Source organism: Prionailurus viverrinus, chromosome C1 (genome assembly GCF_022837055.1).
Source record: "Prionailurus viverrinus isolate Anna chromosome C1, UM_Priviv_1.0, whole genome shotgun sequence".
Taxonomy (NCBI): domain Eukaryota; kingdom Metazoa; phylum Chordata; class Mammalia; order Carnivora; family Felidae; genus Prionailurus; species Prionailurus viverrinus.
The window spans coordinates 53,509,325-53,653,503 of NC_062568.1; the positions used below are offsets into that span (position 1 = coordinate 53,509,325).

The 144,179-nt window shown below is 38.1% G+C and overlaps 2 protein-coding genes and 1 pseudogene across 8 annotated transcripts; 2 read left to right on the forward strand and 1 right to left on the reverse strand.

The window, feature by feature from the left end:
- Nucleotides 1-12,909: 12,909 nt before the first annotated feature.
- Nucleotides 12,910-16,253, forward strand: ATP5MC3 (ATP synthase membrane subunit c locus 3). The gene is made up of 5 exons (XM_047873398.1): nt 12,910-13,025; nt 13,212-13,320; nt 14,501-14,578; nt 15,110-15,303; nt 15,993-16,253. The coding sequence occupies exons 2-5, from the start codon at nt 13,282-13,284 to the stop codon at nt 16,105-16,107; spliced, it is 426 nt and encodes a 141-aa protein (XP_047729354.1). The 5' UTR covers nt 12,910-13,025; nt 13,212-13,281; the 3' UTR covers nt 16,108-16,253.
- Nucleotides 16,254-32,881: 16,628 nt separating this feature from the next.
- On the forward strand, nt 32,882-115,568 carry ATF2 (activating transcription factor 2). 7 transcript variants are annotated; one of them, XM_047869936.1, is made up of 16 exons: nt 32,882-33,031; nt 41,830-41,979; nt 47,960-48,076; nt 49,056-49,156; nt 63,152-63,226; nt 65,086-65,155; nt 70,942-71,038; nt 74,090-74,208; nt 74,353-74,481; nt 78,957-79,135; nt 79,842-79,956; nt 80,683-80,769; nt 94,854-95,003; nt 99,191-99,397; nt 108,008-108,113; nt 112,994-115,568. In XM_047869936.1, the coding sequence occupies exons 5-16, from the start codon at nt 63,195-63,197 to the stop codon at nt 113,218-113,220; spliced, it is 1,518 nt and encodes a 505-aa protein (XP_047725892.1). In that variant the 5' UTR covers nt 32,882-33,031; nt 41,830-41,979; nt 47,960-48,076; nt 49,056-49,156; nt 63,152-63,194; the 3' UTR covers nt 113,221-115,568. The 7 variants fall into 7 exon arrangements, with proteins under 7 accessions (XP_047725892.1, XP_047725893.1, XP_047725890.1 ...); XM_047869937.1 differs by lacking the exon at nt 47,960-48,076; XM_047869934.1 differs by lacking the exon at nt 41,830-41,979.
- LOC125172215 (guanine nucleotide-binding protein G(I)/G(S)/G(O) subunit gamma-10-like) lies at nt 58,984-59,159 on the reverse strand (annotated as a pseudogene).
- Nucleotides 115,569-144,179: the final 28,611 nt, after the last annotated feature.

Consider the following 144,179-nt stretch of genomic DNA (forward strand, 5'->3'; position numbering starts at 1 on the left):
GTTGTTTCCTCCTCTTGGCTATTGTGAATAAAGCTGCTGTGAACACTAGGGTACGAGTATCCGCTTGAGTACCTGCTTTCAGTTCTTTTGAGCATATGCCTAGAAGTGGAACGGCCGATCATATGGTAATTCTATGTTTAACTTTTTGAGGAACCATCGCATTGTTTTCAACAGCAGCTGCACCATTTTACATTCCTACCAGCAATGCACAAGGAGTCCAGTTTTCCAACATCTTCACCTACGGTTGTTACTTTTCCTTTTTTAAAATAATAGCCATTCTAATGGTTGTGAAGTAGAATCTCATTGGATTTGCATTTCCCTCATGGTGAGGTGGTGCAACTTATCATGTACTTATTGGCCATTTGTATATCTTGTTCGGGGAAACGTCAATTCCTTTGTCCATTTCTTCATTGGGTTGTTTGGAGTTTTTCATTGTTTAGCTGCAGGGGTTCTTTACATATCCTACATATTAATCTCTCGTCAAATATGTGATCTGCAAATATTTTCTCCCATTCTGTGGGGTATCTTTTCACTCTCTTGATAATGTCCTCTCATGCACAAAATTTTTAATTTTGATGAAGCCTGATTTATCTATTTTTCCTTTTGTTGCCTGTGCCTTTGGTGTCATAGCCAAGAAATCATTGCCAAATAAAGTGTCATGAAGATTCTCCCCTAATTTTCTCTTGAGAGTTTTATAGTTTTAGATCTTACATTTGGGTCTTTAATCCATTTCAAGTTCATTTCTGCATATGGTATAATATAAGTGTCCAACTGTTTTGCATGTAGTTATCTAATTTTCCCAAAACTATTTGTTAAAAAAAATGTAAGTTTTTATTAAAAAAATTTTATTTTATTTATTTATTTTTTTAATTTTTTTTTTCAACGTTTATTTATTTTTGGGACAGAGAGAGACAGAGCATGAACGGGGGAGGGGCAGAGAGAGAGGGAGACACAGAATCGGAAACAGGCTCCAGGCTCTGAGCCATCAGCCCAGAGCCTGACGCGGGGCTCGAACTCACGGACCGCGAGATCGTGACCTGGCTGAAGTCGGACGCTTAACCGACTGCGCCACCAAGGCGCCCCTATTAAAAAAATTTTAAACTATATTCATACACTTCCACATAAAAAACATAGTGAAAGATCTGGCAAGATATACACTATAGTATCCTTTTTTCAGTAGGCTCCAAACCCAACGTGGTGTTCAAACTCACGACCCAGAGGTCAAGAATCACATGCTCTACCAACTAAGCCAGCCGGGCACCCCTCCACTATACTATTAATAGTGATTACTTCTGGAAAGGAAAACAATCTGGGGAGGAAGATACACAAAAGCTACAGTTTTTGCTGTACGTAATCTTATATTGTTTAGGTTATTTATAAGCCTGTATTTATATATTACATATATAAATTTTAAAAGATAGTTCTAGTGGGGATATTTTTCCTATTTGTCTTTAAGAGAAAGTTGATTGGATGTTGAAGCATGGGACTAGTAGGCCAAGGGTTGATATTCTGGCAAGCTAGAGGTCCAAATTAAATAAAAACTCTGAGGTAGGAGAACTGTAGCGTGGGAAGGAATTAGCAGATCTCAAGGGTAATGCTGTTTGTCCAGATAATCTGGCCGCAGCAATAGCAAATAGAGACAGTTAAGAAGACTCGGTCATGATTCTTCACCTCCCACCTACCCCCCAATCTCCCACCCTAATTTATTCCATTTTTAAGTCTCAGCTGTCTTTGGAGAGCATAGATTTTGCTGAAATATGTAAGAGGTAACTGAAGACTTAGAGGTCTCGGTAAACTTTGCCAGAGCAAAGCAGCCAAAGGTACAAAGAGGTTTTTACGCAATGGTTTTTTGGACAATGGCAAGTGGACTATTTTGACCAGACCAGAGGGTTTTCAGAGCAGACTGGCAAGGGGACAGGGGGAAAAAATCTTAATTTTACATTAGTTAGTATGCATTTTATTTTTAAAAAAATTTAATGTTTGTTTCTTTTTGAGAGAGAGAGACAGAGTGTGAGTAGGTGAGTAGGGTGACAGAGAGAGAGAGGGAGACACAGAACCTCTGTGAGAGGTTCTCTCACAGAGAGAGTTCTCTGTGAGAGAGTTCTCTCTGTGACAGAGAGAGGGGGCTCCAGGCTCCGAGCTGTCAGCACAGAGACCGACACGAGGCTTCAACTCATGGACCGTGAGATCATGACCTGAGCCGAAGTCGGTCGCTTAACTGACTGAGCCACCCAGGCGCCCCAGTGTGTATTTTATTTTAGTTTTCACCCATGAAATATCTTTGGAAAGCAGTCTCACAATTGTATATAATAAATAAAATGCATAAATGACACATAAGTCTGAAGGAGACGAGATGAGGACAAGTAGACTAAGAGTACACTCGTAGTAGAAAGACATTGGCCTAAATAGGTGGTTTCGGTGGGGGAAGAAAAGAAAAGAATACATGGAGACTTGCTGCCCAGTGAGTCCCTGGACAAGACCCCTGGATAGTCAAGAAGGGTGAATATGGAAGCCTATGACTTTTACCCTCTAGTGACCTATCCACAACTGGCCCTCACTCTATTCCCTTTCCACCCAACACCCTGCCATTGATGACCTTCATCCTACAGGGTTTTATATCCTAAGAGCAATTTGAAGGGCAACCTAGAAAGATATTCCTAGCTCTTCTTCTAGAAGTCAGTGTGGTTCTGAAAGTGCTCTGATGCTTTATGCTTAACAGCATTTCAGCAACATTATATATCAGCTTCCTATAACTGCCTCCCCAAAGATATCAGTCTTCCCTTCTGATACACTTCTGCCCAGTTTCTTGGATACCTGGCTCTTCTTCTGGCCTCCCAATTTCGGGTGCCCAGGATGGGCCTGGTCCTATGACCCAGTCAGCTGGCTAGTATATCTACTATGCTCTTGGAGATCATGCCATTATTGGTCAGAGCACACCCCTGCTGCTCATCTCCCTGACCTTGTACTAAACTAAGATCCATAATGAATGACCTATCCCCTACAATGTCAGGCAACTCAGCTGCCTGAATTCCAAAATTAAGTCCCCATCCCATCTTTGATTTGCCTCTCCAGATTGATAACCTGTGCCTGGAATCAGACAAGAAAGAGTTTGACTATTTTTAGCTTCCCGTGGCTGTTGTAAGAAACTACCACAAACAGAGTGGCTTAAAACAACACAAATTAATTATTTTTCTGTTTTGGAGGACAGAACTCTGAAATGGGTCTCACCAGGCTCCACAGAGTCATGAAAATCCAAAAGTAAAAAGGAAAGAAAGCATCACTTAGAATGATGCACTGGTGTCATATAGAAACCCTATAATTCCCAAAATTGACATAAGACCCTGTCTGTATCACATGGCACTAGGACTAGGAATATGACCCTTAAAGACCTCACTAGGGCTAGAATAGCAGAAAAGTTAGATAAGCAAGAGTCCTCTCACACATTGTGTTAGTGTTGTGAAACTTCTTATCTCTTAACCCGAAACTGAATATCTGGGTCCATTGAATATCAATGGACTTAACTTCTTGAAGGAGAGCAGGACACGTAATTGTCTTAAAAAATAGCTGAAACTGGCAAGATGCCTTGCAATCACATATAAGAAACTTCAGCCAAGATGGAGATAAGGTATATACACACACGTGCACACACACGTTGTGCTTTAAAACAGGGATAGCCTACCATAACTTCGTGTAATTTAAAAATCACTGGGGTGCCTGGGTGGCTCAGTCAGTTAAGCGTCTGACTTCAGCTCAGGTCATGATCTCACGGTTTGTGAGTTCGAGCCCTGCGTCGGGCTCTGTGCCGACAGCTCAGAGCCTGGAACCTGCTTTGGATTCTGTGTCTCCCTCTCTCTCTGCCCCTCCCCTGCTCATGTTGTGTCTCTCTCTTTCTCTCAATAATAAACATTAAAAAATTTAAAAAAAAATCATTATGTGGGGCTAGAGCCAAGCCCATCACCAAGAACTGAAAGTCAACATTGAATAATGCTTCCCTGGGGCCCCTGACTGGCTTGGTTGGTAGAGCATGTGACCCTTGATCTCGCGGTTACAAGCTTGAGTCCCATATTGGGTGTTGAGATTACTTAAACATAAATTATTTAAAAAAATAATAATGCTTCCTTTAGGTTTAATTAATGCAAGTACCACATAGGGGATAATGTAATAAATTTTATCAATGATTGCAAACTATTAAAACTTTCCTAACATCCTGGTTTTTAAAACATCAGAGTAACTCACACTGATGGAGCACTTGGGTAGCTCAGTTGGTTAAGAGTCCAACTTCGGCTCAGGTCATGATCTTGTGGTTCATGACTTCGAGCCCCACATCGGGTTACCATCGGGACAAAGCCCACTTTGGATACTCTGTCACCCTCTCTCTCTGCCCCTCCCCTGTTTGTGCTTTCTCTCTCAAAATAAACATTTTTTAAAAACTATTAAAAAAAAGTAATTCACGCTCATGGTAACCTGTCAAGTAATACAGTGATGTGTGAAGAAAAAGTTAACAGTCTCTCCCTTCCTTCTCCACCCTCTTGGCTCAAAAATTTATTGAGTGCCTTTCAATGGGCCAAGCATGTTCTAGACTCTGTGGATACAGCAAAGAACAAAACAAAGTCCCTCCCACCATGGACTTACAGTCTAATGCAGGAGCCAAATAATGGCAAGTAGCAGCAAGTGTTATGAAGAAATATTAAGATATGTAAGGGATCCAGGAAGGCCTCTCTTAAGAGGAGACTTGAGCAAAGCCTTGAACAAAACGGAGTTGTAAACCGAGTGAATATCCAGAGGAAAAGATGGCCCAAGCTAAAGGCACAGACGTGCAGCTCTGTGAGATGCTCTGTGAGATGAGGAATATGGTTGGCATACTGGAGAAATAGCATGAAACAGAGTGATCAAGGAGCTACGTTTTTATCCATCTATAGAAACCTTTGCATTTACCCTGTGTAGTTATGGTACTGACTAGATGCAGTTAAATTCATTTGCTTCATTTACCTTAAATTTTTAGGGATTTTTTTTACATTTACATTTTTTTAATTTTTTAAACATTTTTATTTATTTTTGAGAGACAGAGACAGCACACGAGCAGAGGAGAGGCAGAGAGAGAGAGGGAGACACGGAATCCGAAGCAGGCTCCAGGCTCTGAGCTATCAGCACAGAGCCCGACGTGGGGCTTGAACGCATCAACTGTGAGATCATGACCTGAGCCGAAGTTGGAACTGAGCCACCCAGGTGCCCCTAAGTTTCCTTTCATAAATGGTTTGTGTGGAGGGGTCCCAGGCTAGCTCATTTGGTAGAGCGTGTGATTCTTGATCTTTGGGTCATGAGTTCAAGCCCCACACTGGGAGTAGAGCTTACTTTAAATTTTGTTTTCATTTTTTTAAACAAATCAATTAAGACAAATGGTTCTCATGGTTCATGCTGAAATGAGCACTAAGAGATTAATATTTGACATGGATGGAAGTTTAGAAGCTGGACACTGGAGAGAGGTGGCTTCAGTAGGTGCTCCCATGGAGAACCTCGCGTAGTCAGAAGTCACCATGAAGATACCAGCTGCTGGCAGAAAAGAGCAAGTTGACTAGGAATGGACCAAAGGCATTGAAAAAAGAAGTGAAAGGGTAACCGCAGACAGACATTGCTTATTTCACAACTCAGACTTGTGGCGGCTTCGGTTTATGTCCCATTCCCGCCTAGACTAGGTTGTATCAGAGACTAGATCAATAAAGGGCTCTGGTAATTTGGGTTTTCAGTGACTGCGTTAAGCACATGAGAGTATAAACACAGAGTCCTTCATAGCACACAAAAATGTTTGAACAAATTCACGCCACAGATCAAAAAAATGTTCGTCAGTTTCTCTTAGATTGAACTTTGCAATACTAGAAAGACAAAGGCATTCTACAGATCATCCTTAATTTGAACAAAGAGACTACAATCTTAGTCGAAAGAGAAGAACAAAAAAAAATTATTGCAAACTACTTTGTACGGACTAAATCCCTTATATGTTATTGAGCAAAAATTTATTGAGTGACCACTATGTTTAACCCCCTGTGTCAAGTGCTGTGGAAGACATAAACATGAATTAGACCTAATCCTTGCCCTTGAGAATCTTACCATCTGTGCCAGTTATCAACTTACGACTTCTCAGCTACAAATCCATCCTTCTTTGCCTGGCTTCCCTATTCTAGAGCTGGACCCTGTAGGCATTTCTGTTTTGACAACTGGAAGAATGTTAGGTTTTGCCAAAAGAAGACCGTGGAAAGACCCCTGTGAGGCCAGAGCTGGAGGAAACAATTTTCTTCCCTCTGATGTGGAGCCCGTGGATTGGTTTGCAAGAGAGGCCTGGTTATGCTCACCTCCGCAGTCCTCCTGGTTCACTTGTGGCAGGTGCCTCCAGCAAAGTCCGTCACCACAAGGGGACTATGAGTTCCTATGACAGCTATGCCCTCTTGTCTAACCTCTATGTTCTTCTTTCTGTTCACTCTTCCTCAGCCAAGGGTGGTCGCTCTTCTGACAGCTGCTACTTCTGTACCCCCTTTACAATCCACTCTACCCTTCTTAGTAGTAGATACTTTGTATTGGTTAGCAATCTCTACGTTCAATTTTCCTCATTCAAATTACTAAACTGGTCTCTGTCTCCTGGCTGGTCCCTGTCAGATATACCATGGAATATGGAAAAAAGACAGACGTAAGTTAATGTAAATTCTGTGGGAAAAGAGCCATTTCTGCTGTAATCACAGCCCAACGACCAAAAAAACTTCAGAGATGTCGATTCCTGGAATTATATGTCAGTTTGTGCTGTGTTCAGCTGCATGTAACAGAAAACTGACCTCAGTGGCTTAAACAAATAGAGGTTTTTTCACATATGACATCAAGTCCATAAGTAGACAGTTAAAAGCAGCTCTAGCTGCTAAAAAAAAAAAAAAGAAAAGAAAAAAAAAAGTTAAGAACTCAGTCTCCTTTTAGTTCCCAACTTCTTCATCCTTACTGTTTGGCTTCTATACTCATGGACACAAGATTGTTGCTTCACCTCCAGACATTGGATCCATATTCCAAACAGGAAAAAAAAAAAAAAAAAGGAAAGGAAAAAAAGAAATGAGCCAGTTGAATCTACACTTTTTGTACACATTCTTAGAGGCAATACCAAGTGACTTTAACTCACATTTCACTGACCATTCCTAACTGTAAGGAAACCTGGGAAGTTCAGTATTTTTAAACTGCAGACAGTTCTTAGTTCTGTAACTAAGAAAGGGAGAACATATGTTGGATAGACAATTAGCTGTATCTGCCACAAATTAAATGAAAAGTGAGTAAATTACTTTTTTTTTTTGTCTATTATTGAAGTACAGTTGACACACAATGTCATATTTGTTTCAGGTGTACAACAATTCTATACAGTCTTCAGTGTTCGCCACAATACATGTAATCACCACCACAAGTCACCGTACAACATTATTACGATATTATTGACTATCTTCCCTATGCGGTGTCTGCTTGGCAAGAGGCAAGAGGGACCCGATCTCATATCCACATACTTATTCATTTTCTTCTCACGTAAATAGTCTTTCTACATGAGTCATCAACTGAGACATAAAATTGTTTTTTCCTCAATAACGAGCGACATCTTACCAGAAGAAAAAAGGATGGAATAATATTTACTGTATTAATATACTGTTCCATGTAACTCTTTAATATAAATTTTAGCCTGGACCATCTGGACCTCTGCGAGGCCATAAAGAGGTACATTTACGGTTAATTCCTTACTAAATTCTTTGGCGTCATTTAGTAAATAATCTATTCCACTACACTGGATGGCATGACAGTAGCTAAAAAAAATTGTAGAGGAGTCAAAAATGAAGTTTAGGAACAAAAATTTCTGCACCAGAAAGTGATCAGTAGCCTAGACAGACCTGAGAGTGTTAGGTTTTATATAAGGGGTGCCAAGAAGTGTTTTGTAAATATCATCCCATCTCATCCTAGCTCAAGTCTTTCTCAGTGAGGCACTTTTTTTTTTTTTTTAAATGTTTATGTATTTTTGAGAGAGAGACAGATTGGGAGCAGGGGAGGAGCAGTGAGAGAGGGAGACACAGAATCTGAAACAGGCTCCAGGCTCTGAGCTGTCAGCACAGAGCCCGACATGGGGCTCAACCCACAAATCGTAAGATCAGGACCTGAGCCAAGGTCGGACGCTTAACCAACTGAGCCACCCAGGCGCCCCTAAACGAGGCACTTTCTAACCAGCCCAATCTTTTTTCTTAAGCTATTTCCCTTATCACACACCACACAACTTAGTCCTAGAACAGGTACTAATTTGTGTTTGTCTCCAATTCTTTATATACCTTAGTTTAATTTTTCATATACCCCAATAATAATGAAAACTCTTACATTTTCCTGTATACTCACTATGTTCAAAGAGGGGACCCAGTATTTATCTGACTTGAATGATCCTATAGAATTAGCACAGGTTTGGAGGTTTGTTTTCCTTTAAAAAAGATAAAGTGAGGGGCACATGGGTGGCTCAGTTGGTTAAGTGACCAGCTTCGGCTCAGGTCATGATCTCACAGTTTGTGAGTTCAAACCTCACGTCGGGCTCTGTGCTGACAGCTCAGAGCCTGGAGCCTACTTCAGGTTCTATGTCTCCCCCTCTCTCTACCCCTCCCCTGCTCACCCTCTGTTGTCTCTCTGTCTCTCAATAATAAATAAATGTTAAAAAAATGTATAAAAAAATAAAAATGATAAAGTGATAGCAAATTAAGGCCAATGACATGAAACAAAAATTTTAATAAGAAAAGCAAAATAGTTTTATAATAAAGTCCAGAATATTTTTAACTCACATTTCTGATTTTCACTTCCACAAATAATATGTATATTTTTAAATCACACTAATGTGAGAATTAGTATTAAAATGAAAACTCTCAAAAGCAGGTAACTTAAACATCTTTCCACGTGTCCAGGTTAGAACTACCTTGCAATACCTTTTTTTTTTTCTTTTTTTGAGAGACAGTGAGAGAGAACCCAAGCAGGGGAGGGGCAGAGAGAGAGAGAGGGAGAGAGAAAGAATCCCAAGCAGGCTCCACACTGTCAACCCAGAGCCCAACATGGAGCTCAAGCTCACGAACAGCAAGATTGTGACCTAAGTGGAAATCAAGAGTCAGACACTAGGGGTGCCTGGGTGGCTCAGTCGGTTGAGCATCTGACTTCGGCTCAGGTCATGATCTCACAGCTCATGAGTTCGAGCCCTGCATCAGGCTCTGTGCTGACAGTTCTAGAGCCTGGAGCCTGCTTTGGACTCTGTGTTTCCCTCTCTCTGCCCCTAGCCCACTTGCACTCTGTCTCTGTCTCTCCCAAAGATAAGTAAACATTAAAAAAGTTTTTTTTAAATAAAGTCAGACACTGAACCAACTGAGCCACCCAGGCGCCCCCCGTGCAATAGTTTTAACAATAACAACCCCATTCCACCCCAGAATTTCAAGGAAAGGGGAGTCAGTGCATAAGACATGTGATTCTATCTGGTTTTCTCTGAGTTATGCCTGGAGTTCTGAACTGAAATTGCCCACATTAAGGTGCTGCTGCCTCCTAATTACTTAAAAACAATTTTAAAAATTTTTATAAGGGGTGCCTGGCTGGCTCAGTTGGTGGACCATGCAGCTCTTGATCTGGGGGTCGTGGGGTTGAGCCCTATGTTGGGCATAGAGATTAAAAAAAAAAACAACGATGCTACTGCCTCCACATGGATCTCAAAGGAGGAGTGAATATTTTGAGGACAATATCTTCTGTTTCAGTTACCTATGGCTGTGTAATAAACCACCCTAATACTTAGTAGCTTCAAACAATAACCTTTTCATGGCGTTTGATTCTGTGAGTCAGGAATTTAGGCAAGGCTCATTTCTGTTCTATGTGGTGTTGGCTGGGAAAACTTGATTAAAGCTAGAGAAGCCAACGTGGCCTCACTCACATGTCTAGGGCACCTCAGTTCTCTGTCATGAGGCCCTGTCCAGAAGGTTTCTCATCCGTCAGCCATGTAACCCATGTTTCTTGATGTGATGGCTGGCTTCCAAGGAGAGAATGAAAGTTATGAGACCTCTTACTTAAGACCTAGTCCAGAATTCACAGTGTCACTTCCAATGCATTCTTTGGGTCAGAGCAAGTCATAGGATTAGTCCAGGTTTGGGTGCCTGGGTGGCTCACTCGTTTCAGCATCTGACTCTTGATCTCGGCTCAGGTCATGATCTCACAGTAGCAAGCTTGAGCCCCATGTGGGGCTCTGCACTGAGTATGGAGCCTGCTTGGGATTCTTTCTCTCCCTCCCTCTCTTGTCACCCCCCCCCCCCCGCTTGTGCACACTCGCTCTCTTTTCTCCCTCAAAATAAATAAATGCACTTAAAAAAAAAAGATGATCCCAGATTTAAGGAGAAGGGACACAGACTCCATTGCTTGATGAGTGGCAAAGTCCCATCGCAAAGGGGCATGCAGGGTAGGAATGATTGCTGCACGTATATTTGGGAATGCTTGTCCATACTTCTCTTTATTACACCATTCCTTTCGTCTCCAGGCCATCATCACTCAGGCTTATCAGGTACTGCCAAACTGTGAGGTCATAACATAAGATGATTGTTTCCACGATTTAAGAAAAAATACGAAGAGAATTGAATACTTCCAAAGAAGTCCCCTGTACATCATTGTGGTCTCACTTTACTCCTCTCAGAAGGTGCCGTTTTTCTTCAAACTTCCTCAGTGTAAATATCCACCCCCTATCAACATGGCTGGTGTCACTCAAGATCCACTTCTCTCTGCTACACACACACACACACACACACACACACACACACACCATTCTCACAGGTTAACACACCTGTTCTTTGAACACCTCATATTCTTCATAAATACTTAAACTCTGGTAGAACACACCAAGGACCTATTATTGCCTCCTCTTCTAGGCCAGCTCACCTACTAATCGACATATTGACAGTTGGGAGCCTGGACTATAGATTGCACCTCTCCCTACCATAGGCACCTAACCCAAATACACCCTGGAAGTGATCCTCTTAGGAACCCTGGCTTCTCTCCTGCTTCCTCCTCCTCCTCAACAGTTCCTGCTACTCATTTATGGCTGAAGAAATAGGAAGTTCCCTTACACCATCTCTGTACACAAATCCGCTTAGAATAGTTTTTCCCTAAGAGAGTCTATTATTGAAGTATAGGATACGTGATGGTTAATTTTGAGTCAACTTGACTGGCCATGGGTGTGCTTAGATTGAGTATTATCTCTGAGTATGTCTGTGAAGATGTTTCTGGATGAGATTAGCATTTGAATCAGTGGACTTGGTAGACTGTCCTCCCCAATGTGGGTGGGCATCATCTGATCCATTGAGGGTCTGAATAGAACAAAAGGCAGAGGAAGGAAGAATTTGTCCCCTTTCCCCCCATCTCACTATGGAGCTGGGACATCTCATCTCATCTCTGGCACTCAGACTGGGAATTACACTATTAGCCTCCCTGGTTCTCAGACCTTTAGATTCTAACTGAATTATACCACTGGCTTTCCTGGGTCTCCAGCTTGGAGACAGCAGATCATGGGACTTCTCAGCTTCCATAACTACTTGTACTAATTCTTCCTAAATAAGTCAATAATTAATTAATCAATTAGTCTCCCACTGGTTCTGGTTCTCTGGCGAACTCTGATGAATACAGAGCTTTGTTTATTCTACTGTAGGCATCACAGGACACTACATACTTCAGGCAAGAAGTAAATACTTGAGAAAATAAATGAATAATCTCTCTTTGAACTGTACGTGTGAATTTACATGAATTATCTCTATTTTATGGCTAAAAATCGAGCCTAAAATGACTAGCATCCACGTGATTTTGAGCCATTTGTGTTTGAAGTTGGATCAGTGACACATTCTTATTCATTCTTCATGTGTTACTTCTGAGGGCTTCTCCCCAGGGTTGCTGCTAGATGATACTGAACCTTTGTGCTAACTAGAAAAAGGGTGATCCTCTGGGTGGATGTTGTCCCATGCCAACTCTCTAGGTGGAGTGGGTGTGATTTCAGCCCCCAGCTATCCCTTCGGCTCGTCATACTAGATGTTTAATCTTTTATGTTGGCTTGTATCACTGCTAGTAGTCATTTGTTAGAACTACTAAGTAAAATTTACAGAATTTTAGATCCACCAGAAGTTCAGTAGGAGCCATTTTTTTCTGAGACATTTCTGCATTCATCGAAGAAGATGATGTGTGCAAAGTTACCAAAAACAAGTGTTAAAGTTGGGTGGGTTTTGAAAATACTCAGACTTTCCTTAGTCCCATGAAATACATCGCATCCCTTACTTTTTCCAAGCATAGGGCTGGAAGAAAAATTGACCTCCCTTACTTTACAAAAGGCAACTTTATGCTCAGTCACATAACTTTTTGATCTATTCACATGCTCATTCCTTTGTCCCAGTATTTCTAGGTCATGTCTTCTGTCGCCCAAACGATTAGCCATACTGGAATACTTTTCCAGATTCCTTTAAAGAAATGTGCTTTGCTGGGACCTAATTTCGTCGGTCAAGCAGTGACTGAACTCCTTTCCCACGCACACACAGAGTCCAGTTTCACAAAAAAGGAGAAAGACCGGGAAGGGGGCCCCTCCCGTAATGAAAGAACAATGAAAGAACAACTGATTAAAAGGCCAAACCTCACAAGGTGCCAATTGAAAGAAAAAGTCACGCTATCCTCCGGCCAGCCCAGATCAAAAGGGGAACAACCTGTTCAATTCTCTCAGCCAGGGCCAATTTTCAATTTCTTCTTTCTGCTTCTCCTCCACCACCCCCTGCCCGCCAGCCCACCTGTGTGGGACTGTCGTTGTCCTTCCCAACTAGTTGCCAATAAAGTTGGTACAAAGTGACCTTGAGCGGCTTCCCTACTGCCCCGTTTCCCCGCCTTCTCCATCCGGGTGCCGCGGCGCGGATAAGAGCCGGACCGCGCCTGCGCGCCGCGCGCCGCTCCTTCGACCTCTGCCGCCGCAGTTGCCGCCGCCACCTCCCGGGAAGGTAAGCGGAGGGCGCGACAGCCGGGCCTGGCCCGAACGGAGCGGCGTCCAGCCGGGATCCATTCATTCTGCTGGCGCCTTGCTGGACGAGGGCCCGAGCCGACGGCGTGCTCGGGAGCCCGCGGGACGTGGGTGGGAAGGACGGGCCCTGGAGGGCACTTGACCTTAAGCCCCTTTACTTCCGCAGAGGGGAAGCAGAAGAGCCCACGTCGCCATTCACCCACGTCCTCCAGCCGCGCCGCCCCGAAGACTGTAAGATGTTCGCCTGCGCCAAGCTCGCCTGCACCCCCGCTCTGGTGCGTAGCCCAGGCTGGGCCGGGACGCGGAGGGCCGAGCTCTTGGCCCGGAGCGTCCACGTTGTTGAATGGGGCACGGCATACCAACTTCGGGGGACAGTTCACCCCTTCACCTCTTACCCTCTGTGTCCTCTCCTGCCTTTCCTTCTGATCCTGGGGCACCTCGCTCGGCTCCTCCCCACCAGTAGGGCGGTGGGGCTCAGCCGCGGCCTAGTTGTCACGCTTCGCTCGCTGTAGGTCAAACCCTCCTTGCAGCTAGTGCCGGAGCGGCCCCCTCCCCCACCTCCTCGGTGACTCTGGGGTTGGGGTCGGCGCGAAGGTTGGGGTGCTGTTAAGGATGCTGGGGGCCCGTGAGGCCTACTTGACCGCATTAGCGTTTTCCATTGCCTATCTGTAGGTCAAACTCGCTGCTGCAGAAGGAGGGACTTTGCCTCACCCTGTGTGGGCGGAGGAAGGTGGTGGAGGAGTCGAAAGTCTTTCTTCCTGCCTCTGGCTGTCATTTCCATAACCATTTTGGAGGCTTTAGGTGAAGTGAGGATGTGGGGGACTTGTCTTAGAGAATCAAGTCTTGGTTCTGAAGGGATTTTCTGTGACCTTAGTTTAGTGGACGGTCAAGGGCAGAGACGCTGGACTGCGAGACATTCCTTATGGTCAGAGTATTTCCCCGATGATTCGTACGTTGGTACAGAATTGCTTAAACTGCTTTTTTATAATTAACGGACATATAGGAATATCTTGGAAGTTGTGGGATTCATATTAACTGATGGGCTATTTTAAATGACCAGCTTTTCTAGCAACACTCCGATATACTTGTTGCTGCACATAAGTTCACTGAAGAATGTGGCATGTGTATTGCTGTTTTTCTGATCTGAGTTGTGGCACCACAGTAACTGAAAATCTAAAAATAATGCTTTCTTTCCACCAATTGTTCTTAGAAGTTTTATTCAGATTATTACAAATAGGTTATGTACCACACTTTAAACTTTAATTAGCAACTTTAGAACTATTGAAATACCTTCATGGACTGAAAATAATCAAACAGCAAGATACCAGACAATACAGAAAAGTCATAAGCTCTCTGATTCATTTTTGCTGCTTGCTTTTTTAGAACTCCTGGTACAAGAAGGGTCATTGAAGTCTTATCCACTGTTAATATTTGGGATGTTTTTTTCATTCATAGATCCGAGCTGGATCCAGAGTTGCATACAGACCAATTTCTGCATCAGTGTTATCTCGACCAGAGACTAGGACTGAAGAGGTAATAGCAGTAGTAATAGAAATTGAGTAACCCTACCAAGGAAGTCCTGTGGTTTTAATCAAAGGGGAGGAAAAACCTCATTTGTGAATGGTTTGAGAGCAGTCTTTTTCCACCCTTTTGTCAAAAAAAATAGTGCAGAGGATAAGCCAATGAAAGGAACTTCTGTATCCAAAACTTACCTACTTGAGGTGTCCAAGAAATGGAGTCCAGTCCGTCTGTATAGTTAAATATATAGTTTTGAATGCCTGTGTTTAAGATTACACTTGCTACAGTTATTGAAAAGCCTGCCCTACCAAAAAGCATATTCAAATACACTGTCTCTTAATTTTCAACAGCCTTATAATAGATATTGTTCTCCCTATTCTACAGCTTTGGAATTATTCTAAACTCTTGATTTTTCCATTGTGCCACACCACCTCCTATTCAGACTCAGTTACAAAATAGAGAAGTAGCTACCATTTACAGGATAGTAATTAAAATAGCTACTTGTGATTATTGATTTGACCTTTGCCTTTATTTCCTTTTGTCTAGGGCTCTACGGTATTTAATGGGTCCAGGACTGGTGTGTCCCACCTAATCCAAAGGGAGTTTCAGACCAGTGCAGTCAGCAGAGATATCGATACTGCTGCCAAATTTATTGGTGCAGGTGCTGCCACTGTGGGAGTGGCTGGTTCTGGTGCTGGTATTGGAACAGTCTTTGGCAGCCTTATCATTGGTTATGCCAGGTAATTTCTACCACCAAATAAGCTACTTTAAGAGCATGCTTGACATAGTTGGAAACTTGGAAAACTAGTCAGATAATAAGTACTTTGTATTAAGGGCCAACTCTGTGTCTTGCATTGTATTTTGAGGGCTTTGCATGCATGAGCCCACTTAACTCTCACAACACCCCTTGGAGATATACTCCAGGTTACCTGTGAGGGATGAGCAACGTAGAAATTACACTGATTGCCCAAGTAGCTAGTAAGTGTCAGAAAATAAATTTTAATTCTGACTTCAGAGTCTGTACTCTTGATTGTGAAGCTGTTTTTGGAATATAGTTAACAGCACAGTCTTTAGAAGTATCAACTTCCGTTTTATTTAAGACCTTACTTCTAAACTCTTAGATATTAAGAGGTACAGAACATACTTTCACAGGGATAACAAGTATGTCTGAACCCCTTAAAATGGATGAAGACTAACCATGTATATTGACATACAGAGTTAGCTTCCTACCTTTTCCCCATGTGATTAGGATTGAGGAGAAAGGAATAGCAAAGGCAGAAATAAAAGAGAGCTGGGCAAATACTTTTCCAGGACTCACCCAGTTTACAAAGATCCCACAGTAATAATCTGATTCTTTAGCATTTACCAAACATTCTGAAATTCAAATAATATTTCAGAGTAATAATTATATGTGTTGTGTCTCTTTTAGAAATCCTTCGCTGAAGCAGCAGCTGTTCTCATATGCTATCCTGGGATTTGCCTTGTCTGAAGCTATGGGTCTCTTTTGTTTGATGGTTGCTTTCTTGATTTTGTTTGCCATGTAACAGAAATTACTGCTTGAAATGTTGGCATTCATATTAATTACGGATGTAATTCTGTGTATCTTACTGTGACTCCGAAAACTATAGTGTTGGTGTCATGGAAATGTACGTTATTTCCAAGGTCATTTCATTAAAGGTAAAAACTTTAATTTTTGCTGTGATTTGTACTTACCTAAATTTAGATCATCATAAAGAAGAATATGCATTCAGATAGATGCTGTATAAGTCAGAGGAAACTACGGCTGTTGGCCCATGATGAAAAAGATCCAATTTCATGAAAATTCTCTTATATAGTATTCTGCATATTGTAATTTGTAGGGCTTTTGGTTATCCATATAAAGGAGAAATATGTGTTTTCAGCTTCTATGAAACATGATAAATTAAACCAAAATAGTTAATTGCTTGAGATGGTTTTGTGTTTTTAAGAGCTAACATGAGTTATAGGGTCTAGCAATACCTAGGAGCAGAATTACCTTCCAAGACTAACTTGGCTAGTATTACACAGCTGGATCTAAAAATAAATGTCAGCTTTTTAGGAATTGAAGTCTTGTTAAACTGGGGGGAGGGGTTGCTTTTCAGTTATGTCTCACGTTTAGCAATTAAGTGTCCTATAACAAAGTAGAGTTTCTAAGAAGAAAATCTAATTAGCATCTAGTTTCTTACTTGAACAAGGCTCTCGTTAAAAACCAAATACCAAAAAGTAAGCTGAATTGGCTATATTTTTAAAGCCAAAAGTTGCTAAAGCATTGGTTATCACTAGAATTTGGGGATGCTAGTTGATTCAACAGTACTTTGTTTCTAATACTACATGGAGTATGTTCAAGAAGAATATAGAAATTGTACTAGTAAGATTTGATGTCTAGATCTTGGGAACCAGTTGTGGAAGGACAAGGGTATGTGCATCACACAAGTGCCACTCCCTGTCCTAGGAACTTAATGTATCTTAGGTAATTTAGTCCTCGATGACAATCTTCCATAATTAGGGAGGAAAGATGAAGAGAAAAAAAAGCCCAGAGGGGTTAATTCCCCAAATCACATAGCCATTAAGTGGCAATGTGTCAGGGTCCAGATTCAGACCTTCCTTGATTCCAAAGCCCATGCTTTGATTTTTTTTTTTTTTTTTTTGCTTTTTCTTTCTTCCTTTTTTTTTTCTTTTCTTTTTTTGTAAGGGATGACAAAGGAAAAGCTGACTTGGGAGAAACTGTTTTGTTATAGAATTTAAAGCAAAAAATGGAAGTATAATTTTACAGATAGCCTTGTGGGCTTGAAAAGAGGAAAGGAATGGTGTTTGGTATGGAGTAGATTTGAATAAAAGCAGTGCAGAGCAGCAGTAAGAACCCAGCTCCCGATAGTTACCTGAGTTGGTAATGAACCTTGTTAACCTCACTTTATGACTACCCAGTAATATTGGAAAGTTTGTTAACACAAACTCATAAAGAGCAGTGAGGATTATTCAAGTCTGGTTATTGACAAGAAGAAATGACAGGTCAAAAGGGCTCTAAGCAACAGCAAGCCAGCCCATTGTTCAACAGGCTGACCTATGAGCTTCAAACTGGGTAAGGAATGAGTAAAGCCACAATAGTGACAAGTTGGAATAAAAGGCTGGTCAAGGGGATTCTGGAAAGATGGAGTAGGAAGCACCAAGAATCTTCACCACCTACACAGCAATTGCACTGTCCTATCTAATAGAACTGTTTTGGAACTCTGGTCTATTAATGGCTTGCAACTTCCAAAGGAAGGCTTGGACTGTAAATTGGGGTTAATTTCAATTTCAGGTCTTCATAGAGTAGCAGCTGCCAACCCTCAGCCTCAGCCCCAGCCCCAGGGCAGGCCACTATGTACATCTTCCTGGAGCAGCTTACACACAGCTTACAGGAGCCAGGGTAAGCAAAATGAACCCTGCCTTCCAAATACTGGTCATCAATGCTTTTATCACAGATTGCTACTTCTGATTACAGAGGTACAGATAAAGACGAAGGTGGCCATTGTTGCTGTACCTCCCTTAATTGTTACAAGCCCCTCTCCACTCCCAACTGAAGTGACTTCAGGGGATTTAAAGAGCTGGTATTCATTTCCACCCTTTTTTCCAAGCCCTTCCCCTTTTGGGAGCCAGACACTAAAGACTAGGACATTGAAAAACAACTGTATATACAGGGAAAAGTTGAAAGTGATCACTCGTGTCCAAGAAAAGGCACAGGCTCAGAAAAGACCTGAGAAAACAGTAAGTTTACACATCAGGCTAATCCTTGGCACAGAGATCATTTACAACAATTAAACAAAAAAACAAACCCTAGGAAAGAAGGATAATCTGCCAGAGATACCACATTAGTCAGATATCTAGTTTGCAACAAAAAAATCACAAGGCATTCCAGAAACAGGAAAGTAGCGCCCGTTCAAAGGGAAAATAGACTGTCCCTGAAAAAGACCTGATAGCAGATATCTAGATGAAGACTTTAAAACAACCATCTCAGAGATGATGAAAGAACTAAAGGAAGAGGTAAAGTTTAAAAAGTGATACATGAACTTCCTTATACTGAAACAGCACAAAGCTGCAATAATCGAGTGTTAATGGCATAAGGAAAGAGTAGACCAATTGGATAGACAGCCCAGAAATGAATCTTTGCATATATAGTCCAATAAGTCCCAATTTTGGTAAGAGTGCCAAGACCATTCAATGGGGAAATGATAGACTTTTCAACAAACGGGGACCTCGGAAACTGGATATCCACATGCAAAAGAATGAAGTTGGACCCCCATCTAACAACATACACAAAAATTAACTCAAAATGGATCAAAGACTTAAATACAAGACCTAAAATTACAAAGCTCTCAGAAGAAAACAAGGCAGGGTGCCTGGGTTGCTCAGTCAGTTAAGCATCTGACTCTTGATTTCAGCCCAGGTCATGATCTCATGGTTCCTGAGATTGAGCCCCTCCTTGGGCTCTGCGCTGACAGCAGGAGGCTGCTTGGGATTCTCTGTCTCCCTCTCTCTCTGCCCTTCCCCCACTTGTGTTCACATGCACAAGCACACGAACTCACTCTAAATAAACAAACACTTCCCAAAAATGAAGAATAGGCAAAAGCTTCAGGACACTGGATTTGGCAATAGTTTCTTGGATATGACACCAAAGAAAGGCAATAAAATAACAAAATTCGATAAATTTAAGATGAAAATTTAAAATTTTGTGCAGTAAAAGACACAGTCAACAGAGTAAAAAGACATACAAAATGGGTGAAAACATTTGCAAATCCTGTATTTGATAAGGGCTTAACAATATCCACAATATATAGAGAAGTCCTAAAGCTCAATAAAAACAACACAATTTTAAAATGTTCAAAGGACTTAAATAGCCATATCTCTGAGGAAGATATTCAGATGGGTAACCAGTACACGGTTGTGTGATCTGAAAATATGCATGGTATGATCTCAATCTTTCTGTATTTCTTGAGGGCTGTTTTGTGACCTAGTATGTGATCTATTTTGGAGACTGTTCCATGTGCATTCAAGAAGAATGTATATTCTGCTTTAGGATGAAAAGTTCTGACTATATCTGTTAAGTCCATGTGGTCCAATATCAGTGTCATTTAGAGCCGTTGTTTCCTTACTGATTTTTCTGCCTAGATGATCTGTCCATTGTTGTTAAGTGGAGTATTAAAGTCACTACAATTATGGTATTATCAATAAGTTTGTTTATGTTTGTGACTAACTGATTTATATGTTGGATACTCCCACATTGGGGCATAAACATTTACAATTGTTAGCTCTTCTTGATGGATAGACCCCTTAATTATGATATAATGCCCTTCTTCATCTCTTGTTACAGTCTTTATTTTAAAATCTAGTTTGTCTGGGGTGCCTGGGTGGCTGGCTCAGTTGGTTAAGTAGCAGACTTCGGCGCCGGTCATGATCTCACGGTTCGTGGGTTCGAGCCCTGCATCAGGCTCTATGCTGACTGCTCAGAGCCTGAAGCCTGCTTCGGATTCTGTGTTTCCCTGTCTCTCTGCTCCTGCCCTGCTCATGCTCTCTTTCTCTGTCTCCTTCAGAAATAAATAAACATTTAAAACAAAATAAAATAAAATCTAGTTTGTCTCACATAAGTATGGCTACTCCAGCTTTCTTTTGACATCCGTTAGCATGATAGATGGTTCTCCATCTACTCATTTTCAATCTGCACGTTGTCCTCGGGTCTAAAATGAGTCTCTTGTAGGCAGCACATAGATGGATCATGGGGTTTTTTTTTTTATCCATTCTGATACCCTATGTCTTGATTGAGGAATTTAATCCATTTACATTCAGAATGATTGTTGAAAGATATGGATTTAGTGCCATTGTGTTATCTGTAGATTTCCATGTTTGTGGCCATGTCTCTGGTCCTTTGTAGTCTTTGCTTTGTAGTCATGCAGGGCTGGTTTAGTGATCATGAACTTTAGTTTTTGTTTGTCTAGGAAAGCCTTTATCTCTCCTTCTATTCTGAATGACAGCCTTGCTGGATAAAGGATTCTTGGCTGCATATTTTTTCTATTCAGCACATTGAACATTTCCTACCACTCCCTTCTGGCCTGCCTAGTTTCAGTGGGCAGATCTGTTACTACCCTTATGTGTCTACCCTTATAGGTTAAGGGCCATTTGTCCCTAGCTGCTTTCAGAATTCTCTTTATCTTTGTATTTTGCCAGTTTCACTGATATGTCATGGTGTTAACCTGTTTTTGTTGATTTTGAAGGGAGTTCTCTGTGCCGTCTGGACTTGGATGTCTGCTTCCTTCCCCAGATTAGGGAAGTTCTCAGCTATAATTTGTTCAAATAAACCTTCTGTCCCTTTCTCTCACTCTTCTCCTTCTGGAACTCCTCTAATACGGATATTGTTACGTTTCATGGAATCACTCAGCTCTCTTAATTCTCCCCCTTGTGATCTAGTAATTTCCTTTCCCTCTTTTTTGTCAGATTCATCATTTACCACCTATTTTATCTTCTATTTCACCTATTCCCTCCTCTGCTTCTTCCATCCTTGCTGTCACTGTATGTAGTTTATTTTGCATCTCATTTGTACATTCTTAATTCATCACGACTAGTTCTTAGATCTTTGATCTCTGCAGCAAGAGCTTCTCTGCTATCTTCTATGTTGTTTTCAAGCCCAGCTATTAGTCTTATGACTGTTATTCTAAATTCTTGTTCTTATATATTGCTTATATCTGTTTTGAGCGATTTTCTGGCTGTCATTTCTTCCCAAATTTTCTTTTGAGGAGAATTCTTCCATGTTGTCATTTTGGGTAACTTTCTGTCTTATGTGTATTTTAATAGCTTGTTCTATTCCTGCACCTGAACTACTATATTAAAAAGGGGTCATATACTGTCCAGGGCCTGGCGCTTCAGGAAGCGTTCTTGGTGTATGTTGCAGACACTCTGTTGTTGTGTTTTGGCTGTTCTATCTCACTGGTCAGTCCTCTCTGCAAAGCTCCTTCTTGCTTGCAGTAGTGAGTGTTTGGACCTTCAACCAGGTGTGCTTTGATTTGTTCGTTGAAGTAACCCCGGAAAAAAAGGAAAGAAAGAGGGGAGGAGCCTGATCCCATAAAAGAGAAAAACGAAAGGGGAGAAAAGAAGACCAACCAGAATAAAAAAAAAAAAAAAAAAAAAAAAAAACTATAAGGCTAAATCCAGAGAAAGAGAAAGGAAAATAAAGAAAAGTGTAAAAAGAAGAGAGTAAAAACGCCTGATCAAACAAGCAAACAAAAAATTATATATAGATACATTTCTATATCTATTTTATATCTATAGACCTACATCTATATATAATATAGAGAGATATGTAGATATAGATAGATGTAAATATAAAATAAGAATTGGCCAAAAACAAATCAGAAACTATAAGCCTGGTTCCAAAAGAAAAAAAAATAAGAGGGCAGAAAGAAAAAGAAGACAGAGACAAAGAAAAACAAAAAATCAACAGTTCGTCTGTTGGTGCCTGGGACCAGTGGCTGTGCTGCCCTGGCGGAGAGAGGCAGGCTGTATCGGGGGTCAGTCAGCTCCAGTAGATAAGCAGTTGCTTATCAGGTGTTAGCGGGTCCCACCTCCCCCGGGGGCCTCTGTGTTGCTCTCCCAGTCCCACCATGCTGGTGTTGGGGAGAAGAATGGCGACACCCCGATCTCTCCTCTCCTGACCGGGTGTCTCAAACCACACTGTTCAGGCAGCCCTCAGCCCTCACAGAGTAGCATGGGTGGCCGGCTAGCCCTGTTCCATAGTTCTCCCTCGCCTCCTAGGTGCTCGGCTGGGATTCAAAACCCAAAGTCTTAAAGGACCCTGCACCGAGTGGACCCTTTCGTGGTGCAGCGTCACTCAGCTCTGCTGATAAAAGGGCTTTCTTTGGCTGGCACATGCAGGGGCTCACAGCACTCGGAGGAGACTGCTCTCTCCTAGGGCACCCCTGAGATCGCTACCATGCCCTGAGCAGCTCCTTTCCCTGCCAGCCAGCACACGCGCACAGACTGGCCTTCCCTCCGGAGAAAGTCGCGCACTTCTGAAACCTCCGAGTTTCAGCTCCTAAGGCTGTTTGCAAAATAGAAACTGGCACCCTCCCTATTTCTCGTTCCCCAGTCCGTGGTCTGGAGAGGTTTGCCTCTTGTACTAACTCAATAGGGCAATTTCACACCCTTTCTCTCCCTTTCTCACCCTTTCGTCTTTCCATAGAAGGGGTTCCCTCCCCTCTGTGCCTACACCGTTTTTTTCTCCCCCAATTCACATACACACACCTCGATACCACCATGCTGTCTCCCTCCAACTGTGGAGATCTTTGTGCCACTCCACAGATCGATTTCCTGGGTGTTCCAAGTAAGCTGGCCTCAACACAGCTGTATCCGAGGGAGGAGGAAAATCCCAGTCCCCCTACTTCTCTGCCGTCTTAACTCTGCCCCCCATTGACCAGTACACGAAAAGATGCTCACCATTACGAATAATAAGGGAAATGCAAATCAAAGCTACAGTGAGATACCATCTCACACCCTATAGTATGGCTACTCTAAAAACAAAACAAGAAACAGGCATTGGCAAGGATGTGGGGAAATTGGAACTCTTGTGCACTGTTGGGAGGAAGGTAAAATGGTGCAGCTGCTGTGGAAAACAGTATGGTAGTTCCTCAAAATGTTACCAATAGAATTACCATGAGATCCAACAATTCCACTGATGGGTATGTACCCCAAAGAACTGAAAGCAAGGTTTTGAAGAGATATTTGTACACATGTTCATAGCAGCATTATTCGCAATAGCTAAATATGGCAGCAACCCAAGTGTCCATCAATGGATGACTGGATAAGCAAAATGTGGTATATGCATACAATGGAATATTTTTTAGCCTTAAAAGGAGAGAAATTCTGACACAGGCTACAATGTCGATAAACCGTGAGGGCATCATACTAAGTGAACTAAACCTGTCACAAAAAGACAAAATACTGTATGATTCCACTTAGAGTAGTCAAAATCATTGAGACAGAAAGTAGAATGGTGGTTGCTAGGGGCTGGGGGAAGGAGAAAGGGGAGGGGTTCCGGTTTAACAGGTATGGAGTTTGAGTTTCACAAAATGAAGAGCTATGGACATGGATGGTAATGCTGGTTGCACAACATTAGGAATGTATTTAATATCACTGAAACATAAACTGAAAATGGTTACGATGGTAAATTTTGTTATGTGTATTTTATGAAAATAAAACAGCGCTAGAACAGTCAAGGGCCCGGAGGGTACAAAACAGCGGAAGATCCATTTCAGTAAGAGCCAACAAATAGACAAGAAATTTAAAGAACTTCAGAGTGCAAGCTCTTGAAGGTAAGTAGGTCCAATGAATGAAAAAAAAATTTGCTGAGCAGCTAAAGTTAGGTGGAAATGAATGCCCGGATGCCTGGGTGGCTCAGTCCATTAAGCGTCTGCCTTCAGCTCAGGTCATGATCTCATGGTTTGTGGGTTCAAGCCCCGCACTGGGCTCTGTGCTGACAGTGCAGAGCCTTCCTAGGATTCTGTCTCCCTCTCTCTCTCTTTCTCTGCCACTTCCTGGCTTGCTCTCTATCTCTCTCTCAAAATAAATAAAAATAAACTTAAAAAAAAAAAATCAATGTCACTGAAGTTTAAGGAAGGATTGTAGGATTGTAGATAAGTGGGAAATATGATTTGAAAAAAAAAAATAAATATATATATATATATATATATATTCATAGTTCTTCGGTAAGTTTTAAATTCTCTTTGGCACTTTTAGCCAATGTGGTTAGGTTTGGGTGTTAAGTGTTTGGGAGAGGATGGTATGTGTTGTTTCAGTACTATCCTCTGCAAAGGCCTTTAAAATATGTGATTTCTACACACAAAATTATGAGTTGTTGAATTTTCTACATGCCGAGCATATATTAATTTAGTAATTTCATGGTATTATTCTGTTGATAATATTCTGGACTTAAGACCTCAATACAGGGGCGCCTGGGTGGCGCAGTCGGTTAAGCGTCCGACTTCAGCCAGGTCACGATCTCACGGTCCTAGAGTTCGAGCCCCGCATCAGGCTCTGGGCTGATGGCCTGGAGCCTGTTTCCGATTCTGTGTCTCCCTCTCTCTCTGCCCCTCCCCCGTTCATGCTCTGTCTCTGTCCCAAAAATAAATAAAAACGTTGAAAAAAAAAAAAAAATTTAAAAAAAAAAAAAAAAAAAAAAAAGACCTCAATACATCGTCTGTCAATTACTTGCCCAATACTTTACATTACTACGGCCAAAAATTATTATTTTTTTCAGATCCAGCACCACCCTCCTCTGCCTCAACAGACAAGGCAGTTAGACTGTCTCTGCCAATAGCAACATTATGCCTTAGCTGGCTTTGATGTAGAGATAGCTGATACGTAGCAGTCGAAACTTGTGATAGTATAGGATTTATAAGCAATATCATCGTTTTTACAGATTTTTTGGAAAGTAGATAACATGGCTTTATTTATACTCCTCTTTTCCCTCCACCCACCCTTACCCTACCCTCCTCCTTCACCAACATATACACAAGCTCAGCAGTGCATTTTGTTAAAGGCTTTCTGGTGATGTGTATATCACGATATATACAGCACTGCTGCTCAAAGTGAGGTCCGGGGGTCAGCAGCGTTAGCATCACTTGGGAGCTTGTCGGAGATATAGGTTCTGGAGCTTCACACCAGATCTTCTAAACCAGAATCTGAATTTTAACAAGACCCCAGGTGATTTGTATATACATTAAGCTTTGAGAGTACTGGTCTAGAATACTGCAGTCCCCCATATGCCTTAGCTCAGACTCCTTATCTTTCAAAAAGTTGTCAACTCATTAATTGGGTAGTTCCCCCCCACCCCCACCCCTTTCTTGCTGGAATGTACTGCTAATCCAGTGATTCTCAAAGTGTGGTCTGAAAACTTCTGAGGGCCCCTAGAACCTTTCTTTCAGGGGTTTCACAAGGTCTTCCCTTTGCCGTTTGCACGGCTATGTGAGGCTAGATTGTCATTAAACACTTCAACCAAAACAACATATTGCAACAGATCAAATACAGAAGTAGATTAAGTGTGACTTAATTATTTACAAAAATGAAAACAATGCCATTCTTCTATTTTTGCTTTGGAAACTATAGTTATTTTTCTTTTTTTTTTTAAGCATAGTTCTTTTTCAAAAAAAAGAACATGTTATTTATGTTAACATGTTGTTAGGGAGTGAAGGGTACTGAATCTCCCTGCCTGGTCTGTCAGTGAGAAAACAGGCTCCAATATGACCTTTCACTTACAACTTTATAGAAATATCAGTTTTGTAAGTTGAAGGTAACCCTGTATCCCTAGGTCACTTCCCTTCAGCTATCAATCTATTGATAATCTCTAAAAATTGGCCCATGTTCCTAGTAAGAATCTGCACTGCTTTCTCAAATGATGCAAGTAATCTATCTCCTCCTAGATGTTTAGTAACTTAGAGCTTCTTTTTTCAAGGGAGCTTAAATACTGAAAAGAATTGACCTAAGATCAATGGGGACTCGTAAATCCAAGGGCTTTTGATTGTTCTCCTATTAGCATGAGCTAGCATCCTACTGCTGATCTTGGCAGAGACTCCTAAGAGGACCCATGGTTGTTGGCAGTGGCTACTTTTCAACAAAAGCATTTAGTCAGCATTTCCCAGCCATGGAGATTCCAGGATCTGCTCCTCTGACATGAGAGTCCCAGAGTTTGCTTTGTCCAAGGGTTAATGTAGTTTGGCTCAGTGTCTCAGATGCTGGACAGCTCAGTATGATTCCCTCAAGACTTCCTCTATCTAAAGGACAGTTCAAAGTATTTACCTACCTCTCTAGAGATATCCAAAACATCTTTAGCTCTCAAGACCCCAGGAGTTGTACAAAAAGAATAAGCTTATAATACTGCACGTTATCACGTTCCTGCCTTATTTTCTCCACAGCACTTACTATTCTGTAAATGGTCACACGGTTTATGTATGTGCCGCGACTCCCCTCCCCCACGAAAATCTCCCTAAGGGGCTTTGTCTTGTTGACAGTTGTAGCAGCAGGGCCAGGAACAGTGTCTGGCATGTTCATGCTCAATAAATATTGATGCTTTATGAGTAATAAAATATAGAAACAGAGCATTAGGTTGATCGTTACCCTAAGAGGCTGTGTCCAAGGTGAGAATGCTACTGAAAAGAGCAAAGTATTAATCTAAGGGCCTAGGAGGGTCCATATGACCAAGACTTTCTGGTCTCTGGCATAAGGAATTCATAGCTTTGGTACTAGGTGGGCTTCAGGGTGACAGACTAGTTATGGCGAGTCATCAAGGGTAGACACTGGAATGGCAGACAAAAATCTTTATCCTAGGGGCGCCTGGGTGGCGCAGTCGGTTAAGCGTCCGACTTCAGCCAGGTCACGATCTCGCGGTCCGTGAGTTCGAGCCCCGCGTCCGGCTCTGGGCTGATGGCTCGGAGCCTGGAGCCTGTTTCCAATTCTGTGTCTCCCTCTCTCTCTGCCCCTCCCCCGTTCATGCTCTGTCTCTCTCTGTCCCCAAAATAAATAAATGTTGAAAAAAAAAATTTAAAAAAAAAAAATCTTTATCCTAGGAGTGGTTCTATCTACTTGTATTGGTAACTTAATAGTGTGGAAAGCTGAATATAACGATGACAAGCCCTCTTTCTTTTCTTTTTCTACTCAATTTTATTTATTTATTTTTAAATTTACATCCAAATTAGTTAGCATATAGTGCAACAAGGATTTCAGGAGTAGATTCCTTAGTGCCCCTTACCCATTTAGCCCATCCCCGCTCCCACAATCCCTCCCATAACCCTCAGTTCTCCACACTTGAGTCTCTTATGTTTTGTCCCCCTCCCTGTTTTTATATTATTTTTGTTTCCTTTCCCTTATGTTCATCTGTTTTGTCTCTTAAAGTCCTCATGTGAGTGAAGTCATATGATATTTGTCTTTCTCTAATTTCACTTAGCATAATCCCCTCCAGTTCCATCCACGTAGTTGCAAATGGCAAGATTTCATCCTTTTTGATTGCCGAGTAATACTCCATTGTATATATAGACCACATCTTCTTTATCCATTCATCCATCGATGGACATTTGGGCTCTTTCCGTACTTTGGCTATTGTTGATAGTGCTGCTCTAAACATGGGGGTGCATGTGTCCCTTCGAAGCAGCACACCTGTATCCCTTGGATAAATACCTAGTAGTGCAATTGCTGGGTCGTAGGGTAGTTCTATTTTTAGTTTTTTGAGGAACTTCCATACTGTTTTCCAGAGTGACTGCACCAGCTTGCATTCCCAGACAAGCCTTCTTTCTAGTGAGTGGGATGAGAAGAGAGGTGGGAGGAGGCATTGATATGAAGGATGGAAACAAGGGCCTTAAATTCCATTCTCTGTCTTTGGGCTGATCTCATTGAGGCTGGCATAAGCTAAAGTATGATTTGAAGATAAAGACAGCCCTCTAATTTTTTTTTTTCTTCACAATGCCACACACAATTAATTACAAATTCTTGTGAGACATTGAGGGTGGGAAGTGGACAATGACCCCCCCCCCCAACCTGTACTTGAAATGTTCTGAATGGATATTTCCATTATGAGAACAGATGCTGCAAGGTTAACTATAGCATAGGCAATTTCGAGGATGTGCAGGAAAGCCCTGGGTTGTCAGAGGGAGGGAAAGAAGATCCGTCTGGAGATAGAAGCTACCAAAAGAATCAACCAAAATGTCTAGGGTCACGGTGTCCTCGTCTCATCTTTCTGTACCGGGCTATATCTTGAGGACACCTGTGAAAACACAGAGGCTTTTTCTCTGAGTTCAAGACAGACATAAGGGACGTCCTGGAATATGCTATGTTTTGTTTAGCTACAAACAGAAACTATGTCCTTATGAATTGAATCTTCCTTTTCACCTTATTTTTCATATATACAGATCTGTATATTTCTATGTTAGTATATTTATATACTACTTGAGCAGGGTTTTAGTTGAATTTTTAAGAATAACAACAGATTAATGGATTAACAACCACGTCTTCTGAACAAGGCAGAAATACCACATTCTGGGCATTTGGAAGGTTTTGAGAGCATTGAGAGGCCCCCGTTATTTCTTGCAGTATTTAATAATGGGCATTTCTACAATAGAAGTAGTTTTCTTCAAATAGCCTCTTGTATTTAAGGGATACCAATTTTACTCAGAAGTCATGCTGGGTTCTTAAAGGAGGTTTACCAGGTCCTTACCAACTCTCTTAGGAGTAAGTTGGGTAGATGCATGTTTGGAATGATAAGACAGGTGAAGAAGGGGTCCAGAACAGACTTCCTGCGTTTGCAAAAGAGAAGATTGTAGAGAATTTTCGGGCTGTCAGGGGAGCTTGAGGAATGACAATGAGAAAAAGAACTGAAAAGCAAAGCATTTTATTAAGATATAGTGAGACTTCCAAGTTCACGGGATCAGAATTAAAAGTCATAACTACATTCGTTTTGTCTAAGCTGATTGTTTTTTTTCATTTGTAGAAAAGCTGTATTACATGAAATGTGGTGGAGCTACAAATATGCAGATTAAAGTAAGACACTTTCTTTTTTTTTAATTTTTTTTTTCAACGTTTATTTATTTTTGGGACAGAGAGAGACAGAGCATGAACGGGGGAGGGGCGGAGAGAGAGGGAGACACAGAATCGGAAACAGGCTCCAGGCCATCAGCCCAGAGCCTGACGCGGGGCTCGAACTCACAGAACGCGAGATCGTGACCTGGCCGAAGTCGGACGCTTAACCGACTGCGCCACCAGGTGCCCCTAAAGTAAGACACTTTCTAACTAGAAGGTTGCCAACATGCATATGGAACAGATTTGCATCTTTTCCACCTGTTTTCTTCCTGTGAGCTGCTTTATTTTTTCGCACCTTAAGTTTACTTTTTTAAAAAAGAAAAGTAGCTAAAACTGCATTCTCCAACAGAGCAGAGTACTATTTGTATTACTAAATATTCTTGTCTATGAGGACTCCTGAAAGACTTTCTTTTTTTTTTTTAATTTTTTTTTAACGTTTATTTATTTTTGAGACAGGGAGAGACAGCATGAATGGGGGAGGGTCAGAGAGAGAGGAAGACACAGAATCCGAAACAGGATCCAGGCTCTGAGCTGTCAGCACAGAGCCCGGCGCGGGGCTCGAACTCACGGACTGCGAGATCATGACCTGAGCCAAAGTCGGATGCTTAACCAACTGAGTCACCCAGGCGCCCCAGAAAGACTTTCTTTAAAATAACATGTTCCATAGGGCGCCTGGGTGGCTCAGGGGTTGAGCATCTGACTTCAGCTCTGGTCATGATCTCACAGTTCGTGGGTTTGAGCCCCGCGTCAGGCTCTGTGCTGACAGCTCAGAGTCTGGAGCCTACTTCGGATTCTGTGTCTCCCTCTCTCTCTTCCCCTCCCCCGCTCGTGCTCTGTCTGTCTCTCTCAAAAAATAAACATTAAAAAAAAGTTTTAAATTAACATGTTCCTCTAGTGCATTATGTAGATAATTACTTGACAACAGACTGGATGAGGAGGAGAAATTTAAAACCAAACCTACTGCCAATTGAAAATGAATCAAAACCAGAGAAAAGAATTTCGAATTTTTGATATGTGAATGGAAATAATTGTTTTTAAAACGCTACTCTAATTGACGCAAAGTTCTTTTGAAATGTCATAACATTTATAGTTCTTTTTCTCACATTAGACATTATTAGCCATTTTGAGAGATGGAGAGAAGCACCATTGTAGTGAACATATACTTGACCTAACAATTCGTCATTTGTCAATTGCACATTTTGTCCATCATCATATTCATGTTCAGTAGTCTGAGCTGCTGGGGTTTAACTGATGTGACGAGTGCTACACTACATTAACACTAGGACAATGTGACTGTTACTAGATAGGGATAGTACTTTAATTTTAACTTGAGAAGGTAAACAGTGGCTTCTTTCTGGTCTCTTGAATAATGAAATTAGTTTCAAAAGAAGAGTGAGTTGGCTCACATATATGTCCATAGGCCAGAAAGAAACCCGTTAAAAGGTTCAGTGCCATCAGGATTTCATTTTTATGTCAGATACCATTATTGAACTGCAAGTGTAACTTTCAAATACAATACTGCACAATTTTCCAATAATTTCAGTTTCACTTTGGTTTGGATGTTTGAGAGTACATTTTATATTAACACAAAGCTTTACTCATAATTTGTTATAGACTAGAAAGCACGTAATAGATGAAAAAACAAGGCACTGAAAAACAACTCGTTTTTAAAAAGTTGATGCAGGTGTTTTTGCAGGAGCCCCTCATCATACTTTTCAACTTGTGCCAGTGTATGTTTCTTGAACAATCAATATCCCCACACCTGACATTGAAATATTTAAGTTGTATAGAGAATCACAGAGCAACATTAAAAAAATATTTTCAGGGGCATTCACTTTCGAATGTCCCCTCTCTGTAAAGAGAGCTTTCCTACTATTCTTTCTTTCTAATCTTATACTCTAATAAACTTTTGCCTGCTGTTCAAAAAAAAATTTTTTTTGAAAACAAATATTTTCAGCACTATACTTCTTTCTGTGTTTTTAGGAGTGTATCTGTGTCAGTTGCAGGGCAGTAAATATGGTCTCTTTTGTCCCTCATGTGAATCAAACTGTCTTCCTCCAGCACCCTTTTTTTAAACAGCTTCTTTCAAAGTTTGACAGACATTTCTTTGTCACTGTAGCAACCCAGTGGGCGGTAGGATAGTGCTATGGGTAGAGAGCCATTTCTATTCCATATTCCAATTTGGTGTCCTTTGGTCCTCTCTAAATGTTAATAAGCAGATGCTGATATTTTAAAGGTTTGAAATTATTTATAATAAAGTTGATATATTTATTTTTTAATGTTTATTTATTTTTGAAGGAGGGGGTAGAGAGAAAGAGAGGGAGAGCATTAGCGATGGAGGGGGAGAGAGAGAGGGAGACAGAGGATCCAAAGCGGGCTCTGCACTGACAGCAGAGAGCCCCATGTGGGGCCTCAAACTCACAAACTGTGAGATCAGGACCTGAGCTAAATAAAGTCTGACGCTTAACCGACTGAGCCACCCAGGTGTCCCTAAAGTTGATATATTTAAAATCGGTAACTACTCAGTAAAATTGATAAAATAGAATACACCACAGCATGGAAGATTTTTTCTTTCTTTCTTTCTTTCTTTTTTTTTTTTTTTACATTTTTCAATGTTTATTTTTTCTTTGAGAGAGAGAGAGAGAGCACGCACACAAGCAGGAGAGGGGCAGAGAGAGACACACAGAATCTGAAGAAGACTCCAGGCTCTGAGCTGTGAGCACAGAGCCCAACATGGGCTCAAACTCACCAACCGGGAGATCATGACCCCGAGCTGAAGTCGGACGCTTAATCAACTGACCCACGCAGGCGCCCCCGATTTTTCTCTTATAAACAATTCTGTGCACTGTTTTAACTTACGGTTATATAGTGGAGGGCACTGTATTTCTTTTGCTAAGTTATTTAGATAGAATTATATGCTAACATCCTACACTGTACCAGGCGTTTAGGAGCCAGAAGAATCAGCTTCAGTTATAGTTTAGTAAAATTCGACCAAACGCCATCCAAAGTACAGGCTTTTTTTTTCCTCTTGCTTTCAAAACGGACTTATCTTGCTTTCCCGCTTTGGGCCTTGGGGATACTTTGAGGCAAACTCCGCCTCTTCCAAACCCCAGCTTAACGGAGACACCCTCTCTCAGACTTCAGAGTAGCAGCGAAATGGGTTTAGGTGCGCGCCTCTCTAACGTTCTGCCTGCCTTCCTACCCAGGGCCGGGAAGTGACAGCGACAAAAATAGCGGGCTCCCGTGGCGGAGCTCAGAGGACTCATCGCGCTTTCTCTCCCGCCACTCGCAGCCTTTTCCAGAGTTCACCTTACTTCTCCGCACACCGTCAAACCCTTCACTCGACCCCAACATCCACCTGCTCCAGCGCCCCACGCCCGTGCGAGTCTGCAGCCAGCCGCCAATCACAGGCTTCCGCACAGGTTACGGAGACTCCTCTCTTTTGGCTCTCCGATCCCGCCCCCTCCAGGCCTGCTTCCCGCCCTTCGGGCACTTTGTCCAATCACCCGCTACCGAGTGTTCTTTGGTTCCCACCCCCTCCGTCCCCGCCCTCCTGAAGTCCCGCCCCCTTCTCCTTTAAGCGGACGAAATCACCTGACCCGGAGGCGCTCCCTCAGATAGAAGGCAAGAAGGGGCGTGTGCGGTGGAGGGGAGGGGCGCCGAGAAGAAAGGGGGGATGCCGGGAGTGGGGCGGGGAGAAGGGAAGGGGTGTCAGTCCGATCTCGCGAGAGAGGACGGAAGCCTGTGGGAGCCCGTGGCCTTTAAAGTGCGGTTCAGCCCTTTCCTCCAGGGGTAGTTTGTAAACACCGCTGAGCTCGGGCCTCGGTGGCGACCGAAGGAAGCATGAACTAGTGACCTGGAAAGGTGAGTAGTGATGGGGGAAGGCCGAAGGACTGGAAACTGTAGGGATACGGAGAAAGAAGGCACTAACATGGCGACGTCGCTCACCGTAGTCCCCACCCCCCGCTTCCCATCACCTCCGGCGCTCCTGCCTCGGTGCCTAGCCCTCGGGGCGACTGTGGCTGTTCTGCCACCTCAGCGGCCCGCGCGGCTTCGGCTTCAGGAGCCCGACCGGCCGGGCGGGACCGTTAGGTAACTGGCGTTCGTTGTTCCGGCCCCTCCCCGCTCGCGCGCTTTCCTAACGAAGAGGAAAAAGGAATAACGGCTCCTGTTAGACCCCTCCCCCCGATTTATCTTCCCCTTCTCTGGTTAGTTCAGAGGTCCCTGGGCTGCAGGTCGGGTCCGCCGGGGGCGCAAGGAGACCCCCTTTAGTCTTGGATTAGCGGGGAGAGGGCCGGCTCTGGTCTCCCCACCCAAGACTCAGTCGTTGGGCACCGTGTGTATGTGATGGTGGCGGGGAGGAGGATCGGGAGGCGCCGCTGAAAATAGGGTCAGGGTCTCTGCCTTTGGTGGAACATGATGGAACAAATGGTATGGAGAACCTGTGAGCTGGAAGTCTGGGCATTTTCTGTCCTTTCTGCCCCCTCACACTCTCGCCACCCCCCTTTTTCCTGGTGGGGCGGGGCTGAGATGTGGGTGCAGATTGATTCTGGTATTTTCCCCCATTTTTAACCTCCCTGCTTGGACTGCAGAACCTCCGTAGGGAAGTAACCTGTGCTTTTTAGTGATGCCCTAGGGGCCAGGGCCGAGAGAGGGGGAGAGGGAGTGAGTGAGTGTTTTCTGTGTTAGCTCGTTGAACCGACGCTAGAGGAGGGAGAGGGCGGAGGAGCTGGGTACTATTTTTGTGTCCTTAGGTAGTGTAAAATTGCCTTTGCTTAATCGGGAGCTTAAAACTGGTTGAGGCCAAGAGCAAAACTACTGTGAATATGATGGAGTAAAAGGCAGTACACCTGATGGACTTTAGGCATATTGACTAATCCCTAAATTATAATGTGAAAGTTGTGATTTCTTAGGAATTTTAAATTATGGAAACAGTAACAATGTGTAAGTTTAATAGACATACTTGAAATCAAAACAAAAACTGTTCCTTTGAGTGCACTTTTTGTCCTATTTGAAGAAACCACTGACATTGTCAGTAATAGCCTTTCTAGGCGTAATTTTTAAATAGCGTGTAACCTTACTTAGTCTAGTGTGCCAAAATTACGAAGGTGATAAGCTTGTTTAAAAGTCAACCCTACAGGGTTAAGTGACCTGAAAGACCAATACGGTAGCAATTACACCTTGTAATTAAATGTTTTACACTGACTTGAGGAATACACTGTCAACACTCCTCAAAACTTCAGGAACACCATTGTAAAGTTATGTTAAAAAATAGAGGGGCGCCTGGGTGGCGCAGTCGGTTAAGCGTCCGACTTCAGCCAGGTCACGATCTCGCGGTCCGTGAGTTCGGGCCCCGCGTCAGGCTCTGGGCTGATGGCTGAGCCTGGAGCCTGTTTCTGATTCTGTGTCTCCCTCTCTCTCTGCCCCTCCCCCGTTCATGCTCTGTCTCTCTCTGTCCCAAAAATAAATAAACGTTGAAAAAAAAAAATAGAGATGCCCTTCTGCAGATCACAAAATAGAGTTAAGGATGTTCTTGGATCTTCAAGGTCACCGATAATTAAGTAACAGAAATTCTAGTCCTTGTAATTTGTAAGAATCTTACAAATTTATGGTGGTCTCTATGCTGCTTTCCTAAAACATGTTTAATCTTGCTTTGAGAGGATTACTGCCATTAAGTTTTGAATTATTTAAAATGCATTGTGGTAATTTAGAATGTAGGTGTTTGTCAGTTCAGAAGTAGCTTTCAGGAACTGTGTGTGTGTGTGTTTCTAAGGTGCCCATGCCTTCTGTCGACCTGATTGCGTTTCCTCGAAGTTCTTTTTAAAATAACCATATTAGAATGTTTATTTCATCTTTGGGGACTATACCATAATCTATTATATATGTAAACCAGAAATTCCTGTATTTACTTGAGAGTATTTGTTTCATATTTAAAAATTAAAATAACAGCACAAAGTAAGGTTGTTATGTCAGCTCTTTAACAAATAATTTGGAGGAATGCTTTTTCTTGGTAGTCAGGATTTGAAAGCTTTCTGAATATCATTTTTAAAAATAATAGGCTATACATCAACTAGTATGAAGTCTCAATAAATAATGAACATTTTGCCTACCTAAATTTTTGTGTTTTGAAAAAGTTGGGTTTAATGATTTATATGTTCTCTGCCGATTAATGAAATTGTTAGATCATGTTAGAGCAAATGTGTAGATCTTACCTGTGTCATCTTGAGCAAATAATAGTCTGTCTTTTAAAAACCCACTGAGGGGCACCTGGGTGGCTCAGTCCGTTGAGCGTCTAACTTCGGCTCAGGTCATGATCTTGAGGTTTGGGAGTTAGAGCCCCGTGGGCGCTCTGTGCTGACAGCTCAGAGCCTAGAGCCTGCTTAGGATTCTGTGTCTCCCTCTCTCTGCCCCTCCCCCACTTGTGTGCTTGCTTGCTCTCTCTCTCTCTCTCTCTCTCTCAAAAATAAACAAACTTAGAAAAAAAACAAAACACTGAATATGGGGCACCTGGGTCCCTCAGTTGGTTAAGCATGGAACTCTTGGTTTCAGCTCAGGTCATGATCTCTGAGTTTCATGAGTTCAAGCCCCGAATGGGACTCTGCGCTGGTAGCACATAGCCTGTGTGGGATTCTCACTCTCTCCCTTTCTCTCTGCCCCTCCCCCACTCACACTGTCTCTGTCTCTCTCAAAATAAACTTAAAAAAAAATAATAATAACCCATCGAATAACAATTGGATAGTCAACTGATCCTTGTAAAAGTCAATACATTAAGTGTTTGTTAAGCAATTCACTGTAATTAAAATGTACTATAGAAAAACAACAAATCTGCCTTGTTACAGTCAGTAGTTTAACTTAGTATTTCTGTGTTTATCCTATACTCACACCTATTCCATGAGACTAAGAACGTAACTAAACTGCTGCATGTTCTCCTAATGTAATTCTTAATGAGGGGTATTAGTAGTAGTATTCACCTATTTACGTCCAAGGGAAAACCCACAAAACATTTCTTTTGCTCTGTTTCTTAAGCTCAAGAAAAGAAGTAAATATATAAGCTCAAGAAAAAGAGTAAAATATAATTTCAAAAAAATATAAGGAAGTTTGTGGATCTTTAAGGCCAACAATAATTGGAATTATTTTAAATATATTACTATGAATGTGTTATGTATTATATTAATTACAGATATATGTATATGTACTATTTTCATTTATTCTTTTTTTAACAATTTTGAAACTTGTATATTCATTTAAGTGATGCTTTTTCTTCTTGGCAAAATTTTGACAGTGGTAGTACAGTGATTAAAAACATTTTTTGTGGGCACCTAGGTGGCTCAGTCGGTTAAGCATCCAACTGCTCAGGTCATGATCTCATGGTTAGTGTGTTCGAGCTCTGCATTGGACTCTGTGCTGGCAGCATGGAACCTGGTTGAGATATTCTCTCTCTCTCTCTCTCTCCCTCCTCCTTCCCTGCTTGCCCTCTCTCTGTCAAAATAAGTAAACATTAAAAAACTTTAAAAATAATATAAAAAAATAAAAACATTTTTTTTGTAACAAGAAGGGATGTAAGTAGAATGCTCTCCAGGCTAGACTTAGGCATTCATGTCTGCATTCTGTATCTTAACAAAGATAGTGATTCCCATTTTTTTCCTGTCTTAATACCCAAAGAATAGAAACACTCCCAGTGGTAGTAGTAGCTTATTATCACAGAGATTCTCAACAAGATTACTAGGGAAAGAGAAAGGGTGGGAATGATTAAAATTGGCAAAAAGCCAGTGGGCAAAATACCAAGAGTATTTTGATTATTTGGCTAGTCCTGTATATCATTATCTTTATAATACTCCCTTAATTTACAAATTCCCTAAATGTTCTTTAGTTTGCCTACCTGGATCTAAACCTTTGTCATTCCAATTTTATAGCTTTGATTTTTCTAATTCTTGTTATGTGGGCTAGTGTGTTTTTTTTCTATTTATTGAACAGTTAAAATAGTGTTACTAAAAATCAATTACAAGTGTCCTACTGATAAATAACTTTTCATTACTTTTGTTGCCTTCTAATTTCTGCATACATTGTAGTTTTAACAGAATTTTACAGTTATGTTTTACTTTTCTAACTTTAGCATTTTCCCATACTGTCTAACCTTTGTAATATATAATGGTTACCTGATAGTTTACCAAATGAATATTAACATTTCCTCAGTTTTATTTCTTTAATTTTTTTAAGTTGATTTATTTTGAGAGAGAGAGCTTGTGTATGCATGCACAAGCAGGAGGAGGGGAGAGAGAGGGAGAGAGAATCCTAAGGAGGCTCCATGCTGTCAGTGCAGAGCCGGTGGGTCACAGGGCTTGATCTCACTCACGAACCGTGAGATCATGACCTGAGCCAAAATCAAGAGTTGGACAGTTAACCAACTGAGCCACCCAAGCACCTCTACATTTACTCAATTTTATTTTATTTTTTTTTTTCAACGTTTATTTATTTTTGGGACAGAGAGAGACAGAGCATGAACGGGGGAGGGGCAGAGAGAGAGGGAGACACAGAATCGGAAAGAGGCTCCAGGCTCTGAGCCATCAGCCCAGAGCCTGACGCGGGCCTCGAACTCACGGACCGCGAGATCGTGACCTGGCTGAAGTCGGACGCTTAACCGACTGCGCCACCCAGGCGCCCCTCAATTTTAAATGCCCAACAGGAAAATAGTTGTTTTCAGTTTCTGTTTTAACACTGAATTGAGCATCTCTATGCATTTATCTTTTTTTCTTATTTTGAATTGTTTTCCATACGGTACTAATCTCAAATAAAATTACTAGGCCAGAGGATATAAATATTTCTATATTGCCAAATGTTTGCCTCCCCAAAGAGTTGAGCACATTTACACTGTCATGAGAATATGAGTTCACAGACTTTATCATGATTTTATCAACTTTGGAGTTATGCTTATTAATAAAGTAGGATTGCTTAATTAGGAATTATTACTAATTCTGGGAATAACTTGCATTATTTAGTAGTTTTATTTAGGAGACCATTTCAGTCTGTAGTTATTTATCTGCCAGTGATCTGTGTGCTGGGACAGATACTGTATATTTCATTTTTTTCTGTCATTTCACTGACTTTCTCCTAAAAATTAACTGAAACATTTAATGGTATAGTAACAATAATCCTTACATTCGATGTATTTTTAATGGTTTACATGTTGGGTGTTTTATGCTGGTTTTAATATAAGAGCTACTTTCTGACCTATACATTTATGAGTTATTAAAATTCATAATAACATTTATTTCCATATAGGTAACCCTTGAAATAAAGAATATGTATGTTATAGCCAAATTGACTGAGTTTTTGTTTCCTCAATATCATCTTCTGGTATATAGTAAGTATATAATCAACATTTTAGCATGATTATTAGGAGCCAGAGACTGTCATGAGTCTTCCAACTTACCGTCTGTATCACCGTCAGCAAATAATATAAACTCTCTGTGCTTCCTTGTCCTTATTTTTAAAGGTAATAATTTATAGCCTTGTTCAAATAATGTATATGTGATGCTTAAACCAGTGTCAGGAACTAACGAATACTTAGTAAATGGTGTGGTAATTATTACTGTTAAAGTACATTCAGAAATAATAATAATCTACCATACCCCCTCCAGGAATGTGTGATGTAACTTGAAAGCAGGATTTCAACCATCTGTTTGATAGCTTTGGCAATAAAGTTGAGTTTTCCGTAGGAACTTATAATTTGTGGTGCAGCTTATTACATTAGAATTTTCAAAAATCCATGTGAGAGAGTATTTCATATACTTTTTGTTTCATATACATCCCTTCTCCCCAAGTCGATAGCATCCTCATATTTTGAGATGATAAAACAGTGGTAGTATCATTTCCATAAAATCTAATTACCATTTTCTATTCTACTAATTCCACTAAAAACATTTTGGTGAGACCTTTTATTCTTTTCTCTTCATAGTGGAAGAGCTAATGATTAAATAAAATACCACATTTATAATGATCTCTTTTTAATTTGAAAGTTATTTTAATTCTGGTTAACATATAGTGTTAGTTTCAGGTGTACAATATAGTGATTCAGCATTTCCATAACCCTGTGCTCATGACAAGCACTCCTTGATCCACATCACCCATTTAATCCATCCACCTACCCTCTCCCTTCTGGTAATCAGTTTTTTCTCTATAATTAAGAGTCTGTTTCTTGATTTGTCAATTTTTTCCCCTTGTTTTGTTTCTTCAATTCCACATACAAGTGAAATCATGTGGTATTTATCCTTCTCTGTTTCACTTAGCATAATATTCCCTAGTTCCATCCATGTCATTGCAAATGGCAAGATTTCATTCTTTTTTATGGTCGAGTAATATTCCATCACACACACACACACGCACACACACAACACTGCACATCTTCGTATCCATTCTTTTATCAAGGGACACTTGGGCTGCTTCCATTATAAATAATGCTGCTGTAAACATAGGGGTGCATGTATCCCTTTGAATTAGTGTTGTTGTATTTGGGTAAATAACCAATAGTGCAGTTGCTGGATCATAAGGTAGTTCTGTTTTTAGATTTTTGAGGAACTTCCACACTTTTTCACAGTGGCTGCACCAGTTTGCATTCACCAACAGTGCACGAGTGTTCCTTTTTCTCCACATCCTCACCGTGGTGTTGAGTTTATCCATTGTGACAGGTGTGAGGTGATAATCTCATTGCAGTTTTGATTTGCATTTTTCTGATGATAAATGGTGAGCATCTTTTCATGTGTCTGTTGGCCATCTGTATGTCTTCAGGTTTTTTGAATTCTTTAACGATTACTCAGTGTAATTGTACCATCACTTCTCAGCCACACTGTTAAGAGTCACTATGTTTTTATCACTTGTAAGGAAGGTTTTAATGATTATTGACATATGTCGGATGGAGGGTTATTCCTGTGGTAGTATCTCTTTCACTTAACTTGAATTTTGACATACTTTGAGAGAAGTGAGAGGTGAGCTTACTAGTATTGTATTGGGAATTGTACAGAATCTATACCCTATCAGGGTGCCTGGGTGTCTAGTCAGTTAAACATCTGACTCCTGGTTTCGGCTCAGGTCACGATCTCATATTTCGTGAGTTCCAGCCCCATGTCAGGCTCTGTGCTGACAGTACTGAGCCTGCTTGGGATTCTCTCTCTCCCTCTGTCTCTTCCTCTCCCCCTGTCTCTTCCTCTCCCCCTGTCTCTTCCTCTCCCCCCGTCTCTTCCTCTGCCCCCGTCTCTTCCTCTCCCCCCATCTCTTCCTCTCCCCCCGTCTCTCCCTCTCCCCTGCTTCCTTGTGTGTGTGCTCTCTCTCTCTCTCTCTCTCAAAATATATAAACTTTAAAAAAAAGTTAAAAATACTATACCGTATCTTATTTGTGCCCTCTTCATAATGGGAAATTAATATCGATATACTCTTAATAGCAGTGATGACTAGGAATTATTGTAATTCTTGGTGAGCTGTGAATTTCTATTTTTTTTTAACTTTTATAAAAGATAAGTTTTTAAGAAATAAAACAATAATAGATAAGGACGTTCTATACGTTTACCTTGAGAAAAATAATGCTATGGACATTATAATAGATTACCAAATCTAAAATTATGTTATTAATAAAATCTTGCATTAGCACCATTCACATTCGTAACCATTACTATGTAAGTTCTTACATGTATTTCTAATGTACTGTTGTAGTTTTAAGCTATAAGACAAGAACTTGCTTACCTTAAATCACCTAGAGATTACAGGTCTGGGAATAATCAATACTCCCTTAAAAAATGAAGTTTAACTTAAAAACTGCTATTTTTATTACAGAAGATTCTGATATATTGGGCTGATCTCAATATTCACATACTCAGTACTTTGGTGAATACAATACTGGGAAAAGTCTGAGGCGCTCATTATGTGTACCATCAACTTTGAGGAATTTCATCAAAACATTAGTATACTCTTGGGAATTGGTGATATGTGTGAAGATTATCTGTTGTGTCTCTGTGAGTGGGGCAAAATTAAAAACTGCTTTCCTCAAAAAGCTGCTTTCCCTCATTAAATTCTATTTTTATCACTTCTGAGGCATTTGATTTCCTTACATAGATGAACTAAACATTATGTACCAGATAACCTTATGGGATAACATCAAATTCATGGGTTAAAGATTAAAAACCTTTGTTTAAGTATTAAACATGTAATTCTCAGTTTCGGACTTTAAAGATGGTAGTAAGAACAGGATTGATTAAAGCATTAGGAAAATGTACGTATAAATCTTTTTTAAGTAAGCTCTAGGCCCAGTGTGGGGCCTGAACTCATGATCCTGAGGTCCAGAGTCACATGCTCTACTGACTGAGCCAGCCAAGTGCCTCAGGAAAATGTACACTTAAAGTCAAATACTATAAAGCTTCTAATAAACTTAATAGATACCATGGAAGTGCCACGCACTATACTATATATTTTACATATGTTATTATCCTTTATGCTTTTTGACCACCCTAAAACTGGTGTATTATTTCCTATTGAAGAGGATCATAGTAAAATCATGCCATTAAAATTTTTCCTAATATAAAACTCAAAGATACTTTAATCTTGAAAGGAATAAAGTCCTACTAGCTCATAGTTACAGATTTTTAAACTCATAGGTTTTTTTGTTATGACCATAGTGCTGTTCCGAGGACCCAGGATTGCTCTAAGATCACTTTTTTGCCTTTTGTGGCTCTTGACCAAGATTTAAGAAGGAAATTACAGCACAGAGAAAACTGTGTAAGGTGTTGCTGCTCTTGAAGACTTGTGACACAAGCCTGTCTTCCTGGGTACGTTAACATTTTTGCTCTGTTAATTTTCTATTCCTGCATTACAAATTACCACATACTTTGCATCTTAAAACAACACAGATTATCTCACAGGTTTTGTAGGTCAGAAGTCCAGGTGGGCTCCCCTAGGTCCTCAGTTTAGGATCTTATAAAGCCAAAATATGTTGACTGAGCTGCATTCCATTTTAATGTCTAGGGAAAATCCGCTCCTGGGTTGGCCGAACACAGTTGTAGGACTGGGGAGGTCTCTCTTTCCTTGCGGACTGACAACCAGGGCTGGTATTTGCTCTCAGAAGCTGGAAGCCTTTCATTTCGGCTCCCTCCAGTAAAGGCAGGTCAGGTCTCTCTCATGCTTCTAATTTCTGTGATTTATGCTGCTGCTGAATCTCTCAGACTCCAGAGAGAAAAGTTTTCTGTTGTTAAGGGCTCCTGTGATTAGATTGGGACATCTGGATAACTCAGGATAATCTTCCTGTTATAGGATCTGTAACCTTTTTATATCTTCAGAGTCCATTTTGCTATGTAATATAACCTATTCATAGTTTCTAGGGATTTGGGTGTGTACATCTTTGGGGTACCATTCTACCTACTACACTCCTATGCTTCTGAAAAGAAATTTGGTAAATTTTGAACCCTTGCACCTTTTTTTCTTGTTTCTAAGCTGAATCCTATCATTTTTCATTGTAAGTTTAAATAGTTGGGGGGAAAAATTTCTGGCTCTTATAAGTAATTTCAGTAGTCATTTGAGGTTATCATTGGTTTTTAAAAACCTATAATTCACTTTTAATAGAAGTTTTCATTATTCCTCTTTCTTATGGAACTTTTATTTAACTTCCACTTCTCCAACGTGATTTTATTTGAATCCAGTGAATTTTAATGTTTTAAAGTATTGATCACCGTATCCTACTTCTCTGCAATAAATATAAATTGAACTTTTCTAAGTTTCTTATTGATTTCCTCTTTTCACGGAGCTCTCTCAGGACAGTTCATTTTTTAACAATATTTTGTGAATGGAAGAATCAGTCTAAATACAAAGTTTTCATTGTTCCTGTCGTCACACTAAACAATATATATGAATTCAGAACATGTCCTAAACACAGGGCAGAACACCATTCTTAAAAGCAATGCTTTGCTTTAACAGAAGTACTTAGACGAAGATGCAAGCCTGAGGTTTAATGGTGCCTGGATTAAGGGAGGCTTTAAACCACTCTTATTTTAAATAATCCCCTTGTTTTATTCCTTGGAGGTTTTTACAGCCTGGGGCAACGCGTGGTAATAAGATTTGGTATGGGTTTCTTTGGAACTGTGGAAGAATAAGGATTTAGGGAAACTAGGCAGATCATTCTGGTAAAGCAAATGTAGAGAAGTAAAAGATATGGAAATTTTCTTAAAACTTATCCTGTTCAGATGTCACTTGGAAAGCATTAGTGTACCTTCAGTAATACATACGCCTGTATGAACACTGGCTAGCTCCTATTCTGCCACCAGGCCAGAAGCCTACTACTCAGGATTCTCTCTGCTATCCAGTTGCCCTTAAATATGTTAGACTCTTCTGAGTCCATGTCAAGAGAGAATTACTCCTTTCTCACACGAATATCTACTTTTTGAGCCCTGTTGTTTGACAATATCTGCCTTCCAGAATACTTAACCACTAGCAGTATTTGCCTCCTTCAGCAGAGACCATACCCCCTACCCACAGGTTAATTATATCCAAATGCAGGCATCCCTTAGAGATAATGGCAGGTTTGGTTCCAGACTACCACAATAAAGCAGGTCAAGTGAAATTTCTTGGTTTCCTGGTGCATATAAAATTTATGTTTCTTCACTGTGCTGTGTAGTCTGTTAAGCTTGTGCTAGCATTACGTCTAAAAAAAATAAACTGTATATGCCTTGGGACTCCTGGGTGGCTCAGTTAAGTGTCTGACACTTGATTTCAGCTCAGGTCATAATCTCATGGTCATGAAATAGAGCCTCGCATTGGGCTCTGAGCTAGGTGCGGAGCCCGCTTAAATTTCTCCCTCAGGCCACCTGGGAGGCTCAGTCGGTTAACCAACTTTGGCTCAGGTCATGATTTCACCGTTCCTGAGTTCAAGCCCCGTGTTGTGCTCTGTGCTGACAGCTCGGAGCCTGGAACTAGCTTAGGATTCTGTGTCTGTCTGTCTGTCTCTCTCAATAAATAAAACATTAAAAAATTCTCACTTTCTCTCTGCCGCTTCCCTGCTCGTTTGCGTGTGCACGTTATTTTTCTCAAAAAATGAAAAGACTATCGCTAAAAAAATAATGCTAACCATCATCTGAGCTTTCAGCAAGTTGTAATCTTTTTGCTGATAAAGGATTTTGTCCATGATGGCTGTTCACTGGCCAGAGTGGTGGTTGCTGAAGGTGGGGTGGCTCTGACAATTTCTTTAAATAAGACAATGAAATGTACCCACAGTAGAACTTTTAAAATTGGAGTCAGTCCTCTCAAGCCATACCACTGCTTCATCAATTAAGGAATTCAATATTCTGAATTCCTTGCTGTCATTTCAAAATCTTCATAGCATCTTTACCAGGAGTAGATTCCATCACAAGAAACCATTTTCTTTGTTCATGCATAAGAAACACTTCATTTGTTCAGGTTTTATCATGAGATTGCAGCAATTCAGTCCCATCTTCCGGCCCCACTTCTAGTTCCCTTGCTCTTTCTACCACATCTGTAGTTAACTTTCTCCACTGAAGTCTTGAACCCCTCAAACTCATCCATGAATATTTGAATAAACTTCTTCCAAACTCCTGTTAATATTGGAATTTTGACCTCTTCCCATGAATCTCAAATTCTTTTAATGGCATCTAGAATGGTGAATCTCTACTAGAAGGTTTTCAGTTTACTTTGCCCAGATCCATCAGAGGAATCACTATTTATAGCAGCTGCAGTTTTACAAAAGGTATTTCTTAAATAATGAGATTTGAAAGTCAGAATTACTCCTTGGGCCATGGGCTGCAGAATACATGTGTTTATTAGCAGGCATGAAAATAGTAATCACGTCTCCATGAGAGCTTTTGGGTGTCAGGTGCATTTCAGTGAGCACTAAGATTTTGAAAGGAATCTTTATTTCTGAGTAGCAGGTCTCAACTGTGGGCTTAAAATATTCAGTTAAAGCATGTTGTAAACAGATTTGCTGTCATCCAGACTTAGTTGTTCCATTTGTAGAGCAAAGGCAGAGTAGATTTAGCATAATTCTTAAGGGCCCTAAGATCTTTTTGAATGATCAATGAGCATTGGGTTCAACTTGAAGTCACCAGCTGTGTTAGCCCCTAACAAGAGAGTCATCTTGTTCTTTGAAGCTTGAAATCAGGTATGAATGCCTCTCTAGCTGTAAAAGTCCAAGATGGCATCTTCTTCCAATCTAAGGCTATTTAATCTACATTGAAAATCTGTTATTTAGTGTAGCCACCTTCATTAATGATCTTAGCTGGGTCTTCTGGATAACTTGCTGCAGTTCCTATATTAATTTAATTTTTTTTAATGTTTTATTTTATATTTGAGAGACAGAGAGAGAGAGAACATGAGCAGGGGAGGGGCATAGAGAGGGAGACACAGAATCTGAAGCAGGCTCCAGGCTCTGGGCTGTCAGCACAGAGCCCGATGCAGGGCTCGAACTCACGAGCAGTGAGATCATGACCTGAGCCAAAGTCGGAGGCTTAACCGACTGAACCACCCAGGTGCCCCTGCAGTTCCTATATTAGTGCTTGCTGCCTCACCTTGCACTTTAAATTTTTATTATTATTTTTAAGTAATCTCTGTGCCCAGTGTGGGGCTCAAACTCACAACCCCAAGATCAAGAGTTGTATGTTCTACCAACTGAGCTAGCTAGGCTCCCCTTCACCTTGTACTATTATGTTATAAAGGTAGCTTCTTCCCTTAAACTTCATGAACCAACTCTGCTAGCTTCCAGTTTTTCTTCTGCAGTTTTGGCACCTCTCTCTGGACTAAGTTTTAGTTTATGGGAGTGTTGTGGCTGGTTTGATCTTCTATTCAGACCACTAAAACTTTCTCCATATCAGTTGTAAAGCTGTTTTACTTACCATTTGTATGTTCACTAGAATAGCACTTTTGATTTCCGTCAAGTTTACCTTTGTATTCACAGCTTGGTTATCTGCCTGGTGCAAGAGGCCTTTGCTTTTGGCCTGTCTTGGCTTTCGACATGCCTTCGTCACCAAGCTTAATCGTGTCTAGCTTTTGGTTCAGTGTGAGAGATGTGCCCCTCGTCCTTTCCCTTGAATACTTAGAGGCCATTGTAGGGTTAGTAATTGGCCTGATTTCAATATTGTGTTTCAGGGAACAGGGAGGCCTGAGGAGAGGGAGAGAGATGGGGGAGGGGCTGGTAGGTGGAACAATTAGAACACACACAACATTTATTGGGGCGCCTGGGTGGCACAGTCGGTTAAGCATCCGACTTCAGCCAGGTCACGATCTCGCGGTCCGTGAGTTCGAGCCCCGCGTCAGGCTCTGGGCTGATGGCTCGGAGCCTGGAGCCTGTTTCCGATTCTGTGTCTCCCTCTCTCTCTGCCCCTCCCCCGTTCATGCTCTGTCTCTCTCTGTCCCAAAAATAAATAAATGTTGAAAAAAAATATTTAAAAAAAAAAAAGAACGCACACAACATTTATCAATGAAGTTTGCTGTCTTATATGGGTGCAGTCCATGGCTCCCTAAAACAATCGCAATAGTAACATCAAAGATCGCTGATCACAACTCCCCAAAACAGATATAATAAGAATGAAGAAGCTTGAAATACTGCAAGAATGATCAAAATGTGACACAGAAACATGAAGTGAGCAAATACTGTTGGAAAAATGGCACCAATAGAATTGTTCAATGTAGTGAAGGCTGCCACAGACTTTCAATTTGTAAAAAAACATCCGCAAAGCACAATAAAGTGAAACTCAATAAAACAAGGTATGCCTGTATAAGAAATATATATACAGTAGCTAGGATAGGGAGCAGTGGTAAAAGAGAGGTTCCTTACATCTATGTGTTTCAAGCTACCAAAAAAGCCCCCCAGACATTATGTTCAATGTCTTCTGAAGTCTGGATGGCATCTATGTGTTTCAGGCTACCAAAAAAGCCCCCCCCAAACATTATGTTTAATGTCTTCCAAAGTCTGGATGGTAATCTTAACATTGCTTGCATAAATCATAAGGTGTATAAGCCAGGTACAGCTTGTTAGCTTAATCTTGTTGCCTTTTACTTGAAGACCAGAAGTCCATCTTGCTGTTTTCTAGGGTGTTAGTTTCTGGTCTTTTGTGAGCAACTGCTAAAATAAGAATACAAACACTCCATAGGAAAATCTGAGGCCCTGCTTTTAAAAATAAACATTTCCCTGAAAGAAACAATTTGCAGAAATTTCTCTCTACCTAGAAAATGTGAACCTTTACACAAAGCCATTTGTCCTTTGAATTGCTGCTCCATTTATGGTCCCTATTTTACATTTGTATAGCTAAATAGCCTGTTCAGGTCCCTTTACCTTTAAGGGACATTCTGTCTAAAACAGAATTTTGTTGCCAGCTTTGAAATGAGAGTCTTTCTGGTTTCTGATATTCTCATTTCAAAGTTTTGAACATGAAGACTGTTTCAGCCAACCTTACTCGTGGTAAAGTGCAACCCTTCTTATCATCACTCTGTGCAATAGGGACATCTCCCAAGTTCATACACAGCCTAATAATGAGAGCTTGGTTCTCAAATAATGGTAGAGGGAAGTCTACTTTCCCTTTTAACATTTTGTTTCAGGGATATACTGCCTTTTCCTAATGCCAGGATCTTACGCGGCCGGACTCAGCTTGAGCACTCCATTACTTACATAATGGCCCTGTGTTACCATTTCTGAGTTTTGTGGACTGCTTATGTGAGTTTATCCTCCCAACCCACAACTGTTTAGGCTGTTTCTTTGCTCTTACATTGTTCTTCTGTTATTCAGATTTTTCTCTTGTTTGTCACCTACAGATTGGCCTTGCATATTTAGAGACATTCTCACGAACACTCGTCTTGCTCCTTGTCCACTGGCAGGACTTTCTGCTTTCGAAAGCTCCCTTCAGTGGACTACTAAGGCATCTCTACAAGGTATTCAACCATCTTATGTTTTAGAATGAGAGAGTGACGCCTAAATGTTGACCAATATTCATTTCCTTCTTTTTCTTTATTATAGATGCTCCAGTTTTTAACTGAGCATATGGCAAAATAAAGAATGTATTTCTCAGGTATAACCGTGTGACTTAAGTTCTGGCATATGGAATGTAAATAGAAGTTTCCTGTGAGTTGTTGGAAAGTTTCCTTAAGGGAGGCTGTTGCTCATCTCATTCTCCTTCCTGCTATCTGATCAGCAGATGTTACGGTTAGACCTTAAGCAGTTATTTTAAACCATGAAGTGGACACCACATGTTGAGGATGGCAAAACAACAAAATAGAAGGAGCCTGGGTTCCTAATGATCATGGTTCCAGACTGCTTGTGCTTTTGTGTGAGAGAAAAAAACTTCTGAATCATTTAAGCCATTGCTAATTTTGAGTTTTCTGTCACTCATAGCTGAACCTAATCCAACTGATACAGGTATAAAAAAAATCAAGCTGTTATCAAATGAAAAGCATATGAACTGGGTCCCATTGATGTTATGTTGCAGCACTGACACAGGAGAAACTTTTCGTCTCCACTCTAAGATTCAGCAGATTCAGCACTGCCATTTCACCTATCATCTATAACTACCTCTCCCTTCTGTTGTGGTAAAAAGCTTCATTGTTCCCCTTTCACCAAGACTCCGTTGCTGTACTTCCATCCTTGAAACTGTTATGCCTCTGGATAGGTGGCATTTTGCTGGGAGTTACAGGAGACCATAGGATAAACACCTTCCTGGAGCACTGAAACTTTTGAAGGGAACCTTAATTTTTATATCAGAAAAAAATGGAACAGAAGGCCAACTTTACATACATTTTAAAATATAAAGTAAATACTTAACATTTTTTGTATTGGAGTTTAACTGCATGCGTCTGTTTCCTTAGGTATCACAGAGTAAGGGGTTCACTCTTTTCTGCCTCTCCTTTGCCCTAGGGATACATAGATGGAAACTTGAGAAGTACTGCTTACTTAATTAGAGCTGAAGGATTCCTGGCAGCAGAGCAAATAAAGCTCATGGCCCACCAGCTAGAAAGGTAAGAGACTTTAAGCTTTTATGCAAAAGTGGTTCTTTATTTTGCGATTATCTCTCAAGTATTACTGACTTCAACAGATGCTTCTAGATAGTATCCTCAGGATGCTAGTGTCCTATCATATTATTGATAGTGTTTAGTAAATAAATACATACATACATAAATTGGAGGTTCAGCAAAGTTGGAAATGTCCTTTTGGAGCTACAGTGCATTACTGCATATAAAGCACACTGAAGACTTCCATTAAATTTTTAAATTTTAACTCAGAGCCTCCTAAACTTATCTGACTAGGGAATCCTCTATAGTAAAGGGCCCCCATATGAAAGTCCTAATTCTCCGAAGATTTTATAAATGATAGTAACAATAGTTAATCCTTGAAGTATTTTCTTTTCTTTTTTTTAAGTAAACTCTAAGCCCATCATGGGACTTGGGAATTCATGGTCCCAAGATCAGGAGTCACCTGCTTTACCAAATGAGCCAGCCAGGCTCCCCGAAGTATTTTCTATACTGCAAAATTTTTTTGGACAAAAAGTATTACCCATTTTAAGGCTAACTAAATACAAGCTAACTAAAATGTCAAAACTTATTTGCGTTTGGATTGAATTAAATCAACTAAGTTTAGTTCAGTGATTATTCGTACTGAACAGAAACATTAATAGGAAATTGTATAGTTCTTCAAATACATCTTTTTTGAACATCTTCTATGTATCAGCCCCAGTGTGGTGATGTTAAAGATACAAAGTACAGTGGTTTCTGGCTGTAAGACATTTATAGTTTGGGAATATAGCTTTTAAAAATGGAAGGGAAATATTGATGTAATAAATGTGACCTTTTAAAACATAATGGTCTAGTGGTAGACTTTGTCAGATACATCAAGATATACAAGCAGATTGGCCTATGCTGTTGTACCTTAATCTGAAGGTTCAGACTGAAAGTGAAACCATGTGTAAAATACAGTTACTCTAATTTTGATGAAATTTGGAAAATATTTATATATATGTGTGTGTGTGTGTACCTGCATATATATACATACACACATATATATAAATATTATGTTTGAAAAAGTAAAACTTTTTTTTAATATATTTACTTACTTTGAGAGAGAAGGCATGTGGGAAGGGTGGGGGGGGGAGAGGGGGAGGGAGGGAGGGAGGGAGGGAGGGAGAGAGGGAGAGAGAGAGAGAGAGAGAGAGAGAGAGAGAGAGAGAGAGAGAAAATGCCAAGCAGGCTCTGGACTGTCAGTGTGGACCCTGGTATGTCCACGGGCTCAAACCTGCAAGTTGTGAGATCATGACCTGAGCCAAAATGAAGAGTCAGACGCTTAACTGACTGAAACACCCAGGTGCCCCTGAAAAAGTAAAAAGTTTTAAGCAGGAATTTTTTTTTTTAATTTTTAATGTTTATTTTTTTAAATTTTTTTTTTAATGTTTATTTATTTTTGAGACAGAGAGAGACAGAGCATGAACGGGGGAGGGGCAGAGAGAGAGGGAGACACAGAATCGGAAACAGGCTCCAGGCTCTAGGCTCTGAGCTGCCAGCACAGAGCCCGATGTGGGGCTCAAACTAACAAACCATGAGATCATGATCTGAGCTGAAGTCGGACGCTTAACCGACTGAGCCACCCAGGTTCCCCTAAATAGGAAATTTTTTAAGGAGAAAAAGATGGCAAACTTTTTCTTGCACACTGAAATATATGTTAAATAAATTCTGAGCTACTTGATGAACTTAAATGTTCAAACCCTGATTTGGTTAGAAGTATTTTACATAAAGCATAAATTCCACGAGGGCAGGGACTGTGTATCATTGTATCCTGGAGTCTAACACAATTCCTCCCCTCTTACATGTACTCAATAAATATTTATTAACTAAAGGATGAAGTAAATGAGTGATCTGAATTTCAGAGTATAAGGGGTTAGTGGATGGAGGTGAGCAGTGTTTACTAAGAAAGAGATGGGTGAGTAGGAAATGAGAGCATTCTAGGCTCCACATGGAGCTGATTAAAAGCCGACCTAAAACTGGAGCCAAGGAGATGAAGGGGTAGCATAGACTGGGGTAGGAGGAGGCAGGGGTCAGTCCATGCAAAGGTCTGGAGACAATGTTATGGATTTGAAGCCTTACCCTAAACATTTTTTTCATAACTGGTCCTTTGCTCTCATTTTGACTGGTACTGCTGATGTGCAAATCGTCGTTCTCTTTCTGAATTTAGCAGTAGTTTGTACTGGCTTTCTTATGCATAGTTTTGCCCTCTCTAATCCATCCTTCACATTTCTATTAGTGATCTTGCAAGAATTCCCCTTTGATTATCTAGTTCATCATCTTAAAATCTTCCCATTTTTTACAGTGGGATTAAGCAGACTTATTCTTCAAAGAGCTAGATAGTAAATATTTTAGACTTTCTAGGGGCCACATGTGGTCTCTGTTGCTTATTCTCCTCCCACCCCTACCCCCAACCATTTGAAAATATGAAAAACTTGCTTGGTTCAACATTTCAGCACAGGCCTATATTTATAACCTCGGAGTGGCAGTGGGATGGGGGTGGTGAGGGTGGAATCCAAACTCCTAACCAGGATAATAAAGCCCCTTCAAGATTTGCTTCACTTTCTGGCCTTCTCTCTCTTCCCTTCAACCTTATATCCCACATTTCAGGGGTCCAGCGTTCCCTCAGTGTACTCTGCTTTATTGTGATTCTACATGCTGTCTTCTCTGCTGAAAACATCATCCCTGACTAGCTGATGCCTCTTCCTTTGAGACTACACACAGTCATTTCTTCCTTCAGTAGTAGTCTTCTCAGCCCCTCTCTCCACATTTGGCTAGGTACTTGTCTTGGTTAGGGGATAGAAACTTAATCAGATAAATTCAGGGTTCAAAAAGAAAAAAGAGCTCACGCTCAGAATACAGAAGACCTGCATAATTCAGCCACAGAAAACATAGTCAGGCATCACAGAAACTGCTTTCCTTCTTCTTGGCTGCATGCTTTCTCATCTCTATTTTTCTGTGCCTACTCTTGGTTCTGGCTTTCATGAATTTTTTTTTTAATGTTTATTTTAGAGAGAGGATGCACATGTGTGCTCAAGCAGGGGAGGGGCAGAGAGGAGGGATAGAGGATCTGAAGTGGCCTCTGTGCTGACAGCAGAGGGTTGGATGCGTGCCTCGAACTCCCGAACCATGAGATCATGACCTTAGCCAAAGTCGATGCTTAACCAACTGAGCCACCCGGGCACCCCCACTAATTTCTTATCAGTAGGAACATGACTATAAATGTCCACCAGTCCTGAGTATGATTTAGAATCTCTGGTGCCCACTTCTGTTTGCCTGATTTTTTTCTTTTTACAAATTTCCTGAAGAGGTAATCTGATTGGCTTAACTTGGTTAGGTGTCCCCTGATTGACCTGAGGCAAGTATGTCAAGGTCATGGATATTATAGGATTGCCCTTTACTGGTAATCAGACTCTCTAAGAGGGCAGAATGGGTGCTGAGGAGAGGTGGCCAGCTCCAGTATACTCCTTAAGCCCCTATGTTCCCATAGTGCCTGTGTATGTCTTTATTATTATGTTGCTGAATTGTATAATATAAATATTATATATTATACTTATTATATCACTGAATTATACTTGTTTACCCTTACTAATCTGATTTTGAGGGCAAAGACCGTATCTCTTATTCTCAATATGGTATAAGATACAAAATAGGCAGTCAAATGTTTTCCAAATACATTTTACAAAATAAATTTGTTGTATTAGAAATGCTTGGGAATGCCGTACGTTGTATGTAACATTTAGTATTATCCGTATTTTAGAAATCTGCTTTGAAACTTGAGTGCATGCTTTGAAGGTAAGGAATTACAACATTTACAGTTCTGTAGCTAAGAGAGGGTCAGTAAAATTAACATTTTATTTTATTTTGTTTTAACTATTTTTTTTAATGTTCATTTATTTTTGAGAGAGAGAGAGTTACAAGCAGGGGAGGGGCAGAGAGAGAGGGAGACACAGAATCGGAAGCAGGCTCCAGGCTCGGAATTGTCAGCACAGAGCCTGCCGCAGGGTTCGAACCCATAAACCACGAGATCATGACTTGAGTCGAAGTCGAACACCCAACCGACTGAGCCACCCAGGAGCCCCTAAAATTCACATTTTAGAACATAGAGATTTTGGGGGTGCCTGGCCAGCTCATTCGGGAGAGTATGGACACTTGATCTTAGGGTTGTGAGTTTCAGCCCCGCATCAGGCTCTGTGCTGACAGTTCTGAGCCTGGAGCCTGCTTCCGATTCTGTGTCTCCCTCTCTTCTGCCCCTCCCCCACTCATGCTCTGTCTCTCTCTGTCTCAGAAATAAATAAACATTTAAAAAAAAAAAAAAAGGAATCTAGAGATTTTTTTTTTTTCAACGTTTTTTTATTTATTTTTGGGACAGAGAGAGACAGAGTATGAACGGGGCAGGGGCAGAGAGAGAGGGAGACACAGAATCGGAAACAGGCTCCAGGCTCTGAGCCATCAGCCCAGAGCCTGACGCGGGGCTCGAACTCCCGGACCGCGAGATCGTGACCTGGCTGAAGTCGGACACTTAACCGACTGCGCCACCCAGGCGCCCCAGGAATCTAGAGATTTTTGAAGTTAGTCACCAGAAATTGACTTGCTCCCTCCCATTTTTTTTTTTAAGATTTTATTTTTAAGTAATCGCTACCCCAACATGGGGCTCAAACTCAAGACTCGCATGCTCTATCCATCGAGCTAACCAGGCACCCCCTGTCCCATTTTTAAAGCTTCATTTACCCACGCTATTTTCTGTGAAGTAAATTGGTTTCTTTCTTAATTTGTTTTTGATAGAGATTTAAGAAAAGCATGTAGTTTTTATCAGCTGAATCATTCGAATGATAGAGTTCTATATAGCATGGGAGTAGTGGTATTATAGTCTATAGGATCATCTTACCTTGCTTAACTCATTTCATATTTAAAAAAAGGAACTAATAAGACAAATAATTGTCTAATATAATTCTTTGAATATTCAGGTACAGGGTAATATTTTTATCATAGTAGGATTCTCTTTGCTCTTAACCTTGCAATACAGATGTGATTTTTCTATTCTTTGATCTCTATAACATGAAAGTTATAAACCAGAAATGAGTAGAGAATTGTTAGAGAATCCATGTTTTGTAGTATTTTTCTCATAACTACTCCTAAACACCATATAATACTAATTATATAACGCATATATAGTGAATTATTATAGTGCATATCATTATAAATACCTTCTATAAGTTTTTCTTTTTTTAATTTTTTAGTATAGAACCATTTAAGAGTAAGTTGCCAGCCTTATGTCCCATTACCCCAAATACTTTATTTTCTACAATAATACATTCTTCTACAAAACCACAATACAGCCCTGAAAACCAAGAATTTAGCATTGAAATATTGCTACATCTAATCTGCATATCACATTTTAAGTTTTACCAGTTGTGGGGTGCCTGGGTGGCTCAATCGGCTTAGCATCCGACTCTTGATTTGGGCTCAGGTCATGATCAAGCCCCACGTCAGGCTCCATACTGAGCATGGAGCCTACTTGGGATTCTCTCTCTCTCTCTCTCTCTCTCTGTCTCTGTCTCTGTCTCTGTCTCTCTCTCTCTGTCTCTCTGTGTCTCTGTGTCTCTCTCTGTCTTTCTCTCTCTCTCTCTCTCTCTCTCCCTCCCCTCCCCAACCCCTGCCCCTCTACCCCATTTGTGCTTTCTCTCTCTCTTAAAAAAAAAAAAAGTTCTGCCAGTTCTAATCCAAAAGATTTGTCTAGAATTCACATTGCAGTTGTTACGTCTCATTGGTCTTTTTTAATCTGAAATAGTTCCTAAGTCTTTCCTTGAGTTTGTGACTTGGGCACTAGTGACTAGATGATTAAAGTCCAGTTATTTTGAAGAGTTTACCTCAATTTGGGGTTGTGTAATATTAGAGACAGGTATCTGATATTGTGTAGATTAGATACAGGTGTGTGTATCTTTGTTTTACTGTCGTGGAAATGACGCTATGTCCTTATTGCATGTCGATTTTTCTTATTTCTAATTTTAACTTGGATCATTTGAGTAAGGTAATATTTGCCAGGTTTTTATAATTAAGATATATTTTATCAGGAAATACTTTGAGAGGATATAAATATCCTGTCTTATCAAATGCTGAGTTTATTCTTTTGTATCAGTATGGATTAATGAGATCCTGTTTTATTCACAGTATGATCCATTGCTATCATCTTTGATTTTGATTCTCAAATTGTTTCAGATCTGGCCACTTTCTGGCCAAATTCATAAGTAAGTCCTTCTTAATTTTCTTGCACAAGATATTCAAGGGCCATCCTGTACTTGCCCTGCCCTAGCCCTGGAATCAGACAATTCTTGAAAGAGCTCAGGTTCCTTTTGGTAGAGAATGGTGTTTAGACATCAAGATCTGGGTGCCTAGTAGGTGTATTGCTTTGGGGGTATCTGTGTTCTCAGGCCCCCCTCACTAGACACAGCTAGGGAAAAATACATGAACATGTATGCAGATATGTACACACACATATTTATCGTCTATATTTCTGTACCTTTATATCTCTTTTGAAAGTCAAGAGTTCACACCAATATCTCTAAATTTCATCTAATTGCCAGGATTCATTCTGTATTATAATTACCTTCACGTATAGTGTAAATTTCCCTTCACCCACATCCTTGGTATATCTTATTCTGTCATTCCTTGTATTTGTACATAATGAATCACCTGTTGCCACCACACCCACTTCTCATCATCATCTAGATGTTCTCCAGCTTGGGCCCTGGTATCCTGTGCTAGACTCATACCATCTCTGTTCCTTACCTCATGTGGTTGCCTCCTCAGACTTCCCTCCAGCCACCTTCCATTGCCATGGACAACTTTCTCACTCTGCCCACGCTGTGACACTCTGCGCTGGTCTGTTCCCCAATAGCCTATCTAAGCTGCCTCTCATGAAGACACCAAAATATATGTTTTTTCTGGAGGCTTGGCTTTTATATTAATTTTAATGTTTTATTTATTTTTGAGAGAAAGACGGAGTGTGGGGGCGGGGGGCAGAGAGAGAGACAGAAACAGAATCTGAAGCAGGCTCCAGGCTCTGAGCTGTCAGCACAGAGCCCAATGTGGGGCTTGAACCCACAAACTGAGATCATGACCTGAGCCGAAGTTGGACGCTTAACCGACTGAGCCACCCAGGCACCCCATATTAATTTTAAGTTATAAGAAATGTTTGGTAGTTAATTTCTCCCATTTTCTTCTATTCATTGTTCCTGGAAGTGTTCTTTACTATTTTCTTATTGGCATCTCATATTATGTGTGATTTTATTTGATAATAGGTCTGTTGAATAATTCTGGAAGTCCTAGAAGAGTCTTTCTATACTATGTTTAAAAGATGGTTTACATAAAATTTCTAGATTGTTGGTAGGCATAGGATAGCAAAGCGTAACAGTTGATAAACATAGTATAGCAAGGCATACCAGCTGGCAGGTACAGTCTAGCATTAAAAATGTTTTTGTCGGGGCGCCTGGGTGGCGCAGTCGGTTAAGCGTCCGACTTCAGCCAGGTCACGATCTCGCGGTCCGTGAGTTCGAGCCCTGCGTCGGGCTCTGTGCTCATCGCTCAGAGCCTGAAGCCTGTTTCCGATTCTGTGTCTCCCTTTCTCTCTGCCCCTCCCCCGTTCATGCTCTGTCTCTCTCTGTCTCAAAAATAAATAAACGTTGAAAAAAAAAAAAATTAAAAAAATGTTTTTGTCCCATTTTTTACCTACCAGTAAGTCATTTCACCCTTTGGGACCTCATTTGTAGGTTAGGTAGTCAGCACTAGATCAGGAATACAATAAGGTACATGATCAGAAATCTGTGTGATAAGAAAGCCTATGATCTATAGTCAAGAGAGAATTTTGGACTAAGATTTTATTTTTTTAAGAATGGGCAATGTAAACATTTCACAGAACTACAAATAATAATTATATATATGAAAAATTATAACCTAAGTGTGTCAAAATATGCAACTTTAAAATTAGGGTTTTGTTCCAGTAATCTGACAAAAATGTTAAAAAGTAATATTCACTATTGGTATGGGTGTGAAGAAATGAGGTCTTTCTGTACACTACTGGTAAAGGAGAAATCAGTACTCTATATTGGAGGGCAGTTAACAGTGTAAATCAAGTCTTAAAAATATGCTTTCACTTTGATAGAGTAATTTTTAATTGTTTCTTTGTTTTTATTGTTTTTTAATTAAGCAGAAAGTTTATTTCCAAACTCATCAAAGATGATTACAAACACAAAGTATCCTTTTAAAAGTGTCCCAAATTAAATCAAAAGCACATCATTAAACGCTTGTGACATTAAGAATTCATTTAGGTTGTAGTATTTTCACATTATTTTTTTAAATCATTTGCAGTATTCTAAGATCACATTTAAACATTTAAAAAAATTTTTTTTAATGTTTATTTATTTTTGAGAGAGACAGAGAGAGAGGGAGACAACAGAATCCGAAGCAGGGTCCAGGCTCTGAGCTGTCAGCATGGAGCCCGAGGTGGGGCTCGAACCCATGGACGGTGAGATCATGACCTGAGCCAAAGCTGGACGCCCAACCGACTGAGCCACCCAGGCACCCCTCACATTTAAACATTTTTTAAAGACATGAAATAATGTAGTATGTTAATTTTTTTAAGTATAACTATAAAGTAGAGGAACTTAAGACAAAGATCAAATCTTCATACATGGGATAGGGTAATCATACATAATACACTATGAATCTTTCCAAACAAGTTTTCTAAGAAACTGCTCCCATGTTTAGTGTTACAAATAAAACAATCTTCTCATTTAGAAAAATCAAGACATCATTTGATTAATAAAGTCTATTCTTCCCCAGTTTTATACTTGCTTGTCTTCATTTAGAAACTGTAAATTCATGAGAAAAGAACAAGTTTTGTTATGGTATAAAAAATCTCAGGAACAACAAATTACAAATATTCAGTTTTTTAAAAGTGTATTTATTTATTTATTTTTTTTTTAATTTTTTTTTTTTTTCAACGTTTATTTATTTTTGGGACAGAGAGAGACAGAGCATGAACGGGGGAGGGGCAGAGAGAGAGGGAGACACAGAATCGGAAACAGGCTCCAGGCTCTGAGCCATCAGCCCAGAGCCCGATGCGGGGCTCGAACTCACGGACCGCGAGATCGTGACCTGGCTGAAGTCGGACGCTTAACCGACTGCGCCACCCAGGTGCCCCTTTAAAAGTGTATTTATTTTGAGAGAGAGAGAGAATAGGGGAAGAGCAGAGAGAGAGGGAGAGACAATCCCAAGCAGGTTCCACACTGTCAGCACAGAGCCTGACGCTGGGCTTGATCCCATGAACTGTGAGATAAAGACTTGCACTGATAACCCAGAGTTGGACGCTTAACCGACTAAGCCACCCAGGTGCCCCCAGTTTTTTAACAAAAATGTTTTCCTTCCCAAAACGTAAAGAAACATTCAGTAAATAAAACAAACATAATATTCCAGGTGTAGCAACACTAGTAATTCACTTAGGAAAGAGGTATATTTGGTGGTAACATTTTTTTTTTTGTCTTAAACATAAAAAACACTTTACCAAAAGAATCAGGCCATTATTGTTTAATAATGGCCTTCACCCAGTTTCCTTACCTGAGTAGAAACTCATCAATTTCTGTAGAATATTGGTTATAGGACCAGACCACAGGAAAGGTCTGAAATATCTAAAAGCCATTTGGCTGGAGAAAAGTGTTTTCTTGAGACTTAGAAGCAGTCATTTCATCACTTTGTGCTTAAATGCATTCCTCAGCGAACTTTTTTCCCCACAGCTTTTAGAATAAAGCACAGGATCTGGGCTCCTGGAAGGGATTGCTTCCAGCTGGAACACTTACCTACCAGCAGGACATCCCTGCAGGTATTCTGCATGTGGTACTGCGGGAGTTCCAGCCTCCAGCCTGAGCTGTTCAGTAGGCCGCTTCAGGGTATTCCCACTGGCCCAGGAAGACATGGTAGAAGAGGTGCTGGGCTCTTTGACATAGTAATTTAGTTTCATTTTTAGACATTGTTCCCGTGGAAATTATTACAGATACTCCACAAAGATTTGCTGCCAAAGATATTTGTTGATGATAAAAAAAATCCACTAATAGAAAATTAATTATGAATATATCCCAACCATATGATGGAATACTAGATAACAATTAAAAATTATATATAATACTTAATGATCTTACTATTTAATGATGTAGCAGAATTTAGATGATTGCAATTTAAAGAAAGTTATAACACTGTTTGTACAGTTTGTAAAGCTACATATCTCCATACATTGATAAGACTGTGGAATATGTACTCTGGAATGTTGAATAGTAGTTGTCCCTAAATACTATACTAATTTAGACAAAACTAAATCATGGTCTTTTGGGTGACTTTATTTTTTTCTTTTTGCGCTTCTGTATTTTTATGGGAGCAAATTTAAAGCTCCTTACTATATCTTAGTTTAGTAGGGGTAATTTAGTTCATATTATCAGAAAATAACAATGGCCTTCTTCTTTTGCTTTGCTTCTTTGCTTCTTTTGCTTCTTCAGACTTTTGCTTTAAAGGTTTTTCAGAATTTTGTAATACTGCTAATTTATGTAGGATATCTAATACTGGAAATTGCTCTGGCTCTGTTGTAACAAACAAAATTCAAAGTATACCAACATTCAAAGTATAGGTTGAAGGTTGAGGTTCTATGAGCACCTGGGTGGCTCAGTTGGTATGCGTCTGACTCTTCATTTTGGCACAGGTCATGATCTCACCACTCATAAGATCAAGCCCTGTGTCAGTCTCTGTGCTGACAGCACCACTGTCTGCCCCTCCCCCACTCATGCGTGCGTGCATGTGTGCGTGTCTCTCTCTCTCTCTCTCTCTCTCTCTCTCTCTCTCAAATAAACATGAAAAAAAAGGTTGGGGGTTCTAAAATAAAATGCCTTATAGCAAAGAAATAGAGAAATATATTTTAGGGCACACATACATGTTTACATGTGGAATTGACTTAGAAACCTGGAAAGAAGTCTGAGTTGCATGCTAGATTAGCTGATGTAAACTTCCTCACTATCCTGGAAGCTTCTTGAGGGCAGGTACCTATCTTAGTTCCCCACTACATCCCTAGCATCTAGCAGAGTGCCAAGCCGGAAGTGGATGCTCAAGTATTTGTTGATTGAAAGAAGAAAAGAGGAAACTCCAATGGTATGGGATCTTGAGGGCAAGGAAGATAAAGGACTGTTAGAGTTAAGAGTGAAATTAGAGAAACCAAAGAACTTCTTTTAAATTTTGCTTACAATCCTCTTGTGTCTTCTTTGTGACAGTAATTCTCTTACCAGTGTAGTTTTGGATGTTTGCCAGAGAGCTGTGTGGTATATTAACAATTCTCTATCTGTAGTCATTGAAGTCCCCACAATTTATAGTGAACAAAGCCTCCTTTCCCTATGAACGTATTTCCAACCTTGCTGTAAAAGGGAGATAAGGCTAGATTTAGAGGCTTGAGATTCAGTTTAAGGCAGAGATAGTTTTTAAACCTCCCAGAGCAAATATCATCATTTATGTCTCAAGGTGCTTCATCTGTTGTATTTACAGCTACCTCAGCGAGGTTTTAGAAAATAGTAATAAGGAATGGGAATTTTTATTGTTTGGCTAGGAAGTAGGCTGATATGTAGGTAAGGAACTTCTTTTGTAGAGGAAGGGGGCAGTTGTAATGGTGCAGGAGTGGAAGAGATGAGAGAGAAGGGTAGCACAGGCTAATTCTCTCAGAAAGCCTTTCTAGAACTGTCAGGTTTGTCCCTGCACTCCCTGTATATTGTCATAGTATTTTAACTCTTGTTCTTATCAAAGGAATTGAGATTATATTTCTGTATTCCTTTCTTCTGCTAGACTGAAAGTTTCTCAAGCACAGAGACTTTTTTCAGCTTTGTGTCTTGGCATGTATTTGGTGTTTAAATGTTTCTTGAACTTAACTGAATTTAAATATTGCTTTGATTTTTCATGGCAATATAACTGCATTTTCTTACTAGTTTTAGAAGAGTTTGTTAAGGTAGACAAAACTTACTTGTTCACATCATATGACTATTCATTCCTTAATATTTAATGAGTAAATGCTATTGTGAGATAGGCACTGTTTTAGGTAGTTAAGCCAGATAAGTTCCTTGCCCTCATTAAGGTCACATTCTACTGGTAGTAAGAGAAGCAGAACTTTTACAGATTTCCTTTAGATTATTCTGGTGTTCTTTTCCCTCTTCTCACAGACAGCATGGTAGAGTTGGATGTGAATAGAGGAATAGAACCCTACCAGATACAAGTTTTGCCTGGAAACCAGGGAAAAAACTGTCTTCCTACCCTCCTATACCAGATCACCCTTGACCCCAAGACTCAGAACGGTGGCTATTTACACATTTCCCCACAGGAATTATCCAGTTTTTCTGAGCAAGACATTCTTGCTACCACATTTATAAGCAAAATTAGAAAAAAAAATTTTCTTTGTGCATCACTGGCTTATTTGGATAAGTATATAGTCACTTTGGGGGGTGCCTGGATGGCTCAGTCTGTTAAGCTTCCTACTCTTGATCTCAGGTCATGATCTTGTGGTTCGTTAGATCGAGCCCTGCATCGGGCTCTGTGCGGACAGTGCAGAGCCTGCTTGAGATTCCCTCCCTCCCTTCCTCCCTCCCTCTCTCTCTCTGTCTCTGTCTTTCTGCCCCTCTCCCACTCAAGCGTGCGCGCACACACATGCGCACTCTGTCTCAAAGTAAACTTGAAAAAAAGCATATACTTTGTTCACCACTGGATGGGGTTTTAGTAATTCTAAGATGAAGTATTAGCAGAGTTTGGGTTTTTGTTTTAAGTTTTGTTTTGTTTTTTATGTTTATTTATTTTTGAGAGAGAGACAGAGAGTGAGCTGGGGAGGGCAGAGAGAGAGGGAGACACAAAATCCAAAGCAGGCTCCAGGCTCTGACCTGTCTGCATAGAGCCCAACTCGGGGTTCAGATTCATGAACCATGAGATAATGACCTGAGCTGAAGTCAGGTGCTTAACCAGCTGAGCCACCCAGGCGCCCCTCTTTATTTTTTTTTAAGTAATCTCCACACCGAACGTGGGACTCAGACTCACAACCCCAAATCAAAAGTCGCATGCTCTTCTGACTGAGCCAGCCAGGCTCCCCTAGCAGAGTTTTTAAAATGGGCCACTCAGGGCGCCTGGGTGGCTCCGTTGGTTGAGTATCCAACTTCGGCTCAGGTCATGATCTCACAGTTTGTGAGTTTGAGCCCCACATCGGGCTCTGTGCTGACAGCTCAGAGCCTGGAGCCTGCTTCGCATTCTGTGTCTCCCCTCTCTCTCTGCCCCTCCCCCGCTCACACTCTGTTTCTGTTCTCTCAAAAATAAATAAATGTTAAAAAAAAAATTTTTTTTTAATAAAAGAAAATGGGCCACTGACCTGGATAGTTCCAGCATGTTGTACTTGTTCTCAAACTAATATCAAATAAATAAGTTATAAAGTTGTGAAACAGAGAGATGCTTATATAGATCAACAATATTATGGGACAAAGAGATTTTGGTGAATTAGGCTGAGAACTTGATCACCTCTGACTATATTTTAAGAAGTTAAAAACTTTCCAAATAGATATTCTGAAATGCTAGATCTCCTCTTTCTCATCAGACTCCCAAAACCAGAATTTTTACTCTTTTAATAGCTTCCTTTCAACTATAGCCCTAAGAGCTGAATTAAATGTTTTTTCTCCTTTTATCCTCTGTGGTGGAGTTGGATATATAGATCCTATGTTTGAGGCATTTATATGGGTATTCATATTGTAGGAGCACTACTCTTACCTATTATAAAGATTCTTAATAGTGACAGGCTTTTGGGGGTGACAGTATTACAAAGTAATAATTATTCAAATATTTCAATATTTCAATATTATTCAAATGTTTCAAAACTATTTTTAACAGTGTGACAACTATTTTGTTTTTCAGTATCCTTGCCATGAAAAAGAGGACGTGATAAGTTGTTCAACTTATGAAATTCAAGTTACATGTGAATTCTGCCAGGTATGTATGCAGTATTTGGGGTTTTTAGCCATTTTCATATTTTAGGTTATAAAAATTTTCATAGTTATTTCTAGGTAAATATTTCAATATTTTTTTCTATTAAAAGAAAACACTTACCGGTATATCAGTTTAGCTGATACTCCTGTTGTGTTTTTAAAGTATCAAATGGAGCATTAAAATACATATAACTATGACAAACATAAACATATTTTAGGGTTTGATTTCTACAGTGTCAGATAATACTAGTCCCAGGAGATGTTACATAAAAAAGGATTTCAAATAGCAAATGAATGTGGCAAAAATGCCATATTCTAGGTGCTCCTTTAGTCATTTCACTTGAACATATTAAAGGCTTTAAAAGTCCTAAAGAAAAAAAGTCCTAAAAAAAAAAAAAAAGTCCTCCAGCATTTCCCAAATTTGTTTGATTACATACCTTGTTTCTATAGTAGCTGCTGTCATCCCTGTTGAATATGCTTTGGGAAACATTACTCTGAAGGCTTAACAAGCTAATGTTGAAAAAAGAACAATGTTACTGAATTTTTAGCTGAGTCAAACACCGTTATATGTAATTTTTAAAAAAAATTTTTAATGTTTCTTTATTTTTGAGACAGAAGGAGACAGAGCATGGGTGGGGGAGGGGCAGAGAGAGAGGGAGACACAGAATGCGAAGCAGGCTCCAGACTCTGAGCTGTCAGCACAGAGCCCGATGCGGGGCTCAAACCCACGAACCACGAGATCATGACCTGAGCCGAAGTCGGACGCTTAACCGACTGAGCCACGCAGGTGCCCCAGTTATATGTAATTTTTAGAAAGAAAGCCAAAACAATGAAAACCTACAAGTTGATAGGAGTGATTGGGAACTTTAAGTCTAAATCAAAAATAGGAAAATAATCTTGACTCAAAATATTTTTTTAGTTACTTTGTTCAAATCAGGATCCAAAAGAGGATTTACATGTAGTTAGTATTTAGGAGATTTATTAAATCTCCTTTAATTTATAACAGTTCCTGTCTACCTCCTCTCTTCTTGTGTACTCCATGATATTTATTTGTTGAAGTGACTAGGGCTTTGTCCTATAGAATTTGGCTGACTGCTTCCAGATTGTTTTCACAGGTTTTTCTACCTCCTATATTTCCTGTAGCTGGATCTAGAGATGCTCAGTTAGATTCAGGTTTGACACCCCGTTCCACCCCCTCACCCCCCCCTCCCCCCGAACACACACACACCCTGCCTCCCTGGACTACTTCCTTGTGCATAATGTCTGATTGTCCCATTCTTAGTGATGTTAAGGTTGACCTGTTTCCCATCACCTTTTTTGCTAATGGTTTCATCAGACATTGGTGACCTGGTCTAGATCCATTATTTCATTGGGGATTAAAGTGATGATTTTCTAATTGTTTCATTCATTCTTCACTTAAACTGTTGAACAGGAAAAATTTAGTCTGACAGACCCAGGTTCCTGACCTTTTCCTTTTGTAGTGTAAAATCTGCATGCTGCATGTATTTGTCTACTCATTATAAGAAAATGGAAGGGGGGGCACCTGGGTGGCTCAGTCGGTTAAGTGTCCCCGACCCTTGATTTTGGCTCATGTCATGATGACAGCAGAGACTACTTGGGATTCCCTCTCTCCTCTGCAGCTCCCTTGCTGCTCTTTCTGTCTCTCAAAAATAAAGAAACTTTAAAAAAAAAAAATTGAAGATGAAAGGGAAATAGGGCTAAAATATCAGTAAAAATGTTTAGTTCACATTGAAGTAGAAAAGGTAATAAGCTTAGTGAAAAGCATATAATACTACATTTTAAATTATTCTTTAAAAATCTGTACTGTAAAATGTTAAGTCATCTCTTAATGTTTTATTATAGGCAATACAAGGACCTGTGGAATATGAGTGATGACAAACCCTTTCTATGCACTGCCCCTGGATGTGGCCAGGTAATATATAAATTACTTTAAATCATTTTGTGCAGTCACATTTATTAAAACACTGATGACAGTTTTTGTTGTCATGAAAAGGATTCTCCTGCAATTTTTTGTAAAATTTTGGAGTTCGAATAAAAATAACCTAGAAAATTTTTGAGAAGAAATTCTTCATTTTTCTGAATAGAATATTTGAATTTTGAAATACACACTCTAATATGGGGAAAAAAAGTTAAAATTCCTGTAATGGAAAGGTGGATACCTAGATGAAATCCAGGGCTTAAAAGTATTTTCGTTTGACCATTATTGGTTAAAAATCATTGTAATTTGCTTAATTGGAAATGAAATATACATTATCTTGCTTGAAAATTATTTTACTTTACTTCTTACCTCTGACAATATCACTAATGCATTAATGTTCTTAATGTACTTAAGTCTAACATTTTCACTACAGAGCATGTGTGAAAGTATTTTCAGAAAAATCAGCATTGTTTCAAAAAATAATATTTCAGTGTTTTTAACAGGCTATTACATTATTAATCTATTGCTATTATGATAATTCTAACTTTATAGACACCAGTAAAAGGATAAATTTAATGTGTAGTCAAATTACAGAGTACTTAACGATACAAACTGTAGATCATAAATAAGCATTTGTGTTTCATTGGTTGTTATTTGTTTTCTTTAGTTGACATTTTAAATTGCATAATTTGACATACAATAAACTGCACATACTTATAATGTACAATTTCATGTTTTAACATGTATATGGTCGTAAGACCATCACCATAATTAAGATAGTGAACACACTCATCACACCAAAAGTTTCTTCATGCCCATTTGTGATCCCTCCGTTTGTTATCCCTCCTACCATTGTAAGCCACTATTCTGCCTTATATCCCTATAGATTAGTTGGCATTTTCTAGAATTTTATATAGAGTCATACAGTCTGTACTTTTATCTGGCACCTTTTGTTCCACGTAATTAATTTGCGATTTCCCATGTTATGTAATCAATAAATTCTTTTTCATTGATGAGTAATATTTCATTATTAAATGTGGACATTTGGCTTATTTCCAGTTTTCAGTTATTACAGATAAAACTGGTGTAAATATTTGTGTACAAGTCTTTTGTATGGATGAATGCTTTCTTTTCTCTTGGTTAAATGCATAGGAATGTAGTGGTGGGATCATATGATAGATATGTATTTACTTTTTTAAGAAATTGCCAAACTGTCTTCCAAAAATGGATGCACCACTTTACATTCTTACCAAGAGTGTATAAGAGGTCTGGTTGTGCCATATCTTTGCCAACATTTGGTGTTGTGTTGGTCTTCTCATTTTAGCCATTTTTATTGTATATCCTATAGTTTTAATTTGCATTTCTTTGATGAAAAGATGAGCACTTATTCGTGTGCTTGTTGGACGGTTGCCATCCTGGATACCAGTCCATTGTCAAATAGTTTCTCTACTAAGTCTGGTTGGCATCTTAATTTTCATGATAAAAGCTTTTGAACAAGTCTTTCTAATTTTAGTGAAGTCTAATGTGTTAACTTTTTCTCTTCTATGGTTGTGGCTTTCTAAGAAATCTTGTCTAAAAAATCTTTGCCTACCTTTAGGTCACAAAGGTATTCTCCTTTATTTTTCTGAAAGCTTGTTTTTTCATTCAGGTCTCTGTTTCATCTTGAACTCGTTTTTGTATATGTATATACTGGTGTGAGGTAGGAATTCAAGCTCACTTTTTTCCATGTGATTTTTCAGCATCATTTGTTGAAAAGATTTTTCTTTCTCTATTAATTTGCTTCAACTCCTTCGTTGAAAATCAAATCACTGTGTAACTGTAGGTCTGTTTCTGAGCAGTCTACTCTGTTCCTTTCATCAGTTTGTCAACTTTTATGCTAGTACCACAATATCTTAATTACTCTAGCTTTATAATAATGCTTCCATTCAGGAAAGGGAAGTTCACCAATTTAGTTCTTTCTCCTTTTGAAGATTGTTTTGGATAGTCTTTTAATTTTAGTCACTCTGGTGAGGATGTAGTTGTACCTCATTATGATCTTAATTTGCCTGATATCTGATGATGCTGAGCCAGGGTAAAGATAGGAATTACCAGGGTTGGTGCTATTTAGACAGGTTGTGCCTCTCTGATAAGGTGACATTTTAATTAAAACGTGAAAATGTGGGAGCAGACCCTGGAGGAAGAGTTTTTAAACTGAAGGAACAGCAAATATAAAGGTCCTAAGGAGGGAAAGGGTTTGGGTGTGTTTAAAAACAGAAAGGCGACTATTGTGGCTGGAGCACGTAGTGACCAACAAGGATAAATAAGGGTAAGAGATGCTGTCAAGTAGGAAAAAAGAGTCCTACTCTATAGGACTCTGTCGACTGTGATCAGGTATTTGGGCTTTATGCACAGAGTGATGAAAAGCCATTACTGAGCTAAGAGTGCAAACGGGGAGTAGACTGACAGCTGTTAGGTGAGAGATAATGGTGTCTTTGTCTACATGCTAATAGTGGAAATATAGAGAAATAGACTGATTTGACATATATTTTGGAGATATATTTGATATTCATTTTTCTATAAATTCAAGAAAGCTATAAAAACTACACTTCTCAGAATTTTTTATGACTAGTATTTCCTAGGAAATTGAAAATTCATATAAAAATTGATTTTAGAAGTACCAATTTGGTGGTGGTAATGTAGTACAAGTTATTTTTTGTCATAAGTATTGATACTGTTCCAAATTTGAAATTTAGCTTTAGTGCACTTAAATTTAAATTTTCAAATAGATTTTAAATTTCTTAAAACATATTTTGTTGATATTGTTATTTTGGAGGGAGACCAGTAGAAATCAGTGCAGAGAATACTAACTGTTCACTGTTGCTATTAAAAATGTTTTTAGGGGCGCCTGGGTGGCTCAGTCAGTTAAGCGTCCGACTTTGGCTCAGGTCATGATCTCGCAGTTTGTGAGTTCAAGCCCTACGTCAGGCTCTGTGCTGACAGCTCAGAGCCTGGAGCTCGCTGCAGATTCTCTGTCTCCTTCTCTCTCTGCCTCTTCCCCACTTGTGCTCTGTCTCGCTCTTGTCTCTCAAAAATAAATTTTAAAAAATGTAAAAAAAAAAAATTAAAAAATGTTTTTATATGCCACTATTATGTATTTCACAGAAAGAGTTGCATTCATTGCATTTGTTTTAAAGTGATGTTCCACTGAATTTGGTGAAAGAGACAAAGTGAGATAATTTAGTGAAAGATTCATTTAACATGGGAACTCTTCTATTTTATTGGTAATAGCTTTGCTTTTGGTGATGCTTTCATTGAAAATTATCTTTGGTAGAGTGTTTATACATTATAAGCTGTTTTGCAAAGGAAATTAAGATTGATTTTATTCAGTCTAAAGTGTCACTTGGAGGTATGTTAATGTGAGTATGTGTGTATAACTTTCTGATGTTGAGTAGATTTCTTCAACTAGTAAAAAAGAAAGATGAGCTAGTGGTCTGATGGTTTTATAACTTAGTTGTACCTATTTAATCTGTTAATCTATATCATGGATGTGAATGCATGTATTAAATGCAGAATGACTGACTTCTTAGGAAGTTAGTTCTGGTAAGTGTTCAAGCCTTAGAAGCACAGATTTCTCAGATATCAGAGCTTAAATTCCTTATAGAAGCAACTGGTTTACCTCCCTTCCATCTGTCAGGTTACCCTTTTTAACTTTTTAAGAGAGATGGTTATCTTATCCTACTTTTCTTGACTGCCTTTCCATTTTATTCAGCTGTATGCTCAAAGCCTTGTTGTTTAGCAAAATACTGTGTACATGTGTAACAGTTTGCATTGGGGTTGTACTCTGAATTGCCTGGGAGAAAGAAATTATGAATTCAGTGTGTTGTTATTACTAGTAGTATCATAATTTTTCTATAATACTTACTTTCAAAATAAACTTTTTAATTTGGCTCAGACAACGGTTCAAATAGATTTTGCAAAAATTTTAACTTAGCATGTAGTAGCTATTTTATAAGCATTTGTTGAAAAAATAATTTATTTCATTCATATACATAGATGTATATTCATCTATCTATAGATATATCTGTCCTTTCCTGGTGACTGCCTTTTGACAAGATGACTGTTGACATTTTTTTTAAGTTTCTAGTTAAAGGTAAATAAATTACCTCAGGTGATAGCTAAGGTTCAACTCCCCTATATCAGGTACCAGTTTCAATGTATTTTATCCATGTACATCAATAATATCTGATCAAAAATCTCTTAATAAATAGCATTTTGGTAAATTTGATCTGTAGATCATATGTGAGACTTCATAAATTCATATTTCTTGTTCTCCCCCTTTTAATATTCACATGATCCTAAATGGTTTTTAGGGTTCTTTTAACTGTTCTTTTTTACTTAGGATTAAATTTGGTGCCATTTTCACATGTTTTGTACAATTTGTGCAATTCTATATGTAGTTGCTCTTTGATTTGGATATTTGTGGTCGAACCAATCCAGGCAGGGGATAGTGGTAGAATGAGTTCCTAGGAGATAACTTCCCATGTTCTTATCTGTTAATTATGACCTCTACCAAAATGCATTTATTCACAAATTGTTTAATTATTGCCTTCATGGGAGAAATTACATTGTTAGGTTCTTTGGACATAAAGTGAATCTTGCTTTAAGGTACTTTTAGTGTGGAATGTAATACATGTATATTTAAAATTCTAATGTAAGGTAATTAAATGTGCTAGTAAATTCTACATGTATGTTCATTCTCTAAGAGCAGTTATTCAGCAGTCTATGAAAAGACAGCTACTTCTTCCTCCAAATTTGGGAGTAATTCTTATAATGATAAAGCAATAGTAAGATAGCACTTGAGTGGGAAAGAGCTGGATTATAAAACGAACTGCTTTGTTATATTGATTGCTATTTCTTCACTGAATTACAAGAAGCTTTTTTTTTAATATGGTAACATAAAGAACCTGATTTACTTCTTAATTTATTCAGGAGTAATATTTCTACAAGAGAAGGAATCCATTTTGATGGTTTAGGGGAACTGAGTTCAAATATGTATAATTTTAACATTCCCGTTTATAAGGATGTAGAACAGAGAGTTTATATCTCTTAATGTGGCATTTTATAATTATTGTCCTGAAATAAAATATAAGTGCTCCCTATTTTCAGTTATAATTGTTGCTCGATAAGGAGCATCTTCATAAAGGTTGATGTCCAGACATAATTTTATTTTAAAATGAACTAGCTTATTATATTGGTTGCTATTTCTTTGTTGGATTATAACAAAAGCATTCTTTTTTAACGTGGTAACATAAAGAATCTGATTTACTTCTTAATTTGTCTGGGAATAATATTTTTATAAGAGAATTCTCATTTTAAAAGTGGTAAGTAACCTGAAGTCTGGGTCAATACAGTGCTTTCCTCAGAAGTCATTGTACCATGGAATATATATTTCTACTATGATAAAGCAAAAAAAAAAGAAAAAAACAGTAGTGGTCTGTTTTTAGTATCCAAATGAAATTTATATGAAGTTTCTTTGCCTCAGGTTTTATGAGTTTGCCTCAGTCAAATGAGTTTTGTGACTTAGTAATACATCAGTATTGCTTATTCTTGGGTAATGGGTTTCTCTATGATTATATGAAGTCTTCTGTGTTTATCTATACTAACAATAGATTCTTTTATAGTTAACAAACTATTTCATTGTTAATGGTGGTTTTACATGTTGTGGAAATGAATTTCCTTATCATTTTACTTATTTGATCAAATTGAAAATCTTAACTATATTTTAAAACTTTTTGCCACAGCGTTTTACCAACGAGGATCATTTGGCTGTCCATAAACATAAACATGAGATGACACTGAAATTTGGTCCAGCACGTAATGACAGTGTCATTGTGGCTGGTTAGTATATGCTTTTATTAATAGCTTATATACATATTTCACCTGGAATGTGCACAATTTTTGTGTATTCTCTGTAAATAATATAGTCTGGTGATATTCCAATTCATTTACAGTAAATGTTGGCAACATGTATTTTACCCATTACATTTTCATGTTTCCTTCTGACCATTCATTTCACTTTTTTTTGTGTGGTTTTTCAAATGTAGATTTCAATGTCAGTTTTGTGGAAGTTAATTTAGAACCCCAGGAGCATTTTTATAGCATCTCCAGAATTTACATTTAATTGATAATTGAACTAATGTGATGTTTAGTCAGTGTTTCTTTTAGCTTTTTACACCTGGTTTACAATGCTGTGGGAAGATAGGAAATGATCAAGCTCCTCCTGTTGGAGAGAGATCAATTAGCTGACTTGCTCACTAGAATTTGTTTATATTTCTTTTGGGACTAAAACATCTGTGTTAGTAAAATACTCTCAATAAAGGGGCCTAAATTCAGTATTTGCTTTTCTTGTGTTTTGAGCCTATGAACATACAGCATTACATAAGCAGATGAATATCTTTCACAATATGTGAAAAGAGAAAATTCATGCGTTGTTTTATTGTCTTCTCGTGCTGTATTAGCTGCCCCTTTTTTGGTATTTATATATACACACACGTCTATGTGTATGGACACACACATAATACGCATAGTTTTACTGCACTTTCTATATTTTATAAGTATCATGATAAGAAAACAAAGTTTCATATAAAACTTAATATATTTATATAAATTTCAGACCCTTTTGTGTCATAACCACAAAGTCGTAAGTATTCAGAATCACCCCTAAATTATTCTTTTCTAAAGTTTGGGTTATACTGCTTGTAAGTCTGGAATTAACCCTGATATCTGAATATTATGAATATTTTGAAATTAATACCCAGCATAGAAATTGTCATATGCAGTGCTCTGGAGAGATAATGAGGCAGATGGTTTTTCCTGTACTTTCAGTATCATAATTTTTGTACTGAAAAAATTTGAGGTAACAAAAAGTTGGTAATTTGTCAAAAACTAGGAAAAATGAAAGAGAGAATGCTCAGTGTATCTTTAGTTTCGTAAAAGGAAGCAGAGAAGAATGAGCTATACATTTCTTTAAAATGGTATACATCAGATCTAAAGAGCTAGAACCAAAAAAAAGCAGTCAAACAAAGTAACAACAACCTGGACAGTTCACTCTCCTAGGCATGAAGGTCTTTGCTTGTCTGAAACTTCCTGCCCTAGAGCAATGTCTGGAAATTTTCAACTTAAAAATGTTTCGAGATTGGTTTCTAGAAATCTCCTGTTGCTTTACCTTTATTACAGTAGAAAAATAGAACATGTTCAAACACAGCACTTGACCATTTTTTTACTAACATATGTTGAAATAAGTAGTTTAGCATTACTGTATAATGCATGATGTGTGTGGTATATATTTGATGGTCAGTAGCCATAAGCCACTGCATATCATATTTAAACCATTGATGTTTAAACTGTGCCTGTGTTGATGTTTCTTTTCTCAGGCTTCATCATTCCAGTACTCACTAATAATGCATATGCATAAAACATGGTTATTTTTAAGCTCTTTCTCTCTCTTTAACACAAATTAGGAGCCTTCTGTTGAGGTGAGATAGACCTTTTGCATGTGAATAGAAGAGTCAGATTTATATTCAGTTTACTAATTCAGCTATGATGGACTTAAACTGATAGGAGTATTCTGAGCCCTTACTGTAATAGAATTATAGAAGTCTTTTGAGGGTTAGTGGGTACGTATGTTGTAGACTAACAGGTAAAATGATGGCAAGAGAGAGTCTCTTCAGTAATTTAGATAATACTAGTAGTGTTTGAAATAGGCTTACGTTATACATAATATGTGTGACATGTAGGTCATTTTAGTGTTAAATATATTTATATGTAGTAAGCATATCAGTACTCTAGATATATGTGGGGCAGAGATGAAGCAATAAGTAATGCCCATTCTGGGGACACAGTATTTAACAAATACATGAATTTTAATCTTACAAAATCTTAAACCAGGATTCATCCTTATACATGTATTTAATTTAGGCTAGATTCCTAATACAACCTGTAAGTTAAAATGCATAGAATGTGAATAGAATTTCAGTGTGCCACCAACTCTGGTCAGTATGAATAAATAGCCTGGAAAATTAGGAGACCAAATAGGCAGAGTCCATAAAAATACTATTTTTTATTCAACATGGACCTTAACTGGCATTTATTCTATAACCAGTATATGTGTTAATGTACATAGTATAAGTACATATTCAAGGATAGTTAAAATATTCCAAGTTGTGAGAAAATAGAGTTGACTATTCCTCTACTGCCTAGAAATTAAGGTAGAACTTTACATAAATATGTAACTCTTAAATAGCCCCTTGTTCCAAACTTGAAAAATGCAGTAAAATAGAAAATTGGCTTTAGCAGATAGTAATAAGGAAGGGGGGTTGGTTATTTTTGTTGTTGTTGTTGTTGTTTTGGTTTGTTTTTGTTTCAGGGCTCTTGTTTTAACCTTCTTTTTCTTCCTTGTAGTATTTTGATCTACCTCCTAAAAATTCTGTTTTATCTTAAGCTTGCTTTCGTAATAGATTATGAACACTAGTGGAAGGGCCAGGCTAGAGTGAAGATACATGCTTTAGTCCTAGTTTTCCCCAAACTGCATGTATTTTAAACAATCACAATTTTTTAATAATGTAAAATTTTTAAAATTCTTACTGCCTTAAACAATGATAATAGTTGATCTCTGAGTAGAAGATGCTTGTCACTCTACTCAGAGAGAAGGTCTGGACTAAGGAAGAAGAAGGACTTTTTCATACTTTTATGGTTCATAAAGTTGGAGGAAATATCTTGAACTGCAACAAAAACTTAACCAAATTTTGTTTGCTTTAAAGGAAGAGGTCTTTCCAAAGAGAATTAACAGCTGATTGAACCAGTCCTGCTAATTTGTTAATTTACTAGCTATATTTTAGGGTCCTGCATGATATTTAAATCTATGTGATTGCTTCTTGACGTTTATTTCAGATCAGACCCCAACACCAACAAGATTCTTGAAAAACTGTGAAGAAGTGGGTTTGTTTAATGAATTGGCAAGTCCATTTGAGAATGAATTCAAGAAAGCCTCAGAAGACGACATTAAAAAAGTATGTTGTTAACCATGAAATTAAAAAAAAGAGTACTTCTAACAGAACAATAATCATAGCTGACACTTCCTGCTTTCTTATTTTAGAAATGCTGATTGGCATTTTGGAATTCCTAACATTTTCTTTTAACGTTTGTATTTTTAGATGCCTCTAGATTTATCCCCTCTTGCAACACCCATTATAAGAAGCAAAATTGAGGAGCCCTCTGTTGTAGAAACAACTCACCAAGATAGTCCTTTACCTCACCCAGAATCTACTACCAGTGATGAAAAGGTTAGAAATTTGCATTTTTGGTAGAAATAGAAACTTAGTGTAAAAAAATCACCCCAAGTAAAGTTTAGTATTTGACTTACATAAAATGTTAATGTAATAAGTTGTACATAATTGAGTGTCAGGTTGTAATAGGCTTATATGTAAAAGCCTGTGAATACTCATGGAAATTTCAGGGCAAGAAGACGTCACTTTTGTAAAAAATTGGCTTTTTATTACACAGAAAAATTATAGGGGAGGACAGCAGTCATTTTAAATAAAACTTATTTTTTAAAGGCTACACAAATTTATAAAAACTTAATTTTTCTGGGTTTTGTTATTTTATTCTTTGCTACTTTTTTTTTTTTAATGTTTATTTTTGAGAGAAAGAGAGTGCAAGCGGGGGAGTTGGGGACATAGGGGGTTGGGACATAGAATCTGGAGCTGCGAGATCATGACCTGAGGTGAAGTAGGACGCTTGACCGACCAAGCCACCCAGGCGCCCCTATTCTTCACTGCTCTTACATAGTGACAGCTTTATCTTTACTACTAAAAATTGCTCGAACCAAGGTTATTTAGGCTTTTTAAGGGCTAAAGCAATACTCATTCTCAGCAGTGGGTCTTTGGTACTGCCAACTGAGGTGATGGTGATACTGTCTTAGTACAGGCCTTTTGTAGGCAATTTAGGGCTTATTCCTGGATCTTGAATACCTTGGTAATTTGGGATCCTCTGGGCTATAGTATGGGTTGAGTAACCATTATTGTGAGTATTTCTTCATTGCTTTTTTTCATAAGCACATCTAATGAACACATGGGGTGCTATGTGTGGCACAATGAAGAAGCATTGACAATGTTTCTATGTAGATTATTTTATTCTAAAACCATAAATGGATTAATGGATTACTGTCATGGCAGAGGATGACATGGCTTTGACCTTAGATGTTTTGTGGGGTGTTTTCCTCAGTTCCTAATTATAAAAGTGAGTCTCTTTATAAAAACTTTAAGAATATAGAAAAATATAAGGAAGAAAACCAAAATCTCCTCTTAGCCCATAATTGAGTGATAAGAAATACTAATATTTTGAAACATTTTTTCCTAGATATATGCATGCATTTATACAAATATACTGTGTAAGTGAATAGCTCATTAGAAGGATAAATAGATACAAAGAAAAATTCGAAGAAAGATCCTAGTTTACTTTTTAATTTAAAAAATTTATTTTTAATTTTTTTTTAAGTAAGCTGTACACCCATCATGGGGCTTGAACTCATGACCCCAAGATCAAGAGTCACATGCTCTACCAATTGAGCCAACCAGGCATCCTGATCCGAGTTTACTTTTATATCATACATTCGACATTCAACATTAATGAACATTTTCCCACATCATTAGAAAATTTCCAAAATCATAATTTTCTTCATTTTTTGAGAATTTTATTTAAATCCAAGTTAGTTAACATGTAGTGTAATAATGGTTTCAAGAGTAGAATCTTATTGATTCATCACTTACATATAACATGCAGTGTTCATCCCAACAAGTGCCTCCTTAATGCCCATCACCCATAACCCATCCCCCTACCCAGCCACCCCTCCAGCAGCCCTCAGTTTGTTCTCTGTATTTAAGAGTCTCTTATGGTTTGTCTCCCTCTCTGTTTTTATCTTATTTTTGCTTCCCTGTATTCATCTGTTTTGTTTCTTAAATTCCACATATGAGTGAAATCATATGATATTTATCTTTTTCTGACTTATTTTGCTTAGCATAATACATTCTGGTCCCATCCACATTGTTGCAAATAGCAAGATCTCATTCTTTTTGATTGCCGAGTTATATTCTATTGTATAGATATACCACATCTTCTTTATCCATTCATCAGTCAGTGGACATTTGGGCTCTTTCCATAATTTGCCTATTGTTGATAGTGCTGCTATAAACATTGGGGTGCATATGCCCCTTCAGTCAGCATTTTTGTATCCTTTGGATAAATACCTAGTAGTACAATTGCTGGGCCATTATGTAGCTCAATTTTTAATTTTTTGAGGAACCTCCATACTGTTTTCCAGAGCGGCTATACCAGTTTACATTCGCACAAAATCATAATTTTTAATGGTTGTACTTTATCATTATCTTAATGTATTTAATTATCTTGTTCTTTTTTGGACATAAAGGTTTCCACATTATCACAGTTACAGGAAATATTGTTAACTCTTTGATATGAATATCTTTTTTCCTAAAGATCGTGCCAGTCCCTTCACACTCAACGGTTTTTCCCTGTTCATTGCTGCTTCAGCTTCTTTCGGGAGTAATCCTTGCTACATTCCTCCCTCAGTCATTAGCCTCCTCCTGGGCAGGGCATAGCCATGCCAATTTGTTAAAGTCCATTCTGGGCCCTCTTCACTTTTCTTTCTAGGTGAGATCACCTAGACCATAACTTTAAAAACCATCTACATGCTGATGACTCTCAAACTTCTATCAACCAAGATATCTCCTGGATTTCCATATTCATCTGTCACTCCCGTCTTGACATTTCCTTTTCTATGACTGAAAGACATCTTAAACTTAATACATCTAAATCAGAACTCTTAATTTTTTTTTCCATAATTCTCCCTATCTCAGTAAATTTGCTCTCCATCCCATGGAGTTGCTCAAGTCAAGAATCCTTCATTTCTTCCTTTTCTTCACACCAACACCAATAGCAAATCTTATCAGACTTACTTTCTGAAATATTAATTTATCCTCTTTGATCTTCAGTGTCATCACTTTAGTCCCAAGCCATCATCTTTTACTTGGATTGTTAATAATTACTTCTAACTGGACTTTCTACTTCCATCTCCAATATTCTATAGGTAGCTTTATTTTTAATACATTATATAATCACTTTCCTGCTTAAAATCCTTCAGTGGTTAGCCATGGCATTTAAGATAACTAATAGTCCTTTCATAAGGCCTCATTGATCTGAGCTTGCCTGCCCATTCGACCTTCACTTCATGCCACTCTGGTGTATTCCCCAAATATTCTAAGTTTTTTCCTACCTTAAAGACATTACTCTTGATATCGCTTCCCTCTCCCTAGATAGAATTTTCTCTGGCTATCCTTTCAGTATCTGTTCATCCAGCACCATTTTTTGCAGAAAAGCTCACCTCACCTCACTATGTATGCTATCTAAAGTAAGCCAACCCCAACCTTCCCTCAGTTAATCTTTCATGATTTATTATGTTGTACTGTTATTTTATAACATACTACTATTTGGAATTTTCTTGTTCTACTTGTTAATTGTCTCTTTCTTCCCAGTAGCCCTTGAGGGCATGCTATAAATTCTCAAACTTGTTGAATAAATGAAGTTCCAATAGTACTAGTTGATCTTTTCTTCCTATGTAGCTAAATAAGATTTTGATAATAAGAGGCAGCGTAAAGACCAATTCTAAGAACACAGTAGACCCAATTTTTACCCTAACTAGTAAAAGGAGTTCTAGGTAAAGCTCTTAATCTCTTCCTAATCTGTAAAACTGGGGAAAAGACCATCTTTAAGGTCCTGGCTAACTCAATAAATTCTGTGTTTTTCTTTAATTTGCAAAGATTTCACTCCAGTAATTATTTTACATTCAGGATACCAACATTACTTGACCTTTTGACATTAATAAATTGTGGTAGTAAACATTTGTATTAAAATTTTTTAATCATTTCTATTACTAATTTGTATCAGTCTCTCTGGATCTGTTTCCCCTTTTTACAGTACAATGATGGAGTAGGACTAGGCAGTCTCTCATGGATTTTCAGAAATGTTCATGGAATCATAGCCAAGTTACTTAGCCTGTTTCTGGATTGATAGGAAAACAAGTAGTATGGGAAAAAAAAAAAACACCACTCTGATGTTTTTATTTTTATTATTTTTTTAGGTGTTTTTAAATTCAAATATGAACGTTATATTTGACGCTTTTTAGCTACTTCTAAAATTTTCTTTTTAATAACTTTAGCTTGTAAAATTTTAAATAACTTTGGACATTACTTTGGGGGAGGGTATTATTCTGCAGATGCTTTTAATTTTTTTTTTTTGAGACAGAGAGCATGAAGGGGGGAGGGTCAGAGAGAGGGAGACACAGAATCCGAAACAGGCTCCAGGCTCCGAGCTGTCAACACAGAGTCCGACGCGTGTAGATGCTTTTAGAAGTGTGTTATATTCTGTTCACTTTTAAGTTTCATGGATTGACTTATAATGAAAAAAAATGTTTTGTTAATGTTTATTTATTATTTGAGAGAGAGAGAGAGAGAGAGAGAGACAGAGCTTGAGAGGGGAAGGGCCAGAGAGAGAGGGAGACACAGAATCTGAAAGCACACTCCAGGCTCCGAGCTGTCAGCACAGAGCCTGCTGCAGGACTCGAACTCCCGAACCGCGAGATCATGACCTGAGCCAAAGTCAGACGCTTAACCAACTGAGCCACGCAGGCGCCCCGGATTGACTTATAATTTTAAATCCCACCCTTTTTTATTTCATCACTAAATAGGAGGTACCATTGGCACAAACTGCACAGCCCACATCAGCTATCGTTCGTCCAGCATCATTACAGGTTCCCAACGTGCTGCTTACAAGTTCTGACTCCAGTGTAATTATTCAGCAAGCAGTACCTTCACCAACCTCAAGTACTGTGATCACCCAGGCACCATCCTCCAACAGGCCAATCGTGTAAGTGATGATTTGGGCCAGTCATTGAACTGTTTATGAATCAAGTTTTTCTTGTCACAGTTTTTCCCACGACATGTAATTCAAATTGTGGCCTTAGTTTTGTGTGTGTATGTTAATCATGTTCTGCATGCTTTGATTTTTGGAAAAAGTATTTGGGTTGTCTTTTTCTCTTAGTGTTATCTAATAGATTAGAAAATAAATATCTAAAACTTAATTTTTAAAAAAAATCGCATTGAATGTGAATTTAAGGTGGTCTCTAATTTTCATGCTATTTCACACAGAATACATAAAATTACTCCAGCAGATGACATTTTTTTCAGTTCTTAAACATATGTCAAGACTTTGGTTTTTTCCCAAACATTTTAAGTAGTCTCTACACTCATCATGGGGCTCAACTTACCTGATCAGAAGTTAAATGCTGTACCAACTGAGCCAGGTGACCCTCAAGACCTTCTGATAAGAATTTTTCTCATTCAGCATATTGGAGATTGTCCTGTTTTTCTGGACCTGTTGTTTCTCCACACTGCTATATACATTATGTATTTAGAATACAACTAAAAATAATAAAATTTTGTAATTTGCTTTGCAGTGGTTAGAAAATTTATTTTTAAATGATACGATAATAGGAGTAAAAATACTCTCATATTGTTAGGAGTGGCTGATAAGGATTTCTTACATTTAATTATTCTTCTTTTGTTTTTCTTAGTCCTGTACCGGGCCCATTTCCTCTTCTGTTGCATCTTCCTAATGGACAAACCATGCCTGTTGCTATTCCCGCATCAATTACAAGTTCTAATGTGCATGTTCCAGCTGCAGTCCCGGTAAGTTTGAGGTTTAGACTCTGTAAACTGATCTAGGGCTGCTTGATTGGTTTAAGAAACTGAATCCAAAAAAATACTTACTAGGGGTTAGTAGTGTGTATTCATTCATATTTATAATGACAGCATATACCATTCAAGACAAACATAATTAATTGGTTAGAAAATGTTTTTCCATCCTCTCAAAATTTTTTCCTTGTTTCCATACAACACCCAGTGCTCATCCCAACAAGTGCCCTCCTCAATGCCCATCAACCCTCAGTCTGTTCTCAGTATCCAGGAGTCTCTTATGGTTTGCCTCCCTCTCTCTAACTTTTTTATTTTTCCCCTTCCCCTCCCTCATGGTCTTCTGTTAAGTTTCTCAAATTCTTCCTTGTACTTTTAATTTTAAGAAATGTATTCCTTATTCAGCCCGTTTCACTTTGACTAGATTTGTAGAATTCAATTATTAACACAGATTTCTGTTCTTTAGGAATATATGTGTACGAAAACACATGTCCAGTAATTCCATGGTACTTTGATTATTGCAGGAATTGTTTACAAGGACACTCTCTGTGAACTTTTATGGAAATTGACAAATTTTAAAAGATAAATCAGGACAGTAGATAATAAGGGTTTGCAGTTTTCTGATTCTGAACTCTCAAATTTGTATAACCATTGTGCAGATATAGCACAAATCTCATATTGAATATATCCTCTAGCAATTATTTGTTAATATATTTTGCATAGCTTGTTCGGCCAGTCACCATGGTGCCTAGTGTTCCAGGAATTCCAGGTCCTTCCTCCCCTCAACCAGTACAGTCAGAAGCAAAAATGGTAAGCAAGATTTTACTTGTTCTGTACATTTCTTGAGCCTGTTTTGAATTAGTTTTTCCATTAAAGCCTGCTTCAAATGTACAGTTTAGATCACATTTTATAAAGCTTTGGAATGTATTACACTATGCAAGAACCAGATAATATGGAAGAGTTTCCATTAGCATAGTGACTAATTAGTGGTACTTTAAAATAAATGGATGAATTTGAGAGTAAAGTCCTAGTTCTTGTCATCGGTTTGTCTGCTTTTGAGCTGTGGCGTTTTGAACAAAATCTCCTCCTTGTGGTGGCTAGGAATATTACAGCTGAAACTAGGTGTAAACATTGGAAGGCCATACAGAGGGTTTTAAACAGTGATAGGAATTAGTAGAACAGTATTGACAAGAATTCTGAAATTGTATAAATGTAGCACATAATACATAAAGAAAATCCATATTTTTGAGTTGCGTTTTGACACCAAGAAACTGGTGGTGTTTAAGGGATAAGCTATAGATTAGGAGTCCAAAGACATGGGTTTTAATTTTAATTCTGACTCTGCTGTTCATTACCCTTAATCAAGCCATTTTAATTTTGAGGAGACTCAGTATTCTTAGGTGTAAAGAGATTAAACGTTGATTTTTAGAGTGTCTCTTAGCCCCAAATTCCATAAATGTGCTAAATTCCTTGGCAAAAAACTAAAGCTGCTTTTTGTTTTTTTAATCCATGTAATTCTCCCTTCTATAGTCTTCACACATTTTCAGGACTAATTCTGAACATCAGTTAATGTATCCTTAGAAAAATTAATAGATAATTTTGCATCAGTTCTGTGCTAGGCAGTATACTAACAGTATAAATGTGTACATATAAAAACCATTATATATTGCAAAGTTTCAAGTTTTTTACCTCTATTCTCCATTGCTAATAATCTCAAAATGGCATGTGATAACTAACAGTAAAACTTAACACACCATCTGAATGAACAATGTTTGAAGAGTGTAAAAATTAGCTAGTTATTGATTGTGGTGAGAGAACTTATGAAAACCCAAGAGGGCAATTTTTTGCATTAACAGCATGTTTAACTCAAAGCTTTGGAAATACTAAGATGCATCTTCACTTGATAGCAAAAAAGCTTCATTGGGAATGTTTTTTACACTTCCTAAACATACCGTACTAGTGAAAAATTCAATTTAGTGAGAACTGAATAGAGTAGAAATAGGAGTTAACGAGATCTGTTGTTCTATCCTGCATCTAAAAATACTTTTACATATTCAGTGGACTTTTTTTCCTAGCAAATTAATTCAAAAGGAACAAGTCAGATTTAAAGAAATACTTTTGGCTATAAGAGTAGGCCATACTTGTAGAAACTATTAAATTTAATACTTCCTTGAATAACTTTTTCTTTTAGGTCATCAGGAAATTAACAAGAATAAGAGTGTTTTGTGTGCTTGTATATTAAAAAAATCAAAGCTATAGCTTTATATATGGAAAATAATCATTGGTTGAAGGCCCAAAAAATAGCATGGGGAGTCATAGATTGCCCTACTTAAATTTAACAATCCAGTTAAATTTATTATTAGGATTTTGCTAATGTAAAATAACCATATTTAGGTGATTGCCTATTTTAATTGGAGTAGTAAATAAGATTGTCCAGTTTTAATTAAATAAAAAGACTCAGAAATTAGTCTGTTTCCTTTTTTTTTTTTTTCTAACTTTTCATTATGGAAAATTTCAAACATATACAAAGTAACCAGTATAGAATAATGAACCCCCATGTACCCATCACCAGCTTCAATTATTAGCACTGTAACTGCCATTCGTGTTTTATCTATGCCTCAGACCATTCCCTACCCAACTCAATTATTTTTTAATAGGCCTTTCTCAGTGTAAAATTTATATACATTGAAATGAACCAATTTTAATTTTGATGTATAAGTGTATTAATGTAACTCACACTGCTATCATGGTATAGAACATTAACATCTACCCAGAAAGTTTATTTCCCTTTGCAATCAGTATACCTTCCCAACTGTTGTCACCAGCAATTAGTTCTAGAATTTAATATAAATGAATCCATATATATTCTTGTGTCCAGCCACAAGATTTATCAATGTTGTTGAATGTATTGGTTTGCTGCTTTTTATTGCTGAGTAGTATTCCATTGTGTGAATATAACACAGTTTCTTTATCCATTCTCTTGTTGGTGGACACTTGAATGGTTTTCAGTGTTTAGCATTGTGAACAGAGATGCTGTGCACGTTCTTGTGTAACTCTTCTTGCGGATGTTTATTTTCATTTGGCCTATCTACTGAAGGGTAGAATTTGCTGAGTAAGGGGTAGGTATACATTTAACTTTGTAAGAAACTGCCAGACCATTTGCCAAAGTTCTGAATTCTCACAGAGTATGGGAATTCCAGTTGTTCCACATTTTTGCCAGCATTTGGCTTTGTCTCATTTTCATTGTAGACATTTCTAGCAGTTTGTAGCAGTATCTTATGGTTTTATTTAATTTCTGATTTTGCCAGATGCTTTTGTGATATCTTCTGCTGATTTCTTAAAATGGGTTGTCTCTTATTTTTATGTCATGGGAACTTTTTAGATATACTAAATACGAAATTTTTGTTACATATGTCTTACAAATATTTTCTCTTAGTGGGTAGCTTGGCTTTATTTTTCTTAATGATAGTACAAACATATCATTCATTGCTACTTTTATCTCTAATGCTTTCTCCTAGTTAATTGGGTTTAATGTGCCTATGTTTTTTTGGCTTAAAGTGGAAGCTTGGATTATTGATTAAACCTTTTTACCTTTCCAGTATAGGCATTTAAAGCTATAAATTTCTTTCCACAAATTTGATCTGCTATATTTTCATTATCATATATCTTTTAATTTCCTTTGTGATTTCTTTGAACTACTGGCGCTTATATAAAAGTATATTGTATAATTTCCAAATATCTGGGGGCTTTCCTTTTTATCTTGATTTCTATTTTAATTACGTTGTGGTTTGAGAACATACCACCTTTGGTATATTTGATTGTCCTATGTTTCCATTTTCTAATATATCATACCTGTTTGGCTCATTTGTGAAAATTAGATATTGCCCTTCTATCCAGGTAATATGAACTGGTAACAAAATACCAATTGCCTAGAATGCTAAGGGAATTCTGTTTAATTGGGGGTTTTGTTGTACAGAAATAATTTCACATTTCATCATTGGTTTTATATTTTTATGAAATATTGCTAGTCTGTTTTCCCTTAGTCTATAATGTTCATTTTATATTACTGTCTAAGAATTTTCACTGCTCGCGTGTTACCAACTATACTTCTATATTGTTACAAGTACAAAACCAATCTACCGACATTGGGAAATGACCTAAAAATAGTTTGGGTTTTGTAGTTGGTTTCATGTTCATATGTTTTTCCTCAGTCTCATTTAATAATTATTTCTGTCAATTGTCATTTATTTAACATACATTTCTTAGGTGCTAAGAAATTCAGCAGATGTGATCTTAAATTTTGAGTTTCTCTTGCAAATCGTTCTGGTGATCATCAAGAGAGGCAAAGAAGTCTTCTTTTAAGGCCATTGATTATATTCTTTAGCAGTTAGGATTATATCAGTGAGTTGTTTGTTTTTGGTGCCCTTGATAACTTTTGTGCATAAAAACCATTACTCAGGGACTGCTTTTATTTATTTGATTTTTTATTTTTTTTTTCAGGGACTGCTTTTAAAAAATATATTAGATTTATTAAAGTTACAAATTCAGAAACTTAGTTCTTCCCTGAATTTTTAAGGCCAGTTTACAAATCCAACTATATAATTGCTTTTAAAGGTCTTCAAATATAATTAATTTTAAACATGCCAAACTTCATTTTAAACTTAATATATCCTGTTTTCCCTATAGGTACCTCAGTTGTCTAATAAACTTCTCTAAGTACTTTAATAACCTTTTAAGTTTAATTAAACTTATAGATATGAGGCTTGGTTTTCTTAAATAGTCCATTATTGGGAGGCTTATGAGATTATTTTAGCTCTTCCAATTAAAATCACAAGACTGAATTGATCTTTTAACCATTTTAAATTGAAATTCAAGGGTAACCTATTACTCTGTGGCAAGTTACTTTAATTACTTTCAGAACATAGAATACCAAATAGGTACAGATGATTTTAAAATTTGAATTAATATGTCAGTGTCATTGATTTTTAGCCCCCTGGAGCTTAATAAGGTAAAAGACTTACCAATTGAGGAAATAATTGTATCCTCCCAACTGAAGAAAGTTGAGACTGGTTTCCTTAATGACAGGTAAATGATCACAGGACTTGATTCTCCATCAGTGATAGGACTCCAAATCCAGTTTCTCCAAATGAGTGATTCCCAGCTCTTATCCCTTTGATTCATGTTACACATTAAATAATTTTTTTTTGCCAGTCTGCTAACCCTCTAGTAAAATTTACAATGTCTTCTTTCAGGCTTGAGTTGGACTGTGCTTTGTTGTTGCCTTCAACTCTTTGAAAATACTTAAACGTCCTCCCTGTTTGGTTTTGCTAAAATGATGTGTGGTTCAGAAGATGTTATATACAAACCTAATGGTAACCACAAATCAAAAATTGGTAATAGGTGTGCAAAAAAAATAGAGAAAGGAATCCAAATATATCACTAAAGAAAGCCAACTTGTGGTGAGAGAAGAGAACAAGGGAAGAAAAAAACAGAAGATCTACAAAAACAATCACAAAACAAATGATAGAATACCAATAAATACAGACTTATCAATAATTACTCTGAATGTAAATGGACTAAACATTCCAAAAAAAAAAAAAAAAAAAGGCATAGGGTGATGGGAGGGATAAAAAAAAAAAAATAAGACCAGTGTATATGCTGCCAACAAGAAACTCCTTGCAGACCCAAAGTCACATGCAGATTGAAAAAGAGGGGATGCAGAAACATTTATCATGCAAAGGGGTGTGAAAAGAAAGCTAGGGTAGCAAGAGCTGTATCAGACAAAATAGACTTTAAGACAAAGACTGTAACAAGAGACAAAGAAGGACACTACATAATCATTAAGGGGGACTCCAACAAGAAGACGTAACAATTGTAAACCCTTATACACCCAGAATGGGAGCACCCAAATACATAAAACAGTAACAAATATAAAGGAACTAACTGATGGTAACACAGTGATTGTAGGGAACTTTAACATCCTATTTACATCGATGAAATCAATTAGGAAACCGTGGCTTAGAATGATACATTGGACTAGTGTTTTAATAGACATATTCAGAATATTCCATCCTACAATAGCAAAATGCACATTCTTTAAGTACACATGAAATATTCTCCAGATTATATTTTAGACCACAAAATAAATCTCTACAAATGCAAAAAGATTGAAGTTATACCATGCATCTTTTCAACCACAATGCAGTGAAACTAGAAATCAGCCATAAGAAAAAAATCTGAAAAGAGCTCAAATACATGGAAGTTAAATAACATGCAACTAAACAGTAAATGAGTCAACCAACAAGTCAAAGAGGAAACCAAAAAACACACGGAGACAAATGAAAATGAAAACACAGTGGTCTAAAATCTTTGAAGCAGCAAAAGCAATTCTAAGGGAAAAGTTTATAGCATTACAAGCCTACCTCAAGAAGCAAGAAAAATCTTAAATATTAGCCTAGCCTTACACCTAAAGGAGCTAGAAAAAGAACCCAAACCCAAACCCAGCAGAAGGAAGGAAATTATAAATATCAGAACAGAAATAAATGATCTAGGAACTAAAAAAATAGATTAATGAAATCAGGAGCTCGTTCTTTGAAAAGATCAACAAAATTGATAAACCTATAGCCAGGCTCATCAAAAATAGGAGAGAGGACTCAAACAAAATCAGAAATGAAAGAGGAAAAATAGTAACCGACACCACAGGAATGCAAAGGATTGTAAGAATATTATGAAAAATTATGTGTCAACAAACTGAGCAGCCTAGAAGTGGATAAAATCCTAGCAACATATAACTTCCCAAAAATGAAGCGGGAAGAAACAGAAAATTTGAACATATAGATTACCAGCAATGAAATTGAATCAGTAATCAAAAATTTCCCCAAAAACGAAAGTCCAGGATCCAACGGCTTCACACATAAATTCTACCAAACATTTAAAGAAGAGTTAAAACCTATTCTCAAACTTTTCCAAAAAATAGAAGAGGAAGGAAAACTTCCAAATTTGTTCTTCAAGGCCAATATCAACATGATACTAAAACCAAATAAACACATTGCCAAATAAAAAAGAGAGCGCTACAGAACATAGATGTAAAAATCCTCAACAAAATATTAGCAAACCAAATCCAACAATGCATTAAAAAAGTCATTCCCCATGAGCAAGTAGGATTTATTCCAGGGATGCAAGGGTGGTTTAATATTCACAAATCAATCGACATGATACATCACATCAGTAAGAGAAAGGATAAACGCCATAAGGTTGTTTCAATAGATGCAGAAAAAGATACGACAACATACAACATCCATTCATGAGAAAAACCCTCAACAAACTAGGTTTAGAGGGAACATACTTTAACATAATACAGCCCTTATATGAAAACCCCACAGCTAACATCATAATGGTAAAAAACTGAAAGCTTTTCCCCTAAGGTCAGGAAGAAGACAAGTTTTATTCAACATGATACTGGAAGTCTTAGTCACAGCAGTCAGATAAGACAAAGGAATAAAAGTCCCCCAAATTGTAAGAAAGAAGTCAACTGTTTGCAGATGACATGATTCTATATACTGTATAGAACACTCTAAAGACTCCACAGAAGGACACCTGGGTGGCTCAGTCGGTTGAGTGTCCCACTTTGGCTCAGGTCATGATCTCACCGTCCGTGAGTTTGAGCCCCGCGTCAGGCTCTGTGCTGACAGCTCAGGGCCTGGGGCCTGCTTCAGATTCTGTGTCTCCTTCTCTCTCTGCCCTTCTCATGCTTGGGCTCTGTCTCTGTCTCTCAGTAATAAATAAACATTAAAAAAATAAAGACTCCACCAAAAAAACTACTAGAACTAATGAATGAATTCAGTAAGTTCACAGGATACAAAATCAATATACAGAAATCCATCGCATGTCTATACACTAATAATGAAGCAGCACAAAGGGAAATTAAGAAAACAATCCCATTTATAATTACACGAAAAGTAATAAAATACCTAGGAATAAGGAGTATAGGTGAAAGACCTGTACTCTGAAACCTGTAAAACAGTGGTGAAAGAAATTGAACATGATACAAAGAAATGGAAAGACATTGCATGTTCATGGATTAGAAGAACAAATATGTTTAAAATGTCTATACTGCCCAAAACAATCTACAGATGTAATGCAATCCCTATTAAAATACCAACAGCATTTTTCACAGAACTAGAACAATCCTAAAATTTGCATGGAACCACAAAAGACCCCAAATAGCCAAAGCAGTCTTGAAAAAGAACAAAACTTGGAGGTATCACAATTCCAGGCTTCAGATTACAAAGCTGTAGTAATCGAAACAGTATGGTACTGCACAAAAATAGACACCTAGATCAATGGAACAGAATAGGGAGCCCAGAAATAAACCCACGATTATATGGTCAATTAATCTGACAAAGGAGGCAAGAATATGCATTGGGAAAGAGTCTCTTCAACAAACAGTGTTGGGAAAACTGGACAGCTATGTGCAAAAGACTGAAACTGGACCACTTTCTTACACTATATACAAAAATAAACTCAGAATGGATTAAGGGCCTCATTGTGAGAACTGAAACCATAAAAATCCTAGAAGAGAGTATGGTGGTAAGTTCTCTAACATCGGCTATAATGACATCTTTCTAGATAGGTCACCTGAGGTAAGAGGAACAAAAGCAAAATTAACTATTGGAAGCACATCAAAATTAAAAGCTTCTGCACAGCAAAGGAAACAATCAACAAAACAAAAAGACAACCTACCGAGTGGGAGAAGATACTTGTAAATAATGTGCCCAATAAAGGGTAAGTATCCACAGTATATCAAGAACTTAACACCAAAAAAACCACAATCCAATTAAAAATGGGCAGAAGACATGAACAGATGTTTCTCCAAAGAAGACATCCAGATGGTCAACAGATACATGAAAATCAGTTATCAGGGAAATGCATATCAAAACCTCACTGAGATACCATCTCACACCTGTCAGAAAAGCTCAAATCAAAAAAAGAAAAACAAGAGTTGGCAAGGATGTTGGGGAAAAGGGAGGCATCATGCACTGTTGGCTGGAATGCAAACTGGTGCAGCCACTGTGAAAGACAGTATGAAGGTTCCTCAGAAAGTTAAAGGGACGCCTGGGTGGCTCATTTGGTTAAGCGTCTGAATCTTGATCTTGGCCCAGGTCATGATCTCATGGTTTGTGAGTTCGAGCCCCACATCAAGCTGCACTGATGACGTGGATGGGATTCTGTCTCTCCTTCTCTGTGCCCCTCCCCCACTTGTGCTTGCTCTCTAGCTCTCTTGCTCACTCGCTCACTTGCTTGCTCTCTCAAAGTTAAAAAAAATTAAAATAGAACTACCCTAAAATCCAGTCATCTCACTACTGGGTATTTTCCCCAAAAATTACAAAAAACCCTAATTCAAAGGAATATATGCACTCCTGTGTTTATTGCAGCATTATTGTTACAGTAGCCAAATTATGGAAGCACCCTAAGTGTCCATCAATAGATGAATAAAGAAGCGGTATATACGGAGAATGGAATGTTACTCGGCTATAAAAAAGAATGAAATCTTGCCATTTTCAATAGCGTGAAGGATCTGGAGAGTATAATGCTAAGCAATATGAGCCAGTCACAGAAGGACAAATACCACATGATTTCATTCATATGTGGAATTTAAGAAATAAAAAATACAAATGAAAACAGACTCTGACTATAGAGAACAGATGTTTAGCAGAGAGGAGGTGGGGAGGATGGGTGAAATAGGGAATTAAGAGTACGCTTACCTAGATAAGCACAGAGTAATATATGGAAATGTGGGCGTTTTTTAATGTTTATTTACTTTTGAGAGAGTGTGTGAGTGAGTGGGGGAGGGGCAGAGAAGAGAGAGAGTGAGGGAAAGAGGGACAGAGAGGGAGACACAGAATCCGAAGCAGGCTCCAAGCTCTGAGCTGTCAGCACAGAGCCTGACACAGGACACAAACCCACAAACCGTGAGATCATGACCTGAGCCGAAGTTGGACGCTTAAACGACTGAGCCACCCAGTCGCCCCAGTATATGGAATTGTTGAATCACTATATAAGTCCTGAAATGAACAGTGTATATTAACTATACAGGAATTAAAATTTTTTTAAACATAGTGAAAGATACATTAAAAAAATAAAAAATTAGGAGAAATAGCATTGGAACACATTAGAATGACTAGCACACTACAGCTGAAGAGAAAACTTATTTGTATCTGAAGATAGCCAGGAATGCTTTTGTGGGGCCCTGATTTTCAAAACCTAGTGCTTATATAAGGAAGACAAATACATATTGTTTGTGTCTACTATAAATATTGAAATAGGATCCTTTTTTTGCTAAAGAAATTTCTCCAGAGCAAGGTTTTTTTTGGTTGTTAGAGGATTAAGTCTTTGGGAAAGTAAGAATGTGGTAAGAAAAAGAAATGTAAGTGGGGATTCACAAATACAAAATTATCTAGTATTTTTTAATATTATAGAAAAATTCCTAGGATCTACTGTCTTCCATAGAATTGCAATGGACCTCCCCACATTTAGATTTAGGAGTTTTTGTCATTAAGCAAGTAAACTGTAGGTGTTTGCTGTCTCTGTTATTCTTCTACTAAAACAACTTTCTTACCTAATATTTGTAACTAAAAGGTAATGTGTCTGAATAAGACAATGTTAATTGTCTAGGAGCTTTGTTAAGAAGATTTAATAAAGTATTTAGGTAGCATTCTTCACAATCCTTTCTTGAAGTGTTGTGTGACAAACTGAGAAATAACTTTGCACACGGTGGGAAGCCAGTAGGTTTTCTGCAGGGGGTTTCTACCGAGAGCTGACAGAGGGCATCTTGGCAAATGTTCAGAAACCTACATTAACTTAGTTGGGCCCTGCATGGAACCTCATGTTCAGCAGAATTCTTCTGACCTGCCTCTGCATGCCAAGCTAATCAGCAAACACCTAATGAGCCCACCCCAAAGAAACAGACTCTCTCCCAACCTACTTCATTTTCATACGTTCTCTGGGGGTGGGGAGACAAGACTTCATGAGGACTGATGATGCTGCAAAGACCACAATAATGATAATTAACTTGCTGAATTTAGAAGATTATGCTGTTAATTAGTTGCAAAATAAAGATAAGTAATAGAGCAGCAGATGGTAGGATAACACCCAGGAGAAGGAGGGTTATTACTCTGATGAGCTTTTGTGGCACATATGAAATATGGATCTGACTTTTTCATAAATTGTTTCTAGAGAACATTATGTTTTTTCTTTGAACTATGATGGAGTAGTTTGCTCCTACTAAGTTCTGACAGATGTGATAAAATTTGTTTCCAGGAATGTGAAATATAACATAGAATTTGAAAAGTAAATTATTTTTAGGAGATTCTCTTAAAATGAGTAAGTTGTATTGGCCAGCACAACAAACCAATCATCCTTTAATTGACACATTTTATATCTAAGAAAAAAAGTTTCAATATAGTAGTTGAGTTTTACATTGCTAAAAATTAATTCCAAATATTAAAACACTAGTCTGCTTGGAAATAGAGTAATAAAGATATTTTAGTTTTCTTTCAAACAGTGCCTCTAGTTTAAAATTATGCTCAAGCTTTATTTTAATTGGACATGTTGGAGAATACAGACCTTATGGATCTTACTGAATTTCTTTGAGTACTCAGTCTTTTCATTTACTTATATTAAATATCCATATGGAGAGAAATGAGCTGGCCAATGTCTGATACGCTTCTTGATTGCTAATATATCTAAAATAGTTAATATTAGGCAAAAACTCTAGTTTGGCAAAACTTTTGTCTAAAATATGTTCAACGAATTAGGAGTCAACGGAATTTCTGGTCACTCTGCTTCTAACTAACTGTGATTCTGGGAAGTAACTTCATTTTTGGGGCCTTTATCTGTAAGTTGGTGATTGGACTAATTATCAATATATCTGCTAGTTCCAAAATTCTATTTTAAAATAAATAATTTTGAACCAAACTATTTGTCCTTATTTAAGATGTCTCTAGCAAATATATTTGGGTGGATTATAGAAAATCCTTATAAAATTTTTATGAATTCTGTGTAGTGACAACTTTTTTCACCTAACCCATTCTAATTTTTTTTGAGCACACATGTATTTTTATTGCTGTTTAAAAAAAAAAAAAAAAATATATATATATATATATATATATATATATATATATGCATGCAGCTCAGAGCAGTGTTAACCCTTGAAAATCTTTTTCTTAAATTCTGTACCCAGTGGCACACTTTCTAAGTCAGACCCATTGTAATCAATGTAACAGCATGGAGCAAACATTAGAGCTTCCTCACTGGGTGAGTACTGTATACACTGGGGCAGTCAAGAGAGGATAATGAATGAATACTGATGCTGCTTTTAAGTGCTCTATAAGGTAGTAACTTGCCCTACTAAAGATTATTCAAGAGAGTGATGTTTATGTACTTCAGACTCCCCTATGTGCAGTTACTGTATTTCATTAATTCTAAGAGTTAAGCTCTTCACTATAAAACTTTAAATGCTCTTCAGTTCTATGATGTTTTCTACCTAAGGACTTCAAAATGTTTTACCAACACATAATTTACCAAGCTTCACATCTCAACCACTACCTAGATTTATGTACATTTTATATCTAGAAGTGGAAGCCCTAACCTAACACTATAGACTAGGTACTATTTCTTTTATTTTGATGTGTAACATTTCTGTTTTTAAAAGATATAATTATGCAGGCTGACCACCTCCCCAGATTTTCCTCCTTCTATTTATATTGACCTATACTTTCAAACTCCTTTCTACTTTGAGTTCTTTATCATTTAGCCTAAGTAGTCCTACTGGTTGGAGCCAATTACTCCTTTGATCACTTACCTCATTTTGGTTTAATCCATCCACTTCCATACTATCCCTTCAGTTGAGTGTCTCAATTTCATGTGTCTTAGCTACTAAGACGACCTTGGGCAAATGATCTCTGGTTTCCCAATCTGTAAAATAGGGACACTGTCCTGTTAGAAACTCAGTGAAAAAATACTGATAACATGGATGGATCTCAAGTACATTATGCTAAAAGAAAGACGCCAGATTTCAGAAGGCTGTAACACTGTATAAGTCCACTTATATGACATTCTGGAAAAGGCAAAACTTTGGGGATCAGAAAACAGATTAATGGTTTCTAAGGACTGGGGGTGGGAGGAAGAGTGACAGGAATGGAGCATGAGGGAATTTGGGGGGATAATAGCACTGTTTTGTATTCTGATGGTAGGGGGTGGTTGCACGACTGTATGTGCTTGTTAAAACTCATAGGACTATGCACAAAAAAGACTTCATTTTACGATGTATAACTTCTACCCCAGTAAACTTTTATTTTTAAACTATTGGCTTATTTTTAAAATCATACCCAGCATCTACAGTGATTAGCAGTAGAGAGAAAATGTCCAGTAACACTTGTCTAGGTATAGTTATTGCCTCAAGGGAAATTTTGGTGGACCTTTTCATATATGCTTCAGTTTTTTCAGGGGTCTGGATCACTTGTAGATGGCATCGTAGATATGCATAGATGAAAACAAACTACAAATTTTGGGATAGTTGTATAATTTGCTAAGTTGCTCTTATTGGAGTAAATGAAAGCAGTTGTCCTAGAATCACCTGGGTGCTTTTCAAAAGCTCTTCTCTCTTTCCCACTTCTCCCTGCCATCGGCAAGGGAAGGGAGAGAAAAAGGTGGGTACAAATCTGTTTTTAGCACCCAGCCAATTATGACTTCTGGGAAGTTTGGAAAGCACTGGATAGACTGCAACACATTTCTCATATCAATTTTGTAGCCTCCTTCCCCCACAGATAATGAAACTTTATTTTGGGCTTAAGGACTACAACTGTTACTGAGAACAATATCAACAATAATAATCCCAGGTCTCTCAGGTACCTTTCATTGCTAAGATATTATGGTATGATTATCTTGTGCTAATTATTTCATATTTACAGATTCTAACAATAAAACTACCCCAGATATCGCTTGTGCCATTTTTGCCAAAGAATCCAATTTCTCTCAGTTAACAAATACATTTGTTGTTCACCCATGTAGCAAATCCGTGTACCAGTTGCTTAAAAGGGATGCAAAGAAATGTAAGGAAATCTCTGCTCTTGAAAGAGCTTACTGTTTGAGGAACTAAGATATTCACATAGGATACACTTTTGCTGATAGAATAGTAAGTTTTATGCAGATTGTGTTTTTACTAAGATGTAGCCGTAAGTGTCTAAGGCCTCCTTCTGACACTAGGTTACTCATACCCTGGCAGTGGGTCAGATGCAATTCAGTGAAATGGCAAATGGAACATAGTAGAGGGGATAGACTTCAAACTAAACCTTCTTACTGGAGACAGGGAAGACCTACGGGAGGCAAACCTAGCTGTAGGTTCTAGGAGGACGTTCAGTCTGACAGTCAATATAGTGGCCTAAAAAATGCAACATCAGGTCATTGTCCAAATAAGCCCAGTTGTCCAAAGTGGGCCCAAATTTGGAAGAGATTTAGGTTTAAGAATCTAGGAGAGCCTAAAAAGATGGAGATTCAGGAATGAAGGGCAAGAAAATAGGTGACAGTGTACATAATTAACTTGTGTTATTTATTTTAGTTGAACGGAACTGGTTATTTTCAGGTAACAGTGTTTTTCACTCCTTCCTCAAAATTGATTAGGATAGCAAAGTATTAAATCCTATAGTAGTACTCAGAAAGACTCAGGAAAGCTTTCCAGAGTGTTTGTCTTACTATTTGTAATGATAAAACTAATTTTAAAGCCAAATGCATTTCTTAACAAATACTTTTTTTTTGGTTAATGAAAGAATACTTTGGGAGTTGGACTTGAGTGGAAAGCAGGGAACTTTTTTTTTTAATTGATGTCTGCATTTCAGAGATTAAAAGCTGCTTTGACCCAGCAACATCCTCCAGTTACCAATGGTGATACTGTCAAAGGTCATGGTAGTGGATTGGTTAGAACTCAGTCAGAGGAATCTCGACCACAGTCCCTACAACAGCCAGCCACATCCACTACAGAAACTCCGGTATGTGTGTTGTTTTTATAATCTACACTCTGTTATCCTTTAAAAAACAAATACTGGGTAACTTAAAGGACTATATACTTTGAAAAAATTACTTCTGGTCATATTTCAAAAGGGTACCAAAAACATTAGGAAAGGTAGTTCAGTGTAAAAGTATTCATACCCAGGGGTGCCAGGGTAGCTCGGTCATTTAAGTGTCCAACTCGATTTCAGTTCAGGTCATGACCTCAGAGTTGTGAGATCTAGCCCCACATCAGGCTCCACGCTGAGTGTGAAGCCTGCTTAAGATTCTCTCTCTCCTTATCCCTGTGCCCCTCCTCTGCACCCATGCTGTCTCTCAAAAAGTATTGACACCCCAAAATAAATAAGTAAATAATTAAAATAGTCGAGCAATTATTACTGCTCAGGACACCCTGTAAATGCTTTTGTCTATGTATGTTGGTCTGACATATCACAAATCTCCACTGACGCTTTTTAACTCGTTTTTTGTGGATTGTATTTATGAGATTACTGGCATATATCAAATGTTTTTTTTTTTAATGTTTCTGTTTATTTCTGAGAGAGAGAGAGAGAGAGAGAGAGAGCGGTGCGAGCAAGCTGGGGAGGGGCAGAGAGAGGGAAGGGAGACCAAGGATCCAAAGCGGGCTCTTCGTGCTGACAGCGGAGAGCCCGATGTGGGGCTGGGATTCACGAACCGTGTGAGATCATGACCTGAGCCAAAGTTGGACACTTTACCGACTGAGCCACCCAGACACCCCAGTCAAATGATTCTTGAATTAAAATGTGAGAGACATTACCAAAGGAGCAGATATATATGCTTTATGGACACTGTTTATACCAGAGGTCCTTTTCATTTACCTGTAGTTTGTGACTGCCTATCAGATGGTTGATAGGTCTGTTATGTCTACAGTGCATTTCTACATGGAAGGGTAACTATTTCTGTTAAATGTTTCAGAACTCTATTTAGAACTTTTATCTTAAGAGATACTTAAACTGTATTAGCATTAGCATTAAAAAGCAAAACTTTGCTATTAAACAGGTAAATGGCAAGTTCTAGATTGCCTCATAAGCATAAGTTTTTAGATAACTGTATTTTATTTTTACAAAACTTAAAGTGGAATGTTGTTATGGTAGTTATCGACTAAACAACATAGGGGCCAAGAGAGAAGGTAAATAAGTGGGTGTGTTTTAATGTCATAATTCAGACATTAGCAAATGGACTCATGGGCCAAATCCACCCATGGCTGTTTTTTTGTATTGTCTGCAAGCTCTGTGTGGTTTTTACATCCTCCAAGTTTATTTAAAAGAAATGAATATATAATTTCTATATAATTTCTATATAATAATTTCTATATAACTTCTATATAACTATAAAAATAGAAATTTTTATATAATTTCTATATAAAGCTAACCATTATTCCCCTGGATCTGATTTTTATTTGTATCTTTATATCATATTGGATGACAGCTTCATAAGGCAGGACTTTATGTTTGTTTACTATTGTATTTCTAGTTTCTAGGATAGTTCCTGTGTTCTTTTTAATGATGTGTAATGAATGGATCACTGAAAGAAAGGAGAGAAGGAGGAGTATATGCTTTTAAGTAGCCTTAAATTGTGAGGTGTAAAAAGGTACAAATGTAACTCTGTATTTAGTTTCTGCTTATAATACTTGTGATTAGCCTTTGCTGTAATAACTGACTTGTAAATTAAAAAAAAACCAAACCTGTTCTTTCCTATTCAGCCAAATGAGTAAAAGAAAAAACCTGCTATTATCAATAAGTTAAGAGGATGAAGACAAGAAAATATTTCAAGGTTGCCATTCTTGAAACCAGCCATAGAATATTTTTCTAAAAGATTAACTTGCAATTATGTACGTAAAATAAATGATCTAATACTTAATCTTTATTACAATTAAAATACAGTATAAGTTAAATTACCCTCATAATTTTTAATGCTAGTTATTTGGAAAAGAAATTAAATGGGAACCTGTGGTTTTGGAGTTTGTCGAGTGAGAAGTAGTTTGATGATTTCCCTGCAGAGCTTACCTTGATTGAGCTTATATATAAGATTATTGCTTATTATGTAGATTAGAAGATAGAAATTTTATTCACCCCATTTTGGAATGTAATTCCTATTAGGCAAAAAGATTGTTTTCAGGCTTCTTTGGGTCACGTACCTGTAGTCACAAAGTGCTATTTCCTTTGCACTATTTCCAGGGGTTCGTTGTTTCCTGTCTCCCAAGTTCAGATGTTCCATGGCACAATTTTGGGATTTAAGAAAGGCTTGGAAATGCTTATCGTTCTATAGCCCCAGATACTAGACAGTATCACTAGTGACTGACTGAAAATTTCTGTCCCTGGCTGATCTTAGATAACTAGGCAGATCCGTTGAGCAAGGGGAACCAGTTAAAATTAAAATTTAGACTCCTGTGAGATTCTGCCCACCAGGAAGATGAACATTAATAATCATGTGAACCTGACCCTAAACTTCACAAATTGAAGGAAAGCGGAGTGTACCAAACTATGTATATCCAGTAGTTCCCTCGTCCCACGGTTTAGCTTTTGTGCTTTCAGTTACGCACAGTCAACCATGGCTCAGAAGATGGTCCTCCCTCTGACAGATTGCTAGAAGGCTCATTACTAGTAGCCTAGCACTATGCCACAGTGTCTTTATCATCCACCTTACATCACATCATCGCATAAACGTTTTATCTCATATCATCATGAGAAGGGTGAGTATAGTACGAATATCTTAAAAGCAAGAGAGACCACATTCACATAACTTTCATTACAGTATATTGTTATAATTGTTCTGTTTTATGAGTTATTTTTGATCTCACACTATACCTAATTTATAAATTAAACCTTGTAATAGGCATATATTCATAGGAAAAAACGTAGTATATTTTGGGTTTGCTACTCTCCGTGGCTTCAGGCATCCACAGGAGTCTTGGAACACATCCCCTACTGATAAGGGGCACTACTGTACTTTTACTTCTCAATTTTAGAGAAACCAATTTTTAAAAGAAAATTTTACTATTTTTTATTTTTAAAATTTTACTTCAAAAATAGTAAGAAAACGGTTTTTTCATAGTGAATTTAAGTAAGTTATTAAATTTTTTCCTTTAGTACTTCACAGTTTTTCAAAGGATTGTATAATACCATGATGTTAAAAAGTAGTTGGAGGAGACTACAGATGCTGGAGAGGATGTGGAGAAACGGGAACCCTCTTGCACTGTTGGTGGGAATGCAAATTGGTGCAGCCACTCTGGAAAACAGTGTGGAGGTTCCTCAAAAAATTAAAAATAGACCTACCCTATGACCCAGCAATAGCACTGCTAGGAATTTACCCAAGGGATACAGGAGTGCTGATGCATAGGGGCACTTGTACCCCAATGTTTACAGCAGCACTCTCAACAATAGCCAAATTATGGAAAGAGCCTAAATGTCCATCAGCTGATGAATGGATAAAGAAATTGTGGTTTATACACACAATGAAGTACCACGTGGCAATGAGAAAGAATGAAATATGGCCCTTTGTAGCAACGTGGATGGAACTGGAGAGTGTTATGCTAAGTGAAATAAGCCATACAGAGAAAGACAGATACCATATGTTTTCACTCTTATGTGCATCCTGAGAAACTTAACAGAAACCCATGGGGGAGGGGAAGGAAAAAAGAAAAAAAAAAAAAGAGGTTAGAGAGGGAGAGAGCCAAAGCATAAGAGACTCTTAAAAACTGAGAACAAACTGAGGGTTGAATGGGGGGGTGTGAGGGAGAGAGGGGTGGGTGATGTGTATTGAGGAGGGCACCTTTTGGGATGAGCACTGGGTGTTGTATGGAAACCAATTTGACAATAAACTTCATATATTGAAAAAAAAAGTTGGAAAAACACAAGATCTATACGTGTTCATTTGTATTACGTTTTCAAGTTTTCCACATTATTTCTGTATAAATGAAAATGTTATACAAACTTTATATTCACTATGGTAGTGAAAAAGTGAGAATCTTATTTTTTTAGCAGGGCTTATTTATTTCAAGGAATTCGTTAAACTGCAGGGTGATTTTCATGTCACCCCTAAATATTGATAATATGCAATGAGACTTAGAAAATATAGTAGCAACCCTTTACTGCCTATGTTCTCACTCACAGCTACAAACATAAAAAGCTTCCATTTGTGTTTATTATAGGCTTCTCCAGCTCACACAACTCCACAGACTCAAAATACAAGCGGTCGTCGAAGAAGAGCAGCTAATGAAGATCCTGATGAAAAAAGGAGGAAATTTCTAGAGCGAAATAGAGCAGCAGCATCAAGATGCCGACAAAAAAGGAAAGTCTGGGTTCAGTCTTTAGAGAAGAAAGCAGAAGACTTGAGTTCATTAAATGGTCAACTGCAGGTAAGGTGCATATATGTAAATGTTGTCTTATTTTTAGTAATTGTGAACTTAGCTCTTCCCTGTTTTTTCCAGTTAGCCATCCAGACATTTTAGCACACAATATTGGGTGTGTGTGGAATCTGTAGTTAAAGCGTAGTTTTATAAACCTATTTGAATACTGAGATGAAGGGTTATAACACTTTAAACACTGACACTATGAAGAAATGTTAAATGTAAGTTCTTGTGTGATACAAAAGTGCCAAAACTATCTTGCTTAAACTTTATAAAGTTGTGGTATAAAGTTCAAACAAAGAACCTTGCAATTTAAAATACCACTGGTATTTCGTTTTTCTTATTTTTTGGTTTCTATCACAGCTGTAAAGTTGCTTTAGTAGCATTTTTTGTTCTTAATTTCTTTTGTTCTTTGAATTATAAATTTTGTTTTGTTTATTTAGAGTGAATATAGTGCTCGGAAAAGGTGTCAGATTGACAGCCTTGGAAACTGAAGGGCTCTGATTATCCACAGAACAGGTACAATATGGCCAGTGGCAGTAGAAATCATTTCTACCTGCCAGTTCACTGCAGACAGGTTTCTTAGGAACCTCATGGGATATAAAGGTTTTAAAGCTCTTTCCTGTTGAGTCTTTGGTAAGATTTACAGTGATGGTGTCGATTTCCTTCATGCTCTTTTTTTCTTTCTTCCTTTTGTTTTTGTTTTAATGTTGTGAATATTCTCCGGGAAAATGATGAGCATCAACTAGAAAATTGATGTCAGTGAATTGTACTTGTTACAGTACAATCCTTTCCCAGTTAAAAACGAATCTTTCTGTATAATCATAATTGATGGGGAGACTTGCTCTCTTGTTAAATCTATCTTTAAAGATGTCACCAGTATTAATGTCTGTTTCAATACTTCGGAAAGAGTTTTTTTTTTTTTTTTTTTTTTTTCAACGTTTATTTATTTTTGGGACAGAGAGAGACAGAGCATGAACGGGTGAGGGGCAGAGAGAGAGGGAGAGACAGAATCGGAAACAGGCTCCAGGCTTTTTCTTTAATTTTTTTTTTTTTTTTTTTTTTTTTCAACGTTTCGGAAAGAGTTTTTAACATCAGACAAAGTATTTAACCTAACGTAAATTTTATAAAAATTTTTTCATATATGAAGCAGTCATCTTTTAAAATTCTCTATTGTGCTTTGGATGAGCTCGAGAACAAATAAATTTGTCTTGAAAAATTTATTTTTAGCCATTTTAACCATTTAGAAAAAAATCTAAACATTTACCACATCACAGAGACTTTAAATACATACTAGGTTATCTTAAACATATATTATCATCATCTGGTGAATTCTTAATCAAGAACTATTTTCAATCCAACTCTTGATTTCAGCTCAGGTCATGATCTCAGAGTCATGGGGAGCAAGCCCTGTGCTGGGCTCCGTGCTAAGCACGGAGCCTGCTTAAGATTCATTCCCTCTCCCTCCCCGCCTCCCCCATCTCCCCCTAATCCCTTCCTCTAGGGGCACCTGGGTGGCTCAAGTCAGCTAAGCACCTGACCCTTGATTTCAGCTCAGGTCATGAATTCACAAACCATGGGATCCGGCAGGGTCTGCACTGAGATTGCGCTGCTGAGGATTCTCTCTCCCTTTCTGACCCTGCCCCCACACATGCTTTGTCTCTCAAAATAAATAAACCTAAAGAAAGATTCTCTCTCCATAAAATAAAAATCATACTAAAACTATTTTCATAACCTTTTAGGAAAAAAACATTTTTATGATTTTTTGTCCTCTTAAATAAAATGAAACAGATTATAGGTACTAATTTCAAGTTTCAAATATGTTACATTAACGAAATGATTTAGGTGTATCTGTTTCCTTTCTGTTCTTAACAAGATTATTCGTCTAACTGACTTGGCTGTTTTTTAGTTGTACATGAAGCATGTCATTCTCTGTTAGCCTCCACTGCCTTACACATAGAGTAGAGATAATGCCTGTTGATCCTACTTCCCTTGAGGGTTTTTTGCATAAATCATTTGAATTAGAATAAGTGCAAGAATTTTTAAGTACATAAATTTTAATTGGTCAATATTTTCCTAATTTGGCTTATTCTTTTTAAGAAGTAAAAATGTTTGAAAACTTTAAAGTGGGATAGAAATATATGGTATCTACAGGGTATTCTTGGACTTCAGATTGGGCCAGTTTTCTGCTGTGACCCAAGGTATGGTAGTACTAACAGCTTTAATGAATCATTGCTATTTCCTTAATTGTATTGCAGCACTGGTCACCATTATCAATAGCAACAGTGCTTTGTTATTTCAGAAAACCTTGGAAAATTCAACATTCGAGACAAATGTATGTAATCCTTACTTCATTCATCTCATGTTTTTTTTCCACCATACAAACTATGATTAAATGTCATTATCTTAAAATATATTTTATGTTTTCCTAATCTGGGTAGAAATTTCTTGATTGGAGGAATAAAGGCAAGATTTATCACCTCAGTAAAAGTTAACAAACGTATCATTTTGAAAGCATGAATCTTTTAAATTGAAGTCCAATTAAAGAAATTCCTAAATTAACCGCTACAGTTTAATAGGACGTTAGTTAATACTTCAAATTACAAACAGAAAAGTAAAATCCATATGTTTAATCATTAAAAACTAAGTGATGATGGCTTCATGGTTAGATAAGAAAGCGTTCTTAGTTTTAGAAATGCATATCAGAATGTGAAGATAGGTGAAATGATGTGTTATCAGGGATGTTTTTTAAAATGCTTAAGAATGAAGTTCGTATGTATGTATCAACCTGGGAAATAATCTGTAATATATTATTAGGGGTAAAAAGAAAGTTGCCGCAAACAGCCCTGATGTCCATCGGTGGATGAATGGACCAGTTATGTTATATATGCACAGAATATTATTCAGCCATAAAAAGGAGTGAGAGTACAGAATGTGTATGAACCTCAAAACATGCTTAAGTGAAAGAAGCCAGAAACAAAGTCATGTGTGACTCCGTTTGTATGAAATATTTAGAGGAGAGAAATCCATAGAGACAAATGCAGATTGGTGGTTACCAGTGACATGGGGAGGAGGAAATAGGGAGAAACTGGTTAATGGGTAAGGAGTTTTACTTTGGAATGACAGAAGTGTTTTATCACCAGATTGGGAGAGGTGGCTGCACAGCATTGTAAACGTACTGAACACCACTGAATTGTTCACTTTATTTTTGTTGTTGTTTTTTGTTTATTTTGACAGAGAGTGCACATGTGAGTGAAGCAGAGCGAGAGGAGAGAGAATCCCAAGCAGGGATTCCTGACAGTAGAGCCCCATGTAGGGCTTGATCTCACAAACCATGAGATCATGACCTGAGCTGAAATCAAGAGTCGGATGCTTAACCAACTGAGCCACCCAGGCGCCCTGAATTGTTCACTTTAAAATGGTTAATTCTAGGGGTGCCTGGGTGGCTCAGTCGGTTAAGTGTCTGACTTCGACTCAGGTCGTGATCTTGCAGATTGTGGGTTCAAGCCCCGCGTCGGGCTCTGTGCTGACAGCTCAGAGCCTGGAACCTGCTTCGGATTCTGTGTCTCCCTCTCTCTCTCTCTGCTGCTCCCCCGCTGATGTTCTGTCTCCCTCTCTCTCAAAATAATTAATAACATTTTTTAAAAATGGTTAATTCTAGCTCATGGAATGTCACCTCACTAAACTACTCAAAAAATAGTTGGAGCATAACTTTTTCATTAATAAAAAGTTTATAGTTAGATGAATAAATGTGTAGATATGGAAATCACTATAGGAATGAATCCCTAAATATAAGTGGAATTTTAAGAATGACCTGCACCAGGATGTAACAGTGGTGAAAAGGCTGTTGAGAAGCATGAACGATTTGGGAATAAAGTATGCTTCAGTAATTGTTTCAAGCGGCTATATGGTTTTTATTCATTGTTTTTTAGTTATCAAATAAAATAGCAGTTCTAAAAAGTGACAGATTCTGATTTTCAGAATGTAAAGAGTTAACCTGGATTCAGGGAGGAAAACTTTGTCTCCCAACAGCAAAACTGTTAACTGTGAAGAACAGAATGACTTGTAAAGAAAATTGAATGTCAGAGAAATAATTAAACTCTACTTCATGTGAAAACATTCATCAGTTCTACATTTCCATGGGGCGCCTGGGTGGCGCAGTCGGTTAGGCGTCCGACTTCAGCCAGGTCACGATCTCGCGGTCTGTGAGTTCGAGCCCCGCGTCGGGCTCTGGGCTGATGGCTCAGAGCCTGGAGCCTGTTTCCGATGCTGTGTCTCCCTCTCTCTCTGCCCCTCCCCCGTTCATGCTCTGTCTCTCTCTGTCCCAAAAATAAATAAACATTGAAAAAAAAAAAAAAATTTAAAAAAAAAAAAAAAAAAAAAAAACATTCATCAGTTCTACATTTCCTTAATCCTTCACGTGACATACAGGCATAGCTGATCAGTATAGTGGGCAGTAATGACCCATGGTTACTTATATATTATAAATAAATTTTAATGAGTGTTGAGGTGTGACTGTTCATATTTTTACCAAATACATATTAGGTTTTAAAGAACATGTTAATTATTCAATCTTCTTGCCCCACTCACTGAATTTAATATTTTAGCCTTCTAAAATTGCTGCTAAAAGGCAGTATCATGAAGTTGAATTGGAGACATGGTAATCTAGACCAAAACTTGGATACTGTTGGTTATAAATTATTATATTTTTAAAGGTAATATGTGATTTTTGTGGTCTTTTGCTTGAAAGAGTTTCTACCTCTTCATGACTTTGCTTTTTAGTTATACTCATTTTGAAATGTTGTCAGTTTACAATTTCACCCTGTTTCCTTTGTGGACAAAGACAGATTCTTTACTCACCGTAGCTCCTTAACAGTTACTCTGATATAAAACTTGGGAGTTTTTGTCGTGGATTTTGCTTTTGAAACTTAAGTGTTGCAAAATGTGTGTGGAGTAGAAGCTTAGTAAGTTTTTTTAAAAATGGAAGCATTGTTTCATAGCTGGGTACTTGGAAGACTTCACTCATAAGTTGATGACACGGAAAAGGTTTTGTTATTGCTTTGTTGACTTAAAAGGGAACAGAATCAAATCTTTTATTTCTGACACCTAAACAGTATTTTATTTCAGTATTTATCCCTTGAAATAGGAAAGAATAGTGACAGATGGAAAATACTATACCTGTTTGTTTTAATTCCAAGGTGGGGGTGTGGCGGGGAAGTATTGTGTGCTATCACCGCCTTCCTTTTCCCCTGAGTGTTTAAAAAAATTTTTTTTTTTTCAACATTTATTTATTTGTGGGACAGAGAGAGACAGAGCATGAACAGGGGAGGGGCAGAGAGAGAGGGAGACACAGAATCAGAAACAGGCTCCAGGCTCTGAGCCATCAGCCCAGAGCCTGACGCGGGGCTCGAACTCCCGGACCGCGAGATCGTGACCTGGCTGAAGTCGGACGCCCAACCGACTGCGCCACCCAGGCGCCCCTCCCCTGAGTGTTTAAATTACACTGTAGAGGGGGAAAGGGTGATAGTGATACCACCTCTACTTCATGCATTTTACTAGGAGCCTGAGACCTGGTTCTTCGTTTTAGTAGGCCTTGCTAAAAATCTTTGAGCCTTTACTTCCCCATCTGTCATACTCCTAGAATAAGTACTATTATGAAGATCAAATGAGAGAGAGAGTACAGAGAAGTCTATTATAACGACACTATGCAAATGCTAGTTATTTATTATTCATTCTGTCGTTAAGCAGCTATTGTGTGCAGAGCATGTTATTAGACACAGGAGATACAACATTGAAAAAGACATTGTCCTTGCACTTACAGAATTTGTGGTCTATCAGAGGAGACTGACATGAAACAAAGTATGAGACTAAGGAGAATGAGAAAAGGGTCATTCCCATTCATTTCACAAAGTATTTCCAAAATACTTTTTTTTTCCTTCTATCGTCATAGACATAAGTTAAATATTTCATTCTCAAGTGTAAGCTTTTGCATCCATGACAGTCCTTGGAACTGTGTGAGGGGAATCTTGATACTTAATCATTGATTTTTGTGAAGACTAAACATGAGGAAAATCATACCTTTAGCAATGAGAAACTCCCTTATTTAATTTGGAGGGGTAGTGTCTAAACTGAAAAGCCAAAGATCATAAATTTATGGAATACTTGGTCCTCAGTCTATAGCCAGTGATCAATGAAAACCTTTAATAGATTACTCATATAAACTAAAAAAGAATTGTTCATTAGTATGTAATTAACCTTTGAGTAGCTACAGATGGAATGAAGCAATGGTACAGACAATGCCGAAGTAATTTACTTTTAGACCAGAATAACAGTTTTTTTCCAGCATCTGTCTTATCTTACCAAAAATGTTTTACTTTGACTAAAAAAAAAAAAAATCATAACATGGTTTATGATGAATATCTATATAGAATATTTAGGAGAGAGGGCATTTGTGATTTTTTAAATTCTGTGAGATGATACTGTAAAATATGCCAATTTTCATTTTATGTCTGAGAAAAATTAACAGTGTAGCTGTGTTGGTGAGGTTGTGGGCATAAGGAAATCGGGACCTCTGACCAACTTTATATTATTTAAGCAATTTCATTTCACCTTCTTTGGTATTTTTTAACCCTCCCCTGGACATAGAATTACCGTGGTTCTCTCTAGAATAGTACTAAATAGTACTCCGTACTAGGCTGTGTGCTATACTCTGGGGATACAGAGAGCCAGATAATCCCAATCTGGCAGAGGCGACGAACAAGTAAACCAAAAATTAACAATCCTGGTGTGGTGAATACTACATAAATGCGCACACGTATGTATATATGGCTCTGGGAACACAGAAATGGACTCCTAACTTATTTTCCTATCCAAATTTATACTGAGTGGACTCTTAAAGATGAGTGAAAAAATTAGCAAGATGAGAAAAAGGAGAGGAAAGCTTTTCTAGGTAGAGAAAATAGTGTGTATTCACAAGAACTTCAGTTTGTGTAGTTCAGAACAATTAAATATTTTTTTTCCATAGGTTCAAACTAATGTGAAAGGGTGGTCACAGGTACCAGATTATAAGAGATTATTATAAGATTATACTATATATTCTGGGCTAAAAATACATATCCAACCCTATTTCATATTACAGAAATTAATGAGAGAAACTTATTAGACATGGATCTCAAAATCAAGCTGATGCAGCAGGGAGGGAATTTTGGATAATATGTATTACGTTCTTCATAACGTGGTTTCTTGTGCTTGGTGTCACTAATAAAGAGCTATAATTTATAGGATTGACACTGATGACTGCAGTATTACAGAGAAATGAGTTTTCTAATAAGCAGCTTATTTTTTTGAAGTGAAACTAAAAATTTCCCTCTTATATTTTCATCACCATACACCCATTCTTGTCTCAAATACAGTATTTTAAACACAATGTAGCCTTTTAATGTTCCGAGTTATCGTGAGCATCAATTTTTGTTCTGTGCTTTAATGCATTGTTGCAATTTGTTGTTGTGGGGGTGCGAGAAACTATTTGGCCCAAGAGACTTGCTTAAGTTTCATTCTTTGGATTTTTATATTTCTGTCATTGATCAGTTAATAGGATCTAATGAGTCTAATCTTCTAAATAATTCTACATTCAGCTTCCTGGTTAAGAGACCAAGGGGTGGAAAACAAAGTTCCTGAGCTTTTACGTACACATGCTTGTTATATTTCTTTATTTAATTTCGGGTTACTTCAGGGTAATGTAAGTCCAAATAAGTAGATGTGTTTGTAAATTAAGAGTTTTCCTACCATTTTATTAAATTCATATTATGACTCACTCTGGAGTATTGGTAATTATCACTAACTTCTGCATCTTTAATATTTGGGGGTGACCCAAGGGAATTAAATGGACTCCCTTAATTTGGGACTTTTTAATATAGAATCTACCAGATTAACGCCTCCAAAACAAAGGCTGTGAAGTGCTCATTTTTAAATAAGGACTAGGACAAATCACCATTAATTTATCAGATTTAAATTTTGATGTGTACAGATTACCTAGATCAAGGGCAACTAAGTCATCTAGATATTATATCTACTATCATTGGTTCCGTGTCCAACACAGTACTTTGTTGCATTTTAGGTATCCATGATTCTTTGATTATTGTGGTTTCTTCTGTGGAGGCTTTCATAGTTTCCAGAAAACCAGAAACTTGCTTAATTGAGTTTCCAGGATAAATTTTTCACTTTCAAGTGAACAGAGACAGTGAACATTCATTCTGACTCCCTTGATGTTTCTAATTTTTCAGATGATCAAAAGAGCATGCAGCATAACTAAAAAAAACCTTCTGCAGGTAACCTGTAATATATAAGCAGTCCCAAGGCAAATGGTAACATAAAAACTTTGAAATATGTTATCCAGTCATGTTGTTACCTCATTTAAATTTTTATAGAAGTTGCAGTCTTTGTACAAATGCTAAAATACAAAAACTGATGTGTACTGATTAAACCTGCTCGAGCAGTATATTTTGTTTATTCCTTGATATTCTGTGAAAGATATCCGATATCCTTAATTTTCACTTGTTATCAGCAGTAAGAAACGTTTAGTCTGATGCTGTTAAGGTACATAAGTTGTTTCTTCTCTAGAGTGAAGTCACCCTGCTGAGAAATGAAGTGGCACAGCTGAAACAGCTTCTTCTGGCTCATAAAGATTGCCCTGTAACCGCCATGCAGAAGAAATCTGGCTATCATAGTGAGTAATGTGCCATCACCTATAGCCTTAGGCTGCGTCGGTGAAATACTGCCAGAGTGAACCACGCTACAGTTAAAAAGACAGAGGCTGCAGTTCTAATACTTAATATTAAATATCAGAACTTCTGCAAGGTTATTATTGAACGGGGAATATACTTTGTAGAATCTAGAGTTTTTGAATTTTCCTGTTTCTAGCCTTTTTTCGAGGGATTACTATACATCAACAAAACAGGTTAATAATTCAAAATATACTGTAAGTACTGATGGTATTTCATCTTCCCAGGGTAACGGTTGGTCTTAGAACGACAGAGTGAAACACTGCTTCTTTTCCAGCCTCCATTGAGTAATTTTTTTTTTAATTAACTATCTTCGTTTAACAATATGTAGTACCCATTTACAGTATCGGATCCTATTGTTCTTAAATATCAGCATTGTGCAGTTTTTTTTATTGTTGTGAATCTTTATGTTGAGTCTTTTGGTCATAAAAATGCTACAGTAGAACACTACTTCCATTATCTGCTTCTAAGTTTCCTTTTACATGTTTTCCCCAAAATGAGATTCTTCTGTTTTTCAGCATTTTAGAGGTTAATTGTGCTTTTTCTTTCTTGTAATGTCCTTCTTTTTTGATAAGATGCACAATATTGGAGCCAGCTGTTACTCTTGAATAAATGGCCAATTTTGTCCATCGTACACAAATTTGTAACAAGTAACAGAGCTGGGAAGGCATTAGGCAACATTCATAATATATAACCCACAGCTTTTGTTTTTATGATTTAGTGATATTTCAGGATATTTGTAAATGTGAAGATTGTTTCAACCATATGTATCCACTTCATTTTAATTTGCCAGTGTCAGTAATTCAAAAGAAAGAAACATTTTGTATTGGATGCAAACAGTTCCTCAGGTGCTCACGATAAAACTTAATGGCCACCATCTTTACTTGTAGTCATTGTAAGCAGTTTCATCAGAATGGGCAATATTTTTTAATTTAAAAGATTCAGTAGATTTAGCAACTCTCTATTGCCATATATATTTAGAACATTGATTTTTGTCAGTTTTGAGCAAATAAATCTCAGTCCTTTGATATCTAGTCATTTTCACAGGATGGTGAAACACATTGTGGAGTAAATTGGAACCATATAGAAATATGTTTGGGGTTTGTATTAACAATGATTGCTGCAGGGATGAGGCCATTATGGCTCCCATCTGACTTAACAACATAATTTCTGATAGAAGCTACTGAGTTCAGCATTATGCATCTATGATTTTCTTAACAAGAGAGCGCTCTTGAATTTTGATAGTTCAAAAAGAATATACAAATGATTCTATAAAATTAGAAGGAAAATGAATTCTTCCGTTGCATCCAACTAAAAATTTATCTCATCTGCAATTTTTTAATCCCATCAGTTTTATCTCTTATCAAGGTAGCATGTGCACAGCAAAGGCAAGCCAATTTTTCATTTTAAGCAACAATTTTATAAAGATATTTTTAAGGTATAAATGTGTGGGTTTATGTGCCATGCCCTTAAATAAACTGAAAGTCTAGATTAATAAATTTTTAGGAAATACATATTATGCTAGGTTGTATAGACTGCAGGAAATGAATAACACATTTTGGACGTTTGGAACTATTCCTGCCTTTTTCCTACCTAGTCCTCTAGATAATCAAATGGAAGTAAAATACGGTTTTAGTATAAAATTAGTTCTCTTTAGCTCTTGGGAGATAATTCGATTTTGTAGAAATTGTAAAGTAATTTCGGTTTTCAAGTTTGAAGGAGAAAATCTGACTTTTGTTTAGTAGTCAAGGCAGATGGATTGAGTGAGTACTTACATCTTGGAGAAAATGTGGGGAAGTTCACAAATACTGAACACTATGCATGTCTTAGCACACAGCTATTGCTGATGGTGAACTGTAATAGTAGTTAAGACTTTCAAAACATTTGTGAAGTCAAGGTTTAATAGAAACTAATGAATATTACAAAAATCTTTCAGATAAAGGTGACAGTATAAAAGCACACCGTCATACAGTCTCACTTCTAATTGTCAAAGTCCGTGCATCCTAGGATGAAACCCCTCAGCATGGGAAAACCATGACAGTTGGTCACCTTAAACAGTATAAAATATGAATGAAAATAGGAATATATTTTTGATGTTTGGATTCTATGAAAAATAAAGCACAAGAGTGATCTTACTACCATTGATTCCTATTTTCTAAATCTTGGAGCATAATTAAAATTGTATATTATACTTGCTTCTGTAATCTTAAGTGTGAAGGAAACCTTCTTTGGGCCCTAAATGTAATTGAGAGCTTATATTTTCATTAATGAAAATATGTATGAACATAGGTAGAAAACTTCAGAGCGTGAATTGTCAAACACTTGGGGGTTTTTTAGCTTTAAGTAGGGCTGAAAAGGGCTCTGTGAGTGCAGTAAGAACTCTTCTCTTTCTAGTGCTTATGGTTATGTTGGTGATTTTTCTCTCCTCACCTTCCAGAAGTGGACATAGGTGCAGGTATATCCCTTTATAAAAGTATTTTACATATAAAATGTATAATTACGCCATTTATAAATCGGTACCTGGTACTTTGTATAGCCTAAAGATTTGCTTTGCCTAATTCTGAAAGTCTGGAGATTAGCACTTGTCTTTAAAATGTACTGTTTTAGGGTCGGCTTTAGCTCAAGCGGTTACTTAGCGTGTGGTTACTAAAATGTACTGTTTTATGTTGTCATTGCCTGCACTCTGTATTTACATTTCCTTAGACCTCTCATCATAGATCAGCCTCTTTATTTTTAAATTTTTTATTTTGAGAGAGAGAGGAGTGAGTATGGAGGGGCAGGGAGAGAGAGTCTTAAATAGGCTCCACGCTCAGCTCAACTGTGAGATCGTGACCTGAGCAGAAATCAAGAGCTGGACACTACTGACTGAGCCACCCAGGCACCTTCGCCTCTTGATTTTTGAAAGCTGGTGTATCCCTAGAACTTAACATTGAGAGGAAGGTCCGTTTGTTTTCATACTGAAGAAGAGACGTAAAGGGGACTGTACTCTTGTCAGTTTGAGTGCCATTGCCAGGGTTTGGGTTTCTTGAACACGTAACTGTTCTGTTGGCTATGTAACTGAATTAGAAATATTTTATAACATTTGTTATTGCCTCATCAGAAAAGGACCTTTTCTACTTTATATAATTTTAAAAGGTTTATTGTGATTTTTTTATCATATCTTGAGGGGTGATTTTGCATTGATAGCAGATTTATAGAGAAGAGGGGATTCTAATTAATATATTTTTTAAAACTGCTTTCCAGAAAATGCATGGATTTGAGGCAAACTTGTCAAAATTCTTTAAGTCCTATATTTCAGAAAACTCTCAAAATGAGTTTTATGTGAACTAAAATCAAGCTGGCCAGGTTTCTCCTCCTCCATCTCCTGCATCACAAATCATGGAATAAGTCCTGCTTCATAGCATCCACAGTCTTTTAATAATGGACTTTCAGAATAGGCACCTGGCCACCCGTAAGCAGGCCAGTCTGCATTGTCAGATTTGACAGCCCACTTGTTACCTTTAAGCACCAAATAAAAATTATTTTAAAGCCAAGTGAAAAGAAAACGAGGGGTTTCTGGGTGGCTCAGTTGGTTAGACGTCTGACTCTTGGTTTTGGCTCAGGTCATGATCTCACAGTTTGTGAGATCGAGCCCCACATTGGGCTGTTCACTGACAGTGCAGAGCCTGCGTGAGATTCTCTCTCTCCCTCTCTCTGCTCCACCTCAGCTCTGTGTCTCTCAAAATAAATAAACTCTATAAAAAAAAAAAAAGTACGAAAGAATACATCCAGTATGATACAATTTTCAGAATGTTCAAAAGTTAAATGCTACTTTCTAGGGATGCATACCTATTTGGTAAAACTTCGAACAAAAAACAAGGTAATGGTTAAAGAGCTATCAGAACAGTGATTACCTTTGATGAGGAGAAGAGCCTCCAGGAAGCATCATTGTTATTGGCGGTGTTCTCTTAAGCTGGGGGCTAGGTTCACAGTTATCATTGGTCCATGTTATCATTCTATAAGTTACGTACACTGTAACTACCGGTGTGGTGTGCGTATCAGAGTTTTCACTAAATGAAATTCCTGGATTTGATCCTGTTAAAATGAGAAAGATGTAGGAGATGCATTGTTCCGTCCTAAAAGTTGGTAGATTTTTCACAAGTACACAGAATGCCTCTTTCTGAGTATCTTCCATTGTAGTTTCTAGAGTTTTATATAATTTTTTATTTGAATCCCAATTAATTCGTGCAGCTCTAACAGCTGGTGGCATTTAGATTCTAAATATTGCTCATTCTCATGTGTATGCATCATTAGAGTCAGGTGTTGTAATCACCCATTGCTGCCATCGATGGAAAGTCAGCCAGAATAAATATAGTTCTAGAGAATGCAGAGGGAGTAATTTGAAAATGCAATTTGTATGGAAGAATTCATTTTGTTTATGCGTGTGGGTATAAATTTTCTTATCTTTTAATAAGAATGGCATGTAGGCAAACAGACCGGTTGTGTTCAATTGTCGTTACTTGGTAAGGGTCTGATTATATCTGTAAGAGTCTGTCTCCCAAATTCCTACCTGACTTTTCTTAACACTGTTGAGCAAACACGTCCTCGGCTCGGTTCTGTGAGCTGGGCACGCAGATGCTTCCGTGTGCATGGCGAGGCCTTCACTTGAGATGCTGCAGGTAAAATCGGAAAGCCACCTTTTGGTTTGCTCAGTTCCAGTCATACCATCGTATCTAAATGACCGCTTTTGTCATACCCTGACTCTTTACTCTTGTGTGTTGACGACCTACTGATACATTCTTACAGCTGTTTTTAAGAAACCGTGATTCTTCTTTTTTCCGCTCAGCTGCTGATAAAGACGATAGTTCAGAAGACCTGTCAGTGCCAAGCAGCCCGCACCCTGAAGCTATACAGCATAGTTCTGTCAGCACATCCAATGGAGTCAGTTCAACCTCCAAGGCCGAAGCTGTGGCCACCTCAGTCCTCACACAGATGGCGGACCAGAGTACAGAGCCCGCGCTGTCGCAGATTGTTATGGCTCCTGCCTCCCAGTCACAGCCCTCAGGAAGTTGATTAAAAACCTGCGGTGCGGCAGTTTTAGATACTCATTAGTGACTTCAAAGGGAAATCAAGGAAAGACCGGTTTCCGTTGATGCGAAATCTGTGGTTGTAAATTTTTTTTTTTACTTGAAATTAAATTTGGCTCTAAAGTTGGTGTAGCGACAGTTGATGATCAGCCTGAACAACAGTTTTTAGTCTCTGGAAAAAGACTGATTTTGCTTTTTTTATAAATATTGTTAGATTTATTAATTTTCTGTGCTCAATGTGTAAATTGTATTATAATTCATTGTGGTTTATTTCACTTTTAATTTGGTGGTGTTTTAATAAATGGGGGTGTTACTGAGTCTCTTCCCACTTCCATTTCTTTTGACCACCTCTTACCCTCAACTGTGATGGTAGTATTGTCATATCATTTATACCAAAGTTCTGCATCGTCCCTGTTGACTTTGTAATGTTAACAAGGTCATAAAGCACTAGCAAGAGAAAGATAGAAATTTGCTTTTAATCTTTTTGCCTTTTATTTTGCACATTATGCAAAAGGAAGAACATTAGAGAACACTTTTTAAGTGAGTGAAACGTGGTAAAAGACATACAGTGCTTTTATGCACCCTCAAACTAAATCAAGGTCATTTGTCGTGCGTTTTCTTTAAGATTTTAAGTAGACAGGAATTTTGGAATCCTCCAACATTTCAAAAGGACTATTTTTCAAGTCTTAAATTCAGTATTTTAAATCCTATGTTTTGAGGCTAATAAAACATGAAATTATATCATCTATGATACAGGGTTATCAGATAGCTAATAATTTTTTGAAATTAGGTTTTGGGTTTTTTTGCAGATTTCAGGTTACAAACTGAGAAGTTTATGCATAATCAAGTATGGTGTGGTTGCCAGAAAAAGCCTAAAAATTACTTAGAAAATTTAAGGCTGTTTGCCCCCATTGTCTTGTACTTGCAAGCTAACTTGTACTTATTCTTGTGAAAGCACTGTCATCTTTTAGTAGCAAATTTTGATAATGTTTCTCGTGGGAAAAAAAATCAGTATCTATCTTTAGAACATTGTAATTATAATGTGGGAAGCAAGAGTGGGTGTGTGTGTTTGAGAGAGAGAGAGAGAGAGTGTGTGTGTGTGTATGTGTGTTATGTGTGTATGTTTCTTTCAATAGTTTATGCCAGCAGTCTTTGCTTGAATGTTTAACGATGCCTTCGGTGTGATGCTGGCCGATAGATGATTGCAATTTAAAATGTCATTACTGTGCAGGCTTGGATAACTAACATTCCATGATGTAGTTCGTTTCTGAGGAGATGATTGTAGGTACACTTTTCTCATTATCCAATCATCCGTGGGATACTGAGTTTTCTAATGTGCCATTATCTATTTTTATTCTCCAGTTATGTTCAAGATACAGTACAATATTTTAAAATAGACTAAATTGTGAAAAATAAAGTAGTAGACGTGTGTAAGAAAACTTTGTAAAATAGTTACGAGTCCTACCCAGTAGCAACTTCTGGCATTCAAGCAGGATTCCATTATGTAAATATCTGTAACGCATTTATAATAAGCTGTGTAGTCTGTTCTGCATCTATACTACACTATTTACAAATGTCTCGGTGCCATCTCCTAACGAGACTGACCTTTTAAAAACCTATGTTGAATATCCTTGGTAATTCAAGGAACTATCCCACCTGCCTAAGTTCCAAACTGGGAAACATTCAAATTATACAAATGACATTTCAGGACTTTTAAGTATGAAGATAATAGGATTTTTATTGTTTGGCTTATCAAGAGTGAGCGTTTTTAGTTGATAATTCTACTTCTAAATTTTTTTTTATTTTTAACTGATTTTGTAATTTAAAGCAATGAATTTCTGATCATGATTTTCTCATAGTTATGCTAAGGAGTTGATCTCAAAGGCACAAAAATATGAATTCTGCAAGAAGGCAATTTTTTATTGTAAGTTTGGATGGGTTAGGAAAAGCCTCAACTTTTCACTCTCCTAAGTCCTTCAGTACATTTTTCTTTCATTTTATTATTTATGCAAGTTAAAGTTTTTGGTAACAGGAATTCTTGCAACTGTAAAATAAAACTACATAGATGTAAGAAGTCATGTAAACGGTTAATGAACTTACCAAGGTTAGCAAAACTTTCATTGTAAATCAGTCTGTGCTCAGCAAATGAAAATCATTCTTAGTTGTATAAACACAAATTCCATTTTGACTTTCAGGATGTCGCACTACTTCTGTACCTAGCATTTTGAGTCCTTACATTTGCAATGTTACACAAACTGTACTACTTTCTTTTATGTGCAGTTTGCATGAGTAAACCATCAGAGAATAAATTCTATCTTTAAATTATGTTCATAATTTGCTTGTCCTTACCTTTCTTTCGTAAAGTAACAGCACTTGATAATATGCTTTCCGCCCCCTTCAGGATGTTTGTTACCTGAGAAGAACCGGATAGTCTTTCTATTTCTGTGATAAAATTCAGTCCTCCTTAAAGACGTTTCAACTGCAGGGTGCTCAGGCCTTGTCCTTCTCTGGATTCATTAAGCCCCAGCCAGATACACTGAACTTTTAACTTTTGTCCCCAGCCACGAACATTCTCTCAACAACACCCATACACCCGTCCGCCCGCCTCTGGCATCTCTTGGCAACTGCCTGACAAAACATCTTAAACGTAACACGTCCAACGTTATGTGCCAACCATTATAGTTCAGTTACAACAAGTGTAACACGTCCAGCACTGACTCCTTAGCACCCCACCCCCCCACCTTCCCGTCAAGTGTGCTTCTCCAGCAGTCTTTCATAAGACACTTGATGACAGCTCCCTTCTTCCAGTTGCTTAAGCCAGGACAACGGTGGTGGTGTCTTTGATTTCTCTCTTCCCACCTCCAAACTATCAGGAAATGCTGTTGGATTTACCGTCAGAACAATCCAGAATTCAACCACTTCTCCCCCTGTACAGTGCTGTTGCTCTGTACCCTTATCGTTCACCCAGTTTACTGTATCTGCCTAGTAACGGCCTCCTTGCTTCCACCCCTCCTCCTTCAGCCCATCCTCAGTACAACAGCTAGAATGGTACTTTTCAAATTAAATCAGCTTGTGGTGCTCCATCTACTCCAATCCTGGAGCAGCTCGCTGCACTCAGAGCTGAAGTCCATACAGCGGCCTGCAAGATGGTTTGGTCGCCATCCCGGTGCTGTGCTGGCTCTGAACCCCTCTACCTCATTTTATTCAGTGAGTGAGAGCTACTCAGCGTGTCACTCGTTGTTCTGGGCACATGGAATGCACCAGGAGCCCAAACACAAAAATCCGTGCCTTTGTGGATGGAGCTCCATTCCAAAGAGGGTTGGGGGGGAAAGTGTTGGGAACCACAATTAACCTAATACAAATGCTAAAAGTGGTCAGTGCTAAGTGAAGAAATTAAAGATGGAGAGCATGTGAATTGATATTTTGGTCTTGTTCAGATTGAGCCAATCTGAAGAGATGCAAAAAAAATCACATGGCTATTTTTTAAGGTACATGTTCTAATGAAGGTACTTAATCTGGATTACATGATATTAGATAAAAGATTTCATGAAGACAAGCTGCTGATACCTAACAAAATTTGACGAAAATATTAAAAGGTCAAACTCATTGTTTGCATTGATTCGTTTCAGAGGACAGGAAAGATGATCTTGTCTCTGGCATGTACTTACTGTTAAATGTAGTTTTATTACTTCTACGTCTCAGACTGTAGCGTTTAACACTTGACATTAAGAATTCACTTGTGAGAATATAACTATAGGAGAAATCTATATACTTGTAGGCCTTCATTTGTATAAATATACACTTGCACAGACACGGGAAAAAATGCCTAGAGAACACAGTTATCCAAAAATTTAGTTCTAAAAGACATTTAGAAGAAAACATTTTCTAGGGGCACCTGGGGCGCTCAGCCGATCAAGCATCCAACTTCGCCTCAGGTCATGATCTCACAGTTAATGAGTTCAAGTCCCACGTTGGGCTCTGGGCCGACAGCTCAGAGCCTGGAGCCTACCTCGGATTCTGTGTCTTCCTCTCTCTGCCCCTCCCCCACTTATGTGCTCTGTCAAAAATAAACATTTAAAAAGTTAAAAATTTTTTTTAATCTGACATTTTCTAGATTATCTTGACCACAGGATAATGGTTACTTTTTAAGGCAATTCATACCCTTTTGTATCTCATGTAGTTATGAGAAATCGTTTCTTTAAACTATTAATAAATACAAATTTGTTTCTGTAATTCTCTCCCACAGTTAAAAAAAAATACAGGTCTTTCCAAGACTAACAACAGACTTCTACATGGGTGCTCATTGAAGCTAAGTATCATGATCCTAGAGAGGTAGCATCTTTCTGTGTAGAGAAAAACCCACACAAAATTTAGAATGAGGACCTTTCTGGAAAAAGCAATCTACCATCTAAGTAAGTGGTGAGTTGCCAATTCCATGTATTGCCATACAAAAAGCACAGTCAGTGAAAATGTTTCAAAATTAAAGGATTTATTCTGAAATAACAAAGGCCACGTGACATTGAAACCTACAATAAAAAGTATATGCATAGTTTTATTCTATTGTAGCAGTCTAAAGTACAGAATCAAATGTTAATAGTAAAATAAATTATCAAATGTGTCACAGCACTCTAGAAGGGTTTTGTTATTCAATAATGGGACAGTGAGTTGCATCTTTTATCATCAAATGCACATGCAAATTTTTCCAGTGGCTTTCTGAGAAGAGGAAGTCATTAGTATATGGTCATGATCACAATGCCTTCCTTTGACTCTTTATTTTGCATTAAATTTTAAATGTAAAGCAATTCCTTCAGCTAGAATGTGTTTAACAAAATGGTTGCCATGGTTTTATCATTACCTCAATTATTTGGGAAGCATTTTTAACTATGTCCGTTATGTCGAATAAAGGTTGGTTTGCTTTATTCACTTACATTAGGTTTTGCATCCCCCACCAAAAGAATGCTCTCCCAAGGAGGAGTTAAGGTGACGGAGCAGCATGGAGACCCTGAGCTTGTCTGGTCCCTGAAACACAGCTAGATCAGTGCCAAACAATTTTGAACTCTAGGAAACTGATCTGAGGATTCACACAACAATCTGCATAACTTCAGCCATAGAATTTGGTAGGTACATGGTACAGAGAGGTGAACTGGGGGAGAGGAAAGCTGCAGAGGGAAGGGAGGTGTTTTTGGCGGAGAGAGGACAGAGCAAGGGGGAGAGAGTGTAGTGTATCGTGATTGTGCGACAAAAGCATTCCCCAAAGCTACCTGGCAAGAGACAGAGAGAGAGTGAAAACACAGGCGAGACTGAACAAGAAATCTGTTCCCAAAACCATTGATGGGGAGAAAGGAGAGGGTTTCAACACCACCAGGATTCTATAAATAGGGGAGTGCAGAGCCTGAAGTTCCGGACCTCAGTGCTGGGCAGTGCTCTGGTGAGGAAGCAGGGTGGATGTCCAGGAGCAGGCAGAGCAACCTGAGGGGGTCTGTGTGCCACACAGAAGCAGTTCCCCTACTTGGAGTGCATTTGGTAGAGGCCATACAGCCTCCCCATAGGCAAAGGTCCCAGTGAACTCTGAAGAGCAGCCATGTTTGCTGGTATTGGGATAAAAACACCAGAGTACAGTGAAACCCGGCAACAGCTGTATGTTGTAATTTGCCATAATCTCTGAACCCCTGCCGTTGAACAATCACCCAAACGCTTCTGGGGCAAGCCGGCACCTGGCCATTGCTTAGCAAGACCTCCACCAGAGAGTCGGTGTAGATGGGTCTAAGCCCCAGGGGTCTCCGAAGTGTAGGGTTTTGAAACACAACTCCGTCTGAGATAAAACACTGGAAGAAGGTGCTGCCTGGCAAGCGGACAGCTTGGACAGGGACAGGGTAGAGGTGGGGAGTGGACAGAGGCCTGAGACAAAGGAGGGGTGCTTGATCACAGGTCGGTGAGGGCAAAGAATTCCTGTGCCAGAGACTAGAGAACTGGGTGGAGCCATTTCCACCTCTCTCGTGCTCATACACGTGCATACCAGCATGCGCACCACACTGATCCACCCCAGTAAGCTAAGTGGTGCCACTTAGTTGAGAATGGAGCGTTACACCAAGCCCAGCTGCGCCCTCCAACCACATCCCCCAGAAGACCAGCACAAGATACTCCACCTGCTTAGTGTACAGACTATAGAGTGCTCCACAGTTTCAGTTGTAGGGGAAACTGGATATAACTTCATTTGGGTTTCATTCTGTTTGCTGGCTCATTTATTTGTTTGTTTTCTTTGCTTCTATTTTTGCTTAAATTGTTTTTTTTTTCTCTTGTCTTTCTTGGATACAGAAAGATAAAATACTGTTTTTAATTTTTAATTTTTTCTAAATTTTTATTCTATTTCATTTTATTTTATAATTCTATTATATATTTTTTAAATTCTTATTTTCTCACTTTTTTCTTCCCTTTCCCTTTTTTCCTCTATTCTATCAAGCTACTTTCTTTTTTTTTTTTTTTTTTTTTTTTCAACATTTTTTATTTATTTTTGGGACAGAGAGAGACAGAGCATGAACGGGGGAGGGGCAGAGAGAGAGGGAGACACAGCATCGGAAACAGGCTCCAGGCTCCGAGCCATCAGCCCAGAGCCTGACGCGGGGCTCGAACTCACGGACCGCGAGATCGTGACCTGGCTGAAGTCGGACGCTTAACCAACTGCGCCACCCAGGCGCCCCTCAAGCTACTTTCAAAAGCAGACCAAAACACACCTAGGATCTAGCTTCCTTTATTTGATTTTTGTTTTGTTTTTAATTTTTAAATTTTAACTTTATATTTTATTAATTTTTTTCTTCCTCCAAATGACAAAACAAAGGAATTCACCCCAAAAGAAAGAACAGGAAGAAATGACAGCCAGGGGCTTAATCAACACAGATATAAACAAGATGTCTGAACCAGAATTTAGAACCACGATAATAAGAATACTCACTGGGGTTTAAAAAAGCATAGAAGACACCAGAGAATCCCTCTCTGCAGAGATAAAATAAATAAAATCTAGTCAGGCTAGAATTAAAAATGCTATAACTGAGATGCAATCTTGAATGGATGCCACAATGGCAAGGATGGACAAAGCAGAGGAGCGAATTGGGGGTATATATGATAAAATTATGGAGAATAATGAAACAGAAAAAGAAGGAAACAAAGGCAAAAGATCATAATACAAGACTTAGAGAACTCAGTGACTTATTAAAAAGGAATAACATCTGAATCACAGGAGTCCCAGAAGATGAAGAGAGAAAACAAGGGGCAGAAGGTTTATGTGAGCAAATTATAGCAGAAAACTTTCCTAATCTGGGGAAGGACACAGACATCAAAATCCAAGAAGCACAGAGAACTCCCATTAGATTCAACAAAACCCGACCATCACCAAGGCATATCATAGTCAAGTTCACAAAATATACAGACAAGAATAGAATCATGAAAGCAGCCAAGGAATAAAAGTCCTTAACCTATAAGGGAAGAGAGATCAGGTTCACAGCAGACCTATCCACAGAAACTTGGCAGGCCAGAAAGGAGTGGTAGGAAATATTCAACATGCTGAATTGAAAAAATATGCAGCCAAGAGTTCTTTATCCAGCAAGACTGTCATTCAAAATAAAAGGAGAGAGAGAATTTCTCAGACAAAAACTAAAGGAGTTCATAACCACTAAACCAGCCCTGCAAGAAATGCTAAGGGGAACTCTTTGAGTGGAGAAAAGACAAAATAAAACAAAAAAGACCAAAAGCAATAAAGACTAGAAAGGACCAGAGAACATCACCAGAAACCCCAACTCTACAGGAAACACAGTGGCACTAAAATCATGTCTTTCAGGACTCCCTCTAAATGTCAATGGACTAAATGCTCCAATCAATATACATAGGTATCAGAATGGATAAGAAAACAAGACCCATCTATATGCTGCTTACAAGAGACTCATTTTAGACCTAAAGACATCTGCAAATTGAAAATAAGGGGATGAAGAACCATCTATCATGTTAATGGTCATCAAAAAAAAGCTGGAGTAGCCATTCTGATATCAGACAAACTAGATTTTAAAATAAAGATATAACAAGAGATGAAAAAGGGCATTCTATCATTAAGGGGACTATCCACCAAGAAGATCTAACAATTGTAAATATTTATGCCCCCAACGTGGAGGACCCAAATATATAAATCAATCATAAGCCTAAAGAAACACATTGATACTAATACTATAATAAAAGGGGACTTAAACACCCAACTTACAACAATGGACTAATCATCTAAGCAGAAAATCAACAAGGAAACAATGGCACACTGGACAAGATGGACTTAACAAATATATCCAGAACATTTCATCCTAAAGCAGCAGAATACACATTCTTCTCAAGTGCACATGGAACATTCTCCAGAATAGATCACATGCTAGGTCACAAATCAGACCTCAACAAATACAAAAAGATCAAGATCAGACCTTGCATATTTTCAGACCACAATGCTATGAAACTCAAAATCAACCACAAGAAAAAATTTGGAAAGAACATGAATACTTGGAGATTAAAGAACATCCTAATAAAGAATGAGTGGGTTATCCAAGAAATTAAAGAGGAAATTAAAAAGTACATGGAAGCCTATGAAAATGAGAATCCAACAGTCCAAAACCTCTGGGATGCAGCAAAGACTGTCATAAGAGGGAAGTATATAGCAATCCAGGCCTTCCTAAAGAAGGAAGAAAGTTCTCAAATACACACCTAACCTTACACCTAAAAGACCTGGAAAAAGAACAGCAAATAAAGCCCCAAACCAGGAGAAGAAGGGAAATAATATCAGAGCAGAAATCCATGATACTAAAAAATGAATCAATGAAGTTTAAAGGACAACAACAACAACAACAACAAACAACAGTAGAACAGATAATGAAACCAGGAGCTGGTTCTTTGAAAGAATTAACAAAATTGATAAATTCCTAGCCAGATGGATCAAAAAGAAAAAGGAAAGGACCCAAATAAATAAAATCACAATTGAAAGACGAGATATCATAACCAATACAGCAGAAATACAAACAATAATAAGAGAATATAATGTGAAGTTATAGGCCAACATATTTGTCAATCTGGAAGAAATGGACAAATTCCCAGAAACATATAAACTACCAAAACTGAAACAGGAAGATATAGAAAATTTGAACAGACCCATAACCAGTAAAAAAAAAATGGAATCAGTAATCAAACATCTCCCAACAAACAAGAGTCCAGGGCTGGATGGCTTTCCAGGGGAATTCTACCAAACATTTAAAGAAGAGTTAACGCCTATTCTTTTGAAGCTGTTCCAAAAAATAGAAATGGAAGGAAAACTTCCAAACTCATTCTACGAGGCCAGCATTACCTTGATTTCTAAACCGGACAAAGACCCCACTAAAAAGGAGAACTACTGGCACTTTCCCTAATGAATATGGATGCAAAAATTCTCAGCAAGATACTAGTAAACTGGATCCAACAATACATTAAAAGAATTACTCACCACAATCAGGTGGGATTTATGACTGGGATGCAGGACTGGTTCAATATTCACAAAATCAATGTGATAGGTCACATCAATAAAAGAAAGGATAAGAACCACATGATCCTCCCAATAGATGCAGTAAAAGCATTTGACAGAATACAGCATCCTTTCTTGATAAAAACCCTCAAGAAAGTAGGAGCGGAAGGGTCATACCTCAAGATCATAAAGACCCTATATGAAAGACCCAGCTGATATCATCCTCAATCGGGAACAATTAAGAGCTTTACCCCTAAGGTCAGGAACACAACATGGATGTCCATTCTCACCACTGTTATTCAGCATAGTGTTGGGAGTCATAGCCTCAGCAATCAGACAGCATAAAGAAATAAAAGGCATCCAAATCAGCAAGGAGGAAGTCAAACTTTCACTCTTCGTAGAGAACATGATACTCTGTGGAAAACCCAAAAGACTCCACCAAAACACCGCTAGTACTGATACATGAATTCAGCAAAGTCGCAAGGATATAAAATCAATGTATAGAAATTGATTGCAATTGTATACATCAATAATGAAACAACAGAAACAGAAATCAAGGAATCCATCCCATTTACAACTACAGCAAAACCATAAAATACCTAGGAATAAATTTGACCAAAGAGATGAAAAATCTATACACTGAAAACTATAGAAAGCTTATGAAAGACATTGAAGATGACACCAAAAAAAATGGAAAACATTCCATGCTCATGGGTTGGAAGAACAAATATTGTTAAAATGTCAATACTACCCAAAGCAATCTACATTTTCAGTGCAATCCCTATCAAAATAATACCAGCATTCTTCACTGAGGTAGAACAAACAATTCTAAAATTTGTATGGAATCACAAAATACCCCGAATAGAAAAGCAATCCTGAAAAAGAAAAGTAAACCTGGAGGCATCACAATTCCGGACTGCAAGCTGTGTTACAAAGCTGTAATCATCAAGACAATATGGTACTGACAACAAAAAGAGACACAGATTAATGGAACAGAATGGAGAACTCAGAAATGGACGCACAAACGTATGGCCAACTAATGTGACAAACCTGGAAAGAATATCCAATGGAAAAAAGACAGTGTCTTCAGTAAATGGTGTTGGGAAAACCAGACAGCAAAATGCAGAAGAATGAACCTGGACCACTTTCTTACACCATACACAAAAATAAACTCAGAATGGATGAAAGACCTAAATGTAAGACAGGAAGCCAGCAAAATCCTAGAGGAGAAAACAGGCAACAACCTCTTTGACCTTGGCCACAGTAATTCCTTACTTGACATGTGTCTAGAGGCAAGGAAAACAAAAGCAAAAATGAACTATTGGGACCTCATTAAGATAAAAGGCTTTTTGCACAGCGAAGGAAACAATCAGCAAAACTAAAAGGAATAAGAGAAGGTATTTGCAAATGACATATCTGATAAAGAGTTAGTATCCAAAATCTATAAACAACTTATCAAACTTAATACCCAGAAAACAAATAATCCAGTGAAGAAATGGGCAAAAGACATGAATAGACACTTCTCCAAAGAAGACATCCAGATAGCTGAAAGACACATGAAGAAAATGCTCAACATCAGTTATCATCAGGGAAATACAAATCAAAACCACAGTGAGATACCACCTCACACCTGCCAAAATTGCTAAAATTAACAACTCAGGAAACAACAGATTTTGGTGAGGATGTGAAGAAAGAGGAACACTTTTGCACTCCTGGTGGGAATGAAAACTGGTGCGGCCACTCTGGAATACAGTATGGAGGTTCCTCAAAAAATTAAAAATAGAACTACCCTATGTATGACCCAGCAATTGTACTACTAGGTGTTTGTCCAAAAGACGTAGGAGTGCTGATTCGAAGGGCCATATGTACCCCAATGTTTATAGCAGCTCTATTGACAATAGCCAACGTATGGAAAGAGCCCAAACGTCCATCAACAGATGAACTAATAAAGATGTGGTATATATATACAGTGGAATATTAGTCAGCAATGACTAAATGGAATCTTGTCATTTGCAACAACATGGATGGAACTTGAATGTATTATGCTAAGCGAAATAAGTCAAAGAAAGACAAATATCACATGATTTCACTCTTATGTGGAATTTAAGAAACAAAACAGATGAACATAGGGGAAGGGAAGGACAAAGAAGATAAAAACAGAGAGAGAGACAATAAGAGACTCTCAAATACAGGGAACAAACTGAGGGTTGCTGGAGGGGTGGGGGGATAGGCTAAAAGGGTGAGGGCCATTAAGAAGGACACTTGTTGAGATGAGCACTGGGTGTTGTTATATGTAAGTGATGAATCACTAAATTCTATTCCTGAAATCATTATTATACTGTAAGTTAACTTGGAATTAAATTCTAAATCAATTTTTAAAAAAAGGAAGGCTCTCTCAAAGGAGGACCTTTTAAAATTATTTTTGCTAATTTTCTAAAAGCATGTAAATTAGGAAGAAATTCTGTTTTCTATAGCTTGACAAAAAAATTAAGCAATAATTATTTAATGGGGTTTACTTAGCAGAATGTGAGATGAGAGTGTTGTCTATTATAAGTTTCTCAGAATTGGGAACAAATGCATTAGGTTTAGGAGGAAATAAAATTTGTTAATACATTATCTTCAAAAGTAAACCTTTTTGCATTATCTATTATTACTGCATTATTTATCTTGTTTGATTTTTTTCTACCAATAATTTTTTAATTTAAACACGTAGCTAAGTTTCTCTGTCCAAAATTGTCCTAGGGTCTAGTTTGAATAACATCAGTGAAAAATAAAATGAGGTAATACAACTATTCTAGCATTAATTAATTTGGACATTCAAAAAACCACTCAGATTATTATTGACTTTCCCCAACTGCTAAATTTTTAGGAAAGTACTTCTTTTGCATCTTAGTTTATTCAGCTCATAGTTTCTGAAGTGACTTCCGGCGCCACGAGGCCATCTGCAAAAGCATAAACAGCCTTGTCAATAGCTCAACGTATTGCAAGCAAAACTCTTCAGACCTTTCCCATGATATTAAAGGCAAAATATTTTTTATGGACTAGGGTGTATTTGTGACACGGTAACATTAGGTGACAATTTTGAAAATAAGGTATCTTTCCACTATCATTTTCATTAATAAGTGTCCTACTTACTTGCAGATGCCATAGGAGTACCTCAAAAGTAGTGAGCTATTGTTGAAGAGGACATTGCTCCATAAGTTGAGAACTTGCATGAGAGACATCTGTAGGCCTGCCATAACTAGTAGTGCAGAGGCATATATAAAATCATAGATAAATATTAAAAAAATATATTTTATAATTATTTTATTTCTGGGAGAGCAGAAGCCGGGGGGGGGGGGACAGAAAGAGGAGGACAGGGGATCTGAAGCAGACCCTGCACTGACAGGCTGACAGCAGTGAGCCCGATGTGGGGCTCAAACTCACGAAACTGAGATCATGACCTGAGCCGAAGCCAGACGCTCAACCGACGGAGCCACCCACGGGCCCCAGTTTTAAAATATTGTAACCTCTTGCTTAAAATTCTCCCCCCGCCACAATCTCTTACCAAAATTTCGAATATAAATTTAACTTAGGCTTCTGTTATTTCTCTTGCTGGTGAAGGTACTTATCAGTATTGGCCCACTGAATGACAGGCCATGGAAGAGAAGAATTTGGCTAGTAAGTACCAGTGAACTGCCACTTTGTGCTGAGGTGTTGGACTATAGGGCCCACAGTAGAAATAAAGACCAGGATCCTACCTTCAAGTAGAATGCATTTGGAAAAAGAGCATACTTGTGACACCTATGACAGGAAATAGTCCCAGTCTATAATTTAGGAAACAGGCTTTATAAGTTCAGAAAAGGAGACAGACTAACATTAAATTTGAGCTTCACCTTAAATTGTGAATGAGATTGGGGTAGAAAGAAAACAAAGGTGAAGACACAAGTTTAGATAAGTATGTTCATAGGACAATGGAGAAATAGGAAAAAGATTAGGAATAACAAATGATGTTGCATAGCTACAATTATAGAGGGCCTTCAAAGTTCATTGAGACTACAAAACCTAGGAAACCATTGACTTTCCAAAAAGGGACATGAGGAAAGTAGTTTAAGAAATAGACAACAGGAAGGCTGGCCCACATGGAAACCAGCTGCAAATTGCAGGAATTCAGCCATGAGTTGTGATAAGGACTGGGAAAGAAGGGCCAATAAGTAGCTAAGGGAATGGGTGTAAGGAATATTTTGCAAGAAATGCCTATAGAATTTATAGACTAAAAGAGAGATGATGAAAAAAAAAGTCAGAAGACTCCATTTTTCAGGCTTGAAAGATGGGAATAGTGGTGTCACTTATAAAAATAACTTGGGAAAGGGAGACAGTTTGGGAAGGACAGGTGAATAGTATTGTGGAGACTAAATGTAAATGTCTATACTCCATCAAAAAAAAAAACTACTAGAAGCAATGACTGAATTCAATAAGGTCACAGGATACAAAATCCATATACAGAAGTCTGTTGCATTTCTATACACTAAGAATGAAGTAGCAGAAAGAGAAATTAAGAAAATATTCCATTTATAATTACACCAAAAAGAATGAAGTACCTAGGAATAAACTCAACCAAGGAGGTGAAAGACCTGTACTCTGGAAACTATAAAATATCAGTGAAAGTAACTGAAGATGACACAAACAAATGGAAAGATACCTCATGTTTATGGATTGGGAGAACAAATATTCTTAAAATGGCCATACTACCCAAAGCATTGTTGACACTGGAATAATACTAAAATTTGTATGGAACCACAAAAGACCCTGTATAGGAAAGCAATCTTGAAAAAGAACAAAACTGAAGGTATCACAATCCCAGATTTCAAGATATACTACAAAGCTATAGTAATCAAAACAGTATGGTATTGGCACAAATATAGAAACATACATCAACAGAACAGAATAGAGAGCCCAGAAATGACCCCACAATTATATGGTCAGTTAATATACAATAAATGAGGTAAGACTATACAGTGGGGGACCAGACAGTCTCTTCTCCATATGGTGTTCAAAAACTTAGGCAGCGACACGCAAAAGTATAAAACTGGACCACTTTCTTACACCATACACAAAAATAAATTCAAATTGCATTAAATACCTAAATGTGATACCTGAAACTATAAATATTGTAGGAGAGAGCATAGGCAAATTTTCTCTGACATTGGCCATAACAGTTTTCTAAATGTGTCTTCTAAGACAAGGGAAACTATTCTAAAGCAAAAGTAAACTATTGGAGCTACATCAAAGTAAAATGCTTCTGTACAGCAAAAGAAACAATCAACAAAACAAAAAGACAACTGACTGAGTAGGAGAGTATATTTGCAAATGATATTTTGAATTTTATCTCCTTATCAGATATATATGGAGAACTTGTAGAACTCAACACCCAAAAAACAAATAATCTATTTATCAAATAGACAGGAGACATGAACAGACATTTCTCCAAAGAAGACATCCAGATGGCCAACAGACACAGGAAAAGATGCTCACTATCACTGATCAGGGAAATGCAAATCAAAACCACAATGAGATACCACCTCACACCTGTCAGAATCAAAACTCAAAAACACAAGAATTAAAATAAGTGTTTGCGAGGATGTAGAGAAAGGAATCCTCATGCACTGTTGATGGGAATGCAAACTGGTGCAGTCACTATGGAAAACAGCATGGAAGTTCCTCAAAAAGTTAAAAATAGAAATACCCTATGACCCAGTAATTCCTGAGTACCCAAAGAAAGCAAAAATACTAATTTGAAAGGATATATGCACCACTATATTTATTGCAGCATTATTTACAATAGCCTTATTTACAAATTATTTAAAACAGCATTATTTACAAATCACACGCACACACAAGCACACACAATGGAATACTGCTAGGCCATAAAAAGAATGAAATCTTGCCACTTGCAACCATGGATGGATGGATCTAGAGGGCATAATGCTAAGTGAAATAAGTCAGTCAGAAAAAGACAAATACCTTGTGATTTCACTCATGTGGAATTTAAGAAAACAAATGAATAAAAAGAGAAAAAAAAAACCAGACCCTTAAATATAGAGAACTGGTGGTTATCAGAGGAGAAGGGGGTGTGAAATGGGTGAAGGGGATTAAAAGTACACTTGCCACTGTGTGCCTTGAGTGGCTCAGTCAGTTAAGCATCCAACTCTTGATTTTGGCTCAGGTCATGATCTCATGGTTCATGCGTTCAAGCCCCACATTGGGCTCTGCACTGACAGTACAGAGCCTGCTTGGGATTCTCTCTCTCTGCCCCTCCTCCACTCATGCACACAAATGCTCCCTTCTCACTCTCTCTCTTAAAATAAACTTTTTTTTTTTAAAAAAAGGGTACACTTATCATTATGAGCATTGAATAATGGATAGAATTGTTGAATCACTATATTGTACAATAGAAACTTATGTAACACTCTGTGTTAATTGACTAGAATTTTAAAAAATATAAATGTCCAGGGGGCACCTGGGTGGCTCAGTCGGTTTTGTGTCCAAATTTTGATCTCAGCTCAGGTCTTGAGCTCAAGGTCATGAGTTCAAGCCCCGAGTTGGGCTATGTGCTGGCTGTGACACCTACTTCAAAAATCTATCTATCTATCTACCTATCTATCTACCTATCTATCTATCTACCTATCTATCTACCTATCTCCAGGAAGCACATAAAAATGTAATAATAGCCTCTATTGAGTATATTGTTTACTAGAGTACCTGCATTTATCTCATTCAATCATCATCACAGCCCTCTGATTGTTTCAGTAAGAAAAAAATGGAAAACAGATTTAGAAGTTGATTTTTAAAGTCCTGAGACTGAATTAATTATCTTGAATTATTTGAAAGACAAGTTGTAATGGGAGACAGGCAGAAGATCAAGTCTTGAATATCACCAAATGATTATAATAAGAGAAAAAAGGGAGAGTGGTCAGAAGAGAACCAAAATAGTGTAATAACTTATTTCTATCATGCTCTACAATATATTAAGTACTTTTATAGATACTAACTTACTAGAACCTCTGAATCCTACGAAGATGGCATTATCCTCATTTTAAATAAGAAATCAACCTCAAAAGTTATTTAACCAATGTTACACACCCAACAAGTGGCAGGATTAATACACACACCCATCTCCTAATCCCATGTAAAAGTGTTCTCTCTACCACAGACAAGAAGAGCAAAATTTAAAGCAAGTGGTTTATATGCAACAAAAAAGTCAAGGGTTGTGAAGATTTAAATTGCCACTTAGTTTAGCAACAAGAACATCTTTTGTGACCTGTGGGACCATAGTCAGTACAATGGTTTGAACAAGTGACAATAAGCTCACTGGCACTTGGATTTTATCTCCCATCAGGGGATGCAGAGAAGTCTTGGGCTTTCTAATTTTTGAAACTACAGCCTCACATTAAAGGGGTATCTTAGGATCACACCCACAAAGAAACACGAAAGAAATCTTGTTTGTTAGTACCTAAGTTCCAAGTTTAAAAAGACTCTCCTGAAAAATGGAACACCCTTGCCCTGTGCAGTTGTGTTTCAATGTTTCAGCATGCTCCATCCACATGATCTAGAAAGCCACGCTAAGAAATTAACAGGATACATTTTGGGTACAAATGCAAAATCTCTCCAAGAGAACATTCCTGCAATCTGGATCACACTCAAGTGTCACAGGGAAAAAGAAAATGGCCCCGTTGAAAATGAGTATATATTAAAAACAAAAACAAACAAACAAAACCTGCCACAAAATGCAGGAAAGGCATTTGACAAAATTCGACATCCATTTATAATAAAACCTCTCAACAAAGTAAATCTCGAGGAAAAGTACCTTCACATGATAAAGGTCATATATAGCAAGCCCACAGCTAACATCATATTCAGTGGTGAAAAGGTAAAAGCTTTTCCTATAAAATAAGGAAGTCCCAGCCAGAGCAATTAAGCAAGACAAATAAATATAAGACATCCAAATTGCAAAAGAAGAAGTGAAATTGTCACTATTTGCAGATGACAGGTATTAGAATAGTTGAAATCAGTAAAGTTGCAGGATACAAAACGAATACACAAAGTTCTGTTGCATTTCTATACACTAGTAATAAAGAAAGAGAAATTAAGAAAACCGTCCCATTTATAGTTGCTCAAAAAGTATAAAATGCTTGGGGTGCTTGGGTGGCTCAGTCAGTTGAGCGACTGACTTTGGCTCATTATGATCTCACAGTTCATGAGTACAAGCCCCATGTTGGGCTCTGGGCTGGCAGTGTGGGGCTTACTTGGGATTCTCTCTCCCTCTCTTTGCTCTCTGCCCCTCCCCCACTTGTGTTTGCTTTCCCTCTCTTTCTCAAAATAAATAAACTGAAAAAAAAAAGAAAAGCATAAAATGCCTAGGAATACACTTAACTAAGGAAGCAAAGGACCTATGCACTGAAAATGATACAATGTTGATGAAAGGAATTGAAGAAGACACAAATAAATGGAAAGATATTCTATGCTCACAGACTGGAAGAATGGAAAGCAATCAAGAGTCCCTATCAAAATATCAATGGCATATTTCACAGAATAGAAAAAGCAATTCTAAAATTTGTATGGAACCACAAAAGACACCAAATAGCTAAGGCAATCTGGAGAAAGAAGAGCAAAACTGAGGCATCATTCTCCTTGATTTCAAACTATATTACAAAGCTATAATAATCAAAAGAGTAGGACATGGCATAAAAACAGACACAGATCCATGGAACAGAATTCAGAGCCCATAAATACACTCACAGATACAAGGTCGATTAATTTACAACAAAGAAGCCAAGAACGTACAATGGGGAAAAGACAGTCTCTTCAAGAGACTGGGAAAACTGGAGAGTCACATGCAAAAGAATGAGACTGGACCACTATTTAAGCATACACTAAAATTAACTCATAAAACTCCTCTAAGAAAACAGACAGTAAGCTCTTTGACATCAGTCTTGGTGATGAGCTTTTGGGTGTCAAATCTTGGTGAGTTGACATTGAAAGCAAAATAAATAAGCAGGCTACGTCAAAGTGAAAGGCTTCTGCGTGGCAAAGGAAATCAACAAAATGAAAAGGCAATCTGTGGGCTGGGAAAAAGATTTGCAAATCACATACCTGATAAAGAGAAACAACCAAAATGTATCAAGAGCTCATACAAAGCAAATATAAGCAAGAACACATATTTAATAGCAAAAGCCCAAAATCTGTTCTAAAAATGGGCAGAGGAACCAAATAGACACTTTTTCAAAGAAGACATACAGATGGCCAACATCACAAATCATCAGGGAAATGCCAATTAAAACCACAATGAGATACCATTTTAGAATGGCTATCATCAAAAAAGATAATAACAAGTGTTGGTGAGAATGTGCAGAAAAGGGAACCCCTGTGCACTGTTGGGAATGTACATTGGTATGGCCGTGGTGGAGAACAGTACAGGGGTTCCTCAAAAAAAGTAAATTAAAAATAGAAATACCATATGATCCACAATTCCACTTATGGTATTTATCCAAAGAAAATTAACACACTGACTTGAAAAAACATTTGCACCTTCATGTTCATTATAGCATTACTTATAGTAGCCAAGATATGGAAACAAGTGTTCATAGATGGATGCCTGTGTCTATCCAGTGTGTATATATACAGCCCATGGAGTACCGTTCAGCCATACGAAAGAAGGAAATCTTACCATTTGTGACACAATGGATAAACTTTGAGGACATTATGCTAAATGAAATAAATCAGATAGACAAATACCATATGATCTCACATCTACGTGGAACCTTAAAAAATAAAATAAAACCGAAGCGAAAACCCTGAGCTCAGAGATACAGAAAACAAATTGATGGCTTACAGGGGTAGGGGTGTGGGGAGATGGGCAAAATGGGTGCAAGAGGTCAAAAGGTACAAACTTCCAATCCAGTGACGATATAATGTATAGCATGGTGACTGACTATAGTTAATATTGTACTGTATATTTGAAAGTTACTAAGAGAGTAAATCTTAAGAGTTCTTATAAGAAAAAATGTTACAACTATGTATGTTAACTAGACTTGCTGTGATCATTTTGCAATATGTACAAATATTAAACCATTATGTTGTACACCTGAAATTAGTATCATGGTAAATGTCAATTATAACTCAACAAAACAAAAATCACTGGGTAAAAGTTGTATTCATTTTCTATTTGTACAAGCTACCACAAGCCTATCGGCTTACAACAATACCTACTTATTATCTCAGTTTTTTTTTTAGGCCAGAATTCTGGGCATAACAAAACTGGTTTCTCTGCTTGAGTCTCACAGGCTGAAGTCAAGGTGTTGGCTGGGCCTGTAATCTCATTTGAGGCTTTATATCCTCTTCTGAACTCACTGTTTATTGACAGAACTCAGCTTCCTAGAGATGTAGGACTGAGGTCACTGCCCTCTTGCTGGCTGTCCACTAAAGACTGTCAACTAAAGACCATTTCCTGCAACATGGTCCTCTCTATAATATGGCAGTTTGCTCCTTCTAGGCCAATTTGAGAATCTCACTTATTTTGAATCTGTCTGGCCTCATTTAAGGGGTCATCTAATTATGTCAGCCTTACTCAGAATAATCTTAGTTTTGAGTAATTTCAAGTCAATTGATTAGGGGCCATAATTACATATATGAAATCCCTTCTCTCAGGTAGGTAACAGAACTACAGGAGTGATATCCCATTATATTCACATGTCCCACTCACATTCAAGAGGAGGGTATTATATAGGTTCTGTAAGGAAGTGAAAAAGAATGAGGAAAAAAATAGATAAGAGCATCCAAGAGCTGTGGGATAATATTACATGGAGAATTTGACAGAAGTATTATCTGAAGAGATAAGGACCAAGAATTTTTCCAAAAATAATCATTAAACCATGAAACCTAAGCAGATAAATACCAAGAACACCCCACAAAAATTACACCTAGACACATCACATGCAAACTGTTGAAAATTAAGTATAAATTTTACAGGAACCAGAAAAAAATTACACACAGAGGAAAATGATAAGAATTATAGCAGATTCCTTAGTCCCAAACTAAGCAAGCCTCTTTAGTGGCTCCTTTTAATGTGCTAGGGAGAAAACTGGGAAACACATATTTCTATATCCAATAAAAATATCTTTCAGAGCAGAAGGAAAAAGATGTTTTTAGATAAGCCAGTACTGTAAGAATTTATTATTAGCAGAGTCTCACTCAAGAAATGTTAAAGAATCTCCTTCCAGAAGATGCAATAAAACAGATGGAAACTTGACTTAACAAAAAGAAATGAAATTTTCTAGAAATAGTTAAAATGAATGTCAATCTAAAAGACATTTTTTTCTTATGTCTAATCACTCTAAAAGATTTAGACTGTCTAAAGCAAAAATAACAGCAATGTTTGGTAGGTTTATAACACGTGCAAAAATAATATATGACCACAATAGCTCAAAAGATGAGAATTTTGGATAATACTATTTGCAAGGTTTTTATACTGCATGTGAAGTAGTAGGATATCATTTAAAGATAGACTGATTAGAAAGGATGAATATTGTAAAACCTAGGGCAACCATGGGGTGGGGGTGGGGGAGAAAGAGGTATAAATAATATCTTTTTTAATGAACTCCAATGGGTTGCAGTAGTCCCCTGTGCAGAACACCCCAGGACCCCCGACTTGCACCCATTTCAGCTATCCTGCCAAGGTGTCCTTTGCGTGGAGAGTCCTGGGACATCAGCTTCCACCCACTTCAGTTTCAGGTGTCCTCCCAGGGAGACCTCTGCACATAGAGCCCCAGGAACCCCTATTTTCACCCACTTCAGTTCAGCTGTCCTGACAGGGAGCCCTCTGCATGGATAGTTTGGGAACAACCCCATCCCATATCCCCCTTTAGTGCCTCTGCACAGAGAACCCCAGGACCCCCTGGTTTGCACCCACTTCAACTTCAGCTGTCTTGTCAGGCCTCCTTCTGCACAGAGAGCCCTGGGACTGCACCACCTCATGCCCACTTCAGCTCCAGCCATCTCATCAGGGAGCCCCAGCATGAAGTATCGGGGGACCCCCTAGCCCACACTAGCCACAGCTCTAGCCAGCCACAGTTACCAGGCACACACACAGTCTACACAGGGATGGCTATACACGAGACCATTCCCTCAAGTTTAGGGGAAGTAGCTATTCCACTTAATTCATAGAAACAATTATAGAAAGTTAAGCAAAATGAGGAGACAGAGGAACATGCTCCAAATGAAAGAACAAGACAAAATATCAGAAAAAGCTAAAGGAAACAGAGATAAGTAATACGCCTGATAAAGAGTTTAAGTAACTGGAGAGAAGAGTAAAAGAACTCAGTGAGAGCTCCAAAAAAAGATAGAAAATATTTAAAACAACCAGAGTTGAAGAATATAATAACTAAAATTAAAAATACACTACAGAGGATCACCAATAGGGCAGCAGATGCAGAACAAATCAGCAATCTGAAAGCATAATAGAAAGCACCCAACCTGAACAGTAGAAAAAAAAATAATTTTTAAAATGAGGATAGGTTAGGGGAACCTGGGTGGCTCAGTCAGTTAAGTGTCTGACTCTTTATTTTGGCTCAGGTCATGATGTCACAGTTGGGAGATGGAGCCACACATCAGTCTCCATGCTGACACTGCTCAGCCTGCTTGATATTCTCTCTCTTTCCCTCTCTCTCTGACCCTACCCCACTCTCCAAAAAAACCCTAAAATTTAAAGATAGGTTAAGACATCTCTTGGACAATATCAAGCAAATACACATTGGCAGTACAGGGATTGTAGAAAGAGAAGAGAGAGAGAAAGGGGAAATTTGAAGAAATAATAGTTGAAAACTTCCTTAACCTGGATAATGAAACAGACATCCAGATTTTGGGAATCTTAGAGGGTTCCAAACAAGAGGAACTCAAGGAGGTCCACACCATGACACATAATAATTAAAGTGTCAAAGATTAAAGGTAAAGAGAGAATTTTAAAAGCAACAAAAGAGAAGCAAAAAGTCACACACAAGGGAAACCCCATAAAGCTATTAGCTGATTTTTCAGAAGCTTTGCAGGCTAGAAGAGAGTGGAATTCAAAGAACTGAAAGAAAAAAAACCTACAACCAAGAATACTCTACCCAGCAAGGTTATCATTCAGAATGGAAGGAGAGAGAAAGAATTCCCCAAACAAAAATTAAAAGAAGTTCGTCACCACTAAACTGACTGTATAAGAAATTTTAAAAGGACTTCTTTAAGTGGGGGGGGAGGCCATTTTAGAAGAAAATTATGAATAAGATGTAAAATAGGACAATATATACCTAAAATCTGGAGGGGGCAGGAAGTAAAAACATAGTCCTTTTATAATGTGTTGAAATTTAAGTTACCATCAACTCAATATAGACTGCTATATACTTAGGATGTTACGTAGGAACCTCTTGGCAATCACAAACCCAAAACTTATGATACACACACACACACATACACACACACGCACACGGTGGGGGAGAGAGAGAGAGAGAGAGAGGAAGTCAAATGTAAAACTACAAAAAGTCATCAATCACAAAGAGAGCAAGAAAAGAAAAAAACAGAACTACAAAAAACAGCCAGAAAACAATCAACAAAATGACAGTAAGTACATATCTATTAATAATTAAATGTACATGCCCTAAATGCTCCAATCAAAAGGCATAGGATTTTTAAGACCCATTCAGGGCACCTATCTGGCTCAGTCAGAACATGCGACTCTTCATCATGGGGTTGTGAGTTTGAGCCCCATGGTGAGTGTATAGATTAAAAAATCTTTAGGGGTGCCTCGGTGGTCGGTCAGCTGGGTGTCCAACTTTGGCTCAGGTCATGATCTTGCAGTTTGTGGGTTTGAGCCCCACACCCAGCTCTGTGCTGATGGCTCAGAGCCTGGAGCCTGCTTCAAATTCTGTGTCTCCCCCTCTCTCTGCACCCCCATGCTCCTGATTTCTCTCTCTCTCAATAATAAACATTAAAAAATTAATTTAAAAATCTTTAAATAAAAATTTAAAAAATTAAAATTAAAAAAATTAAAAAGATCCATACATATACTGCCTTCAAGAGACTCATTTCAGACCTAAACACCCATACAGACTGAAAGTAAAAGGATGAAAAAAGATGTTCCATGTCAATGGAAGTGGGGGTGGTGGTGGAAGGAAGCCAGGTAGCAAGACCTATATCAGACAAAATAGACTTTAAAACGAAAGACTGGGAGAGAAACACAGAAGATGGTGGCATAGGAGGATGCTGGGCTCACCTCGTCCTGCTGATTACTTAGATTCCACCCACATCTGCCTAAATAACCCAGAAAACTGCCAGAAGACTAGCAGAACGGACTTTCCGGAGCCAAACATAGACAAGAGGCCCATGGGAGAGGATAGGAAGGGTGGAGAGGTGGTGCGCACTACACGGACTGGCAGGAGGGAGCCAGGGCGGTAGAGGGGCAGCCCGCCCGGCAAGGCAGAGCCCCTGAAGTCTGGCTTGCAAAAGCAGAGGGGCCGGACTCCATGAGTTCTGACAGCCAGCAGGACTTAACATCTGGAATGTTATAAGTCAACAGCTCTGCTTGGAGAGCGGAAGGGTGAGAGGACACTGGGAGAGAGAGGTGTTGAGCCCTGGAAGACAGAGCTCAGCTCAGCGGGGAACAAAGGCGCTGGCAAGCGCCATATCCCTCTTCCACCCCCCAGCCGAAATCCTAAAGGGAACCAGTTCCCATCACTGAACTTGCTTGCACTGCACAAACACTCAACGCTGTGCTTCTGTGGATCCATCCCTCCAATGGGTCAGCCTCCCTCCTGGTGCTGCAGGGCCCCTCCCGCAGGACACCACCTACGGCAAAGCAAGCTAAGCCTGCGCCTTCTGCCCCTGTGCACCTTGCGGATCCACCCTGGCTAATATGCCAGATCCCATCAAAGCAGCACCACAAGCCTGGCAGTGTGCGAGTAGCTCAGACAGGAGCCACACCACTCCACCGTGAGTCCTGCCCCTGGGAGAGGGGAAGATAAGGTACACACCAGTCTGAGTGGGGCCCCAGTGGTGGGCTGGGGACAGACAATGGGTCTGAATGTGGCCTGCCCACCAACACAACTTACTCCAGACAGCACAGGGGAAGTGCCCTGTAGTTTGGAGCCACCCCAGGGACTACCCAAAATGATGAAACGGAAGAACTCTCCTCAAAAGAGACTCCAGGAAGTAGCGACAGCTAACGAATTGATCAAAAACGATTTAAGCAATATAACGGAACAAGAATTTAGAATAATAGTCATAAAATTAATCGCTGGGCTTGAAAAAAAGCATAGAGGACAGCAGAGAATCTATTGCTACAGAGATCAAGGGACAAAGAAATAGTCATGAAGAGCTAAAAATGCTATAAATGAGGTGCAAAATAAAATGGAGGTGGCCATAGTGCAGATTGAGGAGAGAATAGGTGAATTAGAAGATAAAATTATAGAAAAAGAGGAAACTGTGAAAAAGAGAGATAAAAAAATCCAGGAGTATGAGGGGAGAATTAGAGAACTAAGTGATGCAATCAAATGGAACAATATCCGTATAATAGGAATTCCAGAAGAGGAAGAGAGAGAGAAAGGGGCTGAAGGTGTACTTGAACAAATCATAGCTGAGAACTTCCCTGATCTGGGGAAGGAAAAAGGCATGGAAATCCAAGAGGCACAGAGAACTCCCTTCAGATGTAACTTGAATCGATCTTCTGCACGACATATCATAGTGAAACTGGCAAAATACTAGGATAAAGAGAAAATTCTGAAAGCAACCAGGGATAAACAGACTCTAACTTATAAAGGAAGACCCATAAGGCTAGTGGCAGACCTATCTACTGAAACTTAGCAGGCCAGAAAGGAATGGCAGGAAATCTTCAATGTGATGAACAGGAAAAATATGCAGCCGAGAATTCTTTATCCAGCAAGTCTGCATTCAGAGTAGAAGGAGAGATAAAGGTCTTCCCAAACAAACAAAAACTGAAGGAATTCATCACCACTAAACCAGCCCTACAAGAGATCCTAAGGGGGATTCTGTGAGTGAAATGTTGCAAGGACCACAAAGTACCAGAGACATCACTACAAGCATGAAACCTACAGACATCACAATGACTCTAAACCCATATCTTTCTATAATAACACTGAATGTAAATGGACTATATGCTCCAACCAAAAGACATAGGGTATCAAAATGGATAAAAAAAACAAGACCGGTCTATTTGCTGTCTATAAGAGACTCATTTTAGACCTGAGGACACCATCAGATTGAAAGTGAGGGGATGGAGATCTATCATTCTACTGGAAGTTAGAAGAAAGCTGGAGTAGCCATACTTATATCAGACAAACTAGACTTTAAATTAAAGGCTATAACAAGAGATGAAGAAGGGCATTATATAATAATTACAGGTTATATGCATCAGGAAGAGCTAACAATTATAAATGTCTATGCGCCGATTACGGGAGCCCCCAAATATATAAAACAATTAATCACAAACATAAGCAACCTTATTGATAAGAATGTGGTAATTGCAGGAGACTTTAATACTCCACTTACAACAATGGATAGATCATCTAGACACAGGATCAATAAAGAAACAAGGGCCCTGAATGATACATTGGATCAGATGGACTTGACAGATATATTTAGAACTCTGCATCCCAAAGCAACAGAATATACTTTCTTCTCGAGTGCACATGGAACATTCTCCAAAATAGATCACATACTGGGTCACAAAACAGCCCTTCATAGGTATAAAAGAATTGAGATCATACCATGCACACTTTCAGACCACAATGCTATGAAACTTGAAATCAGCCACAGGAAAAAGTCCTGAAAAACTCCAAAAGCATGGAGGTTAAAGAACACTCTACTAAAGAATGAATGGGTCAACCATGCAATTAGAGAAGAAATTAAAAAATATATGGAAACAGATGAAAATTAAAATACAACAATCCAAATGCTTTGGGGTGCAGCGAAAGCAGTCCTGAGAGGAAAATACATTGCAATCCAGGCCTATCTCAAGAAACAAGAAAAATCCCAAATACAAAATCTAACAGCACACCTAAAGGAAATAGAAGAACAGCAAAGACACCCCAGCAGAAGAAGAGAAATAATAAATATCAGAGCAGAAATAAACAATATAGAATCTAAAAAAAAACTGTAGAGCAGATCAGTGAAACCAAGAGTTGGTTTTTTGAAAAAATAAACAAAATTGATAAACCAGGCTTCTCAAAAAGAAACGGGAGATGACCCAAATAGATAAAATCATGAATGAAAGTGGAATTATTACAACCAATCCCTCAGAGATACAAGCAATTATCAGGGAATACTATGAAAAATTATATGCCAACAAACTGGACAACCTGGAAGAAATGGACAAATTCCTAAACACCCACACACTTCCAAAACTCAAACAGGAAGAAATAGAAAACTTGAACAGACCCATAACCAGCGAAGAAATTGAATCAGTTATCAAAAATCTCCCAAAAAATAAGAGTCCAGGACCAGATGGCTTCCCTAGGGAATTCTACCAGACATTTAAAGCAGAGATAATACTTATCCTTCTCAAGCTTTTCCAAAAAGTTGAAAGGGAAGGGAAACTTCCATACTCATTCTATGAGGCCAGCATTACTTTGATTCCTAAACCAGACAGAGACCCAGCAAAAAAAGAGAACTACAGGCCGATGTCCATGATGAATATGGATGCAAAAATTCTCATTAAGATACTAGCAAATCGAATTCAACAGCATATAAAAAGAATTATTCACCATGATCAAGTGGGATTCATTCCTGGGCTGCAGGGCTGGTTCAACATTCACAAATCAATCAACGTGATCCATCACATTAATAAAAGAAAAGAAAACAACCATATGATCCTGTCAATCGATGCAAAAAAAGCATTTGACAAAATTCAGCATCCTTTCTTAATAAAAACCCTCAAGAAAGTTGGGATAGAAGGAACATACTTAAACATCATAAAAGCCATTTATGAAAAGCCCACAGCTAATATCATCCTCAATGGGGAAAAACTGAGCTTTCCCCCTGAGATCAGGAACACGACAGGGATGTCCACTCTCACCGCTGTTGTTTAACATAGTGTTGGAAGTGCTAGCATCAGCAATCAGACAACAAAAGGAAATCAAAGGCATCAAAATTGGCAAAGATGAAGTCAAGCTTTCACTTTTTGCAGATGACATGATACTATACATGGAAAACCCGATAGACTCCACCAAAAGTCTGCTAGAACTGATATATGAATTCAGCAAAGTCGCAGGATACAAAGTCAATGTACAGAAATCAGTTGCATTCTTATACACTAATGATGAAGCAACAGAAAGACAAATAAAGAAACTGATCCCATTCACAATTGCACCAAGAAGCATAAAATACCTAGGAATAAAACTAACCAAAGATGTAAAAGATATGTATGCTGAAAACTATAGAAAACTTATGAAGGAAATTGAAGAAGATATAAAGAAATGGAAAAACATTCTGTGCTCATGGATTGGAAGAAGAAATATTGTTAAAATGTCAATATTACCCAAAGCTATCTACACATTCAATGCAATCCCAATCACAATTGCACCAGCATTCTTCTCGAAACTAGAACAAGCAATCCTAAAATTTGTATGGAACAACAAAAGGCCCTGAATAGCCAAAGTAATTTTGAAGAAGAAGACCAAAGCAGGAGGCATCACAATCCCAGACTTTAGCCTCTACTACAAAGCTGTAACCATCAGGACAGCATGGTATTTGCACAAAAACAGACACATAGACCAATGGAATAGAATAGAAACACCAGAACTAGACCCACAAACGTATGGCCAACTCATCTTTGACAAAGCAGGAAAGAATATCCAATGGAAAAAAGACAGTCTCTTTAACAAATGGTGCTGGGAGAACTGGACAGCAACATGCAGAAGGATGAAACTAGACCACTTTCTTACACCATTCACAAAAACAAACTCAAAATGGATGAAGGACCTGAATGTGAGACAGGAAACCATTAAAACCCTAGAGGAGAAAGCAGGAAAAAACCTCTCTGACCTCAGCCGCAACAATTTCTTACTTGACACATCCCCAAAGGCAAGGAAATTAAAAGCAAAAATGGCCTATTGGGACCTCATGAAGATAAAAAGCTTCTGCACTGCAAAGGAATCAATCAACAAAACTAAAAGGCAACCGATGGAATGGGAAAAGATATTTGCAAATGACATATCAGACAAAGGGCTAGTATCCAAAATCTGTAAAGAACTCACCAAACTCCACACCTGAAAAACAAATAATCCTGTGAAGAAATGGGCAGAAGACATGAATAGACACTTCTCCAAAGAAGACATCCAGATGGCCAACAGGCACATGAAAAGATGCTCAACGTCACTCCTCATCAGGGAAATACAAATCAAAACCACACTCAGATACCACCTCACGCTGGTCAGAGTGGCTAAAATGAACAAATCAGGAGACTATAGATGCTAGAGAGGATGTGGAGAAATGGGAACCTTCTTGCACTGTTGGCGGGAATGCAAACTGGTGCAGCCGCTCTGGAAAACAGTATGGAGGTTCCTCAAAAAATTAAAAATAGGTCTACCTTATGACCCAGCAAGAGCACTGCTAGGAATTTGCCCAAGGGATACAGGAGTGCTGATGCATAGGGGCACTTGTACCCCAATGTTTATAACAGCACTTTCAACAATAGCCAAATTATGGAAAGAGCCTAAATGTCCATCAACTGATGAATGGATAAAGAAATTGTGGTTTATATACACAATGGAATACTACTTGGCAATGAGAAGGAATGAAATATGGCCTTTTGTAGCAACGTGGATGGAACTGGAGAGTGTTATGCTAAGTGAAATAAGTCATATAGAGAAAGAAAGATACCATATGTTTTCACTGCTATGTGCATCCTGAGAAATTTAACAGAAGACCATGGGGGAGGGGAAGGAAAAAAAAAAAGGTTAGAGAGAGAGGGAGCCAAAGCATAAGAGACTCTTAAAAACTGAGAACAAACTGAGGGTTGATGGGGGTGGGAGGGAGAGGGGGGTGGGTAATGGATACTGAGGAGGGCACCTGTTGGGATGAGCACTGTGTAATGTATGGAAACCAATTTGACAATAAATTTAAAAATAAATAAATAAATAAATAAATAAATAAATAAATAAATAAATAAGACAAAAGACTGTAATGAGAGTACCTGGGTGGCTCAGTCGATACAGCATCCAACTCTTAATTTTGGCACAGGTCCTGATCTCACAGTTCGTGAGTTCGAGTCCCTCAACAGGCTCCATGCTGACATTGCAGAGCCTGCTTGGGGTTCTCTCTCTCTCCCTCCCTCTCTATATGTCCCTCCCCTGCTCATGCTCATGTGCATGTGCTGTCTCTCAGAAATAAAATAAATAAACTTGAAAAAATAAATAAAACAAAGACTGTAACAAGACAAGAAGGGCATCACATAATGGTAAAAGGATCAATCCAACAAGAGGATATAACAATTGTAAACATCTATGCACCCAACATTGAAGCATTATCATACAGTAATACCAGGGGACTTTAATACCCCACTTATACCAATGAATAGATCATTCAGGAAAAAATTAATAAGGAAACAGTATCTTTGCACAACACAAAAGATCAGATGGACTTACCAGATATATACAGAACATTACATCCCAAAACAATAGACCACACATTTTTTTTAAGATCATATTTTTTAAGTCACTTCTATACTCAACATGGAGCTTGAACTCACAACCGTAAGATCAAGAGTCACATGTTCTCCCAACTGAGCCAGCCAGGCATCCCTAGGATACACATTCTTTAAGTGTATACATGGAACACTCTCCAGGATAGATCATGTTACACCACAAAACAAATTTCAATAAATGTAAGAAGATTTAAATTATATATGCATCTTTTCCAACCATGATGGTATGAAAGTAGAAATCAATCAAGAAGAAAATTGGAAAACACACAAATACATGGAGGCTATACAACATGCTACTATGGGTAAATGGGTCAATAAAGAAATAAAAAAATACATAGAGACAAATTAAAGTGAAAGCACAATGGTCCAAAATCTGTGGAACAAAGTAAAAGCAGTTCTACTAAGGAAATTTATAGCAATACAAGTCTACCTCAAGAAGAAAAATAAAAAATAACCTAAGCTTACATCTAAAGTAACTAAAAAAGGAAGAATAAACAAAGCCCCAGGTTAGGAGAAGGAAGGAAATAATAAATATCAGAGCAGATATAAATGGAGACTAAAAAAACAGTAAAGCTGAAACCAAAAGTTAGTTCTTTGAAATGATAAACAAAATTGATAAGCCTTTAGCCAGACTCATCAAGAATAAAAGTGAGAAGCCCAAATAAAATCAGAAATGAAGAGCGGTGCCTGGGTGGCTCAG

Bases quoted from the DNA above. Each gene is read 5' to 3' on its own strand.
- ATP5MC3 (XM_047873398.1), top strand. From the start codon at position 13,282: ATGTTCGCCTGCGCCAAGCTCGCCTGCACCCCCGCTCTG. The intron at 13,321-14,500 runs GTGCGTAGCCCA...TTTCATTCATAG, and splicing joins TCGCCTGCACCCCCGCTCTG to ATCCGAGCTGGATCCAGAGT. The intron at 15,304-15,992 runs GTAATTTCTACC...TGTCTCTTTTAG, and splicing joins CTTATCATTGGTTATGCCAG to AAATCCTTCGCTGAAGCAGC.
- ATF2 (XM_047869936.1), top strand. From the start codon at position 63,195: ATGAAATTCAAGTTACATGTGAATTCTGCCAG. The intron at 65,156-70,941 runs GTAATATATAAA...TTTTTGCCACAG, and splicing joins CTGCCCCTGGATGTGGCCAG to CGTTTTACCAACGAGGATCA. The intron at 79,136-79,841 runs GTAAGTGATGAT...TGTTTTTCTTAG, and splicing joins TCCTCCAACAGGCCAATCGT to TCCTGTACCGGGCCCATTTC.